A 144179-nucleotide genomic window follows, 5' to 3' on the forward strand; every position below is an offset into this window, starting at 1 on the left:
TATCAAACAAGCCAAGTTCTAAATCAATTGCTACTGTACATGAACAGACGGACACACACATCCCATTTATCCATTTTGTTACTCTGTGTTCAAACTGGAAACCAAACCAACATACATGAAATGCTAAAGAAATATCTGGCACTATCATTGTAAATCAAAACATGCCATTCCAAAGGAGGACCTGGTTCGCTAGTGACACCCCCCCCCCCATGCGTTGCTGTATCAGTGCAAGTGCTTGTTTGTGGATCTGTAATTGGAGAAAAGGATTTACTCAAGCATGAATACAACCATTCAGTGGCCTTCCTGGTATCACTCCTTACAGATTTCTGTTGTAAAGATGTCCAGTAGTTCAGCACATTTCAATAAGGTGCCTACATAGAAGACCCAGAAATAGAATAGTCTCTCACTATTACACACTGCATTTTCTTCAAAGGCAGGACAGAAGGAATCATAGTTTGCTGCTCAGACATGGTGCTTGGAAGGTGATACGAAACTTCCCTGGCACAGTATGTGTTGGAAAGGACTACCTAACCTTCCTAATGCAGCTTCATGTGGAGGAGGGTATAAATGTTGAAAGATTAATGTTCATGAGCAGCAGATGCTTGCTCACCAGTGCCTTTAGGTTCCATGTTGCTCCCATCTGACTCCTCAGTTGCTGTTCTTCTGCCTTCACAGTCTGGGGGCTTCTCCACACACAGCTTTTATCCTGCAGTTGGGGTTGCTTACTCACAGAAGTTTGCAGGTCCTTTACATGATGTTGTCAACCTCCAGTGTTTTCCAAGCATTTCCGCAGCTTAATTTGAAATGGAAATGAGCTAACAAAAAGAACCGCTTTCAATCAGTCTGAATTTGCATGTGAAAAGAGGACGTGCCACTATATAACAACAGACCTCACAGATAAAGAGGGGGAAAGCGGCGGGGGGAAGCTCATGTAAAGGGACGATATTCCCGCAAAGAATCCAGAAGCAGAAGCTCCGGTAAAATTGCAGGACAAAAAGCCTCAGTGTGGAGAAGCTCTGGGCTGACATCTAAATAAAGTGAGAAACAGGGAGAGTGAGAAAGAGCAGTACATATTTGGCTGATGCCCTAGAAATATACATCTGGAATACAAAAAAGCAATCATCGTCTGAGAATGGTAATTAGAGAGCACCATTTCTCTGTACAGTTAGCGTGAATAGCGCTGACACATTGGTTCATTACAGTAAAGGATGAGGCACTGCATCAGCAATCTCGCCCTCATTAATGAGTCTTTCCTGCCACTGTGAAATAGTATTGTGAGTAAATGCTGTGTTCAGAACAGCAGAACATTATAGTTATGGCAAGCCTTTTCTGTCTGGTTTCATTCCTATCAAAGTATCGGACGCTACAGTTATAGCCATGTATCCAATACATACCATTTTGGAAGTAATGTCATTCCATGAGGAATGATGTAAACAACGCCCCCCCCCCCCAAGGAGGACAGAACACTCCACTTTTAACTCACATTATTAGTAAAGTGGGGAAGGCAAGCTCTGAAAGCATTAAATAGAAAACTCAACTGCAACTAACTCCTCAGCTGCAATGTATTGTGCCACATTTATCCTTTGCAGGTCATCCCCAAATAGCTCTTCCGAACCCTCAGTAATATAAGTACAAGGATCATTCGGAGGACCACGGCCAGTTTGTGCCTCCATGCGAATGATTGTAATGCTGCTAGAGACTCGTTTGGGTCAAATGGTGGCATCTCCCTGAAGAATGCTGTTCATCTGTGCAAAGTATGGACATGTTGCTGAATCGTTTCCAGACTTCACATTGTGGCTGGTGAACTGGTGATACTCGAGCTGTATGCACTTAGTTTTGGACTGGCACTCAACCACTGAACGGCTGTGCCCCCAGCACTCCATTTCATAAGCAATACTCTTGAAGGAGTCGATGTTCCAGTGGCTGGGATGGATCACTGAGGACTGAGAATTATTGGCCTAGAAATAATCACATTTCTGTACTTGGGAACAGAAGAGGGGCAGTAGAGGTGTATGGCTACAGTAGGGGTGGGGAACCTTTTTTTGCCCAAGGGCCAAGTTCCAGTTTGCCTCCTCTGCCCCACAGGAAAAACTCTTAACTCCAGTCAGCAGCTGATCAGAGATAAGAGCTTTCCCCTTCATGGGAGAAGGAGGGTGGGACTAGGGGAAAGAGCTGCTGGGCCAGAAACTGCCAGGCAAGTTCCCCATCTCTGGGCTACAGGAGCATATCTAGAGGCTAAGAAAATATACTTATGCAGAGCAAACTTTTGTATGCACCATCTGTATGCCATCACCACCACCGTGAAAGATAGGCATTTGTGTTACAGTCTGATCCTATAGTCCTGCTAAAAAGTGAATAGGGTCCTTTGGATGAATGCAACTTTGTGAATGGGGATGTAGTACCAGTGGGATTTTGTACCAATGCAACAACTCAGAACACTGCAACAAAATGCTGTAACACCTTGAACACTGTTGAGACATTAGCAGAGACAAGTGGGGACCTGACCTGCATCAAAATGTTGCAGTGCCTCCCCTAAGCCAGGGCTGATGAACATGTGGCCTTCCGCATGTTGTACTGCAGCTCTCATCAGCCCTAGCCAGCACAGCCAATTACAAGGGATGGTGGGAGTTGAAGTCCAAAACGTCTAGAGTGCACCAGGCTTGGGGAGGCTGCTTTAGACCCTTCTCTCCCCCGCCCTCTTTTTGGCTCAACTGCTATCAACCTTCTCTCAACTGATGACTTCATGTCACAGGATTTTAAAAGTCATTTTCTTTTTGATTTTCAAACTTGTGCACTTTCTGAATAAGTAGAAACCACTCCCTTATTTTTGGGTGGGCCCATATTTCTTCCAGATTGAGTTAGCTGTTAGAGGGAACAAGTGGGACCTGCAACCAAATCTTGTGCTCCATCCCCATTTCCAAGCTGCCCACAGTGCAGGGGCTCCACAAAAGAGAGAAGATGCAAGCAACTGGCACCCCCGCCCCACTGCCCCACATCCCAGGCAAGCAGACAGCAGGGCCAAATGATGACTGCCACCTTCTGCCCTGCCATGATGCTCCTGCTCTCTTTCCTCCATGGTTTCCCCCACAGATGCGTTGTGGCCAACGGCAGATTGAGTGAGTGACACATGACATCCCCCTGCCACCATGTGTGCCCTCCTCTTGTGGAGCGTGCATTCAAGTGGGTGTGTCTTGGGGTGGGGTCAGGGAGCCCTTGTCAGTCAGCAGCAAAGCTGGTGGTGCGGATGCTGTTGCCACTTTCTTGCCTGTGCCTCCATCTGCCTCCACAGCCTTACTTGAGAGAAAAATGGAGCATGTGGCCATGTTACCCTGCTGAAGCTGCTTCCACGTCATCACCTGTGGTGGTGGTGGTGGTGGGTGACTGGGGAGGCAAAATGCCTCAGTCAGCCCAGCCTGCAGACGAAGAAACTAAGGGAGAAGGCCTACATTTATCTTTTATTTAAGATATTGTTGAACGAGTGTGATGGATGGTTTGGCTTATTGGGTGGGGGGCGTATAATACCTCAGACCAACCACCAGCAGAAGGAACTCCCTGCAAGGGCAAAGGCCTGGTAACTTTTATAGCATTTTGTGGCGGCGGGATTTGTTCCTCTGGTGGTGTCTTCTGTTTGACTGTGTGTCCATGTGCACACAGTGTCCCATCTTGGAGAGATACCAAAGAAATCGGAATATTACTGTTTGATGAATATACGTTGCAAGCTATTTATTTCCACAATTTGTGATAAAATACACTATGTTTGAATACTGGTTCTGTCTCATTTTTTTTTTTTAATGATGGATTTTATATTAGTAGTGCCACAAGAGGGGTGGCCCACACTTAGGGACCAAAATGTTATGTTAACAAAACCATGGCAGGTCAGTCAGGGAATGCTAATTTAACCGTTATGTTCACTGGTTGATCCTTTTGGTACACATTACTAGACTTTTTGCTGTGGTCATCATTACTGGAAAGTTGCTAATGGAAAGTTGCAACCATTTCACAATCAGTTATATCAAAGGCTAGGAAACAATTTCTGTTTCAGAGAAAAACGTGGTATTTCAGTGTCAGAGGTGGGCTTCACAGCTCCCAAATATTGCATGCCAAATATCAAACTTCAGGATGTGCTGCTTCAGGATGCAGGGCTGGTTTTTTTTTATTCAGAATGCACCTCAGTAGGTCACAACAACAAAAACCACTATACATTGTTTTAAAAAGAAGCATGAATGCAGGAATGTTTGCATCACAGGAAGAGCATTCAGCAGAAGCAAATGCCAGCTACTGTTTGTGTTGCTTCTCCACTCCTCGTTCTCTCCTGATGTCAGACGCTTCCATGGGGACCTGGACTGTCAGGCCATCCATCCACTTCTTAATGTGCACCTGGCAGCCGAGACGAGACCTAAAAAGCAGATGCAAACGTCTGAGTTTGTGTGCTTTGCACCAAATACACCAGTCTTCCCAGGCCCTGTCTCCATGACAACAGAAGAAGGGAGGAGTGGCTCACCCGCATTTTTGTAGGAGCCGCTTTTGGCCCGGGCAGGGCTCTACATCGCACCATTCTAAGTGGCTTCACATAACTTACTTCCAGGTGTGGGTGGGGTTGGAGTGGACGTCATCTGAGTGGCAGGGGCTGCTCAACCAGTAAGAGAGGCTTCCCGCCATCCCCCAGGCTCCGTAAGGAAGGTGTGAAGTGGGTACTCCCCCTTGTGCACATTTGTAAGACAAGACTCCCAACGAGCCCCAAGCCGCATTGAACACAGTGGGTGTTACTTCCGAGTAGACACACATATGCTTGTGCTGGGAAGGACACAGAGATGGGAAACCAGCCCCCTTTCTAAACACAGGATCTCTATAAGGAAGGTGTGTAGTAGTTACTTCCTAAGGCAATAAGCCAAACAATGGAGAATCACAGCCTCAAGATCACGCGTTACAGCACTTAGGGAATTTGGGCTTTCAACTGTGCCATTTCACTTGAGGGGGATCTCCATAAATTCTGATGTGGTCATTCAGGGAGAAGCCTCATTGAGCACAGTGGGAGTTACTTCTGAGTAGACACTAACTGGCTTGTGCAGGGACAGGAAACACACAGGACACACCCTTTGACCGGGGTGAAGGGGAAAGGCGCACCCCTGGGCAGGGCCAGCATCCCCGAGGTCAATGGGGGGTTGGGGCACACAGCAACTATACTGGGGAGAACCCAGCTTGAGGAAAAGAATCGGACTTTAAGCAGTGTCAGGAAATCTGGTTTTTCCCTGATAAGCTCCAGGGCGGCTGCTGGATGGCCACGACGTCATGTATCCCTAACGACCTCCACATGCAGCCGCCTGGGAGTAAATCACTGGTGGAGACACACACGCACCCCAGTTAGTGAAGCAAGGCAGTGATGGAGAGATGGTGCCTCACTAATTCACCCCCTAACATGGTGCCTGTGGATGATTCTCTCGGCACCCACCAGGCTCCCTGCCCCTCCTGAATTTTATTTTATCAAGATGTGTCAATAAAAAAAAAAAACTGGGAGGCTGGCATGCTGTGAAGTGAAATTCTGACCTCCAGCTCCATTGTTATTTGGGTTTTAAAAAGTGGTTTTGTGTTTTGGATCTCAGATCCCCCCTTGATCTGCTTCCTGCTATACCAGTGGCCCAGTACAGTTTTACAAATCTTTTAAAGTTATAACATATACATCGATAACTATCAGAACCCAAGGAAATCCCCTGTCCCGGTAGGTGGAGGAGCTGATCCTAAGAACCTCCCTGACAGGTGATCAATGCTGTGGAAATGGACACTGCCATTCATCTGGACCCTTGAGTTCAGCCTTCACCTGGCTAATGGCTAGGGATTATGGGAGCTGTAGTCCAAAACAACTGGAGGACACCAGGCTGGGGGAGGCTTCTTTAGATTGTTACAGAACATACAGTTCTGTAACAATCTGTGGTAGCATCCGCTATTGTCAGCCTGAGTTGGATAGTGTGTGTAAACAATTGAAATCAAATGAAATGCATATCAGATGCACTCTGCCTTGTGTTTTTGCCCAGTATTTACTGGACTAATAGGAAGTAACTATTCCATATGTACTATTAATACAGTGAAAGGTTGTGCAAAGAAATGTTGGGTACTGAAACCTGTATGCTTTAGGTAACTTACACAAATAGTATATCCTTCTTCTGCGTAATTAATTTTGCTGCCCCTGGCAATAGGGGCCCATACAAAGCATGCAGGTCTGACCTCCTTGGCTACTGAAAAGCTAAGCAAGCTTTCCAACAGTGTCTGAAATTTCACCAGGCATCATTCCCTCCATTTTAAATTGACTGCAGCCATAATGGCAAGAAACGTGCATTTTTTAGAAAAGGAAAACCGTAGCTAAGATTCTGAGGATGCAGAATTCGGCACCCATTGCCTCTGCAATGTGATACAAAACCACAGAATATACAAGCAGGCTACTGCAGCTTACGTGTCAGTGAGTCCAAAGGCCAGGTCCAGCATATCCAGTTCCTCACTGCTGACAGCGTCCAGTTTTTGGAAAACGTCATCCTCAAAAATGAGATGACAAGTGGAGCAAGCCAGCGCGCCTTCACACACACCTTCGTGAAAGAGGAGGCGTCAGTGCTGAGGCCATTTATTTTAGGTATTTGCTAGAATAATTTATATCTCACCTTTGAAAAGACGCAAAATGGCTCACAGTTTTAAAATAAAAACAACAAAATCGCAAACGAAGCAAACAGTAAATAATTAAATAACAGCAGTTAAAATATTATAAAAGAGGCAGTGCTTAATTACAAGCATGCTGGAATCAAACAGTCTTCACCAAAAGTAGTGAAAGCTGCTAAGAGGTCCAGGAGAGTCAGCAGGGGTCACGCTCGACCGGTCTCCAGGACCAGGTCATCTACCAGGGCGGCTAAGGCAGTTTCAAACCATAACCAGGTAGAATCCAGACTCGAAAGAATCTAAATATGTGTTTGTTTAATAACAGGCCCACAAAGCAGCTGATAAGAAGTTCATATTCATACATAATATATATTAAAGTCTCCTTTTCAAGGTAACTTATCAATCAGGGGTGGGCAACTTGTGACCCTTTAAACGGTTTGGCCTACAACTGCTATCATCCCTCATCATTGGTTATACTGCCTGGGGATAATGGGAGTTATAGGCCAAAATGTCTGGAAGGACACAAGTGGCCCACCCCTGTTATAAAGGTTCTGGGATGATGGGGATGGGAAATGTCCACCCCTCACACCTGAAAGGGGGCTGCTGGCACGGCACCATGGCTGATTCAGGGGTCAGGTTCATCTCAGAAAACCCACTGATGGTTTGCCGCCACATGCTCAAATACTTACTTGCCTCCCCCCAAAAAAGTAAGTTTAGTTCAGCAGTCAAAAGGAAAAAGAACAATGCCCACAGAAACCTGCTTTGCTACTAGGATTGCCTGAGAAGCCCTGCTGCACATTTCTCCCTCCCTTTCAGAGGTGCCAGTCTGGGACCAGGCCTTCTCAGTTGTGGTGTCCTGACCACAGAATGGTGCCAGCCGGCAACCCTTCCATTTCCCCAGGCATTTTAGATATTTTGCTTTTATGCATTCTTTTATCTGGCTGAACGTGTGTCCGAATGCTGCTGGTTTTGTTATGAATTTGATTGTTTGATTTTTATTGTTTTTAAACTGTTAGCAACTTTGAGAGCAGACATCTGAAGCAGCAGGATATCAAACCCATTAATTAATTAATTAATTGCATTAGGAAGCTGCCATAGCACATCAGCCTATTTGTCCATCTAGCCCAGGAGTGCAAAAAGTATGTCCCCTGTCCCAAGCACTGTCTGGAGGTCCCCGACCTGCCCAGCATCTTCCACCACAAAAAAAAGGGGGGAGGAGGGAAAAAAACACTCTAAGAACTGGCTCTATGGTTGCTGCTATAAAAACCTCATTTCTAGAGTGTCCTAGGAAGCCGTGCTTGAAGGTTCCTGCCTGCTTCTTAGGATTCTTCAGGGATGCTCTAGGGATGAGTTTTCTATGGCAGGTACCATAGACATTTTCTCGCCCAGCGTTGTCTACTCTAACTGGATGCCGTTCTCCAGAGTTTCAGGCAGAAAAGCGTCTTTCCCATCACCTGCTGCTTAATCCTTCAACTGGAGATGTCACAGAGCCTGGGTTTGGGCCCTTCTGTATACAAAGCGGGTGCTCAACCACTGAGCAATGGCCATGCCCCGAAATAAGCTGCCCCCCCCATGCCCAGCTGCCCATGCCACATAGCAATCTACTACGGAAAACCTGGCAGAAGCAGGTGAAGCAGCCACAGGAACATCCAGTCACTGACACATGCCCAACGCTTATGTGAAACAGCAGGAAAGGGAGGCGGAGATGTTGTTGGCCATCCTGAGGCTGGGGGCATAAATCTGGGTGCACCTTTGCATACGTCGAACCTCAGAAAAAGCCCAAACTGCGGCCACGGGATGGTGGAGGCAGGGGCTGCACCGGTGCACCACTGTTAAGGAATCTGACTGGGATGTTGTATGCAGCAACCTCAGAAGTTTAACTGTCAGAGTTGTAGTAAGTTAAGCAACCAACTGGGGATTTGTTGCTCTTCCCCAGACACCACAGAAAGAGTCTGAGCGGTGGCTGAGTATGATAACAATACTAAGAGCAGAACTGGGTAATTGCAACATTAGGTTTCAGGGTCAGTTCAGACGAACTGTTGTTGAATTAAATATTTGGAGTGTTATTGCTAACGACTAGCTAGCGCCTAATTTTTTTTGTTGGCTGAACATTCAAATGGGTGGATTCTTTCTTCCTTGCTGAGGCTTAGCTACCTTAGACATGGGGGAGGTACTTGTACTTTTTTAAATCGGCTGGTGATGTTACAATTACACAAAAATGAGTAGCAGGAAATTGCTTTTGCTGCCACCTGCTGGATCTTCTTTTCCTCTTTTTTTTTTTGGCATCCTAGCAGAAAAAGTGAAGAACACTCAACTGACATCTAATAAATAACCTTAACCAGAAATAAAATTTGTGAACCACCCAGAGAGCTTCAGCTATTGGGCGGTATAGAAATGAATGAATGAATGAATGAATGAATGAATAAATAAGCATAAAATGTGCAGTGATAAAAAAATGCAAGAAAAGGGCCTGCCTCGTCTTGCATCCACCTGCTGTACCTATGCCTAAAGTTCCCACCTCAGTGCTCGAGTATGAGGTGATTCTTGACATACCCTGATCCAGACCATTTAGAGTCTTAAACGTCAAATCCAGCACCTTCAGTTGAGCCCAGAAACAAACTGGCAACCAATACAGGTGATATAAAATTGGAGTAATATCTCAATAGACAGGTGATCAGGTAGATATTGTTTACTTGGACTTCCAAAAGAATTTTGACAAAGTGCCTCACCAAAGACTCCTGGGCAAACATCATGGGATAAGAAGTCATGGGATAAGAAGAGAGGTGCTATTATGGAATGGTAACTAGTTAAAGAACAGAAAGCAGAGAATAGGAATACATGGTCAGTTCTTATGTGGGAGGGATGTAAACAGTGGCTTCCCCAAGGATCTGTACTGGGACTGGTGCTTTTTAACCTGTTCATAAATGATCTGGAATCAGGGGTGAGAAATGACGTGGCCATGCTTGCTGACGACACAAATTATTTAGGGTGATTAATACAAAAAGAGATTGTGGAGAGCTCCAAAAGGATTTCTTCAAAGTAGGAGAATGGGCATCCAAATGGCAAATGCAGTTCAGTGTACACAAGTGTAAACTGATGCATATCGAGGCAAAAAAATCTAACCAAATATGTGGGATCTGATCTAGTAGACTATTTATCCACCACAACCCCAAGATCTTTGTCTTGGTTAGTACCAAGCAGCTTGGTAAAAATGTCTACCCTGTGTGTGTCTGCTGTGAAAAAGGCAAATTCCATGTGGGGTATAATTTAAAAAGGAATAAAAAATAAATAAAACGGATAGTGTCATAATGATTTTATACAAATCTATGGTGTGATCACAAAAAAGACATTGTAGAGCTGGAAAATGCACCGAAAAGGCCAACCCAAATGATCAAGGGACTGGGGCAAGTCCCCTATGAGGAAAAGTTACTGCATTTGGGGCTATATAGCATGGACATGATAGAGGTGTATAAAATCATGCATGGTGTGGAGAAAGTGGGAAGTGAACTGTTCTTCTCCTTGTCTCCTTGTCTCCTAATACTAGAACCTGGGGCCATCCAATGAAGCTGACTGGTGGGAAGTTCAGGGCCCAATCTACACAGGTGATTTAGTGCAGAGTGAGAGCACATCAGGGTTGTTCATGACAGATGATGTTGTCACCACCCCACAGCAACCATGCAGCTTCCCCCTCAAAATGTGTATTTTCACAATGTCCGTTTAGTGTATCTTTTTTCCTTAAACGCAGCTCCCGCGCAGTTCGCCCTGTTTCCCCAAATTAAATCCTGCATACTGGGCATGCCTAGGGGTGTGGCTGTGACACAGCTGTGACCTGGTCAAGGGGTAGGGTCGCCCTCCCCCCCATTCCCTCCCCCCCCCATTGGCAGTAGCTGCTTTGTAGGGATGTACAACCCACCCTGACGTCCAGTGTGTGGGGGTCTGCAGTGGGGAACCCTGGCCTCTTGGGACCCTGTGGATTTCCCTGGAGTCTTACCACATCCAGCGGATTTTGCGGGGCAGCTCTCCCCTTTTCTAAATGGTGCAATCAGCTAATGGCGGCTGCCATTAGCCAATCGTGGGAAAAATATGGCCGTAAATTGCATAGTTCATAGGCCTGTGCACGGCTTCAGCTCCGGAGCTGAATTCCGAGCCGAAGCAAGAGTGCTTCACGCCACTTCAGGCCACTCCTGAAGTTGACTGGGATCAACCTGAAGCAACTCGAAGCGGGTCAGGTCATTCCAAAGTGCTTCAGCATGCTTCAGAGCGATCCAGAAACCCATGCACCCAGCCACCTCTCTGCCCAGTTGCACGAGGCTCCTGCTCAGTACCTGCACCCTTGGGACAGTGCTGGTAGCCGTCACCCTCTTTGAGGGAGTCACCACTGCAACTTTCTCAATTTCTGGAAATAGAGGAAGTCACCAAAATGGCGACTCCCTTGATGAGGCCAACAGCATGAATCCCAAGGGTCCAGGTAAGGCACAGCTTGCTCGCATGGCATGGCGGGGGGCAAGGAAGAGCCTGCTTTGGCCACCCAAATCCCACTTCAGCCCCAGAGTCCAAAGTGGGTCGGCTTGGACCTGAAGCAGCCCAGAGTGGGTTGGGCCCACCGCAGAAGCCCCAAAGTGGCCCCTGAGATGGGTCCCTCTCCTAGGCCCCTACACAGCCCTAGGAGTTCACAACATTTGCAGCCATAAAGCACTTCCTTCTGTTTACATAGAAGGAAGCGCTTTACAGCTGAAAATACCATAAAATATGCAATTTATGGCCATATTTTCCCGCGGCCACCATTAGCTGATTGCACCATTTAGAATGGAGGAGAGCTGCTCCTCCATTCTAAATATGATGGAACTGGTGGTGAGTGGGGTCGGTCCGAGTGGGGTCACAGGTCAGATACTTGAGAATCTGGCCTTATTTGAGTCTGCAGCAGATTTCTCTGCCATCCCTACCACTTTGGATGCAGGCTTCTCTTCCCACTTAGCAGCATTACACAGTAGCACTATATGGCTGCTGGCCTTTCCTGTTTATTTTTACTTTGCACGACAATATTGCTACTTCACAGTCCTGTAATTGTACAATGTATTAGCACAATAGTCAGAATTGGATTGCATTGGGGCAATAACTCATGCAGGGAGCAGGGCTTCAGTACTGCTGATTCACAGTCCTATAATCGCACAATTGTGAAATGTTGCATTAGCATGCTATAGTAACTAATGCAGGGCACAGGGCTTCAATATTGCTGCTTCATGGTGGTGTATGCGAGGGATGTAGGGTAAATTACAGGACATAATTCATCTCTTTTTAAAAACTTCCCTGAGTAGGGGAGCATTGAAAGGGACGGGGAGCAAACCTCTCTCATTCACTGAGCAACACCTACACAGTTGATGATCATCAGCTCTACCAGCTGGAATCCTCCCACCCAGCCCCAAAATATGGCGGCTTCAAGTGCTGTTTGACCCATGAAAGCAGGTTTTTAGGTACCATATACTCCACTTTTCTTGCTTTGTGTGCTGCTGATGGACCAAAGCGATTTCATGAAAATCCAGATATAACCAGAACATGTTTCTGAAACTGTTTCCATGTAGATTGAGCCCAGGACAGATAAAAGGAAGTACATCACATAGTGGATAAACTATGGAATTTGCTACCACAAGATGTAGTGATGGTCACCAACCTGGATGGCTTTAAAAGGGGATTAGATAAATTCATGGAGAAGGCTATAAATGGCTATTAGATGGAATGGGTACATGCCTCAGTATTCCTCTGTATACCTGTTGCTGGGGAACATGACTGGGAGGGCGCTATTGCACTCATGTCCTGTTGTGGGATTACCATGAGTATCTGGTTGGCCACTGTACAATCAGAATGCTGGACTAAATAGGCTTTTGGTCTCATCCAGCATAACAACTCTTATGTTCTTATCTAGCCTAGAGGCTCCTGTTAAAACTGGTGAGCACAGTATTGAACAGACCTTCCTGTCTTGAATTTAGCCAGTAACTAAATCCTAAGAAAAGGGAGAATGGGTCACATCACTTACCAAAGCCATCTATGTTAAGGTTTTGATTCACCACCACGTCCAGCAAACTTTCTCCTTCCTTAGCTGTGACTGAGAATTTCTCTCCATCCCGGTTAATAAAATGTAACAACACTTTGTTTGAAGAACTGTGGAGAGAGGGGCACCACAACATATCTGTACAAGTCAGGGTGGTTCCAGTTTATGAACAGTTAAATTTGACAACCAAGCAAACTGCATGTAAGGAATTACCACTCCGGAATGGCTATATGTATGTCACATTCCCAACCATACTGTATTTTGCCTGATCTGAACACGTCTGTGTCCAGAGAATAGTGGGTCAGGCAGTTGTTGGAGCCCTGAGCCATTAAGGAACTCACAAGCTAGGAGTTAATCTTGGAACATAGGAAGCTACCTTATATTGGGTTAGACCCTTGGTCCATCTAGCCCAGTATTGTCAACACTGACTGGCAGCAGCTCTTCAGGGTTTCAGGCAGGATTCTTTCCTAGCCCTACCTGGAGATGCCGGGGATCGAACCTGGGACCTTCTACATGCCAAGCATGTGCTCTCCCACTGAGCTACAGCCAAGTTCTCACTTTGCACAAAGCCCTGCCAAGTCAGAGGGGAGGAGTGAGTGGCTTCCACCTTTGCCAACCTCTGAGCAAAAGACTATTAGACCCCTCCTGTGATGCCAGAGGGGACTCTGGCACATTCATGCAACCCACAGATCATACTTCAATCTTCACCTGGGGTCAAATGTGGGACCCTCCTAGGCCAAAAGGCCCAAGACATGGGCCTACTCACAAAACAACTACAAATCAGAATGCTGATGCATTGAACTTTGGGGCATTCCCTCAATATGTATTTATATAGCAGTCCAGGGGATAAAAACCGACATAGAAGCTATGCACAAAAATTATGCAGGAGATATTCTTGACCAATTTATGGTTTATGTGTCTCATAGCTTGGGGAAATGATGTTGTCATTTTACTACGCAGTCTGATTTCAAGTTGGCAAGCTCTATTTCAAAATGGCAGCTAACCCCCACCCCCACCCTGCCCTGCCCATGTCTAAGGCCGAATTCTCTGGGTGTAATGATTACAGAGCACTGAAATGAGAGCTGATAATATTTTCAATTCTCAAAACTCTGCTGAAAGAACCCTCACCAACATCTCATTACAGCCAAATCCAAAGGTCTATTCCATTTCCATCCTCTTTGACCTCTCCACTGCCGTCGATACAGTTGATCATTCTTGCTTGGTTGATCCTTTTTGCCATAGGCCTCTGTGAGTCTATCTTCAGTTGATTCACTTCCTACCTGTCTAACTGCACTTTCACTGTTTCCGTGGGGGAAGTTCTTCCTCAACTTTCCATCTCCTTGCTGGGGTCCATCGGGGCTCTGTACTTGGGCCCTCTGCTGATCTCTCTCTGTATATCAGCTCTGGGTAAGTCATTGTATCTCATGATGTTCAGTACCAACTCGTGTGGCGCAGAGTGGTAGGTGGCTGTATAGCAACCAAAACTCTCCCTACGACCTGAGTTCGATCCCAGCGGAAGCTGGGTCCCAGGTAGCCGGCTCAGGTTGACTCAGCCTTCCATCCTTCCGAGGTCAGTAAAATGAGGACCCAGCTTGCTGGGGGGAAAGGTAGTCACGACTGGGGAAGGCAATGGCAAACCACTCTGCTATAGTCTGCCACAAAAAAAACGCTAGCGCAAGCGGCGTCCCTCTAGGGGTCAGTAATGACCTGGTGCCTGCACAGGAGGAACCTTTCCTTTGGGCCGCGGTGGCTTAGTGGTTAAGATGCTGAACTGCAAACCAGAAGGTCAGCCGGACAGCAGTTCGAGACCCGAGTGCCGCGTGACAGAGTGAGCTCCCGTCTTCAGTCCCAGCTCCTGCCAACCTAGCAGTTTGAAAGCAAGAAATTGCAAGTAGATAAATAGGTACCGCTTCGGCGGGAAAGGTAACAGCGTTCCGTGCACCTCGGCATTCAGTCATGCTGGCCACATGACCACAGAAGCGTCTTCGGACAGCGCTGGCTCTTCGGCTTAGAAATGGGAGATGAGCACCACACCCTAGAGTCGGACACGACTGGTTGGGGACACCTTTACCTTTTACCTTTTTACCAACTACATGCGGATGACACCCAACTCTACCTCTCCACCGCTAAACTTCCCCCCTCTATCCAATCCCACATTTCTCAGTGTGTCTCTGATATTTCTGGTCGGATGATTCATCATCATCTCAAGCGGAATATGTTGAGACTGAACTCCTCTTCTTTGCGATCCAAGTCATTATAGAAAAAGCTTAGGGCGTTATAAACCCATTAATCCACCCTTTAAAATGTTGAACAGGAACATGTTGAAATGTACATTAATGGAACTATTAACATAAAAGCCTGGACTTTTCCCATTATCTCCACGTTATAGCTGTGTTTGCATGATCAGTCTATTTCTGGATCTGAATTGGCCCTCATTGGTCAAGCTGTCCTTCCCTTTACTCCTACAGCCATGCTCTATTTATGATGAAGACAGTGGAAGCTCCTAGCAACTGATAGCCTTCATGAATGGTGTCAGGCCATCGTCTTTGCTGATGGAGTCCTTTTGATGGATTCCCTTTGCTGATGGAGACATCATGCAGCATGGCTCCTCTTCCCTATGCGTCTTAGCACTAACACATTGAAATAAGGGCGCAGAAAGTTGCAGTTGAGGCCATGCCACACCAATAGGGTAGCTCAGCCTCAAAGCCCCCTGTTGCATCATTGTCATGCATGTTTTTATCCTTTCCTGTACACACATGCTTCCTTTTGGGACTGTGGATCAGGAGTGGGCAGAAAGAGTGGGCTGAATTGGGTATGTGTGGCCTGAGTACTCCCAGCAGCTGAGGGCAGGAAGCTTTAGTCTGTTTCCTGCCTCCCAGCTGAGCAGAGCAGAGCAGAGGAAGCTGCTCCAGCTGGTCCAGGACTACAGAAGCAAGCAAGCTCTCAGAGAGCAAGCGACCAGAGTGAGCAAACAGGGGGAGCAAACAGGAGTTGGCCAGGGGAGTTGCAGTGGTAGAAGAGACAAAGGAGACAGAGGCAAAGAGGTAAGTGGGCTGCAGGAAGCCCAGGGGGCTGCCCTTTATCCTTCTGAGTGGCTGTGAGCTCACCAGGTGCTCCTGAGAGCTCCACCTGAATTGGGTGTGTGTGGCCTGAGTACTCCCAGCAGCTGAGGGCAGGAAGCTTCAGTCTGTTTCCCGCCTCCCAGCTAAGCAGAGCAGAGGAAGCTGCTCCAGCTGGTCCAGGGACTACAGAAGCAAGCAAGCTCCCAGAGAGTGAGCCACCAGTGAGCAAACAGGGGGAGCAAACAGGAGTTGGCCAGGGGAGTTTGGCAGGGGAGGTCAAGGGGGAGACCCCTAACATTTTTTAAAATTATTTTTCTTGTAACACACACTTCCACACCAGTGGGACTCTGCTTTTAACCTCTAGTGAGTAGAGGAGCAGGCACAGGCTAGTCTAGAATAATCAGAAACCTAGACACAAAAAGGGAAAGAGGCTATGGAAGGACAAGACTCTCCAGTAGTGGTGACCTGCAAGGTGTGTGCAACATTTGTTTTCTTGCCTGAGAACAGCATGGCCTACACCTGCAACAAGTGCAAGTTGATCACGCTGTTGGAAGAAGAAGTAAGAGGACTGGAGCAGTGACTGTCGACCCTCCGGGGAATAAAAGAACATGTAGAGTTCTTGGACAGAACGGTGGAACTACAGCAGCAAAATGAAGACCAGAAGCTTGAACAGCAATGGCAAGCTGAGGCAGAAGTGGGAAATGTTGCGGTGAGGAAAAATGCAGTAGAGGATACTCCTTGGAAAAGGGTGACAGTTAGAAGAAGAAGAACTAGACGCCACTCTGCACCAGTGGAAGCACTGGAGCTGTGGAACTGATTCCAGGTACTTGAGGATGAGACTGGAGGACAGCCTGCAGAGGAAGAATTATAGGGGAACCTGCATGAGAGTGAGCAAGAGGCTGAAGGGCAGTCAAGCAGAGGCAATGAAACCCAGGCTTACAACAAGAAGACAAGAGTAGTAGTAGTGGGAGACTCCTTGCTGCGTGGGATCAAAACCCAAATATGTCACGAAGACCCGTGGACTCGCCAGGTATGTTGTCTCCCGGGAGGACAGATTAGAGATGTGACTGAAGGGTTGCCTGCACTCATAAAGCCCACTGCACTCATAAAGCTTTGGGAAAGAAAGAACTTTGGAGCCCAGATACTTTTCTCATCCATCCTTTCAATAGTTAAAGGAGGGATAGCAAGGGAAAGAAAAATACTCCAAGTGAATGGCTGGCTACGAAGGTGGTGCCGACGAGAGAGATTTGGATTCTGCGACCACAGGCTATACATCCTGGAAGATGGTCTGTTGGCAAGGGATGGGTTGCACCTCACAAAAGCTGGGAAGAATGTGTTTGGCCACAGCATGAAGAACTTCATCAGGAGGGCTTTAAACTGAATCCTACGGGGAAGAGAGATGTAAAGTTGGGGGTAACAATGGACGAAAGCTCATGCACCGCAGTGGAGAGAAAGAGCTTTCATAGCGCCCAATAATAGTCTTCACAAACATGTAGGAAGAAAGCCAGACTATGAAGCACATGGTCTTCCATGTCTATATACGAATGCCCAGAGTATGGGAAACAAACAGAACGAACTTGAACTCTTAATACAAGAGGGAAATTATGACTTGATAGGTGTAACTGAGACTTGGTGGGATGACTTTCATGACTGGAATACAGCAATTGAAGGATATAACTTGTTCAAAAAGAACAGGAGGAACAGAAAGGGAGGTGGGGTTGCACTGTATGTGAAAAATACGTATCTCTGCACAGAAATACATGAGGATGAGCTTGGTGGCCCCATCGAGAGCATCTGGATCAAAATAAGTGGAGCAAAGAATAAAAGGAGCCTGGTGGTCGGTGGACTACCGGCCACGCAATCAAGGAGAAGACGAGGATGAAACTTTTGAAAAGCAAATTGCCAATGTTTCAAGGAAGCATGATGTAGTAGTAATGGGGGACTTCAATTTCCCCGATATTTGTTGGGAGACAAATTCTGCAAAACATGGCCCCTCCAGGAAATTCCTGACTTGGGTGGCGGATAACTTCCTCCTACAGAAAGTAGAGGAAGGAACTCGAGGATCGGCTATCCTTGACTTGATCCTAACCAACAGAGATGACTTAGTGGATAAAGTCGCAGTTACAGGAACTCTGGGGGAAAGCGACCATGTTGCACTTGAGTTCTTGGTTCTAAGGGAAGCAAAAGCTGAGTGTAGTCAAACGCGTACCCTGGATTTTAGGAAAGCTGATTTTAATAAACGCAGAACAATGATCAGTGAGGTCCCATGGCAAGTGACGCTAATGAGAAAAGGAGTCCAAGATGGGTGGGAGCTTTTAAAAAAGGAAATTCTCAAGGCACAATTACAAACCATTCCAACAAGAAGAAAAGTTGGAAGACAACAAAAGAAGCCAATGCGGCTTCACAAAATGCTTAGAGATGACCTGAAAACAAAAAAGGACACATATAGGAAGTGGAAAGAAGGCCAAGCAACAAAGGAAGAATACAGGCAGGTAGCACAGAATTGCAGGGATAGTGTCAGGAAGCTGAGAACGAGCTGAGGTTAGCGAGGGATGCTAAAAGCAACAAAAAGGCTTTCTTCAGCTACGTGCACAGTAAAAGACAGAGGAAAGAAATGGTGGTTCAGCTATTAAATAAGGATGGCAAAATGATAACAGATGACAAAGAAAAGACAGAGGTGCTCAATTCCTACTTTGGCTCAGTCTTCTCCCAAAAGAGGGTCTATGACCCCCCTGGCAAAGGCGAAGTGCAGGCTGAAGGGGCAGGATTACAGCTTGAGATCGATAGACATGTGGTCAAGGAACACCTAATTACTTTGAATGAGTTCATATCTCCAGGGCCACATGAACTGCATCCTAGAGTGATAATGGAACTGGCAGAAGAACTCTCAGAACTTATGTCTATTCTCTTTGAGAAATCATGGAGGACGGGGGAAGTGCTAGATGACCTGGAGGAGGGCTAATGTTGTTGCTATCTTCAAAAAGGGTAAAAAGGAGGAACCTGGGAACTACAGACCAGTCAGTCTGACATCAATCCCTGGGGAAATCCTGGAACAGATGATAAAGCAATCCATCTGGAAGCACCTTGAAAACAATGCAGTGATTACTCAAAGCCGACATGGATTTGTCAAGAACAAATCCTGTCAGACGAATCTGATCTCATTTTTTGATCAAGTAACCTCCCTTGTGGAATGTGGGAATGCTGTGGACATAACATACCTCGACTTCAGCAAAGCTTTCGACAAAGTGCCCCATGATATCCTGATGAGCAAACTAGCTCAAAGTGGGCTAGACGAAACAATGATCTGGTGGATCCACAATTGGCTACAGAATCGGACTCAAAGAGTGCTGATCAATGGGACCTTCTCAAACTGGGGAGAGGTAACGAGCGGGGTACCGCAGGGCTCAGTCCTGGGCCCAGGGCTCTTCAACATTTGTATTAATGATTTGGAGGAGGAGGTGCAGGGAATGCTGATCAAATTTGCAGATGACACAAAATCAGGCAGGACAGCTAATACTTTGGAAGACAGAAATCAAATTCAAAGAGATCTTGATAGACTGCAGCGCTGGGCAGAAAACAACAGAATGACATTTAGTAGGGATAAATGCCAAGTTCTGCACCTAGGAAAAAGAAACCAAATGCACAGTTACAAGGTGGGGGATACGTGGCTCAACAACACTACAAGCGAGAAGGATCTTGGAACTGTTGTCAATCACAAGCTGGATATGAGCCAACAATGTGATGTGGCTGCAAAAAAGGCCAATGCTCTTTTGGGCTGCATTCATAGAAGCATAGCTTCCAAATCCCGGGAAGTACTAGTTCCCCTCTACTCAGCACTGGTTAGGCCTCATCTGGAGTACTGTGTCCAGTTCTGGGCACCACACTTTAAGAAGGATGCAGACCAGCTGGAGAGGGTTCAGAGGGGGGCAACAAAGATGACCCGGGGACTGGAAACAAAGCCCTATGAGGAGAGACTGAAAGAACTGGGCATGCTTAGCCTTGAGAAGAGAAGACTGAGGGGAGATAGGATAGCACTCTTGAAGTACTTGAAAGGTTGCCACAGAGAGGAAGGCCAGGATCTCTTCTCGATCATCCCAGAGTGCAGGACATGTAATCATGGGCTCAAGTGACAGGAAGCCAGATTCCAGCTGAACATCAGGAAAAACTTCCTGACTGTTAGAGCAATACGACAGTGGAACCAATGACCTAGGGAGGTGGTGGGCTCTCCCACACTGGAGACGTTCAAGACGAGGCTGGACAGCCACCTGTCAGGGATGCTCTGACTTGGATTCCTGCATTGAGCAGGGGGTTAGACTCGATGGCTTTGTAGGCCCCTTCCAACCCTACCATTCTATGATTCTATGAAAGTAGATCTCCAGATGTCTTGGACTTTAACTCTCAGCATTCCTGACCACTGGCCATACTGCCAGGGTCTTCTGGGAGCTGAAGTCCCAAACATAATCACACAACTCTACTTGAGTTACAAATGTTACATAACTGTCCAGCCTGCTGATTCCAGGCTACAGAATCCAGCATGCAACATCCATTTGTCCAAGCAAATAAAGCTGGATCAGGGTAATTGACGATCGGTGGCACTAGATCTACTACTAACTGTTCAGACATAATGGCGACAAATCATGGGTCAATTAACCCAAGATTTGCTGTGGCAAGTGCCATGTGTGTGCCACCACAATTTTGAATATGCAAGGTCTGATTGCCCCAATCAGAGTTGCTCTGTGACATCCGAACCCGGACAGTATGGGTTAATCATAGGTTAAACACCCAAAGGAAACTAACAACTAATTGTAAGTTAACTTTGGGTAGTTTAACCCAGAATTAACCCATAGTGTCTAGGTTTGGACACAGAACAACCTCCCATTGACCCGATCGGAGGTTGTGTATTTAAAGAGACAGTGGCATGCACCATGGCGAATCATAAGTTAATTAACCCATGATTTGCTCCTGTTACATCCAAACAGCAAGTAGTAGATCTAGTGCCACTAATAATCAATTACCCTGATTAGTTAACCCATCATTTGCCACCATTACATGCAAACTGGGTCATTAAGAATAATCTATGTTGTCCTATGTCTGAAAAAAGAAACCTTGCTGCTGCTCCAGAAAGGGCTGTCCTGCTTAGTCATGTTATCTAAACATAACCTGTGTGGTTTATTATATATGTGGCTCTAAAATTTCAAAACCTCTTCCTAGAGCGTCCTCCAGAATGCAGAGAAGGCCCCTTAAAACAGATGGGACCACCTAAGGTGAGTCATGCGAGGGAGGTGCTTACAAGGACTGTGGGAAAGAATTTAGTAAGCAGTCAAGCCCGTAAAAAGGACCAGATCAACAGTGGACGCTCACCGGCCCAGTTAGGCCAGTTCACCAGAAACACACACCTTTCTCTAAGGTCAAAGGCCAGATGATGGCCCCACGCTTTTCTTTCAATTGTGCTAGTGGCATATTCTACACAGCTGGGCTGAAATTTGGGAACATACAGACATTCCAGCCTCTCTCCCCGGCTGAAGTGTCCCTAAAACAGAGATGCCCCAGAAACGAGTAAAAAAGAGATACTCCAGAATGCTCACTTTTAAGCCTTCGGTGATATTACAGTATCATTTTGCCTAAAATAGGGATGCTCTGTGCATTCAACCGGGGGGGGGGGAGCATGCATCCAATCCAATCAGCAGCTCACCCACCCTTGAGCCTCAGCTGGGCTCACACTTACTTGCACCCCACTCTCTGGCCGTCGGGCACAGAGAAGAGGTGTCTCTCTGCTGCCAAGTCTAGGCAGTCTGGCTTCTCTTCTGCTGCTCAGCCCAAAGAGCAGCAGGCTGGGCAGCAGAAGAGCCCCCCTCCCGAGTTGTGGAGGCAGTCCTCAGTGGGGCAGCCTCCATGCCTGATGAGGACAGCCTCACAAGGGACAGACCTGGACAGCTCCTCTCCCTAGCTAGCATAGAACTGAGGCAAAGCCCTCTGTCTCTTCTCAAGCAACAAACACCCCTCACTGCTCTGGCTTATGCTGTCCAGGAGGACGAGCCAGCCAGGATAAACAAAATTAGGCCCTTTGAGCAGTCCATTGAATGTCAAGCTCCCTTGCAGGGTTTCGGTGTTCAAGAGGGCTGCTTGATGGAGCTCAGCTCTTTTGTGGGTCAAGCAGCAACATGTGCATGCACCTCTGGTCCAATGGCCTACTGACCTAGCGCCAGTTGTGCAAATCTCTGTTGCCTAAGAAGAATTTGGCTGGGTGGAAAGTCCTACAATTCTGGCTTTGGTGCCTAGGATTCTGAATTCCTTTTCTTTTTCTGGCCATGCCTGACATCAGTATTGGGGAAGCTGACCCCCAAGGCCATCCACCCTCATCACAATTCTGCGCTGAGGGAGAGGCAGCAGAAAGATAGACCCAGAAATGGCTGCCCAAATTGGCAGGTGCAGCTCCCCTCTGACAAAATGGAAACCTGAAGCACATGACTGGACCAGTGCCTGGAGGCTATAATGGGCTGGATGAGGGCCAATAAACTGAAGCTAAATCCTGACAAGATGGAAGCTCTGTGTATGGGTGGTTCCTGAGTCCGGGAATTGGGCAAGCGACCTGTCCTGGAAAGGGTTGCACTCCCCCTGAAGGAGCAGGTGTGAAGCTTGGGAGTATTCCTAGATCCATTCCTGTCACTGGAGCACTGGGGGCCAGCTACGGCCTTTCCTGCCTGGACAGGGATAACCTAGCCACAGTAGTGCATGCACTGGTACCTTCCTGATTAGACTACTACAATGCACTTTACGTGGGGCTGCCTTTGAAGATGAGTCGGAAGTTGCAGCTAGTGCAAAATGCAGCAGCTGGACTGTTGACCGGAACATGCCATAAAGATCATATAACACCAGTTTTAAAGGGATTGCACTGGCTGCCAATACACTTCTGGTTGGAATTGAAGGTTATGGTGATGACATTTAAAGCCCTAAGCGGCTTGGGAGCTTGATATTTGAGGGAGCGCCTCTCCCTATATATGCCTGCCTGAGGACTGAGATCTGTTGGAGGGGCACTCGGCTGCATCCCACCAGTGCAAAACATAAGAACATCAGAAGAGCCCTGCTGGATCAGACCAAGGGTCCATCTAGTCCAGCGTTCTGTTCACACAGTGGCCAACCAGCTGTTGACCGGGAACCCACAAGCAGGGCATGAGCACAACAGCACCCTCCCACCCATGTTCCCCAGCAACTGGTGTACGTAGGCTCACTGCCTCTGGTACTGGAGGTATCTAGCACATAGTCATCAGGACTAGTAGCCACTTATAGCCTTTTCCTCCAGGAATTTGTCCAACCCCCTCTTAAAGCCATCCAAATTGGTGGCCATCACAACATACACTATGGTGGGATGTGGGAGAGGGCCTTCTCTGCTGTGGCACCCCGGTTGTGGAATGTCCTCCCCCCGAAGGCCCAATTGGTGTGTACATTGGTTTCATCTTGGCGCCAAGTTAAAACATGGCTTTTTTACCAAAGCCTTTGAGGACTAAATGCACTCCCTAAAGTTGCACACTGTTTTAACTGTTTTATTGTTTTAGATTTTAATTGGCACTGGCTTGTTCAATGGTTTAATAAATTTTTAGCTGTTTAAATTATATATTGCTTTATACTGTTTAAATTGATTTTATCTGTACACCACCCTGAGATCTTAATGATATAGGGTAGGGTTCAAATGTTTTAAATAAATAAATGACTGGAAACAGGCAGATGTGAACCTTTGGGATGATTCCCTTCAAGGTTTATTTTCAACATTAAACTTGTGGCCTTGCATGTCCCGGATACTGTGTTCCTCCATGCTCAAGAGCAGCCTTGGGTGTCGGTGTGCCAAGTGTACTGGAAGGAGGCTCCTACCCCCCTGTTCAGAAAACGAGAATAGCAGCAGCAGCAGCAGCGGCGACAAGCTCTTCTTCTTAGCTACCACTTCAGTGCAGCAGGCTTAAGAGACCCACTGCAGCCACCAGCTGCTTGGATCTATGGAATTTCTTTCTGTTACAGCTCAGGCCTGGATGGCTTGTGAATTGCCAAGCCGAAAGCGACTGTTCCCTCCCTCCCTCCTTCCGCCCCAGGCAGGCAGCAAAGCGGGAGGCAAATCGAACCAAGAGGCGATGTTCTGGGGTCACAAGTTGTGCTGGTCTGATGGAGCGCCACCTGCGCAAAAGGCGTTTTGCAGAAGCAACAGGGCTGCGCCCAAGGTGCCAGCACTGCAAGGAGGGGGAGCGGAGGGAGGAGGGAAGGGAACGGCAAGGGTGAGCAGGAGTTGGTGCAGCTGCATCGACTTCTGTGGAGGAAGAGGACGGAGGGGCTAGGCCAAGACGTAACAGAAAAGGTCCATGCTGGGGGGTAGGGGGAGAAAGAAGTGGCTCCACGCCTGCGTCCCAGGAGGAAGTCTCCCGGCTGCCGGCGCCTTCTGCACCGTCCCATCACATGTCCCGAGACCAACCATGCATGGCACCATTCGCAGCTGGGGGGCCTTTCTGTTAAAGAAACAGCAGGTGCAGGAGCCCGGCCGGGTCTGGGACCACGGTGGGGGAACGGGGGGGATGGGCGGGTTAAAGCCTCCAGCCGCTCTGCCCGGGTTGTGATCCAGACTGGGTGGGGGTGCCTCCGCTTTTTACTTGAAAGCATTCGCGCCACTGCTAATGGCGGAACGTCTCATTTGGCCCACGTGAGCCGACCCGCGAGCTGCTACCTGGACGGGAGGCCCTGCCGCTGCCGCAAGCGCCCTGCCCCGGGGCTCGGCAGACGGCCTTTGCCGCCTCGACTGCGGGACTCGCTCCCAGGCACATCCGCCTGGCTGGCACCCAGGTCGCGACTTCTGGCGCCACCCACCAGGGCACCCGCGTGCTCTGCCTACGGGTGGGGGCCGTCCCAAGTAACAGCTGCACTTCGTGCGTCCAGAGACGGGGGGATCCGCTGCTCCTCGCTTGTTTCTTCCGCCGAGGGCCGCCCTAGGTGCGCCCTGAACCCTCCCGGCACCTGGCGGAGGGTCCGCGGCCCGCTCCCCCGCCCCGCCCTAGGGCTCAGCGACGCACAGCCCGCTCGGCCTCGCCACCCGCCGTCGCCCCGCCTTTGGCTCTGTCCACCTTCCGCCTGGCGGGGAGTTCCGGGGACTCGGGCCCTCGCGCGCTATCCCTGGGACCTTCGGGCCGGGCTAGCCAGGCTGCCGCCGCGACCGGGCGCTCGCGCTTGTTCCCGTGGCGAGGCGGCTGCCTTCGCGCTTGTTTGGCCGCCCCCGGCGGTGCCCGGTGCGGGCTCTGGGCTGGGCTGCACGGCGCCGCGGAGGCCGGGGGCGGTGGCGTCCCTCAGACCCGCCCGAGCGGGCGCAGCCCGGCCGGCCGGCAGAGGAGGGCTGGCCCGGCCGGCCCAGCGGCGCAGCGCTCCCGCCGCGCGCGCTCTCGCTCGAGGGAAGAGGCTTACCGCGCGTCCCCCGCGACGTCGTGGGCGAAGCCTCTCCTCGGGCGCAGCGGCTGGCGGCGGCGAGCGGCCCCGGAGGGGCCGGGCAGCCGAGCTCCGCGCGCGGGCGGCCCCAGGGAGGCGAGCCTGGCGACGCGCTGAGCCATCCTGCCGGACACGCCGCCTCGCGCCGGGCCTCCGGGGATCGCCGAGCCGCGGCTCCCTGGCCGCGGGGGTAGATAAGGGCAGCTGGCCGAGGGGGAGGCGCCGGGGCGGCCTCCCTGGCGCGCGCGCGGGCGGGGGGGCGCCCCGGCCCCCGCGCGCCGCGGCTCCCCGCCTTCCGGAGAGGCCAGAGGCCCCCGGCCGCAGCTGGTGGGGCGGCAGGGCTCCTCCGGCTCGCTCTCCGAGAGCCCGGGGCCGCTTACCGACAGCCCCGCCCGCCCGAGGGCGCGTCCCTGGATCGCGGGCGGGACGATCTCCTAGCGGGGGGCGGCGCTTGAAAGGCGGACAAGGCGCCCCCACGCAGGCGGGCCTTGGCGTCTAGCCTCGGACTCGGGGCGAGGCGCGAGCTGGGGAGGAGGCTCCCGCCAGCGCCGAGAGGCCGCGTCTGCCTCATTCCACGCGGTAAGCCCCGGTGTCGTTGAATGCGGCGGGACGCCAGAAGCCTGCGCCCCAGGCGACCACGGGGAGCCAACCCTGGCCGGCGAGACAGTGAAGAAGTCCGGGCAGCACCGCGCGGGACAACGCGTTCTACTCCGCTTGATGTCATAAATACAAAACCAACAGGGCAGCCCTATCTGTGTTGACTCAGAAGGTAGATGGGTACAAAACTGCACCCTAAAATGTTTAAATGCAAAAAAGCACAAAGCGGACAAACCCACTGTTTGCGAACAATGTAGACACCAATAGAGGTGGTGAGGAACGATTCCAGTTGCCAGATGCGTCTCAACCGTACTGTGGCATGTAAAGGTCGGCCAGTGGAGTGGTTGTGACACAGGCAAAGAGCATCCTTGGCCTCTTGGAGAAATTTACGACTTGGAGTGTCACACAGCCCCCAAAGTGTCCTTGCACATCACTCACCCCTTTCCTGTCCATGTCATCCACACAGGAACAAGCAGAAGGCCTTTGCATGATCACTCAGATGCTCTCTACGTTGCAAATACATTGCAAAGCACACATTCCATCCCCTCTGCACTCATATGTTGTTAAATGCAAATAGAAAACTTTACCAAAAAATCAAAACAGGCTGTCAAATTGGGGAAAAGATTAAGAAATACAAAAGTAATTCAGCTGAAGCTCATATTATGTGTGTGTGTGTGTGTGTGTACATATATATATATATATATACACATACATACACACACACTAACATTTAACTAATCACACAGCCTGAAACATTTTTATGAATTGTGAAATGTTATGCTTCAGTAAGGGATCCGCCTTTAAGACCCATACAGTTAACAAAACAATATTAATAGGGAACACAGGAAACCAGATTAACAAATGAACCATTCATGAAATTATAACATAAGGGGAAGGGGAAGGTCTTCCATACAGACGATGTAAATACTTGTAATCCAGATTTATTTGTTTGATGTTGTATTCTCATACCTGCTTTTAGATGATGATGATTTCTTAAATCAAGTATAAAACAGGGAAAGGAGAGGTAATTGACAAACCATGCACAAAAAAAATCCCTTGCCTGGAATACATCTAGTTTTTTAAAATATAATCTTAAAAAGGTTTTTTTTTTAGCACTTTGGAATTCCTGGTGATGCTGAATATACTTTTAAAATATTTATAGGATTGTTTTATGTCACTTTTCATCTAATTCTTGCTAGCTGCTTTGGTTATCATTGGGTAGTATCGAATATTAGTCCTACGTAGAGTAGATACATTGAAATAAATGGGACTTAAGTTAGCTGTGACTAACTTGCCTCTTTCATTTGAGTGGTTCTACTCTGTTGTCACCCTGCTTATTTAACTTATATGCAGAGTACATCATGAGAAATGCCGGGTTGGATGAATCAGAGGTCGGAATTCAGATTGCCGGGAGAATTATCAACAACCTCCGATATGCAGACGATACCACCCTAATGGCAGAAAGCGAAGAGGATCTCAAGAGCCTCTTGTTGAGGGTGAAAGAGGAGAGTGCAAAAGCTGGTTTGAAACTCAACATTAAAAAAACTAAGATCATGTCATCTGGCCCTATCACTTCCTGGCATATAGAAGGGGAAGAAATGGAAGCAGTGACAGATTTTACTTTCTTGGGCTCCAAGATCACCGCAGACGGTGACTGTAGCCATGAAATTAAAAGACGCTTGCTCCTTGGGAGGAAAGCTGTGGCAAACCTAGACAGCTTAGTAAGAAGCAGAGACATCACCTTGCCGACAAAGGTCCGTCTAATCAAAGCTGTGGTTTTCCCAGTAGTAATGTATGGCTGTGAGAGCTGGACTATAAGGAAGGCTGAGCGCCGAAGAATTGATGCTTTCGAACTGTGGTGCTGGAGAAGACTCTTACGAGTCCCCTGGACTGCAAGGAGGTCAAATCAGTCCATCCTAAAGGAAATCAACCCTGAGTGCTCATTGGAAGGACAGATAATGAAGCTGAAGCTCCAATATTTTGGCCACCTAATGCGAAGAGAAAACTCCCTGGAAAAGACCCTGATGCTGGGAAAGACTGAAGGCAAAAGGAGAAGGGGACGGCAGAGGATGAGATGGCTAGATAGCATCACTGATGCAATGAATATGAACTTGAGCATGCTCCGGGAGAGAGCGCAGGACAGGAAGGCCTGGCGTGCTATGGTCCATGGGGTCACGAAGAGTCGGACACGACTGAACGACTGAACAACAACATACCTGAACGGTTTAGTGGTTTTCCCGACGTTCTTCAATTTAAGCCGAAATTTTGCAAGAAGCAGCTCATGATCTGAGCCACAGTCAGCTCCAGGTCTTGTTTTTACTGACTGTATGGAGCTTCTCCATCTTTGGCTGCAAAGGACATAATCAATCTGATTTCGATATTGACCATCTGGTGATGTCCATGTGTAGAGTCGCCTCTTGTGCTGTTGGAAAAGAGTGTTTGCTATGATCAGCATGTTCTCTTGGCAAAACTCTATTAGCTTTTGTCCTGCTTCATTTTGTACACCAAGGCCATGCCTGCCTGTTATCCCAGTGATTTCTCGACTTCCTACTTTAGCATTCCAATCCCCTATGATGAAGAGGACGTCTTTTTTTGGTGTTAGTTCTAGAAGGTGTTGTAGGTCTTCATAGAACCGATCAACCTCAGCTTCTTCGGCATCAGTGGTTGGGGCATAGACTTGAATTACTGTGATGTTGAATGGTTTGCCTTGGATTCGTACTGAGATCATTCTGTCGTTTTTGAGGTTGTACCCCAGTACTGCTTTTCCCACCCTTTTATTGACTATGAGTGCTACTCCATTTCTTCTAAGGGATTCTTGCCCACAATAGTAGATATGATGGTCACCTGAATTAAATTCGCCCATGCCTGTCCATTTTAGTTCGCTGATTCCCAAGATGTCGATGTTCAATCTTGCCATCTCATGTTTGACCACCTCCAGCTTACCTTGATTCATTGATCTGACATTCCAGGTTCCTAAACAATATTGTTCTTTAGGACTAATATTGGATACTACCCATTGTGTGGCAAGGTGGGATATAATTTTTGTATCAATAAGAGTAAGAGGTTGTTGTTGAAATACTGCTGGCTAGCTATGTTTGGAAAGTCTTGGGCTCTCTTCACACCTGGCATTTTGTCCCACTGCAAACGGGTCCTTTTGATTCCGGATCCTTTCCGGGATTTAGACCAGCCCTTTATACAGGCATCTCTCATAGTGCTTCCCTCTGCCCTATAACTTTTCAGGGCTGCACGGAAAAATCAGGACAGAAGGCTGATCGCTGGTTCCTGTAACATGATGGATGGCCCCGCCCGTCCCTCCACTCCCAGCGGGAGGGAAGCCGGAAGCCCTCCTAGTGACCTTAAGGGCGGAGGGAGCCCTCCATCCAGACACGTTTCCGTGGGGCCTCATGGTGCTTCCACAGGAGGCTTCCCATCTACTGTCTTTCTCCCTGCTCCACCCCCCATGCTGTTGTTGCTCTTCCCCCATATTCTGGCTTCCCAACAACCCTGTAAGGTGGGCTAGGAGAAGAGAGAGTGGCTGGCTTGCTTCCCAATCATAAGGATGTTTCACAGGCATGAGTGCAAGTCCACTCAATGGCTGTATGCCAGCCCTGTGCAGATGTCTTCCCCACCTTCTTCCACGCCCTCCTAGATGGTCACCACTCAGAAGACATGGTTTGAATCAAAGGAGCGCCTCCCTCCCTCCCCCCCAGCATGTGTTCAAAGGAGCCGGGAGGGGGACAAGTCTTGTTTTCCTCTCTTAAGTTGTGCTGTACTGTTTCCCTGCAGCTCCCAGGAAAGCTACGACTTACTTCTGAGTAGACATAAGATCACGCTGTAAGTCTCCAACCCTCAGCACACTAACTTGGGAGTAAGCCCCATTGAACGTAATGGGGTGCTCTGAATCAACAGAGGACGTTGCTTCTGAGCTTGATGGGGTGGGGGAGCAGGTCTGTCGCCCTCCATTGCAGGGAGGCATTTTACCATCTTCTCCCTCCAATTGAGAAATGTGCTCAAGCATTTACATGGCAGACCCGGAGAGAGCGCAGTTGGTGGGCAATTCTTGCCCTTGCACCTGTCAAATCTGCTCAGTCTCCTTCCATGCAAAGAACCCTCCCACCTGTTCTTCCCTCCTTGCCAAGAGGATCCCACTCAGGATCTCCGGGGTGTAACACGCCCCACAGCCCACCCTCAATGCCTTCATCATCCTGACCACGCCCCCAGCAACCGAAACCAGACGCCCACAGCCAACCAGACACAGCGGTTTCTTCTGCTGTTGGAGAAGTGCACAAGGAGGTAATGGCGCTCCTATCCTGCGGGCTGGCAAAAAATACCACATTTTTTGCATTTGGGGAAAAGACGGGATAGGCTGGAGGAAATGGGAGACACCCTGGAGCTTCATGACATCGTTTAAAGAGCCCACAAACCTCCGTGAGAGTGCCATCCCAATAGCAGGAGTAAAGCTCCATGTGAAGAAGCCCTGACAGCCCCCTTGTACTGCAAGAATGGGTGAGGGTCCTCCTGTCTACAGAATGTGCAAATTACCTGCAGCCTTCCTCTGGGCTACATGTGGTTAAACCGACCAGATTGAAGGGCCCGGCCTCTCCACTCCTGCACAAACGCGTTCCTGCCACCTTGTATGTGAGGCCTGGGAGGCCCTGACCATGCTTAGAAATAGGAGCCCCAAGAACACATCCAAACATCCAAGCCGCTTATCTCACTTCGGAGCCTTGAGCTGAAAGATAGGGGAGATGAATGTGCAGCAGCACTCGGGCTCGCCAAGGACTCCCATAGGCCTGGCAGTGACCTCAGTCCCTGGAATGTGGAGAAAGCTGGCTCAGGGCCAGGCAGTGCTGACCGTGATTGTGAGAGGACTGGGAGTCCTTTTTCCATTTATTGCCGTTGCATCTGTGTGAGGTGCATGGAATATCCCCAGTTTTATAGCCTCGCAACTACCCGTGATTTAGGTTGAGCAAGGGCGGCTAGTCCAAGGTCCCAGCACAGCAAGCCTCAGGGCTAAGCAAGAATCTGGAGCCGGGTCTCCTCAGTCCGGCTGGATCCCGAGAGACCAAAGCCAGAGTTTCTCCTTACATTTCCCTCACTTACAAACTCCACCAAACCGGCCCTTCTCACAAAGCTCAAGAAAAATGTATGCTAACACACACAGCCCAAATCTGTAAATGGATGACCATTTGCAAATCTCTCAGGGGCCAAAATGTGTAAATTAATGAGACATCTCTAAGCCTCACAAATAGTGGGCACATGAAATTAATTCTACCTGCTCATACAAGTTGGTTTTATTGTGGGTGGGGCACGCCCCGCCCCGCTTCACCCCTTCTTCGTCAGGAGGCATTTTGAGCAGACGATGCCCCGAGTTTGTGTCGGGGGGGGGGCTTTAGCAGAGTTGGGCTGCAACTGGTGGGTGTTCAGAACGAGATTACTCTTAAGTCTTTAATCTTTGTAAAGCAACCGGAGTGCTTGGGCTATTGAGCGGTATAGAAATGTAAGAAATGAAATGAAATGAAGTCTCAGAAACTGTCCTTCCTTCCTGGGAGTATTTCAGGGTGGGGGGAGAGATTGAGCAGCCTCCCCCAACCTGGTGCTCTCCAGGTGTTTTGGACTTCAGCTCCCATCTCCCCAGCCAGCATGGCCAAGGGCCAGGAGTGCTGCTTTAGGGACTGGAAGGAGGGGCAAGGAACTCTCTCTAGCAGATGTTCATCTGCTAAGGCCGATGGCCGTAACCTGGCTTGTGGCAGTTCTGCTGCCGGCCTGCACAGCCTCCGTGGGTTCCTCCAGGCCTCCTTGCCCCACCCCACGGAGGACTCCCTGCCCTGATCTCCAGTCTCAGGTGTGGGCCCTGGGGACTCAGCTGGCACTAGGAGGGGCAGCCCCTCTGCGCCCGCCAAATCTTCCTTTGTGCATGAGCTGCGTGGCGGAGGCGCCCGACTTGGCTGGCGCTGGGAGGGGCCACTGAGCCCCTTTTGGACAGAGAAAGGAGAAGTGGGCAGGGTGCAGCAATAGCATCAGTGGGTATGGCAGAGGGAGAAGGGCTCCCATCACACCTTCCCCTGGAGGTAGCCACACCCTGCACCATAAGGAACTGTCTTATGTGGCGGCAGGCTGTTGGTCCCTCCAGCTCAGTAATGTTTGGAACATGGGCCTTTCCTAACCCTACCTGGAGATGCTGGGGATTGAACCCAGCACCTTTGGCGTGCCCAGCATCTCCTCTGCCACCAAGCCAGGGCCCTTCTCCAAAGGGGCGTTGCATTGCAGGCCCTACTAGGCCTTCATCAGCTGGGGCCTGGATAGCCAGCACTGAACACTGGCAGAATGATGAACTTCCATGTCATTGGAGATACATGTTGATCTCTGTCGAAACGTTTGAAATTCTCCTATTGCATACCAGAGAAGGCAGGAAGAAATATGCAGGCGATACGGATGCTAATCAATAGGTTTTTTCTCATTATTGAGAAAATAACTGGTTGAGGTTTTGAATACTTTAAAGTTGTTTCAGGATAAGGCATATATTTTATTGGATTTACATATTGCAATTTGTAACTGAATCATGCACTGTGCATTAATATTATGGATATTTTGTAGTGGAATAATCTGAAGCTTACATTCATACACGCGCACACCCCTGGCTCTTTCCCAGGCCAGTTAGCATGGAAAGCACCAGATCTCTGTCCCTCTTCCCACTTGCAGTCCTTAGGCTTTGGGGCAGATCAGTCAGAGAGAGGGTGACAGCTAGCGAGGAGCTGCAGAGAGTCTGAGCCAAGGCCAGGTGGCATCGCTGAAGGTGGACCACTCACCACATGCAGCAGTGGTGCTTCCTCCTCATCCCTTTGGGATCCTTAGGATGCCTAGAGCTGCGGTGGCAGCAGCTGCTGGGATGCTGCTGCCAGTTAAAAAGGTTTGGCTGTTCCATTTGGAAACACTCTCCTAGGCCATACAACGGTTGTTTGGTAAGAGGGAAGTGAGGGTGACCATACATGATCTGTGCAATAAGCTCCACAAGAGCTTTATGCGGACAGATGGTTCTGACAGGGAAGTATTTGATATTTGAGGGCGCGCCTCCCCCTCTAAATGCCTGCCTGAGAACTGAGATCTGTTGGAGGGGCCCTCCTCTGCATCTCACCAGTACGAGACATGCACTATGGTGGGACGTGGGAGAGGGACTTCTCTGCTGTGGCACCCCAGTTGTGGAATGCCCTCCCCTTGGAGGCCCGATTGACGCATACATTGGTTTTGTTTCAACACCAAGTAAAAACATGGCTTTTTACCAAAGCCTTTGAGGGCTAAATGTATTCCCTAGCACATTGTTTTCCAGGCCAAATTCAAGGTGTTGGCTTTGACCTTTAAAACCCTATACGGTTCCAGCCCAGCCTATCTCAAGGAGCGCCTCCAGCAACACCAGACAGGCCGCTTAACAAGATCAGCCTCGGATGACCTTCCCTCTGTCTCATCATCTGGGACAGCTAGGCTGGTGAGGACGAGGGGAGGGCCTTCTCTGTGGTGGCCCCCACTCTGTGGAACTCCCTCCCTAGGGAACTCTGCCATGCCCCCTCTTTAATGAGCTTCCGCCACGCACTGAAAACTTGATTGTTCAGGCAGGCATTTGGGGTGGGCTAGGGTATTTTTAGAACAGGGTTAGGGTATTTTAAAACATTAAACAGTTTTCATGTTTAATTTTATTGTTTGTTTATTGTTGTACATCGTCCAGAGTGGCCGGGTGACCAGCCAGATGGGCGATTAAGAAATTTAATAAATAAAATAAATAAAATTGTTTTAACCATTTTATTGTTTTAGATTTTAACTGTTAGTTTAATATGTTTTTAGGTGTTTAAATTATTTATTATTTTATACTGTTTAAATTGATTTTATCTGTATGCCACCCTGAGATCTTAATGATATAGGGCGGGATAGAAATGCTTTTAAAAAATAAATTAATTAATAAATTAAGGAACAGACACTGAGAACAGCAGCCATCATTCCCTCTATAAGCAAACTCAGGTCTGTTGAGTGCCGACAACTATGTAGCCAAAATGGGGCCACTGTGAAACAAGAGGGAGGTTATCAGCATGCTTGGAGGAACTCCTCAGTTTACAGATGTACTAAGCTTCTGTAGGGGGAAGGCCTAACTGGGGGTGGGGGGTGGAACAAAATCCAACCATCCTGATAAGGACTGAGCGTGCTCAGTGGCCAGAGAATGGTGGGTGCCAGTTGGGGGTGGGGAGTGAATGGAATGCAAAACCGGGGGGTGGGGCTAGAATGGAGTAACCTGGCAGAGGGTGGCGGCTTGGCTGGAGCCCCAAGCAGGGCCACTTTACTCATGCAACGCACTCATGTCTTGCTCGTGTCTCACTTGTTTTATGTTGTTGTTTTTAATTTCATTTTTTAAAGTTGCATAGTTCAAGCAAAACTCCTTTGTGCACACAAATGTTCTATTTGCATTCTTTATACAGGTTTAGAGTTATGGAGGGACCTGTGGTGTGTATGTGTGTGTGTGGGGGGGGTCTGTTGAGCACTGTGCTGGGACTGGGCCAGCGGTATGCACAGGAGCCGAAGAGGTGGGGTGGGGGGCTTTGCTTTGAATGGGCCAGTTTCCCATCCCCCAGACAGCCCTGTCAAGAACAGTGGCTCTTTCAAGACGCAGAGCAGGAAACGTCAAGAGCTCTGGGAGGGGCAGGGAAGGTGCAAGGCTTCCAGCATCTCCCGTGGGTGAAAGGAGACCACGTCACAGGGCTGGCCAAGGCCAGGGCTGCCCCGCTCCCTACAGAGCCACTGCCAGTCAGAGGAGACCCCGATGGGCTGAGTGGACCAGCAGGCTGGCTCAGTAGAAGGCAGCGGTGTGTTCCCCCGCTAACGGGTGTGTGGAGGGCTGGGTGGGAAGACAAGACTCCTCCTGCATGGACTGAGCAGCAGGTTCTTGCCACTCCCAGAAGCGCCCAACGTCGTCGTTTCCCTCACGTGAATATATTTGCATCTCCCCCCCCCCCGCCCCAAGAAAGGGAGAACGGCAGAGTGTGAGGTGTGTTTTCGGGCTGTGCATGCTCAAAAGCACAGCACAGCACTAGCTGCCCACTGCCTTCCTCCGAGAACACTGGGAGTCCCTCCTCTGCTCATAGATTCTTCTTTGCTCCACTTGGTGCCGGAATATAACCATAAAAGATTTGCCCTCCTCATAAGTCAAGATGATCGCCACTGACAGAGGCTTAGGGATCACCTTTGCCTTCAGAGACACCACATGGCCAACCAGGCCAGAATAGAATGCAGGTGCTGTGCTAGAGGGGGGAGCACCGCTCACCAGGAAGCCAGAGATCGGTAATTCTGGGGTGCTTGTGGACCGGGCCTTGACACCGGATGCCTGGGCCAGGGCCAGGGCCATGTCTGCCTTTGCTCAGCGTAGAGCAGTGCTGGAGAAAGCAGATCTAGCCATGCTAACACATGCCACAGTTATATCACACCTGGACTACTACGATGTGTTCCACTTTGAAAAGTGTCCAGGAATTCCAGCGTCTTCAAAATACAGCTAGATTGTTGACTGGAGCCAAGTCCTGGGAACATGTTACACCACTGCTGAAACAGCTGCATTGGCTCCCGATTGGTTGCTGGGCCCAGTTCAAAGTTTTTATCACTTTTACACGCTACATAGTTTGGGACCAGAGTACCAGAAGGACTGTCTCGTGTACCATGAATCTGCCAGAGCACCAAGGTCATCAACAGGGGCCTCCTGTGTGTCCCAAAGTCTGGGATGGAGCGGGGCTTTGGGGGCCTGTCCCAAGCTCTGGAACTCCCTGTGTGGGGAAGTGAACCATCATCCTTCCCAGATGGTCTTCCCCTGTGCTGGGAACTGCCTTTTTAGGAAGGCCTGCCACTTAGAATCATAGAATAGTAGGGTTGGAAGGGGCCTATAGGACCATCGAGTCCAACCCCCTGCTCAAGGCAGGAATCCAAGTCAGAGCATCCCTGACAAATGGCTGTCCAGCCTCGTCTTGAATGCCTCCAGTGTGGGAGAGCCCACCACCTGCCCAGGGAATTGGTTCCATTGTCGTATTGTTCTAAGAGCCAGGAAGTTTTTTCCTGATGTTCAGCCGGAATCTGGCTTCCTGTCACTTGAGCCCATGATTCCGTGTCCTGCATTTTGGGATGAATGATCCAGAAGAGATCCTGGCCTTCCTCTCTGTGACAACCTTTCACGTACTTGAAGAGTGCTATCCTATCTCCCCTCAGTCTTCTCTTCTTGAGGCTAAACAGGCCCAGTTCTTTCAGTCTCTCCTCATAGGACTTTATTTCCAGTCCCCTGATCATCTTTGTTGCCCTCCTCTGAACCCTCTCCAGCTTGTCTGCATCCTTCTTAAAGTAAGGTGCCCAGAACTGGACACAGTACGCCAGATGAGGCCTAACCAGTGCTAAGTAGAGGGAAACTAGTATTTTACCTGATTTGGACGCTATACCTCTATTAATGCAGCCCAAAAGAGCATTTGCCTTTTTTGCAGCCACATCACATTGTTGGCTTATATTCAGCTTGTGATTGACAACAATTCCAAGATCCTTCTCGCCTGTAGTATTGTTGAGCCAAGTATTCCCCATCTTGTAACTGTGCATTTGGTTTCTTTTTCCTGCATGCAGAACTTGGCCTTTATCCCTATTAAATTTAATTCTGTTGTTTTCTGTCCAGTCCTCCAAGCTATCAAGATCACTTTGAATTTTGTTTCGGTCTTCCAGAGTATTAGCTATCCCACCCAATTTTGTGTCATCTGCAAATTTGATAAGGATTTTTCTTTCCTTTTGTTAGCTGCCTTAAAAGCTTTAGGAAATGTGGGATATGTTTTAATCAAAATAGATGTTCAGAGTTAAAGTGAAAACATCTGTGGATTGATGGAAAACCTTCAGAAGCTTGAAGGTCTATAAATAACGAAGCAGTTTACATAAGGGATACCTTCTCTTCTATAACAGGATTGATGCTCCATAAATGTATTTTTAAAAAATCCTTAGAACCTTGCTTACTGCTCACAAGCAGCTTGATAGATCAGCTGGGAAACATTTACATCTTAAGCCACAACTTGTTTCTGAGACTAGGAGATGCCTCCCTGCTATACCAAACAGCCCCCTCCATCATGGCCAAAGTGGTTGATCTCATCCCTCCCGTTGCTATATGGGTGGGTGCAGCCGTGGGATCCCATGGGAAACTGACACTCTCAGTTAACATTTCCCATTTTTAAGATTTGTTCTTGCTGTACCTCATGATTTTATGGAGAAATCCTAAAGAGAAATTATGGACATCATGAACTCCAAGACATTCCAAGTGAATGTCAACATGTGGAACTGGCAGCTGGTCGAGTGGAAGACGGATGACAGCAGGCAGGATGATGGAGAGCTCTTACAAGTCATGCAGAGCTTCTAAGCCAGGCTGTCCCTCCTGTCAGGAAAATTCCCCTTACACACGAAGCACCACCCACACACGGCTTGCATGTGCTCAAGCTCCTTTTGGTGCACTCACATGGAATACTTCCGCTTGGCACAATAGTCATCCCCCTCCAGTTAGGATGGTGTGTTTGTTTACAGGAGCAAACTCTTTCTAAAATTCAGATGGATTAGTCCTCTCTTGGCCTCTCTGCCATGTCTAACAAATTGTGGGTAGAGTTCCAGTGCTGTGGCTCTTAACCACTATGGAACTTGCTCTGTGCGATTTATGACGGGGTGCCTTGGATTTGACTTGAGCGAGATTTTATTCCAGACGTGACAAATGTTTAGATTCCCCACCTTAGTTAGTTTTGGAATCTTCCCGTCTGAATCCTCTCTCTGAATGGATGTCATCAGGGTCTCGGCACACTAGACTAGATAAGAGTTCCTCCTACAGTTGTGGCTGTTAGAGAGGTGTAGTGTATAATGTCATGTCAATTACATTTTGATTCATTTTCTCATGCTAATTTTACTATTACGCTAGTGTAAGTGCGCCTGAGGTATGGCCTGGATCGGGTGCACCATGAGTGAGTAGAAGAGGGCTATACCTTCCCAACCAGCTGATTTTGCCCCCTAAATCCCCCTCTTAGCCCCCATGCAAGTAAAAAAAAATTAGAATCATCTAGACACTAAGCATTTAATGTAGCATCTCGTTTAGCCCAAAGCAGTCTTTTGCAGCCTAACCTGGAGCTGTCAGGGATTGAACTTGGGATCCGCATGCAAAACATGCACTGCAACACTGAGCTATGGCCCTCCAATGCCTTCCTGTTATGATGCAACTTTTGCGCAGCCTGTCGTATAGAACTGTTGTACAGAACTTCCTCTGAACAAATAGTTCTAGAATGCCCTCTGGTGCTTCATCAGAGCATAGGAGGATGGGGGGAAATTGCCTGCCAGTTTTTTGTTTAACCCAGCCATTTTAAAATTCATTTCCTGGAACTTGAGAGATTGTGCTGTGCTAAATGCAAGCAACTGAAACAATAGAACACAAAAGCAAGAGAGCGTAGCCTTTTCGCCCCAATACACCACGAGCTGCCTGCTGTCTTCAGTACAGGCTACGCGCTGCATTGGACAGCTGGTCATCTCCGTAATGCCTTTCAGCCTGGACATTCTCAATGAGGAACGTGTTAGTGGTACGCGATCAACACAATGGAAATAACAGCCAGGACATATTTTGAGACTCCCTGCTCATCTGGTGGAATGGCTTGCCCATAGACTGAGAACAAACAACGGAAAGCTGTGCACTGTACGATGTCCAATTACCTTATAGGACTCACTGCCACATGATGCAGCCATGGCCGACTGGCTCAGGTGGCTATTCCAAAAGGCTTCATGCACAAATCAGTGGACGGGATGTGTATCAACCATGAGTCACGAGTGGCAAGAACAAAAGCTGCACATTCCAAAGTGGGGGTGGGGAAGGGCTGAACGCACTCCTGGGGGGATCATGCGGGCTCGCCCCACCCTCCTCACGTGCACATCAGCCATGCCGAGCCAGCTGTACGTTGTGTAGCCATGTGGCCCTATGTGTGCACTGCTATACATGCGCAGGGCTCATCTATGCAGGGGTTATCCCAGTTGGCCAAGGACCCTGCTTCCTGAGAAGGAGCCCTATGCACACACGGGGGCAGGCAGCATGGCCAGCGTGCACATTGCCAAAGGGAACATCGGGGCCTGCTCCAATTGGACTGCCCCTCCTTTGGGAGATGAGAGGGGGGAACAGGGCCATCCCACCAGCCCTGCTGACAGTTTACCCAATTCTTTTTTCTCCCCTCCCCATGCCTTTTCCTTGTGTGTCGTGTCTTTTTTAGATTGTAAGCCTGCGGGCAGGGACTGTCTTCTTTGTTCATTGATCGTAAGCTGCTCTGGGAGCTTTTTTTGGCTGAGGAGCGGGATAAAAATACAATCAATCGATCAATCAGTCAGTGTTGGGAGGGTGGGGCTAGCTGGCACAACCTCCTCATGCAACCTTTCAAAATGTGTGCGCGTGTCGACAGGGGGTATGAACCACCTTAGTATGTCCAACAGCATCTGTCATATAGGGTGAATATTAGCGGATTCCTTCTTCTGTGCCCTGCTGTATGGAAAAGTACGTGCTTTATGTGCATGTGTTGGTGGTATGACGTACTTCACGGACAATCTCAGTCTGTGAGACAAACATGGCCACCAAGTTTCTATATGCCAATTACATCTTTTGTCCAATGACCCAATCCTTTTTGTACTAGCAAATAGATATTTTGCTGTAGTTCAGATTGATTCAGATTATTCTGGTCTAGTACAATTTCCTAAACTTTAATAGCATTCTGGCCAAGGGTTTAGTTTAAGTTCTAGGCTTGTTTGGGAGTCCCCCATCCCACCCTGAGAAGTCTGATGACCATTGTATACAAAGAACTTCCCATCTGTCTTAAAAGATCAGTGTCTAAGAATAGTGTGTGTTTGCAGGATGCTAGCTTGGAAAGGAAGATGCAGGAAATAAATCTCCAGAGTCATGTAGAAACGGATCAAATGGATTCAATTGGTCTAAACTTTATTGGCACTGAATGAAGAGAACAGGGTGTGGACTTAACAAAAGCCCTGTGAATGCAAGGTGTCTGAACGGCAAGGATCTCTATGGCTAGCCAGAGAGATACACAGGTTACCTTGCAGCCCCTGGGAGGACTGGTATTTTAATGTAACATGTAAAAAGGTTGGTCAAAAAATGTAGACATAATTTACAGCAAAAATTCCAAAACACAAATATAAAGCCAGACAAAAATGCTTACTAGGGTAACCCCCCTCCCCTAGAAGGATAAGTAAATAGCAGTAAACAAATGGGGGGGGTGGAGAGGAGGAAAAACTCCATGTATCCTAACAAATAATTAAAAACGTGTCTAGAAATCTCACTGTAATACTGAATGCTTCTTACATTAATTTCCTGCAAAATATCATCTCTTTACAATACAGTATACATTTTCCATGGAGAAGGGGGTAATTGCCTCTCCCCCTCAACACTTCCAAGATTAATATTTTCTAATTGTGCATAGCTAGAAAAGAGAATGAAATCATTATCATTAGATACCACTGGAATACATAATACTGGTAAGATCAGGGAAGAGCTGAACCGACTACATGAGGAGTTAGACTCACTGGCACAGGTTGGTTTGTTCCTATTCTGGGAGGGCAGAAGAAGAGCAGCTGTGCCGGCTGGAAAGGGCAGCGGCACGCCGTGGCCCAAGCACAACGCAAAGGTGGTTAAACTGCTCAGTTAGTCCAGCACTGATCTTCTTCGTAGGCACCATGCAGCCTCTCGCGAGGAAATCATCGTCAGAAGGCTGGGTTTAAATCAAAGTGTGCCAGCAATGAGTACAGCCTGGAGGACAACTGCCAAGAACAAGTGTAAGTACCAGATGTTTTAATGGTGATTCAGTAATGAGAGAGCAAGCACGTGTGCGCAAGCGTGCACTGCAAACTCATCAGTTTAGAGTATGCAAATCAGTTCCGACAAGCTGTTTAAAGAAAAGGTCAAAGCAACAGGGTTGCATATTTTTTTGGGGGGGGGGTTGAGAGTTCACACCCCCATACCCCATTTTCCTAAAGGCACGTTACATCTAAAGTGGTGTGGGAAAAGGAGTGCATAAAAATGCACATGCTGGACATTTAGACAGTGAAGTTTGGAGGTGTTGGGACAGCTGCATTCTGACACATCTCTGTGCAACCGGTACTGCTCAGAGTGCCACTATCAAGCGACTTAAAAAGAGATCGCTTGGAGTGATGATGATTTGGAGTCCTAAAGAAACACTGCAGCCTTTTCACCACCTGCACTGGAATTAACTTTTGCAAGGTTCTTCCTACATTCTCCTCATCACTTGTAGCTGCAACACTTCTCTGCTTCATTTTATTCCTATTTACAGTAACACTTTTTTGATTAATACCCTTTGAAGGTGTGTGTGTGTGTGTGTGTGTGTGTGTGAGAGAGAGAGAGAGAGAGAGAGAGAGAGAGAGAGAGAGAGAGACCAGGAGAGCCCCAGCAGGGCTAGACTGTGCGGATTATGCAGTGCAGGCATTCAAATATGCAATATAAAGGGCGGCCAGAGGGGCAGAGCAGCTGATCTGCTGAGCCCTTCGCATGAAATTTGTTTTAAAGAGACGCCTGGGAGAGCTGGCAGAAGACATTTTCTCACCTGTCCTCCGGTGAGCAGAGACTGCCCTGGGCCACCGCATGGGCCAGCACGCGCGACAAGCGCTCTGGGAAAAGGCTGGCGGTACCGCAGCACCGCGGAGCTATGCCTGAACGTAGGATCAGGAGACCAGCCTTCCCACACGCGTTGCCATGCTAGGAGCTGTAGTCTGACACCTGTGGACGGCACCAGGCTGGGAGAGGCTGCAGGAGACAGACAGCTCCTGAAAGCAGAGCCATAGGTTCAGTGGAGGCTACTGGCTCCGATGTCTGGGCGGGGAATCCGCTCCGGGTTTCAGTCAGAACTGTCAAGGAGCTCTCCAAGCACCTTGGGGAGGTAACTCCCTTACAGTTCTGACTGAAACCCGGAGCGGATTCACCGCCCCACTGACATTGGAGCCAGCAGCCTCCACTGCATAATTATTTTCCAGATTTAACGAGCAAACGGGCACTCCGAGGCGACACATACAGAAGCAAGGGCAGGCTGTCATCTTCCAGCAACTAAGGCAACAGAAACAGAAATTCTTAAAAAAAAAATAAAAGGCAGATCTCATGATAGTACAAATGGCTGGTGATGTGGAGAAGATGTTAACATGCAAAGTCCATAGGCTTTGGGGTTTTTTTGGTGTTACACTGTTGAGTCACAAGTAAACAAGAGAACTCTTTATAAAAAAACCTTACACCATTAGAAGAGGGAATGACAGTGTCGTAAGGCACCAGAAGGCACGGTGTGTGTGCTGGAGAGCTACCCTGAAAGGGCCGGCGGTGTACTTTTGTATCTTTCTCTCAGGGACTCATGACTAACACAAACCCTATTCTAAACACTTGGTCTAACTAGACTGGCAAGATGGGTGGCAACAGAAGCGTGGCCAAACATTCTTCCTACTGGATATGGCAATATTCTGCAGCAAATTGTTCTAAGAGGAATAACCCAATCTATTCCCAATATCATGCTTAAGGGATCCAGTCCAGACTTTTGCAACCTCTTCGCTAGTGGCACATGCAAAATACCAAAAAGATCACAGGAGATGTGATTGGTCTGCTGAGCTCAGGGAGTCATGAAAAGCTTTGGCCTTTGGGAGGGTCAGGGAGAAGGCACAGCATTTTGTATTCTGCCTTCCACCCATTCTCCTCCATTATATTTCTCCTAGTCACACAGTGTCAAGAACTAGTCTGGCCTGAAAAGCAGAGATCCCAACAGTTCAGCAGTGCTACGCATCAGCACTACACATCAGCGCTACGCATCAGCACTACGCAAGGCTGAGTCTGGCTAATGAGGCGAGGGGTGGGGAGAGGTGCTGCTAGTTGCTGGGGCAACAGCAGCACCAATGAATCATAAGCACCATGAAGCTGCACGGAACAGGGACTGCTCTTCAGCCCAGGGTAAGCAAAGAGGAGGAGGCATCACATCGGAAGCCTGCAATAAGGCACCGCTGGCTTCCCGGCCCCTGGCCCCGTCCTGTTCGGTCCTACACTGAATGGCAGCATCTGCACAGAGCTCTAAGACAGACCACGGTCACTCTTCTGTAGTGGTTCCAGCATCACGCAGTTACACACAGAGAAAGGGGAGGGGCGGCGGGAAGAAGGGAGAGTGCAGGGACAGGAACGATTACATGGACTCGAATTCATCGATGCGCTGCTTGGTGTTGCCTTGCCGGATCTGGCGGAGGGTCTTGTACTTGTCGCGGCCCTGCCTCATGTTCTCGGCATGGATCATGTCGTTAGCAGTCTTCTTTGTCTCATCTCGAGCATTGGCCAGTTCAGACGTAAGAGCCTGGGGGTGCGGGGAGGGAGGGAGGACAGCAACAGACATTGGCCATCAGTACAAGGGGAATCCAAGATGCTGTTGCGTACATGCAGATTCCACCACTTGACTACAGCACCAACATCAAGCTTTGATGTGCATTTCTGACAGTTCATTCACACATGCAAGACTAGAGACAGACCCTTCGCACTTCAGACATGACGCTTCCCATTACAGCCTATTCACACATCCAGCTGCCGCTCATCCAGCTGCAGAGGATTCAGGTGATACATGTGAGATGATACATGTGAGAACCAGCCCCAAAACTGTCAACACTGCTCCAAGCATTGCTTGGAGATCTGTTCTTGGACAGATGCTCACTCTCTCTGGCCCAGTTCACACAATCACAGAGGGGAAATAAGCCACAGTGGTTATTTATGCCCACACACCCGGCACGTGCCAGTTGCATACCGGGGGGATCTGTGTAATTGCCCTTGGCAGCGTAGCTTGTCACGCCTGGCCACAGTGGCTTGTTGCCATGGGTAACAAGCTACCCAGAATCCATGGGCTGTTATAGGCTTCTGGGTGGTTTGTTACCCATGGCAACAAGCCACCCTGGCCAAGTTTGCACGACATGGGAAGTCACGCCCGCTGAGAGTGATTGCGCAAATCCCCCCTGCACATGACCAGCATACACCAGGGGCAAGGGGAAAATAAGCCACTGTGGCTTATTTCCCTGTCTGTGATCAAACGAACCCAGTAACCGCATGGTCTTCACCTTCTTCTCTTCCCCGCTGCCAATTAGCGCTAGGAAGATTATTGGTTTCTGGAGCAGCCACAGGCTTATTTATTTATCACATTTCTATACTGCCCAATAGCCAAAGCGCTCCCTATAGATGCACACAAGCTTGGCAGTCTGGCCGCCCTCCCACCACCATGTTTTCCAGACATCTGATAGCTGCACCTCCACTCACAACCCAACAATATGCAAGAGTAAAGATTACCCATCCTCAAGATTACCTCTGTGCTTCTGCATGAGTTACTGATCTGGAATGCCTCCTGACTGCTCCGGGCTCATTTCTTTTCAGTGACTCATGCAGATATGCTATGGCCAGTTTTCTGGGGATGGGAAGCTCTGGTGTGTTTTTGTATGGGGAGGGACTGAATGATCAAGTCATACCTGATGCAGAAGGGTGACTCTGCCTGCCCCACCATCATTCAGATGCACAGCAGACAACCTTCCCTGGTTTGGATTTCAGTCTCACAAAGCTCTGCTACTCCAAAGCAGCTCAGGGGGCCCTCGAATCAGCCCGAAATGAATCAGGCCCGCCTTGGAAGCCTCGAAGCAGCCTCTGAGGCAGATTGTGGGGTCCCTGCACAGCCCTAGTGATGATGCATTTTCCACTTTCTAGGCTTATCGCAAGGACACATGCGAAGCTGCCATCTTTGATGGTAGCAGCCATTTATTTATTTATTTATTTATTTATTTCTATACCGCCCAATAGCCGAAGCTCTCTGGGCGGTTCACAAAAATGAACCGCCCAGAGCCATGCAACTCTTGCACCATCTGCGGGCAGATCTAGACTTAGCTGGTCTCTCTCCTGCTGCCCATCAGCTTCCTCAAAGCACAGTCAGTCCCTCATTACCTTCAAGTGTTTCTGAACCCGCTCGTTCTTCTCTGCCTCTGTGGTGCGCTGTTCCTCGCTGCGGTCCTTGGCAGAAGCGTGCGCCCTCAGGTCAGCACTGGCCTCTGCAGCATTCTCATCCTGCTCATCGTCATGTTCATTCTCAGACTGCATGGGCTCTGGGACGTGCTGGGGGCTCGTGGCCGACTTCAGCTCCTCTTTAGTCTTTTCTAGGTCTTCTTGAACCATTTGGGCCTGGAGGAGGAGATAATCCCACCAGTGGGTTAGTGATGGTGGCAGAAACTACAAAAAAGCCACTTGCCAATTTCATTAGTCCAAACTTTGATAATTCAGAACATGCTTTTTTTCACACACAGAAAAAGAGAGTCCAAAACCTCTCTACCTAGTTACTTACCAAAATCCAGGCTTACGGACACCCAAAGGGCTACTTGCCTGCAGCAGATAAGAACTGCTCACAAGTGACCAGGCAAGGACACTTATAAACAGGATGAAAGTTGGTTCTGGTTTTCCCTTAGGTGGTAGATATGCTAAAAAAACTAACCTAGGATGTGTGGGCGGGTAGACTAACATTTTTGTAGACTAGTAAGTTTGTGTGGACTTTTTGGTGAGGCTGCCACACACATGGAATTCAGCATGGTGTACCTTGTGCTCCTCATCACATATAAAAGGGCATGTTCAGAGGAACTCTTTGCCTTTGCTGAAGCAACATACCACTGAAGAGCAGAATGTGCATGCATGGTGGAGAATGCCACATGTATCTCACCACAGAAAATGCATATGCCACATGGTGCTAAAAGCCAGCACTTGTGCAATCCAGCTGGATCCAGCTTGTACACAGATCTCAGTTGTCCCACTACTCTGTTACCAAAGGGTGTGTTCATTTTTTTTAATGCAATGTCACCATGTAAAGATTTTTGGCATTTCCAAGCGTCTGCCCGCTCCACAACACAATCAGACATTTAGACAGGACTAAATGGGGCACCCACGTGCAGCACAGAGTCAAGCAAAGAGGTGGTTAAGCTGAGAGCAAGATGCCCCACTCACTTTCTGCTGCCACTGCATGGCCTCACTCTCTTTCTTCTGCCGAGCCATTTCCAGCTGTGAGATCCTGGTTGTGAGTTCCATCATTTCAGCAGCCTGCAGAAGTTGACAGAGCATTGTCAGCAAAGAGGCGACAATCTTAAAATGTTCGATCACTTGACTAGTTGTCAGTTTGGCTTTTGCTCAGCTGTAGTACAGCATATTTGCATCCCTGTTATAATCTCAGAGGACACCTACGCTACAAACCTGTATGTTTTGTAATAGTTTAACCATCACAGCTTGACCCAATTTGGGAATTTTATCAGTGAAGGGCCTGCAAGAGAGCCCTAGCATTTATACCCCTTCAGAGATCCCTACAGGATTTCACGGAGAGAGAACAGGTGTTAAAGTGAACGACTGCAATGCAATGGTGGGGAAAGTGTGGCCCGCCAGATGTTGCTGGACTGCAACTCTCATCAGGTCTAGCCAGCATGGCCTACAGTGAGGGATGATGGGAGTTGCAGTTCCAACAATATCTGCAAGGCCACACATTCCCCGTCCCTGCTGTAGTGACTTGCAGAGTTCACAGACTTGCAAACTCTTGAGGGCTGAGGCCTGCTTTTCAGGATAGCAGAGACAGCGCATCCACAAGACAATCCTCTGATGGAGTGCAACAGCCATTCCCAAGGGCGGAAACAAGCTGCTGGTACATCCTACGGACAGAGCTCCCTGGAACGCAGGGCTGCTCCCAGACAGGCGCTTCGACACCAGCTAGCAATGCCAGTGTTTTATGGGCACACTGACGGCGCAATCCCACACAGTATGCAGGACCCAATTCTCTTGCAGAACTTATCCAACTCCCAATCCACACAGAGTTTGTGTGTGAGATTCTTTCCACTTATCGTAATCCAAAAAGCAAACAAAAGCCTCCACGGCTTCCCAAGCGCCTTCACAAGCCCCTCAATATAGACTACCTCAATTTCTTATAGGAAGCCACACCTCAGTGGGTGCAAATCTACACACTGGCTTAACATCAGCAGCACATCAATAAGCATGGAGGCCTGCCCCACAGATGGAGGAGGGGCCTGAGCTCACACTTTGCTTCCATGCAATTCCCAGGTCATCCACAGCTGAGGCAGGGGTGGGCCACCTGCAGCCAGCATACCACACACGGCCGCCGCCACCACCGCAACCCCCACATTTTAAAACAATTTTGTTTTTACCAAAAAAGGTGTCTGAAGTGGCTATGGGGCACCAAAAGGGCCAAATTTAACTTGTTTGCAAGCTACATTTGGACCTGAAGGTGATCTGTGGCCTACGGGGTGCTAAAAGGGCTAAATTTATCATGGAGACAAGTTTTTAAACCTTGTAGTGATCTGCAGTGGTTTTCTCACTTTTTATTATTGATTGATTGATGTGACTTGTGCCCTGCCTTTCTATCAAAAACGGCATCCGGGGCGGCTAAAAATGTGTGTGGGGGGGTGCTCTGCAGACTGTGGCACCCCACGGCCGGGGGCATCGAGGGGCAAAAACGTCCCCCAGACCTCCTGCAGTTAAAGGCTCTCAAGGAGCTGGGCTGGGGGAAGACCCCTTCCTAAGCCAATGGAGAGTTAGGAGCTTGACGGTCCAGACCGCCCTTCCCTAACCTGGTGACTGCCAGGTGTTTTCGACTTCAACTCCCACCAGCCCCATCAAGCAAGGTTAATGGTCAGGAATGCAGTCTAGCTCAAAATAAATAGATAGCTGCCTGTGATTTGGTGGGGGCTTCCCCCTTCCCTTCTGGGTTTATGCATGTGCTACGTGAGTGTCCTCCCACTCTGTCCTCTGCAAGTGCAGCTTAACATCTACCTTCTCCTTTCCCGAAGCCTCTGACTTAGGCCCTCGGTCCTCATCGCCAAACAAAGGGTACTCGCACCTACAGACATCCCTCCCCGTTACCCAAGATCTCCCCATTTCACTTCCCTCCCCTCGCCCACCATCAAACTTAGATGTCCTGTCCCTTGCTTTCCTTACTCTAGAGTGTTGCCCTATATGTTGCTGGTGCTGCAAAAACAAAGCTCCAAAAAGATACAGGTCAGTGAGGAAGAGCTCTGACCCACCAGTTGTTCCTGGGTCTTCTTCTGATCGTGCGACGCCTTCAACAAGGCCTCTTTGGCCTCCTCTGCTTCCTGCCGCTCCTTCGCCAGCTTCTCCGCTTCTTCCTGAGCTCGTTTCCTTTCCTGCTCCAACTCGAGCGCCCTGCGGGTCTGCTCTTCCAGTTCTGAAGAGATAAGGATAACAGAGCTCACCTGACCATCCAAATAAGCAAGCAGCACATACCTCCCCTGCAGGAGACACGGGCCCTCCTCACAACACCAGCCTGGGGGCGTTCACACTCCACCCGCACTCTGCAAGGCACTCCAGCCAGAGCCACATGAATGAGGGCTCGCCTACCTAGCTGAGCTTTCTTGGTTTGTTCCTCAATTTGCCTGAGCCGTTCCATGAGCTCCTCTTTCTCGCGCTCAATCTTTTCTTTCTCCTTCTCTGCCAGTTCCCTCTTCTTCTTCTCATTCTCCAACAAGGCTCTGGAAGGGGAGGAAATATGAATAATAATATAAAGTTAAACCAGCTGGTTGACAAATATCATCATCTCCTTTACAACAAACTTTGGGGTTGGGGTTTCTCTCTTCTCTAAAAGTCTAAAGTAATCAGCAGTTGCACTTCCCTTCTACACATTTTACCTTTGAGTGTGTTGGCAGTAGGGATGGCAGATAACTTCATTGGGTCTACATTTTTAAGTGAACCAACCCAATGTATTTATTTACTTGAAACTTTTCTAGACCACGCCTTCATCCCAACAAGGATTCTAGGGTGGTGAACATCAAACAACCTAAAAACAACACATCACAATCTGAAACCTAAACATCAAAAATTTGAGAGACATAAAACTATTTCAACCAAGTAAAAAGATAGAAACTTAAATCGAGCAATATAAAAAAGGAACATTTGTTTTAAAATGTTTGTGCAAATAAAAGGTTTTCACCCAGTGCCAAAGAGTACGGTGTTGTCATCAGGGGAATTTCCCATGGGAGGGCATTCCAAAGTCGGGATGTCCCCACAGAACAGACCCCTCTTTTGTGAATGTTAAATGTCTTTCTCTTGTAAAGGGCCTCCTGTCTGATTATCTTAATGCAGAGGTAGGTTAATATGGGATGATTTGTACTTCCCAGACTAATATGAAGATCAGAACAGATTTATCACTTGAATAGCACACTTCTCTGAATTCTGTGGTGCAATTCTTGGCTCAGAAATGGCATACAAAAACGTGTGTATTCGAGGAAATTGTATATGAAAATAAATCGGCATTTTCACGATTTTTTAAAATGTGCAGAGTGATGTGGAAACTGGATGGAATGCACTTGGGACTGAATATATATGAAATTGATGGACTGGAAATAGACTGATTTGTCCATTCCTAATTGGAAAAAAGTGTTTCCCAAACTTTTAAGCAGTTTTTTTTAAAAATCCCGAACTTGGCTCTCACTGCCAGTAACAGAGCCTTAGGAGAGGCATTTCAACCTTTTAAAGTGGGGGAAAGACTTGCAAAAGACAGGAAGCCACCAACTGATTGGTGGCGGGCAGAAAAGGTGAGGAGAGGAGGACTGGGTCAGAGGAAGGGGGCCTGGCCGCATGGGGGACCCTGGAAGGCTGGATCAGGACCCCAGACAGTCTGCATTTGGCCCATGGGCCTGAGGTTCAACACCCCTGGAATCAAGAGAACATTTACCCACCACCACAGGAAAGCCAAATCTTTTGTTACCTACAAATCCCTTCCTACATTCCACCCAAAACTTGACTTCATTGCCAAAAGCTTCCACCCCAGGCATTTATTTCCACAATGTATTCTAATGGTTAGCAACTAGATTCCTTGCAGGGCCACTTTGAGAAGAAAATGAGGGGTTGAGGGCCAGTATCTCCTCCCCCAACTCCTAAAGCAGGTCTGCCAGCAAGAGATACCACTTCTTTTACACGTTGTGTACCTCCAGGCTGGCAACTGGGAGGGCAGGTGAGGGTCTAATTGCCCACCTCCTCATGGATTCCAGTTGCAGAATTTGCAGGTGGAAAGCAGATGACCATGGCTAAGACAGTGCAAGTCACCAACATTCAGCGACAGTTCACTGCATTCTGGAGTCTGCTCCCCTTGAGAAAAGCTTGCACTCAGTGGTACGCACCTCTCCATCTGCTTCTGATGCTTCTCCTCCCGTGCCTGGGCCTTCATCTGCTGCACCTCAATCGTGTCTGGCTTACGTCTACGCATGTAGAGCTCATGGTTCCCCATGCAGAGAGCCAGGATACGCTTGTTAATCCTTAGCCGTGGGGCATAGAATACAAAGTCCTTTGCAAAAAAGGAGGGGAAAGTGCAGGATTAACCAAGAATGCATCCATACCACTTCCCCTTCTTCTCAAGGTGTAGCTGCTTGCCTCAATCTACAGTAACCCCTATTTCATTAGTGGTGTTCCCCTACTAAGTGTTCCTCTTGGAAAAAAGGATTCTAAAAAGACTCTCCATCAACCCTTAGCTTAGGTGAGCCAGGAAGCCTGGAAAACTGGCAAGCTTGCCTGAAATTAAGCTCTCCAAGAAAACCTTCTCAGGTGTTATTTAAGCATGTTTAGACTGTATATCTGCTGAAAGATGGTATACAACTATTAATACATATTATATAAAAAACCATCATACATTAAAAAGGAAAAGGCAGCGCATCCAGATATAATAGTTAATGTCCAGGTTTAAGCAGCGGCAGCGACAAAGCATCTAATTAGACAGCAAGGACAGCTTTGAGAAGGCCAGGCTTCACATCACTCCCAAAGGTACAATAGGGACCAAGGAAGCTTCACTAGGTGAGCCATTCTGTACTGCTGGTGCCAACATGGGGAAAACCAAGCTCATAATTTCACAGTTCTCCCCGCTGAAAAAGAGGGGAAGCAGAGCAGGGCTTCCCCCACAGGTAGAAGCCAGTGGGAATGTAAGAGGAAGAATCTTTGAAGGTCATCACCAGCAATTTAAAACTGGGCTTGGAAGCAAGCAGCCATTGCAGCAGAGGCAGAATGGACATGTGCTACGTCCTCTGCGACTTGCTTTGTCAGTGGGTGGGCTGCAATGTTCTTGAACTTTGCAACTACTACGAGAGGCAGCCCCACAGACCGCATGCTGCAGCAACCCCCAGATGCAAGCTGACTAAAGAACAGATGACAGAGACAAAAGCTCTGGCGGGAGCAATCACTCCAGCTTGTATGGACAGCCCACCCCGCCTTGCCCCGCCCCAGTATGGTGTAGATACAGTGAAGACTCAGTCACAGGCTTCAGTCCCAAGGCCTCAACATTCTGGACTCATGGGACTTGCCAAAAATCTGACACAATACACACATACTACTACCTAAACCCAGAGGTTTATGGCACTGGAATTTCCTTCTTCCAGAATGAAGATGTCTCACAGCCGGGAAACTGTTCTCCAAGTGAGAGGACTTTGTTTTGGGGGATAATTATGGATCCAGAAAAGCAATGCAGATGCCTAGAAGCCAAGAATGTGGTGCGCATAGAAGCTAAGTAAGCCCTGAACTGTTTCTGCCACCTACCAGAGCAGTCACTCTGGTGCTCTGCAAGTTAGGCATGGCTGAATAGCACTGAAGTGACAGAGTTTAAGCTGTTCGCTCACCCCCACAGATAACAAAAAAGACCTCTCTTAATTTCTGGTTTACATCCTATTACTTCAATGTATCTTAGGGGGAGAAAAACCCCACTTCACTACCACAATAGTTTTGTGTGGTAGCATCTAACAGGTCCCAAGTAGAGACCCCTACACATGGATGAGTCTTTAAAATGCTCTTCAACTATTAGTATCCTCTTCATCAACAAAACAAGGCTACACTTAATACAGAATGTTCTAATGTTTGGTTTGGTATCAACCATTTCCGTTAAAGCCAGCTGGCTTCTTGAATTACTCTGAACTGCTGCTTTTCAGTCACATGACTGGATTAATATCACAACATTTTTAAAGCCATAAAAGATGTCTTACTGGTGCTTTCTTGTCAATTGGCTTGATAACGAACTTCTTATCATTGAATGAAATATTTCTGATCTCACTCCATGGAAATCCAATTTTTGGTGTTAACCTGCAAAAGGTGAATAAGAAAGGGATTTATCATTTCAAAAGATGAGCCAATTCAAGTATCTGCAGTTATCCAACACCATGTCTACATTTACAGGCTATAAATTAGTTCCCACCAGTGAGATTTGTAAGATTTGAAATGACCAATGTGGATCTAAAAGGGAAGAAAAACCGCTGTTCAGAATTTACAAAGATCAGATAAAACGAATAAATTTGCAGGGAATTAAATGCAAGCACGGTGGATATCCAAGTTGACAGAGGCAACTCATTCAAACTATGGTCCCAACCAGGCATAGATCTTGAGCCAGGAACAAAAATACCCAAATTAAAATGCAACACAGGCCATGGGGAGAGAGCACTGACCTACGTGACTCCCATCCTGTCACCCTGGGGTGGTAAGTCTAGCAAAAGCCCTTAGCCATGATAGCCAAGTAGAACCTCCATCATTTTCTGCGGCAGAATAGATATGGATGACAGCAGCTAGAGACAAAAGTGAGAAGGCTGCCACTATTCTGCTGTGCTCTGAGGACCCACTGGGGCTCGCCACCTCCTCCCAGGATCCTGTGGTGTTGAGACTGGCCCAGTTGGTGTGGTCACAGATGTTGAGGGCTCACTTGGATAAATCAAATGGCCACTGCTCCTCCACAGTCTGTTCTGACTGCCTTGATGAGTGACACCTGTGTATAAACTTCCTGGAATCATCTAGCTGTCCAGAGCTGAAAGGTTGCTGGGCTAGACAGACCTTTGGTCTGTTCCAACAGGCCTCTTTATTTTCCTCCCTCCTTCTCCCTCTCATACACTCCACATGAAGCTTAGGGATAGTCTTGTTACCGGTCAGTCTGCTCATAAATGTTGAGTCCAAGAGCATCTACTCCCAACCAGAGTTCTGAGCCCTTCTTATTCTTAATACTGAAGTAGTTCACGCCGTACATCTCCAGATCTTGTGCAATTTTCAGATATTCCAAGACAGCATCTTCTCTAAAAGTACGTAAGAGAACAGAACAATTTTGAATTTCGTGTCTGAATCATAACTGAGCATGGAAGGCAGAACTTAACCGGTAGGGCAAGCACCCACGATTCTGACAGGGCCTCAGCTCTCAGCACCCAACTTGCTTACAGAGGAGAAGGTTCTCTCTGTGCCAATCTACTAGTAATACTATCTTCACAAAACTCAAAGAGTTTGAATCACTTTTAACCACTATACTTCGACACACCCCACAAATAAAAGAATGGGCTTATCCAACCAAGGCTCCAAGCACATGTTTAACCAAATGAATTAACAGATTGTCTATATCTACCATATCATTGGTTTGAGGAAGGCAGACACACAAGATTTGATTACCGGCAAGACTTTGTAACCTGTCTTTACAACCTAAGGCATTCAAGGTGGTGCACATGGGATTATCTCCTTTTGCCTTCACAGCCACTTTGAAAACTAGATCGAAGGAACACAGTTCAAGGGCACCCAGTGAGCTTCATGGCTGATCTTAATTTGAACCCTGGACTCAAACACACTTAACCTAAGGGGATTCCTTAGCCACAGATACAGTCTTGTAGGATGAGCTTTAAGCACATTCTTAAGAATTCTTCTCTGCTGCAGCAATGCATTGGCTAAGACTCAGAGCTGTGAGCCGGGATGTCCATGGTCCAGGATCTGTCCTTTGTCATGAATTCAAACCTTTGACAAAGCCACTGTTCTCTCAGCCTCAGCCCCTCCATCTACCATGTGTGGATATGACCCTTGGCCAGGGTCCACAATGCTGCTTGCCACCCAGGCAATGGCAAGTAACTCACAGCTCTCTGGTGAGCATAACAAGAGGAGCCTCAGGCTTCTCCTCCAGCCTGAAGGTGGGGAGGGGGCAAGGATCATCCTCTTTCTCATGCTGCACTCAAGAGAGCCCTCCTGGAGAGGGAAGCTGCGGTGGGCACCAGCAGAAAGGCCCCTGCTCCCCTGACCTTGCACTGTGACCCCACGCACATTCAGGGACAAGGGAAGGGACAAGGATTTGGCAGTCATAATTGTTGGCATGGATAGCAAGGCCAACCCACAAGACAGGGACCCCTGCTACTGGACTACTCTACAGGGCTTTTGTAAGGATTACTGAGAATATATGAAGCACTCTGAACACTCTAAACTTCTAAAGTGCTGTCACTCCTTCCAACAGTAAACTCAGGGGATGAGTGTTGATAGGATTGTAGCCAAAAGGGTGCCACTGAGAAGCAAGAGGGAGCTGTTAGCATGCTCAGAGGAACCCCGAGGTTTGCAGAAGTTCAAAAAATATTTTACCAAAAATGTAAGGGGGCAACCCCTTCCCAAAGCCCACACCCAATGAGGACTGGCCATGAGCATAGCCATGGAGTGCTGAGAGTCAGTTGGAAAAGAAAGACAGATGGGATAGCTGACTGGTAAGCACCCCACACTGGAGCAGGCCATTATTAGAAGGTCAAAATGCACTGTCAAAATATATTGCAACATTTTGTCACAGGTCCTACTTGTATTAATTTATTACATTTAGATCCCTCCTTTTTCCTTGTGGAACTCCAAGCAACATACATGGGGCTCCCAGGTGGCCTCTCATCCAGGAACTGACCAGATCTAGAGCTGCTTAGCTTCAGGAAGGTGGCAACATCAGATGGCCCTGGACCATGTCCAGGGACCCATATAAAATGGCAAGCGTTATTGCTACTGCTAACAGGAGGCATGCAGCAGCGATAAGGCAAGGCTGCTGATACTTCTGCACAAAGGAAATGCAAGATTAGCCAATTAATGTATGCAAAACATGCTGCATTTGCATGATTTGTTTTTAATATAAAATTGGGATTTCTACAGAGCTGGGATTATTTTTGTGTAGGACCCTCTTTCAGACAGTAAGAGTGTTGTGGTAAGTGCAGAGGTAACTGAGCCATAACTGGAGGTTACCAGGAGGAAAGAGAAGATGTGGGGCGCAAATGATTCACTTCCCTTGAGTAACGGAACGTTCGCTTTCCCATTCCACCCTGGGCTCAGCAAGTAAATTTTCCAACATCTTCTATAACCAAGAATGTTAGGGGCAGGGAGTCTTATCCAACATACTATTTGAAAGCCACTAGATTCCACATGAGAACTGGTGCAAAACAGTGGTTACAAAAGTGATAGTCAGGAAGTCCCTGATCTTCTTCTCATGTCAGCCCAGGAGACTCACTAGGGGGCTTTAAATAAGACACTATGCATTTTCTCAGCCTTAACCCTTCCTATCTGTAGTGTGGGGAGAATGCCAGGCTGTTAGGATTACTGGGGGGACTTATGTGAAACATGTGGAGCATTTAAAAAGAAGCTATATTGTTACAAATTTCAATTGCACCAACACAGAGCCACAGAAGACACTCTACATAACACAGGGCAAGTACTGCTCTAATTTCAGCTTTACCTGAGCATTCCCCGATGTTCTTCATGCCACACCTGGATCCTTTCTTCCCACTGATCCTTATTGAGTTTGTGTTGTTCCAAAACCCTAGGAAGCAAAAAGCAGCAAAATATGTCAGGAGACAAGCAGCTTCCATACATGCATAAGTGTGGCAAAAGAAGTACTTAAGCCATCTTTTGTTCCAAATGGACACTTTTTTTAACACCCCCGCAGAGCTGTCTCCATGTAGGAAGAGTGCCATGTGCGAGTGGCCCCGAGTTATGCTGGAACTGCTCTCTGGTGTCCCATATTGTTGTATCTTTGCTGCACAGCTTAAAATCTTGGCCCAACCTGGTAAAAAGACCCCTGTGTGTGGCTACAGTGGAATGACATGACATTCTTGAGAGAAATAATGTTTCTCCTTCATACATTTCCACTCTATTAGTTTTTCATTCAGCTGTATTTTTTTACCTCCCATCTCCTGAGGCAATGCTTCCAAGGTGACTGCAAAGCTTCTCATGTAAAACCTTATACTGAAGAAGTTAGATACCAGCTGCCTTAAGTGCCATGTTTTGGTGGAAAGGTGGGGTACAAATCAAATAATCAATCAATCAACCAATCAATCAATAAGACCCTACTTGGCAACCTTTATTAGCACTGCTACTACACTACCAGCTCCACAGGGGATATATTATGAACTGAGCAAGGGACAAGAACATAAAAAGCAGCCCTGTACAGAGCTCTCATGGCTAATAAACCTGTTGATAGACCAGTACATTGCAGATGATGTCTAATCCTATGGCCACTGCCACCACATCACATGGCAATGAATGCCATAAGGACAAAGACAGGGAAGGCAGGCTCCAGTGCTCGAAAAAACAAAATGTATTGTGCTCTACGCGCTTCGGAACACCTCCTTCTTCGGGACCTGTTTCAAGCTGTTCAGTCTCTTGTTCTAAAATGAACAGTACTTCTCTCTTCTGGATGCTTGCACACGCTTTAGGAGTAGCAGTTCTTGGCAATATCTTCAAAATATGTATTTAAATATTATTTTGAGATGATTTTTTTTAAATTCACAAGTTGAGGAAATTAAAAATAATGGAAATTAAAAACTATGAGTGAACAACTGTGAAAGTGAAACTGCCTGGAAACGGACAGGCCGGCCTCCAGCTCAGGATGAACCTTGTGAGAAAACGCGGGGGTGGGGGCAATTGGGCCAGCAGTTGCCTATTCCTACACTGAGATCATCGCAATCACATTTCAGTGGAAAGTTACTGAACTCTTTACTGATGTTTGGATTCAATGGAAGCATACAAGTGGCAAAAACCACAGTGAAGTAACACAACATGCACGCACAACACATTTGTAAAGCCAAGAGAGTTGTCAAGTTTGATATACCTTTGAGGAAGGAGTTTGTCACCAGCAAGATAGCCCAGCTTATGCACCTCTTTATTGAAGTCGCCATATTTGGATTGGACGGCATAAGAAGCCAGGAGGACGGCAGTCTCGGGGGGGCAGTAGATATCATCATTCAAGATGCCCTCCTTCACTTGGAGGAAGAACAGGCGCTGCGTGATATCCTGAATCAGCTCCTCCGCTACGTCCTCGGGGTAGAATTTGGCACGGAATTTGAAAAGCAGTGGACTCTCCTTGCGCACATCCTGAGCTGTTACCTACAGTGAATTGGTAGCGAGATCTAGTTTAAAGGGCTGCATCCACAGCCATTTGAAATTAGAACTTCTGTCACTTGCCCAAGTGACACAAACTGCAACTGGGCTGAATGACTGTACCATGGGATCACCCAAAATCGGAGGCTGGAGGCAGGTGACGGGGCAGTGGGGGGAAGAGGGGGAGAGAAGGAACCCAAGACATTTTTAAATGCAATTGGGGTTCAAAAGTATTTAAGCAGACATTGCAACCCCCATGAGTTTAAGACAGCATGGGGACAGGGACAGTTTCTCTGGGTGAAACAAAAGAGCTTCTTACAGGGGTTCTATTCCATTGCTGCAGAGTGCTCAGAGAAATCCATAGAGAACACACACACACACACACACACACACACACACACCATGTTTTACTCTGTCAGTGTTTAAGAAAGAATGGCACCATCTTTTTTGGGAAGGCAGCAGAGAATGGGGTCTCTCTCTCTCTCTCTCTCTCACTCTCACACTCACACACACACACACACCCCCAATACCTTTTTGTTTAGTTTCAGCCATGTTGAGAAGCCCTTGGTATCCTGGTATTGAAGTCCAAAGAACCAAACCTCTCTCAGGCCTATTGTTTTCACAACCTGTTCAGGAAAAACACAGAGAAACAAGCTTATTAGCAATAGTTACAAGCGGCTTGTTTGGGGCTCACAGTGACCTAGGAAGGGGGTTACCTCTCTTCAGGCACATCTGAAGACATAAAACAGGAACCGGGAAGTCCAGTAGAACAGGAAGCAAAGCAGCTTCCCAGCAAAACAGTTTGTGGGATTCAGTTGCTTACAAGCAACCACAAAATAGCAGCTTCAGGGGAGTGATTTTCATTTGGAGTGCTGTATGGGAGGAAAGCGTTAACCCTCCCTCCTTGCATGCCATAGTCCCAATCCTGACTGTGGCCTACGGCATCTACTGTTTATGAAGATATATGTGACACCATCACATGTAGTATGACCCTTAGAACTAATCATCAGGTTCCCAAACAACAACTAGCTGGTGATGGGGAAAATCCCAACGACTATACAATTTGATTGATATTTTATTAAGCCACATTTTCCAAGAGCATGGAAAGACCATTAGGAAACAAGCTGGTGGAAAAAAATGGAATCATTTTCCCCATATACCAAGAATGATGACTACAAGGGTAGATTTGTATCTTATTATTAATTTTATTCATTATTGTAAAGCTCTCCCCTCTCAATCCATAGTTGAATTTTTAATAAAAGGTAACAATTTTCCCAAGTAATATTTTCTTCCTTCAGATGCTGCATGTCATTTGGGCTTTTGTTGTATATTCCTGGCTAAAAGGTCAATCGGATGGAAGCAAAATGAACGCCTGTCACTACGTCAGCTTCTTGATGGGGCCTTAAAGCTTGCAAGCAGCCCACCCTCCAAACATAATTATGTGGGATGGGCAGCAAGAGGTCTGATCAAAAGGACAAAAATGACACACTATTCGCAAGGCAGCATTACCATCTGAGGGGGGATAGCCACCCCCACCTCTCGCTGCTGTCTTCAGTTTTATTTCCCAGTTTGAAGGCTAATGGCAGTTCAGGAGGGAGGCAGAGCTCTCCAGAATGAACCACCCAGTAGCCTGCAGCACAAAAGGACTTTTATTCCACATGGCCAAGTCAGCACACTGAAGCCCGATCCAGGCTTGCACTGGAGGAAAGATGAAGAGGAGGAAAGATCTGGGGTGCCATTAAGGGAGGCAGAGATAGTCTGAACATGGTCATCCATGCTCTGGTAGCATCCAGGATTGACTACTCTAATGTATTGTATGTGGGGCTACCTTTGAAATCTGCATGGAAATTTCAATTTGTTGGGAATACAACTGCCAGGTTACTAATGCAAATGGGGCATGGGTGGGCAACCTGGTACCCTCCAGATGTTTTGGACTACAACTCTGGACTATAAGTTCAGGACAGCACTGGGGATTATGGGAGTTGTAGTCCAAAACATCTGGAGGGCGCCAGGTTTCCTATCCTAAGAACTACACTGGTGGCAGGTCTGTTTCCCAGCAAAATTCAAAGTGTCAGTGCTTACTTTTAAAGCCTTACATGGCTTGGGACCTGGGTACCTGAAGGAAGACCAGGTCCCACATGTTCCTGGCCATGTGTTGAGATAACCAGTGGAGCACCTCCTCCAGGTGCCTCACCATCTGAGGGTCAAACTACACATTACACTTACTGCGTAGTATGTAGCTGCATCTTCATTTTTTGTTCATTAAATTACAGGTGTGCGTGTGTATATGTGCATGCATGCAATCCCTACCTTAAACGAAGAACGTGGCAAGGCGTACCTCTTCCATTCCCAGCCCTGATCAGAACCAAAATTGCCTGTCCTAAACAGCTGAGTTGGGTGTTTGTTTGTTTAGTAAAAACACAGCTTCCTATTGGTGCCAGCAGGAAGGATAACAAAGGGGGAAATACTAAATGTTTTGTGCACCAAGAAGCACCATAGAAATAAGTAACACTGATCAACTCACACATTAAAAACAAGCAAAGTCTAGTGGTCAGAAACTAGCTAGGATATTTATTCTTGACTTATTTATAAAGACATCTACACTTAACATAATTAACAATAATGAAATTTAAAACTGTCCTGATGGTTTCTGAATGGTGGATGAGTGTTTCTATTCATAACACAGGAAGTATCAAGATGAGGCATGGTGCTGGAAGGGAAGGGCCATATGGGGCAGAAGCCAAGCCCAACTACCCATTCACACATAGAAGCTATCTCTACAAGGTGCTGAAAAGCAAGCAGCAGAAAACAGATAAGGCTAGGGCCAGTGGAGAAGCACGAAATGGCTTTCCGCAAAGTTCAGGGATCAGTGCATCAAGAAGAGTGGAGCAGGTTGACCTCAATCCCACCAATCTGCATCAGTAGATAAAGGGGGGGGGGTCATTACGCTTCCTGAAAAAGCACCTCCTGGGTTGGGTTCTTCAGTGACATCTGAACACTGCTTATATTGAAGAAAACGTTTCTAGCTTTTCTGGTTTCTCTTTTGCTTCTGAATATAATTCATATTTGGAGAATGGAAGTGATGAGAGAGACTGTGGTTCCAAAGCCACACGAAACATGTTACCATTACCCCCCCCCCCATTTGAATAAACTGGGTTTGGCTATTCTAGGGTTTTATTCACACACAGCTCACTGAGATGAACTAAGAGAGTATACCACCCAGTTAGCTCACTCAGTTTATTTGCAACATCTTGTTGCCAACGCTTTCCTAAGGCCTGGTCAGCCAAGAATAGAAACAGCCCTTCTACCCAAACCACATCAGCATTTTAAAACCATAAGCCAACTGCAGCATTTCATTAGCCATGACAAAAGCACTGGCGAGTGAATCAGGGTGCAGCATGTTATTCATTTGGAACAATGCTACCTTCCCACCTCCATCACTTGGGATGGGAAGTAGCTTAACTAGCAATGAGCAAAATACGATCCCAAGTATGGCACAAAATGGGACAGTTTTACTGCTGAGAACGGATCTGTGGCAGCTCGCACGTCCTTGTTTTACAGTTTGTGGCTACTAGCAATGTAATTTGAGTTCTCAGCCCTGCATTATGTCAACAGTCAAATTCAACAGCTTGATGTGCAGAGTTACAGATTTAAAAACAGGGCTCTGACAGTGCTGTTAGTGGGCAGAGAAAGACAGAGAAAAAGAGTCAAGTTAGCCAAGCTGTTTTTATTTTTCTTCATCAACAGGCCAGGCTGGACAAGCTAGAACATTCAGTCAGGCAGCAAAAATAAAGTATGGAACAATTGGTTTTATTTCCCATTGTGGCCAGGGCTGAATGGGTTATTTCCTTTGCAAATCAATTTCCTCCTCTTGCAATTGTCCAGAGACAGTTGCTGAATTCCAGGGCAGCATTAGAAAAAGAGCAGATTAGATTCTTTATCACAGCACTGGCACAGCAGCAGGCTTCCAGAATCCCTGACCCCTCCTACAGAAAGGCAGACTCAAAACACCCCCTACATGAGACATCACCATACCAGCACTGGTGCCCCGGCCCCAACAGTCTTCCCCCTGGAGAATCTATTCTGAACTCCCTTCCGCCCAAGGCCTCTCTTTTGACAATCACCAGTCCAGTCAAATGTCAGGTCAAATCCTTTTCTGGAAACTGGAGAAAGGAACTCAGTGCATTAAAGACATAGCCAAGTGGCTTTGAAGTATGAACAAAGAAGCCTTTGCTCAGATGTCACCTCTACTACAAACAGACTCAAGCAGCCTTAGCCAAGCCACCATAATTCCCTTGCACCTTCCACAGTGCAGGGCCAAAACTGACATGCCTTACATGGTGGTTAAAGATTACCATGTCTGTACGTGAAACACTTCAATAAGTCAGAAAGCACTGCACATTTTTTTTTTATATAAGAGACATGTGTGTTTCAGGTCTCTGACAGCTCCTTAATTACAACTCAAATTGCTGGAAGGCAAGAGGAGACCGACTCCTGTGCATCCAGGACTCCAAGCCAAACTTTTACCACTCAAAAGAACATTGTCCCAGTAGAGTTCTCCAGCATTATTCCGCCCACCAACCAAACTAGGTGGCCCCATTGCTTTGGAAGCAAAATGGGGTAAAATAGTGTTTCTCCACTAGATGGAAAATACATAGCAATATCCCCTTTGGCAGATGGTCTAAATCAGCCTTCTCCAACCTGGCACCGCAAGATGTATTTGGACTACAGCTCCCATCATTCCCAGCCAGCATGAGGGGAGCTGCAGTCCAACATAACTGGAGGGTGCCAGGTTGGAGAACATTGTTGTAAATGTTCATTGATAATGCTTGTCCTTGAGAACGGAAGGGGTGTTTGCACCAGTTTAGTTCAATGTAAGTGAAAAGTTTGAAAGAATCCCATTTTAAAAAGTTTTTAAAAATTCAGCTTTCTTGCAGCACATCAACTTAGGAACAGCAGCTGTAATTTCTTGCATGATTTTTAAGTGAAAGGTAGAGTTTTTCAGTGCTTCAGGGATCAGGGCATGATTTTTTATCAAATCAAAGCATGATTTGATCAATTTGGCTGCATTTGACGGGATCATGGAATAAGAAGAAACCTATAGCCAATAAACCCAGTTCTTTGGTCCTGAAAACACACAGCCACCCCTCACAACCCAACCTCTCACAGAATCAACCTATACAGGCACAGGTGCTATATATACCAGGAGTAGGCAAAAGGTAGATCCCCAGATGTTTTGGACCTCAACTCCCAGAGGCCCCAGCCACCATGGCCAATGGTCAAGAAACCTGAGAGTTGGAGGTTGAAATATCTGCACATCTACTTTCTGCCCACCTCTGCTGTAAACATCTACATCTGAGAGATGTTCTCCAGCAACTGGTGTACATACATAGCCGTGCTGCTCCTGATACTGGATACTAGATTGACCAGGTTGGATTTCTGATTCCTCAAGAGAATAAGATTTTGAACAGGGCCCAGCAATGTCAGCCACCAGGCCTGCTTCCATCCTCTATAGGGGTGTCACGTACCCCCAAAAGAAGAGTGCCAAGTACCCCCATAGCCAATACAAAGTGAGGAGCGTGCTGCAGCAGAAGAACATTTGGGGAGGTTTAGGTTGCCTCCCTCCGCAAGCTCCAAACCATCACTCTGTTCTTGAAGTAGCCCTCCAATACGACTAGCTGCCAATGGGAGGGGCTGGGAGAGGCAGCTTTAAGGGAAGGCATGATATGGCCTAACCACCTGCGCCTGTATTAACACACTGCAGTAGATTATAATGGACACTAATGAATGATTGGTTCATAGCAGAGATGATCCTCTATGCTATGAAAGCTAGCCAGCCTCTGTTTAGACAGATGTAAGGACAGAATGTTAGGGAAGAGACAATATTGCTACAGCTGTCTCTAAACAGACATTAAAGGATGGAAAAATCAAAATCAAGAACACACATTTTGCGCAGGAAGGCCCAATATTTATTTTCACGTGCGGATTTTATTCCGACACTGAAGTAAAAACCAGGACTCAAGTTCTGGAAAGATCCTGCCCATTGACAGCAGCATAGAAGCAAGGTTGAGCTGTGTATCCATCCTTTCAAATGCTTAGCCCAGCCTTCCCCAACCTGGTGCCCTTCAGATGTTTTTGAGTCCAGCTCCCATCACTCCCAGCCAGCTGGCCTTGCTAGCTGGGGCTGATGGGAGTTGTAGCCTAACACAGCTGGAGAGCACCAGGTTGGGGAAGGCTGGCTTAGACCTTCTTTGTCATCATTCTAGAACATCTGAACAGGAACCATTTATACTCCAGTCGAATCACATAGGAATTTTCCTGCTCCTTGAGGTTGTATTCAGGGGCCAGGCAGGAGGCAGAAAGAGAAAGGAAGGGCCTTCTTTGTGGTGGCATCTTAATTGTGGCACTCTCTTCCCAGAGTCACTCCTGTCTGTTTCCTAGTCAAAACAATTCTGTTCTCCCAGGCCCCCAGTGGTTAGAACTGTTAAAACAGCAGATGGGGCTAAAAATATGTTAAAGATTTTTGTTGATATCTATTGCTTTTGCTGTTGTAAAATTCTTCCGCCCCTCCCCAACCCCATGGATTTGTTTTGAATTTGTAATTTGTGTTTTAATTTGGCTGATTTATAGTTTGTTAGCCACCTCGGAAGTCTTATTAAGTATTTATATCTTGCCACCTTGGAAGTCCCTGCATACCTCCTTTTGATAAAGAAAAAAAAGAGTTCAATGCCCCCTTTTATACACAGATGGGGTAGACACATGAACACTCACATGCCTAGTTTGACCCAGACACAGAGGTTTTAAAACATCACCTCATGCTACTTTGGTTTTCACTTAGTTCACACATTTAGCCACATGACTAAAAACACAAGTCCCAGCTCTACGGTACAACGCTAGTGTACTCAGTGTTAAGAGACTGGCTGTAGGTACAACAATTAAAAACATTACTAGCGCTGAACGAGCGTGCTGACTTTATGAGCAGGTTAACCGCAGTGAATTTACTCCCTTACAAACCAAACCAAAGTGTCTGTAATGAAATGGAAGGACCAGACCAGCTCTCAGGAGCGTTTCACCGCTTCCCTAGCCATCGTGCCAGATATTTAAGAGAGCAGGGGAAGTCACCATCATGTTCAGAACTATGGAGCTTTCCAGCTTGTCCCCAGTGTGTTTTAACTCTGCCTTCCCTAACCTGGTGCCCTCCAGACGTTTTGGACTAGAACTTCCAGCATCCCTTGCCACTGGCAAGTTGGCTGGGACTGATGAAATAGTCCAACGCATCTGGAGGGCGGTAGTTTGGGCATGGCTGGTTTAACATGCAAATAAAGCCTTCCCCAACCCGGCTCCCTCCAAATTTTTGACTACTGCTCCCATCAGCCCCAGCCACCATGCCAATGGCCAGGGATGCTGGGAACTGTAGTCCAAAACAACTGGAGGACACTAGGGTTGAGGAAGGCTGCCTAAACATATCCCCCTTCTCCTTTTCCGATTCAATGGTTTCCTTCCTCTTTTCTACCCATCCTTCAGGAGCTACAGCATTAGAAACCAGGATTGCCTCACTTTGCTGGCCGATCAAACTTCTGCATAGCTGGGCGGTGGCCTGAGCAGGGCTGTAGGATTGTAGTAGAGATGGAGAAGTCCAGAGGGTTCCCCCATCACTTGCAGCTGCATGTTTGGGTTGCCCAGCTTTCTGTGCTTTACCCAGAGATAGGGCAAGAATGAGTCCCAATATAGTGTGCACAAGAGTACACACACAACACATGGCAGCCTAAATTCCACAAACCTTCTGCACTTTGTGGGAGAAATGGGTCAGATGTGAAGAACACTTTCCTATGGAGAGCAGACTCAAGACAGTTTCACAAGATGCTATTCCCCACAATCTGAACATTAATTTTTTGTGGGGTGACCAGCCAGATGGGTGATTAATAAAATTAATTAATTAATAATTTCTGTCCTAGAAGGACTAGGATTGTGACACTGGTCAGTTGGCCATCAGTTATTTGGCTGTGGTCAACTATTTGAGGAATCCCCTCATGTTGGGCACCTCACTCCCCATGTTTAGTGCAACATAAAGCCATCAGGTAGCAGTGCTAGGAGCACAGATCAGCTGCTCCCCTACCCTGCAAGGAGTAGAATGCTACACCCCTTCTTCAGGTGCAGGCGCCCCAAACTCTGCTACTCTGACTCCCCCCTGGCCCAACTTCTGTCCTAGCCTCGTGTGTAAATATATGCATGTCCATAAACAAACTGGGACAGAAGGGTTCAGGAGGAGGCATACACCAGCACAACACACCTACCTCTAACAGTGGGATGGGCCACAAGAGCCCAGCATTCAAGAGCATTACCAAACCCACCGCGCTTGCTAAATAGAGGAAGGGCCTTCCTATGACCCAACATGAGGCGCTGAAACGTCTGCAAAAGACTCTCATCTTCTGGAGTCATTTGAATAATTCTCTGTTCCTTGTTACTGGTGTAATAAAAATGCTCGACCAATAGTCTGACACACAATTGACTAAGCCGGGGTGGGGGATTTCCCAGATGGCCACGCCCCCTCCCCTTTTCCTCCAAACCACTTTGTGGTTTCCTGGCTTTTCTACAGTTTGGCAGGTGCAGCTTATCACAAAGGGGTTAAGCTAGGGGTGAAGAACAGCTGGGAGAGAGTGACCCTCTGCACTGAGTACCCAGGAGGGCACAGCTGGGAGAGAGTGACACTTGATCTGGTTTTCTCAACTGGGCAGGAGGATGGTGATCTGAAAGTGGAGGAATTAACATCTGTCCCTTTGTCATGGTCAGATCACTTCCTGTTGAGGTTTAGACTCCTGGCAGCCTTCCCCCTCTGCAAGGGTGGGGGACCTATTAAAATGGTCCGCCCCCGGAGATTAATGGATTCCGATGGATTCCAGAGGGCTCTGGGGGATTTTCCTGCTGGTATGGCTGGTGCGCCTGTCGAAGCCCAGGTCGCTCTGTAGAATGCAGAGATGACTCGGGCGGTTGACACGATTGCGCCCAAGCGCCCTCTCCCTCTGAGCAGAGCCCGGTCAGCTCCTTGGTATACACCTGGGAGACGGCTAGAACGCAGGTGGAGGAAAACTCGTGCTGAGTCTGACCGAACACAGGTAAGAGCCCACTATCAAGCCTACTCTGTGGTGGTGAGGGTGGCAAAGAGACAGTTCTTTTCCACCAGCATTGCACCTTCTCAGTGTCATCCAGTGGAGATTTTCCGAGTGGTTCGCGGCCTGTTACATTCTGGGCCAGGGAGAGAGATGGTGGAACCCTCGGTGGCATGCTGTGACAAGTTTGCACAGCACTTTGAAGATAAAGTCGCTCAGATTCATCATGAATTAGACACCACGATTAATGCAGTTCCATTGGTAGAGATGTTCAGAGCACCGTCTGGTCCAGTTTTATTGGATGAGTTTCAGTTACTGAGGCCTGAGGATGCGGACAAGGTGCTTGGCCAAGTCCGATCGACCACTTGTGTGCTTGACCCTTGCCCTTCATGGCTTATTAAATCAAACAAGGAGGGGATGTCTGGCTGGGTCCAGGGGGTTGTAAATTCCTCCTTGTGAGAGGGAGTGGTGCCTGCTGCTTTAAAAGAGGTGGTAATTAGACCACTCCTGAAAAAGCCTAACCTGGACCCAGAGGATGTTAATAATTATAGGCCAGTGGTCAACATCCCTTCCTGGGCAAGGTGCTTGAGCGGGTGGGTTGCAGGACAGCACCAGGCACTCTTGAATGAAATGGATTATCTAGATCCATTTCAATCAGACTTCAGGCCTGGTTTTGGAATGGAAACTGCCTTGGTCAACCTGTGGGATGATCTCTGCTGGGGGAGAGACAGGGGGAGTGAGACCCTGTTGATTCTTCTGGACCTCTCAGAGGCTTTCGATACCATCGACCATGGTATCCTTCTGGATAGGTTGTCTGGGCTGGGAGTTGGAGGCACTGCACTGCAGTGGTTCCGCTCCCACTTGGATGGCCGATTCTAGAAGGTGGTGCTGGGGGATTATTGCTCTGTGCCATGGCAATTGTGCCATGGGGTTCCACAGGGCTCTGTTTTATCCCCCATGCTGGTTAACGTCTACATGAAACCGCTGAGGGAGGTTATCCGGAGGTGTGGGCTGAGATGCCATCAATATGCGGATGACACCCAGCTCTACCTCTCTTTCTCATCAAAACCAGGTGAGGCAGTGGCTGTTCTGAACCAGTGCCTGGGCATGGTAATGGACTGGATGAGGGCCAATAAACTGAAACTCAATCCAGATAAGACGGAGGTACTGTTAGTGGGTGGTTTGTCTGCCCGGCTAGGTGATATTCAACCTGTTCTGGAGGGGGCTGCACTCCCCCTAAAGGATCATGTTCGTAGTTTGGGGGTGCTCTTGGACCCAGAACTGTCACTTGAGGCACAGGTGAATTCAGTGTCACAGAGCACTTTTTATCAGCTTAGGCTGGTATACCAACTACGCCCTTTTCTGGACAGAGATAGCCTAGCTACAGTTATCCATGCTCTGATAACTTCTCGTCTGGATTACTGCAATGCGTTATACATGGGGCTGTCTTTGAAAATGGTCCAGAAACTTCAGCTGGTCCAAAATAGAGCAGCAAGATTGTTAACAGGGACTGGCCTGCGAGCTCATATTACGCCAGTACTTTTCCAGCTGCACTGGCTGCCAGTCCATTTCCGGGCCTGATTCAAAGTGCTGGTGTTAACATTTAAAGCCCATAACAGCTTAGGGCCAGGTTACCTGAAGAATCGCCTCCTCCCATATGTGCCTGCCTGGACCTTAAGATCATCGTCAGCGGGCCTTCTCCGTGAGCCCCTGCCAAAGAAAGTGAGGCAGGTGGCTACTAGGAGGAGGGCCTTTTCTGCTGTGGCACCCTGGCTCTGGAACGAGCTCCCTAGTGAGGTTCACCTGGCACCTACATTGTATTCCTTTCGGCGCCAGGTGAAGACCTTTTTATTTTCCCAGGCATTTTAGCTTTCTAAACTTTTAGCTTTGCTGTTTTAAAATTTGTATCTTAAACTCCTGCACCACTGCTAGGTTTTATTGTGGCTGTATTGTTATATTGTGGTTTTAATGTTCTATGTATTTTAAATTGTTTTATTGTGTTGTTTGGTTTTAATTTCTGTGAACCGCCCAGAGAGCTTCGGCTATTGGGCGGTATAGAATGAAATGAAATGAAATGAATGAATGAATAAATAAATAAATAAATAAATAAATAACATCCTTCAATCAGAGGGCCAAATTCCATCTTGGAGAAGTGTTCCAGGGCCGCATTCCACTGGGGGGTTGGGCCAAAGGCAAAAGGAGCGGGATCAGGGGCAAAAGGGGCAGAGCCAAGAATTAAAAGAAAATACCAGCATGTTTAGCTTAAAGCCATAACAGGACTCATTACTGGCAGTAAGAACTTTAAGCTAAAACTGCACAAAAGCTAGGAAACCACAAAATGTTCAGTGTTTGGGGAGAAGGGAGTGTGGCCTTCTGGGCACCACTGGAGGGCTGAATTTGGGCCCCAGACTTGAGGTTCTGCACCCCTGGATTAAGCTACACCAGCCCGAAAGCATTTCACCTCTGGTCACCCACTTCAGCCCTTTTTCTCTTAAAGGGCTGGTGTGAGTGCTGTTAAGGTGCAACCTAACTAAGGCCAGGTTCAAATCCTCCAGTTAAAGGCTAGTGATGCATTCAGTTTTGGCCCCTGAAATAAGGAATAGCTTAAGTTAAGAGCGTACGAAAAACACAGCTTTCACATGTTCCTCAGATATCAAAATAGGATCTTGCCGTCCTCAATGATCCAGAACATAGTCCTGCTGGATCAGACCAAGGCTTCATCTAGTCCAGCATTCTGTTCACATGGTGGCCAACCAGCTGCCTACGGGAAACCCACAAGCAGGTCGTGAGCGCAACAGCACCCTCTCACCCTTCCAACTTATTTAATGGAACCTTGCATCTCACTGTATATTTGGTTGTCATGTCTGACCACACAATCATGGCCATTTCAGAATGCTGACATTTTGACATGAAAGACGAGTCCACACATTCATGTTCCTCACTTGGTGAAATTTTGACATCCAACATCAGCTCAACACACAACATTTCAGCGGATATGTATCTGGCCAGTCATCTTACCTGGTCAAACAGTTGCTTCCCTGTCGTGTTGGGCTGGATGGCAAATTCCAGCTCAGCATCCATGGTGGTCACGCGCACACTAATCTGGAATAAAGAAGAGGGTGGAATTACTACTCTGGGATGCCACACAAAATCCATAGCAGTATTAGCCAAAGAGAGATATGCTTTATTGAAAATGTGAACACCATCATGTCAATCTGATGACGTACTAGATGGAGCCCCCTTCAGACTTGCCTTCTCATTCTCTGAAGAATAGAGTAAAAGGCAATTTTTACAGTATGAAGAGAAATATACTCCTATCGAACAGGGAGTATATTTAACGGGTTTTCAAGCTGCAACTCATTGCTACATGATCAAGCAAGACGTTGTTTTCTATATTGCACCTGCACTTTCAATATGGAGCAAAGGGGCAGGATATGCAAATATAGAGAGCTTTTATGAAGTTCCAGGACAGATATACCCATTTCCCTTCAAGTTCAGTTATCAAACCCCCACCAACAACACCATCACAGGTTATTCTTGCAGATGGAGATGCTGTTCAGTCCAATCCCCGCTACCACTTACATAACATTTGCTTTATGCTAGCCAATTTATCCACATTACCGTTAAAATGTAAGATCACACCAAATGTTCTTACTATTTAGAATCTACATTTGTAGGACTCACACATGTGCATACACATACATACACACAGAGATAGCTGTTCGTGTGTGTGTGTGTGTGTGTGTCCCATTCCTGTGCCTCCACTGTTGCTGAATTCGCCACAGTGGTGGCAAAAATCACAGCAATTTTGCAGGGAAGCAACATGTGCGAGGTACATACACCTTGCTTGCAAGCAGAATTATACTCTCAATTTGGCAATAGGGCATAGCACCCAGTGGATTCCAGAGGGGTAATGTGGCCCCAGCTGCTGAACATCATCCATGCCTGCCCTAAGTATTCATGAAATCCTACCACGGGTGATATAACCCAAGTCTTTGTTGCCATTGGGAAAGGAAGGGAAGTACTTGCACTCACCGATACAAGCCTTGTGGTGGGGTGTTTCTTTGCACTAAAGTTCTGGTCCAATGTGGGGGTGGGGAGAACCCCAAGCCATTTCAGAAAGCCATCCATCCTGCTCTGTACTACCCAGCCCCTTTTCATCGCTGACCCACATGCTTGCAGCCAACTAAGTGCAAGGCCAGAAAGCTGCAATTTGTTTAACAACCCCCACAACATTTCCTCAAAGTGAAAGTGTTTGAGTCTAAAAAGAGGAAATGACAAGACTTTCGGAGATTCCTGTGAGGATACTGGAGGGCTATACCACATGCCTACCAGAAAAGTTGAATCTAAGGAGTTTGGGTAGCTATCTATTTACACACAGAGAACTGCACCGCTACCTATGTAGGATGTTGTGAAGAGATAATTTACTCTTCCTAAGAGAATGATGCCAATGTTGCTTTTCAAAGAGCCAGCCTACACCATCACATAATACAGCCAATAAAATTACCATGTTAGGTTATCCCAAGACCAGCCAATAGCAGTATTATTGCAGAGTTAATGGGAGATGCTATTGTTGAATTTTTTCCTACCCTCTTCCTTCTGGCTTTCTCTGTGGGGCTCTGCATACTAAACTGAAGCTTTGGTAAGAATAATTCAGACTTGAGTAGATAGTAATCTGCACCAGTTTAAATGTAGCAAAAGAAAAAGTCAAAGTATTAAAAACGAGCTACCAAATTCAACCATGAATCCAACAAATATACATTTGACATAGCCTGAAGCTTAAGCAATGCTCTGCTTTGGCTTGGATGGCTGTTGCTGGTTTTTGAAAAAACACATCTGCTACATTTGCTTTACTGCATGCAACAGTGTAGTGAGCTAAACTGCCAAAAGAACCTCTGAAAATTTCAAAGCAAAAGGGTTCTCAACATGACCCAGGGGACGCCCCCTGTGATACATGAAAAGTGTCTATGCCTCCCCCAGACCAACACAGAGAGGAGAAACCCTCTGAAGGTGTTAGAGCAGGGAGGGGGATCAGGGGGACGGAGACCGATTCATTGCCCATTCTTCACTAGCAGTGGCATGCCACACAAAAGGGTGTCATTCAATTCTTGGCTCGGTCTTGCCAGTCTGATAAGGCTTCAGCCTCCTCTGGCAGCTGCCCAGACTCCTCTAGGGAGACCTGCCTCGCGCTTACAGCAGGAGCCAGTACTGTCTTATGCCCCTGGGGTGCTTCTGCCGCAGCAACTTCTTTGCCGGAAACAAACCCCCTCACTTTCCACTTGATCCAACAGACCTCCAAAGTAGAATAGACTCTACTGCCCAAAAGCAGCAAGGATTCTGCAGGTTAAAGGTCAAATGGCCTCTGCTGGCTGGGAATGATTGAATTTGTAGCCCAAGGAAGGCTGGGACAGATTAGCACACAACAAAATAAAAAATAAAAAGCACAAAAAGCTTGGGAGCCATAGGTGAAGAAGCTTGCTTCCTAATTCGGCAGCATCCCAAATGCCAATAGGTACAGGAGATGCAGGGGTGTCAATGTGCATTATCTGCCCACTTCTGCTTGATCTAAGTTTGCAGGCGCCTGATGTAAGTTTTGCAGCTATTTCAGCAAGAAGCGCCACTGCAGAAACATCCTGCCATTTAAAGCATTAAGCAATTAGCTCAAGTATACCAGGACAGAGCAACCATTTCACAGGTTTGGTGAGGATCCTGAGACAGGCTGGCAAAGTAATTCCAAGCACCTCTTAAAGAGCATTACCATAGGGTAGTGGCCAAGAGACTGGGGGACTGAGGGCTTCTCCACACAATGCTTTTATTCTGCGATTTACCGCTCCTTCTTCTTCCAGATTCTTTGCAGGATTCTAAATCGGCTCATTGCACACGGAAGGTTATTCTTTACTGCGTAACGCCACCTGCCATGTGCACTGGTGGGTGGAGCCCGGCGGATGTTATTGGACATCAGCAGCACTGTATGCCCCCTGTCCACCCCCTCTGGGGCAGCCCCTCCCCATCTCAGCATGAACTTCCGCTGCCTCTGATCCCTACCGTGGCAGCTTCCATATGCAATCCGCAGTACTTTCGGAACTACAGAAGTCCTGCCCCCCTCATGGGCGCAAGTCCATATGGTCCACATAAAAGCAAGCAACAACATTTTTCTCTTTTGTGCATACACTGGAAGAGAGGATGGAGTGGAAAGAGGGTGCACGTGCTCATGTTTGCCTGTATCATGTAGGGGCCATTGCAACACCCATCCACCCCTGCTGCCCATCTGCGTAGGCATCCCCGAGACGTGGAGCTGAGCACAGCTTGGCTCCATTTTGCCCCTGTCCCTCACTCGCTTTTTTGTCTTCCCCTAAATGTCAAGCAGGCTGAGGGTTTCCTGGTGCCATCGAGAAACCCCATGACATTGCAGGCAGGCAGAGCGGCAGCCGGGGAAAACCAGAGATATCTGTGTTCTCAGCCATGCCGTATTAGTGCAATGCCATTCTGCCATTCTGCTGGGAAATAGCAACGAGTGGCGAGAAGACAGAAGAGTGCAGGCGCGGTGGGGTGACGCTCCCACCCCGTCATCGCCATCATAACTGCACCCCTTGTCAACGCCCACACAGAGCACCTAATTTCACCATCACACAAGTACACGGGCGGGCACTGGCACTTTCATGGTGTGACAAGAGAAAATACTGTATTTTCCCTGTTATGAACTAGTATGGGAAAAGCAGGGGGGAATACAATCGCTGGAGAATGGCATCATGTAAAGGACCCAGAAAATTCCGTGGCTGAGGAATGATAAATGCACAATAAAACACCAGTCTGGAGACGCCGTAGGCTACAACATGGGACGTCCCCTGGCTCTATTCTGGCCTCTGCCATAAGTGGCCTTAGACAAGCTACATCTATAGCCCCCCTTGCAATATGGGCCTACTGTACAGGGCTATAACAGAGCTGTGAACACTATTATTAAGGCCTGCTTGTGCTTAACCTAGATCAGCCTTTCTCAAAGTGGTGCTCTCCAATGTTTTGGACTACAGTGCCCATCAGGCCCAGCCAGCATGGCTAATGGTCAGGAATTCTGGGAGTTGTTGTCCAAAACATCCAGAGAGCACCAGGTTGGGAAAGTATGATCTGGACCGTGCTTAGAAACTGTGTCCAAGTTCACCTGCAAATGCAGGGATGGGGAATCTCCAGCCAATGGGGGTTCCACGTCTAGACTGTCAAGCTCTTCCCCCAGGCCCTGGCCCTTTTCCCTGCCCCAGCACCGAGAGAAGGGAAAAGACTTATTTCTCATCTGCAACAGACCAGAGACAATCCCTTTCCCCTGTCTCAGAGCTGGGGCAGGAAAAATCCCACCCCGCACAGCTGGTCTGCATGGATCAATGGTGCGAGTGTGAAAATATGTGTGTATGTGTGTGCGCACAGGCCAGCAGCGGCTCCACCCACATCAGGCAGTGGCTCTGCCCACGGCTGGCATGCGGCCCCCAACTTCCCAGCCCAGGTCCAATTCAACTCTCAAGCTGAAAATGATTCCACACCCCTGCTCAAATGTATTTCAGAAATATTATTATTGGGGTTGCAAATGAAGGTACACTGCCCACAAATATATCCCACGAATATATCTGTCCCACCTCTACCCTAGAGGTGTAGATGGCAGGCAAGACCCCACTGTCTGCCATCTACATTGTTCTGCCAGGTTGTACCATATTGGACTGCCAAATCTGCTACATTGCTGCTTGGTGCTGCCCCATTCAGGGCCTTGGCCCTTTTGAAAGTTCCAGCACGTACTTCCTAGGTTTGCTAAAGCATGATCATGTCCAGTATGAGAGCCCACTACGTACACACACAAATGCAATACAAGTATTCACCCACTTGTTGACTGCTTTCATAAGTAACTTGCATAGCTCAGCATGGAAGCCTCTGGCTCAAGTTTTTATAATTTGGCTTTTTAAGGCAAACATTTATCTCCGATGTTCTGCCCTCATAGTGTCCCAAAAATGGTAGCAAAGTTTTAAGTGCAGAGAAACCCAAACAGATACACTGTTAAGGAAACCGAATTAAGACACATCCAAGTAAACAGCAGGTATTTTATTCTGACAGTTTAAAGCATTTATAATTCACTGTACTGTAGAAAGATCGTTCTGCAGTATTTTAACTATCTTACCTGCTGCCAGTTAGACTAGACACAATTAAAAAGAGACTCGGCAGTGCAGATTGCTTCCAAACAGTTTGGGGTTTATTTTAAGACAGGGGAGGGGAACCTTAGGCTCACAGGCTCAATCTGGTCCTCCTGGGCCAAATCCAGCTCTCTGGGGTTCCTCAGATGGCCTGGCCTCCTTCCCCCAACCACTGCCTGTTGGGTGGTTTCCCCGGTTTTTGTGAATCCTCCCCCCACCATTATAAAAGGTTCAAATGCCTCTCTAAGGTTTAGTTATTCGCAGGAAGAGCCTTAAGCTACAATATGCTGGTATTTTTTTCTATTCTGGGCCCACCCCTTTGCCTCTGGCCACGTCCAGCACTGTGGCCCCTGTAAAGGGTTTAAAAAGGTTCTCCACCCCTTTAAGATGGTGCTCAAAGGGTAGAGGCGAAACAGTTTAAGAGGCATTGTTTGGCCTCCCATGGTCTACCCAAGAGCCTCTTTTGGTCTCCACCGTCACCATGGTTTTAACACAAACTGTTGAACAGAGGCAAAAATGGGTTAAGCAGAAATCTCTCTTTCAAGCCACTGTCAGTTCTCAGGGTAAGAAGAGGAACATACAGCCGTCACAGCCCAAATGGCTCCAGATACACACCCAGAGGAAAAGGAACTAGAAACACTGTCCAGTTTCATGACATCAGTTACAGGAAAGAGCAAGAAGCCCAGATTCTTCCTATAGTTTGTTGGTGAGCGACAGCTGCCACATTCCTGCCTTTTACTCTCTCTCTCTCTCTCTGTGCAATTACGAAAGTGTTTCGACATTAGTATAGTCAGAACTTCCTGCTGCCAAGGACAGCACTTAAGTCAGCATGAGAACTTCTTCACAACCTCCTAACCCAGATCAGTTCCTGCCCCATGAGACACACAGTGGGATAGAAATTTTGTTGTGGGAGAGTCCTATAATGAACAGAACAACAGATACTGGGTTAAGTCCTCTATGCAACCACCTTCACAGGTATATAATCTATCCTTACAAGAGTAGGGTGGTACATGCCTTCGAAACAAGCAGTTGGCATCCACTGGAGTCTTAAGTTCTATGAAGACTTTTCTCAACTGTGGAAAAGTGATATTCCATAAATGCTTTGAAATTTGGTTGTTGCTTTTATAGTGAGACAAACCATTGAGAAGAATTATTATTATTAATCACCTCTTTATCCATAAGTGTGTGGAAGTAAGTAATCTGTTCACCGTCCAAATTGGAGGCAACACACAGCTACATACTTTATAGCACCCTCCAGATTTGCTGTAATATACCTCCCATCATGCCCAACATCTGCTGGTGCTAGCTGGGGATTATGGGCATTGCAGTCAAATCCATCTGGAGGCGGCCAGGTTGGGGAAGCCTGCGATAGAGGATAGGCCTGTCTCTGCTCTCGAAAGGGCTGCTGGCATCCCCAGGGATAATGCAAGAATTCCTCTTAAAAATCCATTCTGGAGTACTTCCGATGAGACTACATTGCCCTCATCCAAAATCTCACCAATGGCACATTTTGGCAACTGCTTTCCTTGCAAATATTTTAAGGGCAGGTTCTACCAATTGTCCCCCTTTTGAAAAAAGAATGGCAAAACCTGCTAGATAGTTCTTGATTCAGTTAAGTTTTACAACTTCAAAATGGGCTTTCCAATTGAGTCTCTCATTAAAATATATCCACTACTATTTGAAAGAGCTACAGTGCTCAGTGGGATATAGGAGACAGTTGCAAAGGGAAAAGGTGCTTCTTAATATACAGCCTTGCAAAACTGTGTAAGGGATCAGTCCCCCGCCCCGCGTGCCCCTCTCCTCACAGTTTCTCTAGCATTATCTAACTAGAGAGAGTGTGTGTATGGTGCCTGGTACCATTATCTGCTAAGCCTGTTTGTAACAGGGCCTTAAAAAAAAGTTTTCCATTCCCTGTATACTTTCCAAACTCACCGTCTGCACACACACACAGCCCCAGCTTCCAAGCAAACTCCAGACCACAAACAGCCAAGACAAAATGAAATTTAGTTCATTTCAAATTCTGTGTGTGTCTGTGGGGGGGAAGAGACGACATACATTTCCCCCACCCCCTTTATTGCTCTGCAGTTAACAATCCAAGCTTCAATTGCCCCCTCCCGGTGCCCTCCACAGGCCTGTTGTGCCCTGCTTATGAGCAAGTTCTTAGTAGCAGAAAACAACCTGTGAAGGTGGGGAGGGCGGTGGAGGAGACCAACAGCAGGCCAAGTCTCATTAGCCTCTTGCCCAGAAGGCCAGCAAATAATATACAGCTAGTCTTGCAGGCGCTCTGGGCAGGAGGCTAGTGGGACTTGGCTCACCCAGAATGCCCTCGCCCCATAAGGCTTGAAGGGGTCTGGGGGGGGGGGGGTGTAAGCTCTGCATGGCATCTAGACTTTAGAGGTTTAAAGAGAGCCAGCCAGCCAGCCCTACTACTCAGCGGAGCGGAGTAAGTGACTCTGCAACCACTTGCCAGGTGGTTTCTTCTGCATTACATTTCCATGCCACTGCCCCACATTCCTGGCAACTGTCAAGACAAAAAGTCCCTGTTGAATGGCAACTGTTGTGATGGAGCATCCCTCCTACCACAACAGGCTGGAGGGTTTGCAGGTTTTAAGCGAAAACAAAATAGGTTGGCAGTAAAAGACAATTTCTGAAATTGTGAATGGTTTGGAAAGAGTAGAGCTGCTTTTTCTGTGATCCTAAGACACAGTTCATCCCATGAAACTGGTGGGCAGAGGTTCGGGACAGGCTAAAGAGCTTCACTAGATGCAAAATGTATAGGATTTTCTGCCACACTAAGTGGTGGAGGCCTTTCTGGCTTAGAATCATAGAATAGTAGGGTTGGAAGGGCCTACAAGGCCATCGAGTCCAACCCCCTGCTCAATGCAGGAATCCAAGTCAGAGCATCCCTGACAGATGGCTGTCCAGCCTCGTCTTGAATGCCTCCAGTGTGGGAGAGCCCACCACCTCCCTAGGTCATTGGTTCCACTGTCGTATTGTTCTAACAGTCAGGAAGTTTTCCTGATGTTCAGCCGGAATCTGGCTTCCTGTCACTGGAGCCCATTATTCTGTGTCCTGCACTCTGGGATGATCGAGAAGAGATTCTGGCCTTCCGTGACAACCTTTCAAGTACTTGAAGAGCGCTATCATATCTCCCCTCAGTCTTCTCTTCTCAAGGCTAAACATGCCCAGTTCTTTCAGTCTCTCTTCATAGGGCTTTGTTTCCAGTCCCCTGATCATCTTGGTTGCCCTCCTCTGAACCCTCTGCAGTTTGTCTGCATCCTTCTTAAATTGTGGTGCCCAGAACTGGACACAGTACTCCAGATGAGGCCTAACCAGTGCTGAGTAGAGGGGGACTAGGACTTCCCGGGATTTGGAACCTATGCTTCTATTAATGCAGCCCAAAAGGGCATTGGCCTTTTTTGCAGCCACATCACATTGTTGGCTCATATTCAGCTTGTGATCGACAACAATTCCAAGATCCTTCTCGCTTGTAGTGTTGTTGAGCCACGTCTCCCCCATCTTGTAACTGTGTATTTGGTTTCTTTTTCCTAGGTGCAGAATTTGACATTTCATTCCCTGCACCTCCTCCTCCAAGTCATTCATACAAATGTTGAAGAGCACTGGGCCCAGGACTGAGCCCTGCGGTACCCCACTCGTTACCTCTCCCCAGTGTAAGAAGGTCCCATTGATAAGCACTCTTTGAGTCCCATTCTGTAGCCAACTGTGGATCCACCGGATCGTTGTTTCATCTAGCCCACTTTGAGCTAGTTTGCTCGTCAGGAGATCATGGGGCACTTTGTCGAAAGCTTTGCTGAAGTCCAGGTATATGATGTCTACAGCATTTCCATGGTCCACAAGGGAGGTTACTTGATCAAAAAATGAGATCAGATTTGTCTGGCAGGACTTGTTTTTGACAAATCCATGTTCACTTCAAGAATCGCTGCATTGTTTTCAAGGTGCTTCCAGATGGACTGCTTGATCATCTCCTCCAGAATTTTCCCAGGGATTGATGTCAGACTGACTGGTCTGTAGTTCCCAGGTTCCTCCTTTTTACCCTTTTTGAAGATTAGCCCTCCTCCAGTCATCTGGCACTTCCCCCGTCCTCCATGATTTCTCAAAGAAATAGACAGTGGCTCTGAGAGTTCTTCTGCCAGTTCCTTGATTACTCTAGGATGCAGTTCATCTGGCCCTGGAGATTTGAACTCATTCAAAGTAATTCGGTGTTCCTTGACCATATGCCTATCGATCTCAAGCTGCAATCCTGCCCCTTCAGCCTGTACTTCACCTTTGCCAAGGGGTCATAGACCCTCTTTTGGGAGAAGACTGAGCCAAAGTAGGAATTGAGCACCTCTGCCTTTTCTTTGTCATCTGTTATCATTTTGCCATCCTTATTTAATAGTTGAACCACCATTTCTTTCCTCTGTCTTTTACTATGCACGTAGCTGAAGAAAGCCTTTTTGATGCTTTTAGCATCCCTCGCTAACCTCAGCTCGTTCTCAGCTTTACCCTTCCTGACACTATCCCTGCAATTCTGTGCTACCTGCCTGTGCTCTTCCTTTGTTGCTTGGCCTTCTTTCCACTTCCTATATGTGTCCTTTTTTGTTTTCAGGTCATTCCTAAGCTTTTTGTGAGGCCACATTGGCTTTCTTCTGTTGTCTTCCACCTTTTCTTCTTGTTGGAATTGTTTGTAATTGTGCCTTGAGAATTTCCTTTTTTAAAAGCTCCCACCCATCTTGGACTCCTTTTCTCGTTAGTGTCGCTTGCCATGGGACCTTACTGATCATTGTTCTGAGTTTATTAAAATCAGCTTTCCTAAAATCCAGGGTACGTGTTTGACTACACTTGGCTTTTGCTTCCCTTAGAAACAAGAACTCAAGTATAACATGGTCGCTTTCCCCCAGAGTTCCTGTAACTGCTACTTTATCCACTAAGTCATCTCTGTTGGTTAGGATCAAGTCAAGGATAGCCGATCCTCTAGGTTCTTCCTCTACTTTCTGTAGGAGGAAGTTATCCGCCACCCAAGTCTGGAATTTCCTGGAGGGGCCATGTTTTGCAGAATTTGTCTCCCAACAAATATCAGGGAAATTGAAGTCCCCCATTACTACTACATCATGCTTCCTTAAAACACTGGCTATTTACTTTTCAAAAGTTTCATCCTCGTCTTCTTCTTGATTGGGTGGCCGGTAGTAGACTCTGACCACCAGGTTCCTTTTATTCTTTGCTCCACTTATTTTGATCCAGATGCTCTCGATGGGGCTACTAAGCTCATCCTCCTGTATTTCTGTGCAGAGATGTGTATTTTTCACATATAGTGCAACCCCACCTCCCTTTCTGTTCCTCCTGTTCTTTTTGAACAAGTTATATCCTTCAATTGCTGTATTCCAGTCATGAGACTCATCCCACCAAGTCTCAGTTATACCTATCAAGTCATAATTTCCCTCCTGTATTAAGAGTTCAAGTTCGTTCTGTTTGTTTCCCATACTCTGGGCATTAGTATATAGACATCAAAGACCATGTGCTTCATAGTCTGGCTTTCTTCCTACATGTGTCTGAAGACTATTATTGGGCACTATCAGAGCTGTTCTCTCCGTTGCAGTGTATGCGCCTACGTCCATTGTTACCCCCAACATTACATTTCCCTTCCCCGTAGGATTCAGTTTAAAGCCCTCCTGATGAAGTTCTTCATGCTGTGGCCAAACACATTCTTCCCATCCTTTATGAGGTGCAACCCATCCCTTGCCAACAGCCCATCGTCCAGGAAGTATGGCCCGTGGTCCCAGAATCCAAATCTCTCTCGTCGGCACCACCTTCGTAGCCAGTCATTCACCCGGAGTATTTTTCGTTCCCTTTCTATCCCTCTTCTAACTACTGGAAGGATGGATGAGAAAACTATCAGGGCCCCAAAGTTCTTGAGTTTCCTTCCCAAAGCTTCAAAGTCTGACGTGATTTCTTCATAGCTCCGCTTGGCGGTATCATTTGTTCCCACATGGATGAGAAGAAAGGGATACCTAAGGTGATTTAAAAGCCACAGAGGCTGTGTCTCTGAAGAACTAGTTGCTATGAGATAAACTCCATGTTCAGGGACAGCATGCCTTCAAACACCAAACACTTGACAGAAGGAGTCTAATGCTGTTGCCTTCCTGCCTCATTCATGGCCTGCCCAGAAGCATCTGGATGCCACTGTTGGAGACAGAACGCTGGATCAGATGGACACTCTAATCCAGGCCATGGCATGGGCTTGCCTTACAGGCAGAGAGAGAGCGAGAGGGAGAGAGCGTGCGGGGGAGCCAAATGGAGAGTGGTGCCATTCACTATAGGAACACAAAACAAAGAGCTTTTTCAGATAGCCACACAGGTGTGTGACCACTTGCTCTGTGGCCTGAAGTCCCAACCTTTACTAAACCGTGTAACTATGACTATTTTTCACTCACAACACATATTTGCACAGATCCTGTGTATATCAAAATTTTGCTAGGGAGGGGTAGTGATATCAGAGAAATCCACAACAGAATCAAATGAGTTCGGATTCCTATGAATCCAACCCATGGATTCTGCATTCAACCAGCTTTTCCTACATTGCACAGATTCTGCAGACTTGTGGACCACTTTTTTTTACTTTCTGGAATTCTATGCAAATTTAGTCATAGAAAAATACATAAAATTAAAAAACCGCTGAGAAGGCGCATTTGCCCCATAGGCTAAACCATGAAAGGGGGGGGGTTGCGCATTTTTGCAAGTACGGATTTGTACAAATGCAGAAAATCGGGCGGAAATCAGATTCTGCCAATGAGTGGATGACAGAATGAAAGGCGCCTGACAATCCGCAAAATGCAGATGGAGTGGATTTCATAAAATCTGTACATCCCTAGGTAAGAGTCCTCCACCACAGATGGAAAGTCTGGTTTATCACCAAGGCAACAAAACCAGTTAACAAACTCTGGCCTCAGAATTATTTCCTTGTATACTTCTGATGGAGCTCAAGGACACCTGCCAGAGGACACTGGAGCTTCCCCTATGTCAAGGGTAGGCAACTTGGTGCCCTCCAGATGTTTTTGACTATGACTCCCATAAGCCCCAGCCAGCATGGCCAATGTTCAGGATTTAGGGAGTCTTAGTCCAAAATGTTGGAGAGCACTAGGTTGCCTCCCCCTGCATCCACTCACACACTTCTACATTCCACAAGGAGTGGAAGAGATCTGCCATTCCCAATTACAACTCCAGGAATACTTACAGACATCTGGCCCCTTTTCCAATGAGAGCCCTTCCCCTTCTCCACAACCTTCCTTGTTACTTTGTGTGTCAAATGAGAAATCCTGGCCTTGGGTCATATGAGAGTGCTTGCAATTGCTGAAAGGATTACATTTAATTAAATCGAGCCTCCTCTGAAGTGTTTTTTTCCCATATCCTTAAGCTAATCATGAAACACAGCACCGACCCAAAAGCACTCTCAGGGGACCCAAGAATGACCTTGCTGCAACCAGCAGGAAATATGCTTATTACTCCACCTGGGAAGAATCCCAAGGAGTCCAACTGAGAGAGCTGTGGTTTTCTCCAGCTCTGCTCCTTGCCGTATGGAAGTGACAGGGAGCTTGCATAGGAAGGGTGCTGGACTTCCTCTTGCTGGACTGCAATAATTCCTCCACATTTGACGTGTCTGTGCTCCTCTTTCCTCCCCCACATAGTGAAGGAGCACAACATGCTGAATCAAGACAGCTTTGGAATAAGGCAGCTTTTCCCCTCTCTGGTGTCCTCCAGATGTTTTAGACTACAACTCCTACCAGCCCCAGCCAACATGGCGATGGTCTGGGGTGACAGGAGTTGTAGTCTAAACTTGGAGGGCACCAGGTTGGGGAAGGCTGAGTTAAGATGTGGAAGTCCAGCCCTTTCCTTTCGAAGACGTACATTCCTGGAATTCCTTCACTGCAAGATTGGCTCCTTGCCTTGAACAAGGGAATAACTGCATCATGGGATACGATTCCATAGTAGAGTTTCATTCCAGAGCTTCTTTAAGCTTTGCTTCAGAACCTGAAACACACTCTTGGGAAAGGTTGTCAGCATGATCCACTCACATCCAATGAGCCTTAAGCACCTTTCCAGTTCATTTGTTTGCTACTGTTACTTATTTGCTGCATGGAATCCAGACCCGCTTTCTGTACTAGAAAGACTGCACACAGTGGCTAACCGACTTCACTGTGAGCCAGGAGGATACTGTTGAAATCTCACCTGAGCCTCAGATTCACCCAGTAGCCTTACAACCACCTCCCACAATTCTCATTTGGCTGATGCACAAACTGTTCCTTGAGAAGGTGGATCAGGAAAAGGTGGCACAGGCTTTAACAATCTCAAGATGGGACTAATATTAAACCCTCTATGTCGGGCTGCCTGTAAAAAGGGCCCCCAAACCTCCGCTACTGCAGAATGCCACAGCAAGTGGGTTAAGCAGGACCAGGCTTTTGGAATGTAGAACACCTTTTTGTTGTTCCAGTTTGAGCTTGATTAAAAAATGCTGTTACCATTTAAGCCTTCAGGGGATTGGGACCAGAAACGTATAGGAATACCTCCTCCTGCAGGAGTCTGCTCTATCTCTGAAGCCATCTGGAGATGCTCTCCTACATGTCCTGCCTTTATCTGAAATAGGCCTGGCAGGAACCAGGGAGAGGACCGTCTTTGTGGTGTCACCCAGGTTGTGGAACTTGAATGATAGCAAGGCAGAGGCCCAACTTATCTTTTTGCTGCCTTGAAGCTTTGTTTTATTTAGCGAAGCATTTAATCTTATTACTTTTGCTGAGTTTTGATATTTATCTGCTAACTTTTATTTTAAATGGCTTCTTTTGACTGAATGCACAATTTGTTTGATTTAAGTTGGTTTTAAGATCTTCTATAAACCACCTTGGAAGCTACACAGTGAATAGGTAGGACACAAGTTTTTCCATTAATAAAATTTAAAAGTGTTCATCCACAAGGGCTATATTAGCAGGGCCAGCTCACTGAGGAAGATGCCCCTGAAAAGCCATTAGAAAGGGCTGCCCTGCTTTGGACCGCTGTGGCACTCCAGAGGACCAGTGGAAGTAGGGTGTCTCCTTCGCATAAAAGGTGAAATACCACCACATTCACTGTTGAAGCTTTAATGGGCATTTTGAGAGGATGCAGAGAGCATAGCCCAGAAGAAAACAGCGTTTCGTTACACTGCCGTTGCCCCTTTTTCTTCTGCAACGTCTCAAGTGTCCATCTTTGCTCTGCAGACGCCTACCCCAGCTGCTCTCTGCACTCTTCTAGAGCCGTGTGGTTGATGAACAGGCACGGCCTGAGCAGGAAGCGAGGCACATCCTGTCAAGAGGCGGCCCCCGGGGAAGCACACAAGTGCCACAAGAGCGAAACACCAGGCTGGTGTGATGCTGTAGCTTCATTCTTAGCATTTCATTCGTGAGAACACCAGGAGCTTTACACCCCAGATCAATAAACACAGATGGTTCTGGCAGTGCCTCCTAAGTGGCAATTTCATTTATTTGCTCAGGACTACCTTTTCCTCCCATTCAAGACCTCTTTTCCTTCTATCCCTTATGATGCATTGCCCTGAAACTGTCAGCCTGCAGCTGCAGCCCATCCAAATAGCACAGGACACAAAAGCCAGTCAGTAGAGCACGTTCAGTCATCAGCATAAAGTTACTGTAGCCTCACCGCCATACATATGTGGAGGGAGAGGAGAGAAGAGAAGGAAAAGCTTCTTCAGGTGTGGGAAGGGGAAAACATAAAGGAAAGCCAACCAACCATGAGGAAGAGTCTGGGAAGAGAGAATTAGAGCCCCAGGGTTTTGTGGGGGACGGGACTAGGACTGGAGAAATGCATTGCTTTATGTATTTCCTGCATTCTGCAACAAATACCATGCAAGTATGCAATTCAATATCTGGTGCAGAGTTTAACAACTTGTAGTTGTGACTAGAAGCTTGCCAGGTAACGCTTAGAGCATGCACGCTGTAGTGTGGGTGTCAGATTTGTGGATCTCCCACACAGGATCAGGCACCTGGCTAGGGCCCTGGAGCAGAGGCTGGAGTCTCTCTCTCCGGTGCTGCCTGCTCCTTGGTTGAGGAGGCTAGGAGCCAAAACTACTCCAAGTGGTGTGGGAGGCCAGCCATGGGTGCTGCAAGGTGTGCTAGGGTGGTGGTACTCTTGCCAAGAAAGAGTGGCCATCACTGGCCACAAGTAAATACCCTCCTCTTCAGGTCCTACACTTGAGAATCCTCAGCTCTCAGTTTCACCAAGCATCACAAGTCTTGAGTCTACTTTTGTGGACCATATATAGTTCTTGTTATATATAGTCAATAGTTCTTGTTTTGCTTTGCGATAGAGAATAATCTCCTGTATTGCTTCAAAACTATAACTGGCCCCACTCTCTTGGCTTTTATAAATGGTGTAGTTTAAAATGTGTAGTTTAATGTTTTCTACCATTTATAATGTTCCTGTTTTTAGAATTTTATTTTTTATTGTTTTAAATTGTTGTAAACTTGATGGCTTTTTAGCAGATAAGGTGGTATGTAAATGCTAATAAGTAAATAAATAGCAATACAGTGTGGACTGACTTTACAGTGTCCAGAAATGGCACTTAAAGCCAGAGGTCACAGCATGGCCATCCCAGCAGGATGCAAACCCTGTAGATTTGTCAACTTGAGTGTCACAACTCTGTAACACTTTAGTTCATATATTTATGGCACTCCTTATTGCAACACTTATTCATGAGTTTGTGTGAGGATCCAATTCCTCTATTTTTGCCATTTCCTTTCTCGCAAATAGAAGCTTGAAGGAGCCTCCCTTTGCTTTCCTGTAGTTGTTTCAAAAGATAACACTGCTGCTTACAGACACCATTTGGGCTTGGAGATACAATTAGAGAAATGGTTTGAAAAGCCAACTTGGGTCATGCCAGCATTTTGGTAACAGTCAGAAAAAGAGAACAGAAAAGCAACTCTTGAGATTAAGAAGGATCCTCTGACCTTTCCCCAGAGCATGCACTGATATTTTAACTTCTACATTTTATATTTTAAATGTTATGTGTTATAGTATGTCTTTTAATTGTGATGCTTGTGACATGAATAAATAAACAAACAAACAGGGGGCTCAAGGATAAAGACAGAATATTTTTAGTACAGAGGGGTCAGTTTAGAAGCAACTCCACATCGTTCAGTAGAGATGTATATGCAAGACTGTCGAGAAACTACAGCTGGTCCAAAATATGGAAGTGAGAGTTTTGACCAGGTCCAGGTGATTTGAATCCATTACACTAGTCCTGTCTCATCTGCACTGACTTCCAGTTCACTTCCAAACCCAATTTAAAATGGTGGCTTTGACCTATCATGCCCTTCACAGCTAGGTACTTAACCCTACACCTTCTTTCTTATGTGCTCTAATGCCAACTACAGAGGCCCTCTTTTGTGGGCCTCCTCTTCCTGAGGTTTAGAGGGTTGCCACTGGAGAGAGGGCCTTCTTGGTGGTGGCCCCCTGGTTTTGCAATGCTCTTCCCAGGAAAGATCATCTAGTACCAACACTGTATTCCTTTTACTGCCAGGTAAAGACCTTTAAAACCTGTTATCCCAGCAACATTTTGATAGTTTTAGCTCCTATTAAGTGGGTTTAGCTCTTCATTTGTCTTGCATATCATCCTGTTAGCTTTTGTACTGCTTTTCGTTGTGTTGGCTTTGCAATGCTTTTCTGCTAGTGTTATATTGATGTTTGCTGACTTTATCTCATCCTTCCCCAACCCTTAAGAAGTTATGGACTATAACTCCCATCGTCCCTGATCATTAGTCATGCTGGCTGGGGCTGATGGGATTTGAAGTCATAGAATCCTAGTGTCAGAAGGGGCCATTTTGGCCATCGAGTCCAACCCCCTTGCTCAGTGCAGGAATCACAGTCCAAAACCTCTGAAGTCCAAAACCTCTGAAGGGTACCAGGTAAGGGAAGGTTGCTTTAGATAGTTAGATCTTATTCTATTATTGTCTGGTTTTTTTCATTGATCGTGCAAAGCCTAGGGAATATATCTGATGGGAGTCCCATAAATACAAATAATAAATAAGGTATTTTATTTCATTTCATTTTATTTTGTTTTATTGATTGATTTGATTGATTTAATTTACGATATTTATAAACCGCTCCACATCAAAGATTTTGGAGTAATGAACAAGATGAAAGAATATTAATACCATATTAAAACAATTAAAACATTTTAAAAGAAATGGATTCTGAACCGTGGCTGGTTACTCACGGAAGGCTTCTTGAAATAACAATGACTTCAGGAGGTGCGGAAAGCAACACAACATTGGCACCTGCCTGACCTCCAAAGACGGACTTCCACAGGAAGGGCGCCACCACACTGAAGGCTCTTTTCCTGGTGGACTCCAGCTGGGCCATAGGTCCATGTGGAACCACCAGGAACATGCCCTCCGATGACCTCAATGACTGGGCAGGTTGGTAAGGGAGAAGGCGCTCTCTCAAGTATCCTGGTCCCAAGTTGTTTAGAGCTTTGTACACTAGTACTACTACCTTAAACCTGGCCCAGTCCTCCAGCAAATGACTTATATGCTGACAACAGCTGAGCTGCTGCATTCTGCACTAGCTCCACCTTCTGGAGCACCTTAAAGGGCAGCCCACATAGAGCGCAGTGCAGTAATCCATTCTCGAGGTTACTAGTGCCTGCACCACCGTGGCCAAGCTTCCCTGTCCAGGAGAGGCCGTAGCTGGCGAACCAGCCAAAGCTGGTAAAAGGCCCTCCAAACTGCTGCAGTCACTTGGACCTCCAGCAACAATGCTGGATCTAGAAGTACCCCCAGACTATGGAACTGACCTTTCAGAGGGAGTGCAACCCCATCCAGAACAGGCAATGAGCCTATCTCCCGGACCCAGGAACCACTCTCCTACAGGGCTTCTGTCTTGCCAGATTCAGCTTCAGTTTACTGGCCCTCATCCAGCCCAGTACCGAATCTAGGCACTGATCCAGGACTTGAACCACTTCTCTTGATTCAGATATCACAGGGAGATAGAGCTGTGTGTCATCAGCATACTGATGGCATTTAGCTCCAAATTCCCTAATGACTGCTCCCAGTGGCTTCATATAGATGTTAAACCACAACGGGGACAAGATGGTACCCTGTGGTACCCCGTAGCTCAATTGTCAAGGGGCCGAGGAATAGCCACCCAATGTTACTCTCTGAAATTGGCCCTGTAGGTAGGACCAGAACCACTGTAACACAGTGCCTCCAATACCCATCCCCCAGAGTCGATTCAGGAGGATACCAAGGTCGATGGTATCAAAAGCCAATGAGAGGTCGAGCAGAATTAACAAGGTTGCACTCCCCCTGTCCCTCTCTCGATAAAGGTGACCAAGGCTGATTCAGTCCTGTAACCTGATCAAAACCCAGACTGGAATGAGTCTAGATAATCAGTATCCTCCAAGAGTGCCTGGAGTTGCTCCACCACAACCCTCTCAAGTACCTTCCTTAACAAATTTATTTATTTATTTATTTATTTATTTATTTATTGCATTTATACCCCGCCTTTCTCCCTCTCGCAAGGAACTCAAGGCGGCTTACATTATCCTCCTCCTCACCGTTGTATCCTCACAACAACAACCCTGTGAGGTAGGTTGGGCTGAGAGTCTGTGACTGGCCCAAAGTCACCCAGTGAGCTTCCATGGCCAAGTGGGGACTAGAACCCGGATCTCCCGGCTCCCAGTCCGTCACTCTCACCACTACACTACACTGGCTCTCTACACTACACTAACAAAGGGGTATTTGTGACTGGGTGGTAGTTTTCTAATACCGTTCGGCCCAAAGTACCTTCCCTAACAAAGGGGTATTTGTGACTGGGCAGTAGTTTTCTAATACTATTCGGTCCAGAGTGGGTTTCTTCAGGAGTGTCCGCACTAATGCCTCCTTAAGGACAGCAGGGACCACCCCTTCCTGCAGGAAAGCATTTATCACTCCCTGAACCCACCCAGTCATACCTCCTCAGCTAGCTTTTATTAGCCAAGAGGGGCAGGGAACAAGGGGGCATGTGGTCAGTCGCATTGCTGCAAGCACCTTGTCCACATCATCAGGCCACAGTAACTGGAACTGATCCCACAAGTTCGGGTAGATGGTGGCATCACACACCTTGACTGGAACCGTGCTAACTCAAAGTGCAATGCAAAAAAGTCACAGCAGGTCCTTAACGGGGCCAGGGCCCCGTAGGCAATATATACCTTTGGTGGCTTTGTAGCAGCTCCACATGGTATTAAAGGCAGCTCCAGGGATGCCAGAACAGCCATGCCTAGCATGCACATATTTCAACTGGGCCAAGCAGCAGTTGGAATAGGGCACCAGCATACAGCAACCTCACCCAGATGTACTGGACTGCAACTCCCAGCATACTCCGGCTAGCATAGCCATTGGCACAAAGTTGGGGAAGGCTGGCATACAGGCCAGGCAACCAAACTCCAGAGCTAGAAAATGCTTCTTCCATGTGGTATTCCTTTTCCACTGCTTCTGGCACTATGTTATTGAAGAGGAAAAGCTGGCAATCTGAAGACATCGGTAGGGCAAAGCAACATAAGAAGCCATTTATTTATTCCCCAACTGGGGATAAGCATATCAGCATTAAGCTAACCTGAAGTGCCAAGTAATCTTTGTCCTATTCCCCATACCCCAATTTGAATACTGAGTACATCATAGGGCATTAGGGAATGACTCTGGTGTCAGTATCACTGATAGCCTGCTAACACACCAGATGTTACAGCTGATTGAAAACTTTTAATGTGAAAGAAGGGGATTGGTAGGTTCTCATGGGTTTCCCTGCAGAATAAACCATAAATAAGTAAAGGTTCTATCAGAAACATCAACAAACCTTCCTGAATCATTAAGATCAAACTATCTTCCACCAGAGACGTACGCCTTCACCCACAGACAAAAGATTTGCGATCTCTGAATACATTATCCAATTCTATATGCAAAGGCCACAAAGCCTGTCCCATTTCAGGGGAATTGTATTTAGAGATGGAAAGCTAATCATTTCAGGTTCATTTTGGGGGGGAAAACACTAAGTGCACAATCCTATACATGTTTACGCAGAAAAAAGTCCTAGAACTCCCAGCATTCCACTGCCACCCATGCTGGGAATTGTAGGATTTTTTTTCTGTCTAAACATGCATAGGATTGCACACTAAACTGAAGGAAAGCTTCACATGCAGAGGGTGACTCATTCACTCTTTAACTTAAATCCAAATTGGGGTAATGCCTTTTATTAGGCCAACCAAAAGATCACAAAAATGTGCAAGCTTTCAAGATCTCTTCATCAGGCAATATGTTACAAAAAGCAGGGTGGTGGTGGTGGTGGTGGTGGTGGTTCTGGGTGGGATGGGGATGGAACAGGGGAAGAAAAAAACCTGACTTGGTGGTGAAGTCACAGTGTCTCCATGTTCAGAGTCCCAAGATGAAGTGTGTGCGCGTGTGGAGGGGTGTGTCTGCAGACATTCAAATTAGACTCTGCAGATCATGTAATGGTTACAAATTGGACCTGCAGCTGCCTCTAGGATTGCTGGGAAGCAGAAAGGGAAAATGTTGGATCCCCTTTTTGGAAATAAAAAATCCCTGTTATTCCGATGTGTTTCCATGCTGGAAGCACACTGGCCCCCTTTAACCATGGATCACAAAGAGTAATTTGGCAGAAACCAGTGAGTCCTCCTTGGTGGAGCTGCTCATGATCAGGCAGTTTAAGAGGAAGATGAAAGGGCCATTTAACATGACACATCTAAGAGACAGGGTTGGGGCTATCATTCCTTTTGGCCCTCCATGTCCCAGATAAACTTATGGCTGTATATTGTAGGTGAGAGTTGTCTTCACACAAAGCTTTCAGATCAACCAAGAAACTCTTTCACACAGGCCACTGGTTCAGGTAAGACTCATTAAGGTCTGTGGGACTAGTCATGAGTAAGTTTGCATAGTTACATCGTTATGGTAAGACCCTGTCAAATGTGGGATACTTATACACATATTTAAAAGAAAACCCTTAGTTGCACAGGGTGGAGCAAACCCCTCATCAACTGCATGATTTTCAGAGGTTCCCCTTCAGCTGTAAGCACAATTTCCTGGCCAACCTTATCCACACGAAGATCCAGGATGGATGCAAAAATGCATGGGCCATATGGACTATGGTGGCACATACTGGATTTTCCTCCTGGCATCTCCCTCCTCACAGAAACTGGACTTAGAGACATCCACAGAACTACTCTGAAAGAACGTCTCACTTTTATCCTCGCAAAGAAAGTCGGCTAAGAGGTTGTGGGTACAGTTGAAGGGGGTGTAATGCCACAGACACTGCCTATGAAAATACTACCAGCTGCATGAAGTTATTTATCTATATGTACGAGCATTCATAAACTGGATATGGGTCCCATCAAGGCACCAACCTGCAAGGAAGAAAGAGTTGTTTGATAATATGCCATGTTTGGTGGCATCTTATAAAATGTAATGCTGTAACCTACTCATGAGTAGTCCCATTCACCTTAGTGAGTCTTAGCTGCACCATCTGGGCTTTGTGTAAGCGTTTTCTGGGTAATTTCCAATCTTAATGTCTCTCTACAACATATTCCAAAGAGCTAGCAGCCTGAAAGGAAATATTCTTGAAATGGCTGTAGATTGTTACAGTTACAGCATTCTCTTAAATCTTCAAGAGGAGGCTCCCATCTCTCAGTTAACTGAGTGCCGTAACTCGACAGTTATTCATTTCCATTCTTTTATACTGAAGATAAATTCACTTTTAAGGTAATTTGGTCAAGCAAGAGAGTTTTGAGCATGCAGAAGCAGTAGTGAAAGAGTTCTCAGGACAGGACTTAAAAATATCCCATATAAAAGACCAAAGCCTGGGTGGGGCGCACAAGTACTTGGACAGCTCATCGCTTCTTCTGAGTAACTGCCCAGCAGCCGGATTGCTCGGAAATAACTAACCATTACTCACCAGGCCTGCCCAGACTATGAGATCTATCTCCAAATATATATTTAGCCAGAAATGGTTATATCAAAGAAGGCCATTTCCCAGACCATTTAACATGTTCAGTCCCAAGTTTTCATTTATAAAAAGGCAAAGGAGATTCATGTACAAATGCGCAACACCAGATTTGCTAGCACCAACAGCCCTTGCATTTGGGAGGGGCAGAGATCCGAAGATGCGTTCCACTAGGCTGCTTCTGCAATCAGAAAGCATTTTAGGGCAGTCAAAGCGGAAGAAATGTACCAAGGAGGAGAGTGGTATGATGTGGCACTGGGTGAAGCCTCGGACTGAAGTTACACCCTCCCCCCGTGTTGGCTATTTAAGACATGCTCAGCCAGTGCTACCCACAGCTGCCATGCAGGGGCAACCAGAGCTGATCACCAGGGACAAGCCTGTGGTTCACAGCTCTGTGGGATGCACTGAAGCAGCAGAGCTCTCTTGGGCATGTGTTTAATTTTATAGAACAGTTTTACTGCTCTGTGAGGGCTTAATGCAGATGTCCACACAGCAACTTAAATGCAACTTATTCTCAATTCCTAAGAAATCCGGTATTTCAGGAGTTTACTGAAGTCATTTTTTACCCACAGTTTCTCAGAAGGATTGCCATGTACCAAACACACCCTGGAACATACCCCACATACTAGAGCTGAGGTGTTTCCTAGAAGTAACCTTAGAAATGGACAGATTTTACCATATTACTCTGGTAAAAAATATTACATTCAGCTGTGGGGCCCAGACTCCACTTGAAGGAAAGCCACACATCATTACCTCTTCATTTTAATTCCACTTTTTAAAAAAAGGCATTCAAGCACCAAGATTACAAGTTAGCATCTTCTTGTCAGTCTTTCAAAACTTGAGTTAATATAGCCTTTCCCAACTTGGTGCCCTCCAGATGTTCTGGACTACAATTCTCAGCATTGCTGACCATGTTTTTGACCACAGCTCCTGTAAGTCCTGGCCAGCATGGCCAATGGTCAGAAACTATGGGATGTGCCATTCAAAACACCTGGAGGGCACCAGGTTGCCTACAGCTGCTATAGTAGCTAAGAATTTACTTGCAGGATCAGAACATTCCACCAATGTCCAGCCAGATGCCTCTGGAAACTAAATGTATATTGGGTGTGTCCCTTCCATTTATTCCTGTATTTGGTACTAGGGAGATCTGCTGTCTTTGAACATAAAGGTTTTATGGAACAAACATGGTTAAAAGCTGTTTTAAAGCTATCTAACCTCATGGCCATCTGAATTCGACATTTCATTTGTCTAAAATGAAAGAAACATGAAACAAAGGTAAATATGCAACTACTCTGACCAGGTTCGGACGATCAGTGGGGGAAACGATGATCGGGGGGGACCAGGATCGTTCTAGTTACCTGTGCTGTGTTACTTAAGCCCGGCACGGGGCGCAGGCATAGTTCATTTTCACCCACCCTACAATCCATGCTACAACCCATGCTGAACCCCGCATCACACGCTGGGTTCAGATGACATGGCAACCCGTAACACAGCGTGGGTAACTAGAGTGACTGCAGTCACGCGACTGGCAAGAGTGGGGGTGGGGGAACAACTGACGCTGCATTGTCTTTGCCCAGTGATCATCCGAACTCACCCTCTAAGGGATGCATCTGACAGTAATGGCACAATAATCTAGGCATTGTGGCAAAAGAAGATGGCAGATTAGAGGAGCCTTCCCCAACCTGGCGGGTCCAGATAAGTTGGACTACAACTACCATCAGTGATGGAAGTTGTTGTCCAACACATATGGAGGGCGCCAGGGTGGGCAAGGATGGATTAGAGCCACATTATATTTTGGAGAACACAACCCATATACTAAGCAGGCTGCCTCAGTGATCGCTATTAAAAAGCAATTAATCCAGCTAGAAGTTTGAGGCATGAGCATTCTTAATGGCAACAGTTAGAAGTATCATTTTAACCATCACAGCATTTCTGTGCCAGCTTTTACACGCCTTTTTTCCAGGCTGACATCACACAAGTCAGACCAGAAAGAGAAAGGTTGTGCAAGTTAAAAATAAAGCCAAGTAGTTATCAAACAACTCTGTAACCTATATGTGATCTGAGGACTTCCATACAAATACATTATCAACATTTGTTTGGATAAGGTTCACGTGGAGGAAGGAAGAAAGGAAGGGACTAAGAATTTGGCTTTTCACCTTACGATGGTGGCCACTGACACTTGAGTGTTTGCCCCAAACCCTAATTAGAAGTCATGACTGGCAACAGGTTTGGAGGCAGGAGACCCTTAGCCCCAGATGCCTCTAAGTCCTACCGATTTGATACTGATAGCTAGGATTGGCGTCTCTTGCATACAGAATACTGGGAGGAAAACCTTAGAAGCTCACTATTACAGCAGGGCCACAAAATTCAGGAAAAGCCACTGTAGCAGATTTATTATGCAAACCTAGTTTTGTTTGGAGTTCTTGCTCTTTATCAGTTTCATTTTGTGCCAAATTTATTCTGGCATAAGCTCTTACAGAAATGTATAAGTAATGTACACCTCACAACATACTTCTGCAGTCTTCGGTTTGAGACACAGCTATATTAACTACCTGTGGGACCCAGGAGTGTGGGAACATAGGAAGCTTCCTCAGACCCTCGATCCATCTAGCCCAGTACTGCCAACACTAGCTGGCAGCAGCTCTCTAGGGTTTCAGGCAGGATTACTCCCTTCATCATTTCTTGAGAGATACAAGAGGCAGATTAGGAAAGGGCAGCCAACTGGCAGCCTCAGTGCCCATCCAACTTCACACAGCAGTATGATCTGGTCCCTGGCAACCTACCGGATCTTGTTGAAAGACTTGGACTCCTGCATTGAGCAGGGGGTTGGACTCGATGGCCTTGTCGGCCCCTTCCAACCCTACTATTCTATAATTCTATGGTTTCACTCTGAAAACAATTTTATGATCAATGAACTGATTCATTACGGCAGCAATTCCTGGGTTGCTTATCTCAGGAATTGTGTGGATGAGTGAAGCTGCGTCCTCGTTGTTTCCGCTTTTAATTAACAACCATGTTTTGTGGCATGCAAACCCAGAAACTGAGTTTATGGGTTAAACAACCTGGAGTCAACCCAACAACAAACCATGGATTAACTCTGGGTTAACCTTTAAACAACCTGGAATTTCTGGGTTCAGACATCACAAAACAACCCAGGAACCAGTGTTCCTGGGTTGTTATTTGAAAGCAAAAATGATGAGCACACAGGACGCAATGCGCTCATTGCTTTGCTTGTCCCTGGCAATTCCTGGATTTAACAACCCAGAAATTGCCACTGTGACATGGAAACAGGTCGTTGTGTGCACAAGACATGCTACAGATAAAATCGAAAGAGATGTAATGCTGAAGCTCCACCCATCCCTAGCACATGGGATCCATAAGTAAGGCCTTTCCTGTGTACTGGTGCCATCTTTACTGAAGCCTGGCTACTCATGAAGGAGTCCATTTATGCAGTGAAGTAACACTTCCGGTGCTCAGACCACTGCAATGGGAATAAGACAGATGCCAGGAATACAGAATTTGGACATTCCTGATCATGGACTGTGATGTGACATGAACAGCCATTATTTATATTCCAGCTTGGGACTCAAGGCAGCATGCATACCACCCCCCAGAGGTCTTCCATCCTGCTTTACCTCAACAAGTTTGCTGCATCATGTGCTTCCACATCACACACATTTTCCACAGCCTAAAATTCAGTGTCTCTTTACATGATTGCTAAATGAAGTACTACAATCATTTACTTGTGCCCAACAAACTGTATGATGCATTATCTGTCTGGGGCATCCGGACAGATTTTAATCAAAATGACTCTTGGCATTTTGTGAATTTTCTCAGCAAGTGTAGAAAAACTGTTTCCTTGACAAGCAGAAAAAAATGCCTTTTCATTTATATTGTCCCTTTTTGCTTTCAATTGACTTCATCTACCCTCAGCAGGTGTCATCACGGAGCAAAATTGGATTGGCTGGGAACTCCCATGTAGCTGATCCAGAAAGGAGGAAAGCAGCAGCCAGAAACCAATGGTGAGACTGAAAGAACTGGGCATGTTGAGCCTTGAGAAGACTGAGGGGAAATAGGATAGCACTCTTCAAGTCCTTGAAAGGTTGTCACAGAGAGGAACGCCAGGATCTCTTCTCGATCATCCCAGAGTGCAGGACACAGAATAATGGGCTCAAGTGACAGGAAGCCACATTCCGGCTGAACATCAGGAAAAACGTCCTGACTGTTAGAGCAATATGACAATGGAACCAATGACCTAGGGAGGTGGTGGGCTCTCCCACACTGGAGGCATTCAAGACGAGGCTGGACAGCCATCTGTCAGGGATGCTCTGACTTGGATTCCTGCACTGGGCAGGGCGTTGGACTCGATAGCCTTGTAGGCCCCTTCCCTTTATTCTATGATTCTCTGGATTGGTGGGGAAGAGGGGAAGAACACCAAGTGTTTTTAGGGGGTGGGTGAATTCTCTCAATCCAGATTATTGGAAATGGAGAATATACAGCACAATTTACAATTTTCTTTAGAAATGAACCTTCATCTATGGGAGTGAGTGGTTCTTCTTTTTGCTCAGCCATACTTACAGAAACAAAAGTCATATCGCTACCTGCATGGCTGTAGCCTTACCCAACTCTAGAAGTTTAATCCTGAAGAACGGAGGTTTTGGAGCTTTATTAGTTCAGTGTTTTTTAAAGTCCATAGCAAACAAAGCTTATGAGTGATTTACAAGTCTACTGCTTCACTCCTTCATCCAGTCACAGGAGAAAATGAAGCCCAGTGAACCTCAACCTGCTTCTCTATTGTTCACAAAAAGCAGAGAAAGGGAAAGAAAATGACTCTGAACATTTTACACACACACACACACACACACACACACACACACTCTCTTACTTTAGAACTTTGTCATAAGGCATTGCCAGACAGGGCTCCACGCCCCAGATCTATTTCCCAGGGCCCGGGGGGGGGGGCATTAATGCCAATAGAAGCATTTTTTCTCAGCTTAATTGTTATGGGGGGGTGATTTTCAGGGGAGGCTGAAACTAGGGCAGAAAGAGTTAACCCTACACTCCCAACTTGCTGCAAATACTCCCAATTGCCCCCATCTTAAGAAGAAATGTGGAAAAGGGTGGATTTTGAGGGGGCATAGTTGGGAAAGGAAGGGTTATGCATGCCTTTCCCCCGCCCAAGTTCTCTGAATTCAGCCCTTGGGCTGAAAGAGGTTCAGCACTCCTGCACAAGCTCCATCTCTCAGCTTCTGGAGGCTTCACTCTGTAAAGTTCCAAGCAGCAGTTTAGTGCATATCTCTGCAGTGGCCATTTTACACTTCTGATGGAAACAGAGCTGCCTGCCACCATGCCACAGACACTCCTCTTTGAAAAGGAAACCCAGTTTGAATAAGTTGATATGATGAAGGTAGAATTTTTAATTCTCTGATATAAGAGGCAACATCAAGGTTGTACACTCACTCTATGGAACAGCAGTTTTTAAAAGTGCACTCTCTGGAACCCCATGGGGTTCCTTAGAAACTTGGCAGGGTGGTGGTGGCTCAGTTAAAAGTTCATTAATGGTGAATAAGTTGTCCATGAGGGAAGCAGTGACAACCCACAAGGGAGGGTCAGCTCATTCTAGGATTTGCCATTCATGCAAGGCAATCGAGGCTCCCAAAAATATTTGGCTGGATGAAAGCCCACACGAAATGAGGCTCTCTTCAAATACACCCTCAAATCATCTGCTGTGTGTGTGCACAGCTTCCAAAACAGATGCACAGGGATTCCCAGCAGATAAGTCAACATGAAAAAGGTTCCCCTGAAGAGACACCTAAAATCCTAGCCTCTTTGCCAAGGAAGGTTAGGTTGGCTCTGTCTCTGCTGTCCTTCTGCTGGCAGGGAGAGGCGTTTTTATTCAAGCAGGGCTTTGGCATGTAAGCCGGTCTGTTGGACTGGGTGCTCTTTTTACTCTGTTATTGTTGTGTTTTGAAATTGTTTGAATGTATTTGTTTTATTATTGTTTTCATTTTAAATGTTGGCTTTTACTCTTATTAGCCACTTTCAGAGCCATTTCTTTGTAAAGAGGCAGGGAATGAATGAATGAATGAATAAAACCTCTGCCTAGAAAGGAGTTGCTTCCTTTAGCATATCCTCCACCAACCTAGTGCCCTCCAGATGTGTTGGGCTGCAACTCCCATCATTCCCAGCCAGCATGAAGGAGGCTGCTCTAGCAAAAGCTAAAATATACTCACGGGTTTAAGGAGAGAGTCCTATGGAGAACATGTGACTAGAGTTACTATATGTGAAGAAAATATGCATTGACAATTTGGGTTTTGTTCCATAAAGTCCTGTGTTTCTGGGCTTGTTCTGGTTAGGTGCTGTAGAAGTAATGAATATAGCTCGTAAATCCCTCATATGAGGGAAACACTGTAGGTTATCTCACCACTGGCACCACATAAAACAGAGCAATATGTGGGTTATCCCACCCATGTTTCTTGTCTTTTTTTTACTTGAGATTTGGGTCTATGGCATTCACTGCCACAGTTTTTAATAGTTTCCAATTAGACCTCACCACTGCAGAATGCTGCCTCAGCTCTAAAACGGAGAGGAGGAGGATAATGTAAGCCACCTTGGGTTCCTTGCAAGAGAAAAAAAAGCGGCCTACAAATGGAATAAATAAATAAACAAATCTTATAAAACTGCTGTCACCAAAAAAACCTCTATCCCTAAAAGAAGCAGAGTACCCTGGTTCCGATGGCATAGACTTTGGATGGACACCACCAGTAGAGAAAACCTTTAAAAATGAACAACAAGATGTAAAACTTAAGATATTATTAAAATAGGATGTTTATTTACAAAAGGGAATAAAATGTCACTCTTCAAATAATAGCTTGAGATTATGTAAAGGTATTTAAAATAAATGTTTGGTTACCATTGCTAATAGGCAACAGAGTCTTCCTTGGGTAAATAAGCTGTCCATAGCTGTTCCTTTAGACCAGATTTCCCTAAACTCCACATGATCCAATTAATCACAAATAGGAACAGATGCTATACACTGGTCTTCCTCTGCCGCCAGCTCTTCCTGCTTCTAGGATGATTCAGATGTTTCAGGGACTACAAGCTGAAGTTTCCTCTGGTCAGACACAAAATAGTAACCTAAAAAGTATTATGCATAACTTGGTTTGCTCATAAAATTATCATATTTCATATATAGAATCTATCTTTTTTCAGACAAGTATTACAAAGGTACTGAGTTTACTTTTTAAAAGTTTTTAATTTTAATGATAATTTGAGGAAACCAAGTTATACACGTTATGTTCCTAAAGTAACGAAGTAACTTGAGTTTTGCAAGTATTGCATTTTTTTAATTCCCCCCCCCCAATTTCCATTTTTCCCCAGGAAAAAAAAAAACTAGGGTGTGTGTGGATTTTTCCATGGCTTCAAATTTCCAGAAAATTTTTACATCTCTCAATAGTCTTACCAGGGCTGCTTCATATGCTCAGCATTAGAACTTGATTAACTCTCATTGCTCTCCCTGAAAAGAAGCCAGAAGTTGCCATTCTATGGGACACTAGGATGCCCAACAAAATGGACAGCACTGTAAAAGAAAATACTACATATTGATCCAGGGCTGCTTTAGGACAGGGGTGGAGAAAACCTTTTGCTATGAAGGGCTGTTGACCCATGGATAAAGTAGATCCGGGGGGGGGGGTGCGTGCGCACAGTCACGGGTGGGTGAATTCAGCTGCACTTCCTGTGTGCCACCCCACATGAAATTAGGTCCAAAGGCCACAGTTTCCTCATGCCAGCTTTAGGCCATGTAAAAGTGCCCTTAGAGGTCCAACACAGCAAGCTTTTGAACTGTCAGTACATCCCCAGGGCCACACTACACATTAATATGGTGACTGGATCATCTCCCACATTTTTTATTTTCACTTAAAAGCAGTGCCTCTCCCTCCCCTTCAGGGATAAACAGCAGCTTTGGAGGGTCAGTGCAGACTGGGTAGAAAGCACAGAGGAAACGGGGCTGGGCACCCCATCCTCCTCAGCTTGGCTGCTCCAGCCACATTCAGAGCCTGCCTCCACCCTTTCCCCAGCTGTTTTAAAACAAAATGTGGGAGATCCAGCCATAGATTTCCTGTGTTTGTGCAGGTCAACCTTAAGTGGGAGGGGAATTGGGGGGAGCAAGCACAAGGCGCGCTCTCCCGTTCTCTACAATGCTGGGAAGGGCAGGAACAGTATCTGCTCACTCCACTCTTGTGCTTTTACAGGAAAGCAGCTCTTGGAGAGAAAACAGTCTCGGGGTGCTTCCAATCGGAGGGCTCCTAGCGTTGCCACTCAGAAGGCACTGTGCAGCTATTCAGTCTCTCTCCTTAACAGATTTTCTGTGGTAAGAAAAAGATGGAAGCAGCAGTGGGAAAACATGGCACACCACCCCAGGCCCTCCTGCCCCAGTCTGGCAGTGCCACAAATCTCTTCTTACTGTGCTGCGCAAGTTGGCCACTCATACTTCAGCCATTACTACAGCACGGTAACCCCTGAGCACATGTTGCAAATACATCAGATAAGAGCAGATCTACCTGAGCCCTTGGTGTAGGTCAGGAACCCCCCCCCCCAAACTTTGCTCTGGGGAACTCTGGATGCTTATTAGGGGTTCTTCCATGAGAAGATCCACAATGGCGGGCAAGCTTCCCCAAAGAGTTTGCTCATCTGTAGTAGTGACTCACCACTGCAGTTCTTCTGCAATGTGGGAAGGAGCATTCCCTGAGGGCAGAGAGTCCTAAAGCCACAGCTAGTTGAATGACAGATGTGGGACACAGTACCACCAGATGAACAGACCTTCCTGCACAGCTACCTCCCCCGCCCCTAGAAAGGTTCAAGTCTTCATGCATCCTGCAATCCTTGCATGCGCTCTCTCCTTCTCTTTCTCTCTCTCTCTCTCTCTCACACACACACACAAACACACACACACCTGAAATCGAACCTTGAGACCACTGCCCCCAATGTCTTGTGCTATTACATTTAATGAACACCAAGTATTTATTATTTTCCCCAATTAAGAGTAGCCTGGAAGAATTATGGACCATTTCCATGCTCAAAAAGTTAGTGCCTTTCTGCAGTTTTTGAAGCACCTGCATTTATTGCACAATAAGGTAAGTTGTGGAAACTGCAAGGCAAGGATATTAATAGCTGTTGCAGGCCTCATGCCGATTAGTAGCAATAGCAGACCTCTTCCAGCACTCCAGCCAGCAAGAAGCAGTTTGACAGACAGCAATATTATTCATTCCCTAGCTAGCATTAAACCATTTGCAGAGAATGGTGACTATATTTGCAGGACTTAAGCAGTCCTTTACCACCACTGATGCAAGTTTTTCCATCACTGCTGTAATGCCTGGCTCTTTATTGAGGGATAATAGGATGAACTGCATCATCTTTGAAAGCAGCCTTTGTTCCTGTCCAAGACAGCACTTCAGAACAAAAACAGAGAAATTGTTATCGACATTAATCATCCCATTGTAATCTTCAGAATCACTTGCTTCATAGCAATATGAGAAGCCACCCAACCCCTTTAACTACATTTCTGTAGACAGAGACAAGACAGAAAGTCGTTTTTGACAAGTCACCAAATACAGCCTGGTATGGTGGTAGCTCCACGTCTCAGTTGGGACGCTGCAGAACTCTCAGCTCCAAGGAGCTACAGATGCCAGCACGTGTACTATGACCCACAAGGGTCAATGAGATGCTACCTTTGTTCAAACAACAGAGTTTAAATGCTGCTCTTTTCCAGGTTGCAACTATTATAAACTAGCAGGAAAGCACAGCAAGGTTTCACACACCGAGCAGACAAGATGAAGCAGAGCTTAACACACCCTTAGACCCAAAGCAGCACAGCCACTTGCCTAAGGCAAATAAGATAAGTGACCAGGCAGGGAAGTGCAATAAGAAGATGGTTGGCTTTTTCCTTTTCACTCACAGAAGTTGAAAAGAAAGGTATGCATAAGCACCAAAACAAGCAAAAAAAATATTGCCTGCTAGTAACTTCTACTTGAGCTTTGCAAATCAGCCTGCAGTCTGTATTCTTCACTGAAACAGCCCCTAGATTTTAGCACTGCCATCTCATTAAGCCACAGGAAACGGAGAAGCAAGTACAAAGTGACAAGTCAGTAAATTCGGGGGTGGGGATTTCCTGGTATTTGATACTTTCTACCAAGTTATCAGAGATCTGATTCTGTCACCTCTTATTCTAAGTTTTAATTCTGTTTTTTTAAAAATAATAATAATAATCTGACATCTGTTCTTTTAATTCTGTATTTTTCTTGTGTTGTTCTATTTTTATTCTGTGAGTTGCCTAGAAAACATTGTTACAGGACAGAATACAAATAGCTGATAAAATGAAGTTATTCCTGTGAACTCATTTCACTAAGACATCAAGACCAAGGAGCCAGGTCGGAAATTTGTAAAGAGTATATTAATCATAGCCCTGTTTTCAGAAGAGAATGAAGTGGGCACCACTAAACAGCATCATCATAGGGAGGTGGCAGGCTGGCACATTTCCCTCCTCAGTGTCACACTGCAAGGCGGGGAGGGGGGAGACTGCATTCCTGGCCTTTGTAGAAGAATGCAAAGGAATAACAAGCACAGAGCTGGGAATTCGTTTGAGCCTACTGAAGTATGCCATTGAGTGTGTACATTTAACTTTAAAAAGAGTGAGCCCTTCCAGTTCACGGGTAGTAAACCAAACCTCTTCTCTGTCAGAGAACCGCTATTAAATATCTTTTATTAAACATCTTTTCCTATCTTTCTGCTTGATAACAAGTCCCCAAAGTGACAATACATAAACGTAAGATTCTTTTAAAAGGCAGATTATGGAAAAAGTCCCTTTCCCAGACCATAGGCATCTGGTTGGCCTTGGCATGACACAGGATCCTGCCACAGATCGGCATTTGGTCTGATCCGGAAGGGAACTTCTTGTGTTCTGAGATGTGCTGCTCTTGGTAGTGGGGAGAACAGAGCCTGAATTGGTACAAAGTTGTGACACAATCTCAAGAGAACTTCCCAAAGCAGCCTTTCCTGCTCTCGCCTTCAGGGTTATGATTCAGCTCTGATAACAGCAGCTTTATTGTGCAAATCCAGGGAGGGCCTAACAGCTGAATGGGTAGGGAGCAAATGAGCCAAATAAGGCCTTTTTTTGAGTTGTACCAAGCCAGGGAAGGGTCCAGGAGCTGACGTCATTCAGAGGAAGCATTTAGTCACCAGTTTCCTCCAAATTCTGGAGAAGGGCCAGAGGGAGTCTCCAAGCTGCCCATCAGTTTGCAGTGTGGAAGAGAGATGCTGAGACCACAGGAGGGTTGGGATTAAAATGGTAAGAGAAACCCCGAGGCCACAAACTGACTGAATAAGCACTTCGAAACGACACTTTGGCTAAAAAAATTGCCACTTCCTGCCAGGCACACAGGGAGAGGCAAGCCGCTGCAAGCTGTACAGCAGTGCAGCTTCACGCGACACGTCTGAAGCGCAGAGCTTCCTCTTGAAGCAGCTGCCTCATTTCCTGCTTCCCGGGAGGGAGGGAGGGAGGGAGCAAGGTTGGCTATTCAGTGTAAGGCACAGCTTGCTTCATTAGCAGGCCTATTTAACATTCCGTTGTGTGCAAGAATAAGTTTCCAGAGAGCTCAACAAGAATTTTATGGAAGAGAAATCTGCGTGACTGGGTAGGAGAGAGCTCTAGAGGAGGCACTGACAGATTTTTAAAACTGTGACAAGAACTGGGATAAAATAATGCAATCCAGGTTAGAAGAACACTAGCAGAGCCGCCTTGTAGCATCATTTGACCCTGCCAAAACCTGAATTCCTTTCTGTGAAAGAAGCATATTTAAAGGTTTCCATTCAGGCCAACTCAGTTTTCCTTGACTGATACAGAAAGTTCTTGAGATACAACATCATATTGTTAAGGGAAGAGTAGGAAGCACAAGCAGTGTCCTTAAGATTCCCCAACACCGTTTTTGGGTTGCTTGGAAAATGGAATTTCTACCCATCGTGGCTACAGGAAAAGTGTTTCTTGCAGGGAATTCTTAAGACTCAGAAGAGAGCAAATACCATGCTTTTAAGGGGCCTACCAAGTCATTTGGAAAGGCCTTTCTGGATAGAGCAGCAAGATCTTGCCATAGCAAAGCAGTGACACTAGCACCAGTCTGGCATCAGTAGTGCATTATCCTGGTCCCATGTAAGGGACAGGAAGAACAACCTTGCTTACAGCTATTGGGGTACGTCTTATGGGAATTCTCACCCAATGAAGCCATTTAGAAATCTTTTGTTCTGAACACACTGAGTTGACATGTCTTACAAGTAGCCAATACAAATTTCTAGGTAAGGCTCTGAATTTGTTCTAAATATCTCACAGTAAGTGTAATTTATTGATCGTTTCTCTCTTCCTCATCAAGTGTTTCAATTCAACTATCTTTGGCTATTGGGGAAACCATTCCCGCTATAAGGCACTTTCCAGAAAACTTTCTGATTCAAAACTTTCTGGGAGGTCCACATCACTGTCTGCCATGAAGTCACTTAAGGCAAGCTGCTGTCTCTACTTCAGCCTCCCTATCTTCTGAACAGGAATAATGCTGACCAGAAACTTGCAGAATAGCATTAAAGTGTTTTCAACACTCTAAAGAGCTAAATGATATGGGATGGTGCTTGTTGTTGCTTCTAGCGATGCAGCTCCTTCCAATGTATGCAACACTTGTGAATGTTTAAGAGCGGAAGTGCTACATGTACCAGCCAAGCATGGAAGCACATATCTGGCTCCGATTTTCCACACATACTCATTAGTGATGGGGGAGGGGAAACTGAACTGAGACTTTCTGGCTCACAGCTCATCTTCTTACCACTCTGCTTGGCCTCCATAAGACTCATACAGCCACTCACTATTGTACTGGCTTGTTAGACTGCCAGAGATTGGGGAAGAGGGGGGCAGGGAGAGAGCGAGAGAATGAGAATGAAGAGAGAAACCATAGTATGTATGCACTGGGAACGCTCAATATCCCCACAACTACAGTCTACCTTGAGCAAATGTGTCTGGCTTCCCTGTAACAGATGCATAACAACTGTGTAGTTATTGCAACACAAACTGGTATCTGGAAGGGCCCATGGAGTCTGCAGCTGAAGGAAGCATATCACCTTTCTCCCATGTGCATGAAACTGTTTCCCAAAGTTAAAATGACAAAAATAAGCTACCCAAAAAAGAACACAATGCACAATGGAACTACAACTAGAACAAGGTGAGAAGATAAAAAGCACTACTTTTGTGAACCACCCGAAGAGCTTCAGCTACTGGGTGGTATAGAAATGTAATAAATAAATAAATCTTATTTGGAGTCAAAATTAGACATTCTACACAAACACCAGACTAATGCCAGTAAAACCATGCCAGCCGCAAACATGTGCAGCTTCAGTCCTATGTATACTTAATGGGACTTTTCTGAGTAAATATGCTTACGATCAGACTCCAAAACTGCACACAGTACAACAGGCCTGTTGCTGCTTTAACAGCAATCATCCAGAAGAACCACCACATGAACAAAGGCTGCATTCACTTCAACCTAGGCACCACTTGGGAAGAAATGCCTTGCTCTACTATACGTAACACATAAGAGCACACACCCTATTTTTCCAGCCAGCAAGGCAGCCAACCTCAGTTAGGTCATGCAGGAATATCCCTGTATGCTACTTGGCTGTGTTTCTCCATGATTCCTTGTAGTCATCAAGTGTGCCAGAACACAGTTGTGTTTGCAGCTTTCCAGGGTGCCTCTACCACCACCATTCTGTGGAAGCCTCAGAAGCAACTAACTATGGAACTGCTCCATGGAGAAGAGGCACCCAGTCAATGGCACCCTAGAAAAGGAGACAAGAGGCCTCTAATCCAATATTTATTAACAAGCAGTTCAGAAAGCCAGTTGCACAAGCTGTTAGGTCTGTAGCATTTAACAGATCAGATTTTTTTAAAAAATAAGAATTTAAATGAAAAATGTAATGCTTCTAAAAATGGCTAATGTCAAGCAATCCTTTAAAAGAGACATCCTCCTTTTTCCTCTCATACAGACAGGAGGTAATGCCTCTTCCTGCCGTGACACAGGCATGTGTCATCTAAAAAACAAAGACTCGCTGAAGAACTATTGTTTTTAATAGTACACAAACTTAAATACATTGACCAAGATTTAGCATCTAGATACTATGAAAAGTTTTGCATACACCCATGCTATTCAATAGACCGAAGCAAAGACGAATAATGTGCCTGTTCACTTCTGAGCACAGAGAGCCTTGTGCAAGTATCTCACTACAGGTCAATCATTGTGTAGAGGATCCAACATGTGGACTTCAGTCCCCATTCTAATGCAAACCAAATGCCGATTCAATGGAAGGTTGAATCAGTTGCATCAGGGGCACGCTAGCCTGTGTGGCCTTGTGACCTGCCTCACAGTTCCTCTGAGCCCTGGCCAACTCTGAAGACACTGCCCCATTGCACCTGCAGTCCTTGGAACAACATCCTGTATTCTCCTCAGTGCCCATTCCTTCTAAGAATGGGGTTTAGGGGCTGGGGGAAATGCATGCCACGAGAGTAAAAACAATATTCCCTGCACTACACAGAGGTATTTCAGACATCTTCTTCTCCCCATTTCCACTCCCAAGAACCCCCTCTCCTTGCTATATAGCTGTAAAATGCTCGGGTTTGGGGCAAACCCAGATCTCTGCCCTCTAGCACTACGGAAACATAGGAAGCACTCACACCATTGCTCCATCTAGTCCAGTAATGTCTACCGACTGGCAGCATTTCTCTAGAGCAGGAGTGGGTAACTTGTGGCCCTCCAAATGTTTTGGCCTACAACACCCATGAGCTCTAGCCAGCATATCCAATGGTAATGGATGATGGAGTCCAAAACATCTCGGATGGGGGGGGACCACAAGTTGCCCACCTCTACTCTAGAATTAAAGGCAGCGTCTTTCACCTCACCTAATAGCTTTTAGCACAGCCGGGAAAGGCATCAAGGGGTAGCAAAAGGGGAGAAGTGTCTTTTTGTCTTCTCCCCTCATGAAATGTCTCCCTCCCCCTTGTGAGCATTCCTTCTCACAGGGAATGGGAATACAATGCCAGTTTTTGTTGTGGGTCCCCCTTGTCATCCTCTGATACCAAACTTGGCTGGTCCCATCACTATCAGTTTGGAAGTAAAAGAAGGGTCACCAAAAATGCTCAGTGGCTTCCAGGACCTGTGGAACATCAAGAATTTCAGACTGGAGGGAAAGGTAGAGAAGAGAAATTGGCCTGCTTGTGCCACTAGGCACCTACAGTATCCTAGAGAAGGGGAATTAGGGTTGGGTGGATGCATATCCTGAAATCTGATCATTCCCTTTCCAGTGACTTATGGATGACTACATTGTCAAGGTGGTACAGCACCTGCAATGACAACCCATACTTAGGGTTGCTGTTACATGTGAGCCAGGTCATTAAGTACAACCAACTACAGTAACCAATTTGGGGGGGGGGGTCCATGCACCCAGACTGGAAAGACTTTTTCCTCAAGCCTATTGGTCAGCTGAAGTATTAACTGGCTGAAATTTATTAATCTGGGGCCAAGGGTTAGCAGCATATGTTGATCTTCTGACAGCAATCGTAGAGTTAACTGCAGGTGTAGTTTTATCCAACCAACACTGTTAACTTTTGTGCCTTCCATGGCGGGATGGTTTACTTCCAACAGGTTTTGTTGTTTAGAAGATCAAGCAGTGCCCATAGTAGCACATTAGCAAGGGTCAGCCATCCCATTTATCACCCACCATTTTTAAATCAGGTGCTTTCATGTTGGCAGGACAGGCGGGGCTTACCAGAACATTTCCTCCATCTGGCTCTACCACAAATTATTTATTTTTATGATGGTGCCTACAGTACAGATGACATCTCAAACACTTTCATGGCTTCACCCACATTTGACCTTGACCAGGAGGTTAGGAAGTAGCTCAGTTAAGTAACTATCATACACAACTTAAAGGCTTTTAATGGCAATAAGCCCTTGGTGTCAAGTCATAAAAGAAAACAAACACACAAGTAATGCTTTTGGCAGCACCCTGATGAGGAGAGATCTTGAGGAACAGCTAGTGCTTAGACCCATCAGAGTGAAAGGGCCAAGAGTGGAAAGGCCATTCCAATAATGCTCTTAATTCCAATGATCTTTTTATAAACAAGAATCGAATGTATCTTGTCTTGTTAGTAAGACAGAACACTCTAGATTTTTGTTCATAAAATAATTACTCCTATATGCAGACAAGTTTCTGTATTACATACACAAAGAAGTTCATAAAAAAATTCATTAAGGGGGCTATTTCTGGTTCTCAAAGTTTATGGTTCTTAGCACTGCCATAGCATTTAATGCTTTAAAACAGCTTCACTTACATTCTCAATAATCCTGATAACAACCCTGCAAATTAGGCTAGTATCTCCTCCCCAACTTCACCTTCACCTTCATGAACTATAAATTCCTGGAGTAGCTAACATTAAAATTCAACTAAACTTTTGTAAACCAAGAAATGACTTAAAAGCCTATTGCTAAAAACCTGAATTCTCAGAAGGCCATGGACTGGACTTGGAGGACCTGCATGCAGCAGCAGGGCACACGTTGCAAGGCTGAGAAAAGCAGCTCGCTTTTCAATGTTAAGGCAAAATTTAGACTCCCGGTTTTACAGCTCACATGCTTCACTACTGCAGCACACCTCACCAGCTCTCTTTAGTGGGGAAAAGCTCAATTTTGTAGTGCATTGAAGAGCATTTGTGGCCCCCAGGACTTATACCGAAGGTTCAGTGAGATTCGTTTTAGCTACCATCATGTACAGGGCACTTCATTTCATTTCACTGAGATCTGTGTGCAGGACCGCAGCCTTAGGCCACAATCCACCACAGACAAGCATGTCTAAAGTCACTTATTTCAATGGGCACAGCCATGTTGGATTATGGCCCTAACACACCCCTATATTAAAGTCCCCAAAATATATAGATACAGAAAAAGAAACTGATTTGAGTGTTCTCATTCAATGTGAGTTTAGGCACATATAATCTAATCTCCCCCACTGTGGTTTTCTCCAGATGTGCTGGGCTGCAACTGCACTCATTCCCAGCCAGCATAAGCCATGCCGGCTCAGAATGATGGCAGTTGCATGCAGATGGCCATGCTGCCTGGGAATTATGGGTTTTGCAGTCTAACACATATGGAGGGTACCAGGTTGGGGAACACTGATACAATCAATCAGCACAAACAGCTTATCTCCAGGAGGCAGCTCATTCTGAATACCAGATGCTGAAGACAAATAGCAAGGGTGGGCGTTTCCTTTATGCCCTGCTTGCAAGCCTCACAGAAGCTCCTGACTTGCCACTATCGGAAGCAGCATACTGGACTAAAGCAACCTTTTGTCTGATCCATCAGGACTGCACTTATTGTTTGTTGTTTTAACAGGGGATTCATGAGTGTCTACAACTCTGTAAACAGGACTCAAGCGCTGGATTCCAAAGGGTCAACAATGGAATTGAAGAAACAAGTCAGCCAATCGTGTTTTCAATTTCTTTTGACACTAGTGCCTAAAAAGTTAGGTTTCCTGAAAGATCCCCCAATCAAACGAAAATCCTCAGGCAAGCCACTGTTTCCTGTACAATGCCCTGCCCTGATAATGTGCCTACTCGTAACTGGCCATCCAAACACACACATTTGCCTTCTAAACCATAAAGAAGGCTCTTGTGTACACAAGCAACTTCATAAGCATCTGCAATTCTATGCTTGCAAGCTCATGTGGGGATGGGCTATCGCAGATCCAACACCACAGGCACTACTTCTATATCCCCCCCACCCAATTAAGTGCTTTTCAATGGAGTCAGTTTACACACTCAAGTCACCAAGGCCCTTGTCAGATGTTCGTATGGGACAACATGGAAGGCACGTGTCAGGGCAGGCCCTGCTCCTACGCATGCACAATTTACACTCCATGAGCATCCAGAGAAGGCTAAAGTGTAGAGAAATCAAGCAATGTACACACATGTGTAAGCCAACTCAATCATCATGCACATTAACCTTAGGCCAATAGTGTGCTATGCAGTTCCCATAATTCCTGACTATCAGCTATGCTGGTGGGGGCTGATAGGAATTGGGAAGGTTCCACCCTTAAAGGTGACCTAGAAATAATCTTAGATACATAGGAGTTCAACAACATTTGGAGGGCCAAAGGTTCCTCACCCCTGGTGTAAACCATAGCCAGCAGAAGTGTAGCGTATGGTCCACTGATGGGCTACATAGTTCCTGCTGCTTGTTGGAATTTGGGGGATAATGTTGTACTAGGTGAACCACCAATGTTGTTCTTTCGTTCTTAAGCGAGAGTATACTCAGGATCATCTCCTAAGACATAATAGTTGTGCCTTAGCTGTAAAGACACAGAGAGTATGTACTCTTACTTTGTAAATTTAATTGCACATTGATAGAACACAGGAATTCTAGTAAAAACAAAAGCAGATTGAGATCAACCCAACCCGCCCCAGAGATAAACAACATCCATAGTCATTACATGTAATAGCAAGTTTGGGAAATAATTCCTATGTCCCAGCTGCCAGCATCAATTTTACGTTGTCTGCCCTCTGAGGACTTTGTCAAACCATACTGAGCAACTCACTTTAACAGCTTATTTGCTATGTACATGGCAGGTCACCACACCACATTATCCAAATATGAACTGAGGTCTTTAGGCTATCCTCACCTCCAGAAAGGGAAATCTGGTTAGCAGCCCAGAATTAACTCAGCCCAGAAGACTGACTATATAAGGGTGCAATCCTATGCACTTTTAGACATAAAAAAATCCTGGGGAATGCTGGGAATTGTAGGACTTTTTTCTGTCTAAATGTGCATAGGATTGCACTTTAAGCAACTTTATATATCTGCATGTATGAGGATCTGAATCCACCTCCAACTGATGAAGTCAGATGCATATTTAGTTACATAAAATTTAAATACTTATTGTTTATTTGATTTATACTCCACCTTTCTACCAAAAATGGCACTCAAGGTGGCTTACAAAAACAACTTAGATTGAAACAATAAAACACATTAAAATACAATAAAAACATAACATTTACAGAATAAGAGCATTCAAACCAAGAGACCCACTTACAGGCCAAAGGCCTTCTTGAATAAAGCGGTCTTGCTTGTCAGCAGGACAGCAGAGAGGGAGTGAACCTAGCCTCCCTTGGGAAGAAGTTCCATAGCCTGGGAGAGGCCATCAAAAAGGCAGATACTTCATATCTGCAAATAGTAATGGGCAGATCTGTCAAGTCCATTTCCAGGGACTTCCTCCTTTTCCCACCTCCAAATCCATTCTGTGCCAGTTCCATGTGGATGTGGGAGTTTTATTATGGCAAAAATACATATGTATATTTATGAAATGCGTGCATTTTTGTGCAGATTTTTCAAATTGTGCACAATTTTTGTAAGCAACCACCCATTGATTACTGTGTTTTTTCTCATTTTTGAATTGTACACATTATTTTGAACACTTTTTAAATGTGTGCATTTTCCTGATCTGCAGAACATCCCAAGTCTGGAAATGTACAGATTTCCAGACACAAATTGTATCCAGTCTGTGTCCTTTTTTCAATCAATTTCCAGGTGGTTTGGACTGGAGAAATTCACAAACAAAAATTCAAGGGAGTAGGTTTTTCACACATCCCTATCTGCACATATACAAAACGATTTGCAAAGTTGCCACTGCAGTTGGTGGTCAAAGCAGATGACCACAAGGACCAAGCAGACCAAGAAGAGCTGCAATAGGATGTGCCTCTGACATTAACAGGAAGAGACGCCTTGTTACAACATTGATCTTAGCTGCTGGATGTCTAGAGTAGCCATAACCAGCAATAACTCCTGCAGTATGTTCCTAGTTGCTGGCTACTGCAAGTCCTAAACATTACTCACTGCTAAGAAAGTACGCAGAAAAAAGGACCACTGTTGGAGAATGAATGGTTTTACTTAAGGTAGGGAAGGAATAGTTGTATATCAATCTCATTTAAAAGGTTATCCCATTCAAGTATCAAATAGCAGTCCCTTTAAAGAACCCATTGTACAATCAAGGCAACAACAAATGAATCAAATGGGTCTGCCAGCAGTCAGGTGGGACTAACAATGAACTCATTATTCTAAAGAGACATGCATTGCACACGCACCCCCACTACAACTACTAAAAAAAGAAAATAAAGAACTTACTCTTCTCTGCTGTAAATGTATCAAAACTATCTTATGATTGCTAACATCTCTATTTTGACTCCTGAAGTTTTCTAATTGGAAACTAAGTACCAAAGATTCCAAGCAACGTGGTTTCCCTTTCCCTCTCTCTCTCTCTCTCTCTCTCTGTTTAAAGAGGCCCTTCCCTCAGAAAACCTCCTTTTCAGAAGTCAGTCAAGTATGGACTTGACAAACTCACCCTTTTTAGCACATGGACTCTCCTTAGCCAAGAAATACTTCTCAGTCAAGCTGAGACAAGGCTCTGCAGCAACTCAGAGTGCTGAATTATGAATTACAAGAAAACAAGCTCTGAAACCACACAGAAGACTTAAGCCACAAAGCCTATTTTACTGGTTGTTACAAAAATACATGTCATGGCTCTCATGCAAGTTAATTTCATTTCAGTAGTCCCAGGGGAATTTCTGAAGTTCCATTCTGAAGGGCATACACATTATGCATGCAAGATATGTCTGTTAAGGTCTGACTCTTCTTCCTCAAATAGTAAGTTGGTTCCCCGTGGGTGGAACTCCAGCAGCATGACCTCAGGCATAAGCCCTCAGTCTCCTGGGTGGGGAGAGGGGACATTAAGGGGCAGGCTGCTTTCATCCCTTCAGCCTAGGGCCTCATGGAGAGGGTTATGTTGGCTGCAGCCCCAGACAGGAGCAGTGTGCCTAGTTGGCACTGTTGCACGACTGCCGGTATTGTTCTGCTCCAGTCTTGAGATTCCAGTTCCACCGCGCTAACGTTTGTGGATGGCAGGAAACCTAAACAGAAGTGCTCAAGTTCTAGTGCTCCTGTTTGGGGCTCAATGACGTCTTGAGATATAACAAAGTATTTTGTTATAGGTCCCCAGAAATCCATGCCTGTTACTTATGATGGCTGATTTCCGTGGACAATGTGTCTCTGCAAAAGGGACAGGCCACTGTGTCCGGAGTTTCCAGAGGCATCTGACTGGCTACTGTTGGAATCAAGATGCTGCGCTATGTAGGCCCTGGCCTGCTCCAGCAAGGCAACTCTTCATGTTTCAGAATGAAAGAGCGCTTAGTGGTAAGAGCATGCATTTTGTGTGCAGACCATCTCAAGTTCAATCCCAGACATCTCCAGTACAAAAAAATTTCTCAGGTGATGTGAAAGTCCTCTCCCCAAGATGCTGCCGGTACAATACTGGACTCTACAAATAGTCTGACCTGACACAGGGCAGCCTCTTATGGCTGTTATGTTTAATAAAAGAGAAGAAAACTCCAGCAAACCACTACTAAGAAGCAAGGCCACTGCAGAACCAACTGCTTGCTGGCAGTTAAAGACAGGGAAGTTGCACAACTGTATTAGTCAGCAACCTCCACTGAGAGCAGCCCGTTCATTGGCCATGTTCACATCCACCAGTAAGCCAGGATTCCCCTTTTCTTTAGAATAGCTGCCACAGGGAGGGGGATGGATTTGGAGTGGGGCTACACATGGGGGAGGGGGGTTAGTTATCCCCTGTGCTATTCTTCTGCAGAAAATCCCACACGAAGCTGCTATAACAGGAACACAGTAGTTTTCAACAGGAAAATTATATGGGAAAGGGTTCAAAAAACTCCCCACCACCACGCCACGGCCCAGATCTGGTGTGCACAGCCTGTTTACTTCTTCTTGGCTCCTCAGTAGTGACTAAGGGCACCATCCTATGCATGTTTAGACAGAGAAAAGGCCTACAACTCCTTGCAGGCTGTGGAACGCTGGAAGTTGTAGGCCTTGTCTCTGTCTAAACATGCATAGGATTGCACCCTAAATTAACTAGAAATAGAAAGTTTGTTGCAGGAGTGATATGTATCTCTCCAGATGTTGGTGATTGCAACTTCCATCAGCCCCAGCCAGCACAGCTGATGGTGAGGAGTTATGGGAGCTGCAGTACAAAAACATCTGAAGGACCACACGTTCCCCATCCCTGGCTTATTATGATGTCTGAATCCAGGATCCTGTTTTTATTGTGCCCATTAAATCATGAACTTTGACTCATGAACCCTGGCTTATTTGGGAGCAACAGACCAGGACCCTGGGTTTGAAGATCACAGCAAGCTTTCTATGTGTGGTTAATTTCTACCCTAGCCTATCATGCTGTGCAAATGTGGGGATTATCTCTTCACCACCAGCCCCAACCACACACACCAGGCGGGTGCCATAGGAACCTACTACCAAGTGAGACCACTGGTCCATCTAGCTCAGTATTGACTACGCTGAGGGACACGGGCTCCCTAGGGCTTTGGACTTCCTTCCTCCACCTTAGCTGGAGATGCTGGGACTGAGCCTGGGACCTTTTGCATGCAAAGCAGATGGTCTGCTACCGAAGCACAGCTCTTTCCAATGCTGCATACTAGCACGATTCCAGCCCCTCCCCACAGCACCTTCTCTACCCTGCCTCCACCCCCACCCCCACCCCGCTCATGTGAACGAATGCTTTGATGCATTTCCTGGACACACATAAAGGGAGAAATCCTCATCCTTTCAGTTTAACCTTGTCTCAAAATAAGAATTCCTAAGCTTTACCTGGGGAAGCCACCAACCTGGCTCCTTGACTGATTATCACATTTTTGTATTGCCCAATAACCAAAACCCTCTAGGCAGTTCACAAAGCAAAGCGAAGAACCATAAAATATAAGAACACAATAACGCACAGCAAAAAGACCCCAAAAAAAGTTTTAAAAAGAACAGAACCTAAGCAAAAAACAAAGCAATCCCCAGTAGCAGCGCAAGGTCCAAAAGGCCCTAGGGTGTTTTTAAAAAATATATGACAGGACCCCCCCGCCCCCCAGGCAGGCCCAATGCTGGACCCAGACGCCCTCCGGCCCCCGCGCTTCAGGGAACGCCCGCCCACGGGCCCGCTGACTGGCCCTGCCCATTCCTAAAGCCCAACGGGGAGCGTCGGGCTGGGATGCGGCAGGCTCAGGTCTCTCAAGGCGAGGAGCGAGAGCCGGACCCTCTCGCACGTGCACGAAGGCAGGAGCGGAATCCCACCAGTCACCGGCCACGCTCCGGCCTGACCGACAGAGGGGCTGGCGAGGCGGCCGGCCGGACGGCCTCCGTCCCTCCAGCCAAGGCACTGGCAGCCACGCATCTCTACGGGGCGAGTCCAAGCGCCGCGCTTCGCGCGCGCGGGCCAAGGCGAGGGTCGGGAGCGGCATCAATAGACGCCCCCCCCCCGCCCAGCAGCGGGCGGGGAGAGGCCTTCCCAAGGCCCGAAGTGGGGCGTGGGCGGAAGCTTCGGCCGCGTTGCCGGGGCTGGGGGAAGCTGTCTGGTGGTCTGGGCGGGGGCAACTCGCGGCCGTCGCTTTTCGGGGCGGGGTGCTGCGGCTGCGCCCCCCCCCCGAGCGCCCTTCGCTTCGCTTCGCTTTGCCTCCCTCTCTCCCTCCTTCGCCCAGCTGGCGCGGCTCCCTCTCGCCTCACAGACCCTCCTGCCCGCTATGAATGCAGCCCATTCACAGGGACAGAGGCGAGGCGAGGCGGGCGGGCGGAGCAGCAGCGCCGAGCGCCTCTCGCAAGGCTGGCCGGCGAGGGCGCCTCCGAAGCGGAGCGGGACCCGCCCCGGCCAGGGAGACGCGCGAGGGTCCGGGCAGCACCGCGCCGCCAGAGCGCGCCAAGCCTTGCCGCCTCCCCGCCCTCGGAGCCGGGCGCGCGGCGGCGGGGGAGCCCGAAAGCGGGCGAGCCGGACCCTGGCGGGACCGACGCACCGGCTCCGGTCGAAGAAAACACGGGGGGGGAGAAAACCACCCCTCCCCGGCCGAAAAGCGGCCGGGCGGGGCTCCTCGGCGCCCTCCTCCCCTTCCGACGGCGGCGGCGGGAAGCGTTCCCGACGCCGGGCGACCCAGCGCAGAGGCGGCGGGACACGGCGTGGCCCGGGAGAAGGGCTCCCCCGCACACGCTCCGGCCCCACGTACCGTTTTCGGCATCTTGCCGGCGGGCGGGCTGGGCTCGGCGGGCGTCCTCTGCGGCTCTCGCTGGGCAGCTGCTGCTCCTCCGGGCGCCACGAGTGACTAGTCAGCCTCCCCGGGCGCGCCAGGCGCGCCGCCTTTATTCGGGGCAGGCGCTGCCGAGCCCCCGCCCCCCGCCCCCCCTCGGGCTGGGCCTCGCCGGCGCCGCTCCCTGCGCTGCCTCGGGGCTCCCGACTCGGCCCCCTCCGAAGGGCGCCCCTGGCTCCTGCGCCCCCCGGGCGGCTTATCTCCCCGCCCTCGCCCGCTCTGGCCTCCGCGTCTCGCCGGACCTCGCTCTCCATCGCGTCCCCCGGGAAAGACGAACGGGGGCGGCTGCGACCGTGAGGCCGAGGCGGAGGCGAAAGACGCTTGTCCTCCCTCTTTCACCGTGCTCGCTGGGATTTGGGGCCCCCGCGTGGGACCGGCGGACGGAAAAGCAAAGGACTGATCTGTGGAACGCACCGCCACAGGGGGCGTGGATGGCCTGAAAGGGGCATCGGACACATTCCTGGACGTCAATTCTTGGCTGAATAGGTCAAATCAACCTGGGGGCCGCGTTAGGTCGATGGATGCTCCTCCATGTTTAGAAAGAGTTCACCCGTTGAGGCAGATCGCCCGATGCTCTGGACTTCAACTCCCAGCGTTCCTGGCTATTGGCCGTGTTGGCAGGGACTTCTGGGAGTTGAAGTCCAAAACACCGGGAGACCCACCTTCTGCCGAGCCCCTCTGCGGGCAATAGGGACTAGACCTTCGAGGGTGGGGAGGGGCTTCCACCCTAGGCACTTTGCGTGGATGGGGTAGCCTCACTGCCCGCCCGCTTTTTACCGGGCGTCTACATCAGCCTTCTCCATCCTGATGCCTTCCAGATGTGCAACTCCCATAATTCCCAGGCTGGCTGGGAATTACGGGATTTGCAGCCCAACACATCTGGAGGGTGCCAGGTTGGGGAAGGCTGATCCACATTGTCTTGTTCTCAAATCATTTGTGTCCTCCTATGCTTTCCCTGTGCTGCTTCCATCTTTTTCCAAACCACAGAAAATCCAACCTTTTTGTGAAGGATGGAGCAGTATTTATTACAGTTATCTCCCACTTTTTCTCCAAAGAACTTAAGGAGGCAAAGATGGATCTCTCCCTGCCTCCCCCACCTCCAACTTTACATTCACGACAGCACTGTGAGGTAGGTTAGGCTGAGAGAGCAAGTCTGGCCCAAGTTGACCCAGTGACCTTCATGGCCGAGTAGGAATTTGAACCTGGATCCTCCCAGTCCTAATCCAATTTTGCACTATCCAATATTATGCACTACAGGATATTGGATCGGGACTGCAGCTTTTCCATATTTTGGGGAGGTGTGGCTTCGACATGTGCCATAACATGTCAAGTGAGTGTGTCCATCACAGCCTTCCTCAACCTGTCACCCTCCAGATGTTTTGGACTACAGTTCCCATTATCCTTAGCCATACTGGCTGGGGCTGATGGTTGTAGTCCAACACATCTGGAGGGGACCAGGTTGGAGAAGCCTGGCATGTTGCCACATATCTTCAGTGCACTTTCACTGTTCTGGACGGTGCCATTTTATCGGCATGTTTATTTTGTTTTCATCAATTCCTTCAATATCACTTAAATGACTTTTCTGCTTTATAAATATTGAAATATTTGTGCAGTAGCCCTTAAATGAAAAAGATGTTTAGTACACATTTTTAAATGGTTGTGTTTTTTAAAGAAGTTGCCATTCCAGTCAGCACTATTTCAGAAGTGGGTTTTTTTTAGATCTTTTGGGGTCCAATCCTATGCATGTTTAGACAGAAAAAGTCCTACAACTCCCAGCATTCCCCAGGAAGCCATGCACATCTGGAGGACTTTTTTCTGTCTAAACATGCATAGAATTGTGGCTTTAGTACTTTTTTTTTTAACTGTTACCTATTTTTTCTTTTAAAAATTTAAATATTTGCACAATAGCATCTATCCTGAAAAAGCACACATTTAAAAATTAATTGAAAAAAGTGGTGAATTTCAGGGGGTATTTATGTTGCTGCTTCAGTTTCTGAATAATGCTGACTGGAAAGGAGGCAAATTTTAAGCCCAAACACTAGAGACTTCTTTTTACTTACTGTAATGTTGATGATTTCTGTTTTAAACTCAGTTTGTCCTCCCCCTATTTTCCCAAGTGGCAAAAGCCAAGGTGTGTATGGTACCTTAGGGTACAGCAGGGTATATTTGTAATTACTGTTTGAATAAAACTAAGGGGGCAATCCTATGTCCACTTTCCTGGGAATCAGTCTCATTGAACTCTATAGGACTTACATTTGAGTAGACATGTATATAATTGTTCTGTACATCGTTGGTACTTTAAAATTTAATAAGTAGAACAAACAGTACAGTTTTAAGTGCCAAGTGCCATAATGCGTTGTACGTTCTTAAAGTAGTAAAGCAAATTTAGCGCTGATAAGAAAATAAATACTGCATATGTTTTAGTTTTCCCAATATTTCCATTTATTGGGGGGGGGAGACTATTTTTCCAGGGCTTCAATATTTCCAGAAATTGTACATCTTTAGCTGGGGCACAGAAACACATGGATAGTGCCGGGGAGGGGTGTGGTTGCTCTCCATAGCTTTCTGGAAGCGTCCTCACCCAGGCTTTTGAGTGCATCCTGTTAAAAGCTGAACAGTTTTCTCCTGTGTCCACTGATCCTTCAGCAAGGATGCCATGAAGTGGTTTGCATATAATTACATAATAATGTGAATCTGCAACTATTACAGTGAAATGTCACGACAGGGCAGTGTGCATTTGTGAATTTTGGGGAGTGCACTTTTGTGTGTAACCTAGGGTTGCAATCCTGCTGCACACTTATTTGCAAGCAAGAGCTGCTCTCTATTCACTACATGGGCTGGTGGTGTCTTAGTGGCAATTTTCACCACAGATCTGTATCATTTAGTAAAGCACGCTATGTGAATTGGGGCCATCAGAGACTGATGCTCCCAGACAAGGATTTTATTGTGCCTCGTTCCTGGAATGTTGCAAGGGGTCCAGGTAACAGGAGGTCCATTTGTAACCCTCCTGTGTTCTTTCTCTCCATAATGGACTTTTTTTGTGGTAAGAAAGAATGAAGAGCTGCACCATGTATTTTGATTGGTAGGGGCCACCCATCTGGAAGTGTCCCTGAGTTTCTCCACCCTACCAGGGAATGCCATCAGCAGGGATCACATACAGACATTGACCTGGTTCACATGAGATGACAGCCCACCATGGGTTAATTAACCTTTGGGGTGCTGGGGCGTGTGCCATCCACCATTACGAATATGCAAGCTCGGCTGGGAGTTGCTGTGGCTTGTGTTGTCCAAACCCGGGCTGCGGGTGTTATTAGAGGGTTAAACAAACTTGTGGTCTGTTTGGTGGCCAGCACAAGTCCCAGCTTCTCACAGGTAAATTAACCCATGATGTGCTGCCGTGTCGTGTGAACTGGCCCATACTCTGCACTATGCAGCTTATGCAGTGAGTTGTGATACAACCTGGGGAATAATATGGCTGGGACAAATATAGTTTAGTTAGTTATTAAAATACTTCTACCCCCACCTTTCCATCCCTAATGGGATCCTCAAAGCAGCTAACAACCACACTAGAAAACAGCAATCATATCAGCAAAGGAAAATGCTGAAGTCAAAACCATTTCAAACGTCTTTAGAGAATGCCTCGATAAACTGCCCTTCTGAACAGGACTTGCTTAACGTCCCCTTAAAGCAGCAAGAGAGAAATCCTATTCAGGTTTTATTCTATGCGATCTTAATTGCATGCAGACGGAGTGGAGCTGCACATGTGTAGGCCCCACACCATGTCCCTGCTAGCCCCAGCTTCACAGGCACTGGGGGCTTCTTTGCAAAGGCAAAGCCTGCTGGACATGCACAGGTGTTTCTTGTGACTGGAAACCTGATTGCAAAGAGTTTCCAAATCATGTGGAGAGCCAGTGTGCATTCAGCAGGCCTCCCCTTTACAGACAAGCCCCCATCATGAGGCAGGGTGGGGATCGGATAGAAGGAATAATGCCCAAATAGGGCTAGAAAAATCAGCTAAAGCTTCTGGGATAGAGAATCCTACCATTTGAGTTCCACCACTAAGAAGGCACTGCTCAGCATAAAAAAGTAAAAGGTAAAGGTGTCCCCAACCAGTCGTGTCCGACTCTAGGGTGTGGTGCTCATCCCCATTAATAAGCTGAAGAGCCAGCGCTGTCCGAAGACGCTTCCGTGGTCACGTGGCCGGCATGACTGAACACCGAGGTGCACGGAACGCTGTTACCTTTCCCGCCGAAGCGGTACCTATTTATCTACTTGCAATTTCTTGCTTTTGAACTGCTAGGTTGGCAGGAGCTGGGACTGAAGACGGGAGCTCACTCTGTCACGCAGCAGTCGGGTCTCGAACTGCTGACCTGCCGACCTTCCGGTCTGGAGTTCAGCGTCTTAACTTCTAAGCCACTGCTCAGCATACCCACCTATTATTCCTTAGGCAGGAGCAAGGCCTCTGTTAACCATTGATACATGCTGGCAGGTTCATAGACAAGCTTTTAGGTCCCTACTGAATTAAGCAGAACTTTCCCCAAAGCAGTAGAAAAACTTCATGAATGATACACTGATGAATGAAACCTTATTTTCTCACTTCAGATGCAACCTTTTCCCATGTGGACTCTTGTACTGCTGCCCCATAGTGTAGGTTGGCTCTGCAGTTTCAGACTTGAGAGTTATTCCCCCAAACACAAAGTTCAGCAATGAATAGCAATAGTGAAAGTCACTGTGCATATATTTAGGGAGCAATCCTATGGGGAAAGGTGGCCGCCTCCGAACTCGGAGGCAACCACCTATTCAATGCAGGGCAGGAGACACGCAGAGGGGATTGTCCCTAGGATACATAGGATGTTTCGTACCTGCATTTCTATGTCCCTAGGATACATAGGATGTTTCGTACCTGCATTTCTGCCTTCCTCACCCTGGAATGCCCTGTTTTCACCGCTCCACGCTTCTCTTCCAAGTGCAGAGCACAGAGGCGTTCCGAGCTGCCTGTGAGGCAGTGCGGGAAGGGGGGAAGGCCAGTTCTCCAGGAACCGACCTTGGAGCATGGGCTCAGAGGTCAGTTCCTGGAAACCAACATATCCTATAGCCATCCAGCTGCTGATTAGCAGCCATAGGATTGCTCCCTTAAAGTAACATTTCCAAATAAGCAATTCCACCCCCACCCCGCATTGAACCATATACATTATATGTATGTATGATCCCATTTAACATTTATGGACCGCCTCTGTAAGCCATGCAGTGACCCGCACCATTCTGTGGTGCTTCAGACACTGCCTAGGAGCCATAGAGTTGCTGTGTAAGTGAATGAATTTAGGGTGTGGTCCTATGCATGATTAGCCAGGAAAAAAGTCCTGCAACTCCCAGGAATGCTGGGAGTTGTAGAAGTTTTTCTGTCTAAACATGCATAGGATTATGCCCTTATTAATTGATATTAGTCAGGTCTCAGGTTAGAAAATAAAGCAAGTAAAAACAGGTATTTAGGAACTGCACAAATGCCTGAAGAAATTGTTAAAAGTAATTCTGAGGTATTGATAATAAAATGAAAGCTGATTTGGATAAATGGTCAAGGGGGGATTTATCATGGTTGGGTCATATTCCAACAGTAAAAAGGAATCCGTTTTTTAATTGTGTTTTTTTTTTAAGTATCCCAGCAAATAGTATTAAAATGATAAAGTAGTAATAATCCATTTATCTCTAAGTCAAAATTTCAAGAATTATATTTAAGATTACTCAGAGAAAAACTACAGATGGAAATTTGGCAGTTCCCAATATGAGCCCCATCACGCAGTTGCTCTGATACCTTCCTTGGCACTGCTTGCTAGCTCTGCCAGTGAACTCTTGCTGCTGTCTTTCCTAACCTGTGGTATACATTCTTGCTGAGCTTCTACTATTAGTAACCTCCAAGCATTTTGGAGAGATTTAGCCCTCTTGACTTCCCCATTCATCTTCCTTTTTACCAGTTGCATCATTTTAGAGAAGTTTCCTCTTCTGAAGTCAAATGTGACTGTGTTGGACTTATTTGACAATTTTCCCCTTAAATATAAATTAAATTGGATAGCACTGTGGTCACAATTTCCAACTGGTTTAACAGCATCTTGCAGTAGGTCCTGGGTGGTACCACTCAGGATTAAATCCAGGGTCACCTCCCCTCTAGTCAGCCCCATGACCACCTAAGGCACAGACATTTAGAGAAATTTAACCACTGTATCATGACTGAAACAAGCATTTATCCAGTCAATGTGAGGGTACTTGAAGCCACCTATTATTACAATACTTCTTCATTTGGATGCCTCTCTAATCTCATTTCCCATCTCAACATCGCCCTGAGCATTCTGGCAAGGGGGACAACAGCATGTCCCGAGTACTGAATTATTTTTTGGAGCCTGGTATTGTCACCCACAATGATTCTGTGGAACAGCCTGTCTCTTTTAAGATTTCTGGTTTGCTCGACACTATGCTGTCTTTTACGTACAGAGCGACCCGCCCCTTTAGTAAGCCCTTCCCTGTTCTTCCTATGGAGTTTGTATCTAGAGATAACTGCATCCTAGTGGTTCTCTCCATTCCACCAGGTTTCTATTATGCCCAGTATATCTAAGTTCTCACTTAAAACCAAGCACTCCAACTTTCCTATCTTGGTTTGGAGACTTCTAGCATTAGCATAGAAACGCCTGTACATGGTGTCCCTCTCCAAATGTCTCTGGCATGTGCATTTTCCACTATGGCCCTTGAGTTCTGTGACTGGCAATCATGTTTCACGGTATGCTCATGCCCTATGTCCTCCCCATCCCCATTTGAAGAATTGGAAGCATTTGCACCTTCGTCCCTTAGGGATGATTCAACCTGGATGGGATCGGATGCTTCCCAGCTCCTGTCAGTTTTCCCCCAGGGTTGTTTAAAAACTGCTTTGCCACCTTTTTGATGTTAAGTGTCAGCAGTCTGGTTCCATTCTTGTTCAAGTGGAGCCTGTCCTTATACAGGTCTGGCTTGTCCCTAGATGTTCCCCTGTGCCTAAGAAATCTAAGTCCCTCCTCCCTACCCCACAATCTCATCCTCTCACAACTACTTTTCTCCATGTCACTGGTACCTACATGGACCATGTCCATTGATTATTGACCAGCACTAACTGCAAAGCTGTCTAGATGGTGTGTGATATCTGAAAACTTTACAGCGGGCAGGCAGGGCATGCAAATCATGCGAGCTACATCATGGCCATCACAAACCCAGCTGTTTACATCTCTAATGAAAATATTCACAGTATTAGGGGTTCATCCACATGCTCATCTTACAGTATTAAATATGCCATCTTCTGTCAGCAATGCCCTTCTACATTCTCCATAAGACAAACATACCAATCTGTGCAGGAAATAATGAATGGACACAAATCTGACTTCAGAAACGGCAATATTAAAAAAACCAGTGGGGGGACATGTCAGCCTCCCAAGATACTTTGTCACTAATTTTAAAGTGGCCATTGTGGAGTTAAAAAAAAACAAAACTTAAAAGGTAGAGTAGAACAAGATGCCACTGAATTAGCATTCATCAAAAAGTTCAGTTCTATCTCCTCCTTCTTTCAGGAGAACAGAATTTTTAAAAATTATGCTGCATGTGTTAATTAGCTTATCCAATGCCCAGATGTTTGTGCTCTCAGCAACAACCATTTTCTGAATGGCCACTATTAATAATCATTCTTTGTACCCACCCCGCCAACCATGTGTACATACACACACACACACACACACACACACACCTGCAGCTCAGGACAACGCTTGATGCCTCTGATGAAGTGGTCTCTAGTCTTAGCCTTTAATGCCACAAGACTCTGGGTGCTTCCAGATGAAGTTTTTATTGTACAATCATCATGCCTCAAACACAGTATTTTACAGGACAGCAGGCACCTTCCACTTGTAGCTCTCCTGTGTTTTGTAATCACTGCTTCCATCCTTTGTCTTACTCCTCAAAAAAGCCCTCCAGGAGGAAAAGACAGAATAGTTGCACAATGAGCTGTCCACCTGGAAGCACCCTTTGTTTTTGTTTCTTCCATCCTTCTGTTTGTGATTGCCCACTGCTAGGAGCCCCCATGGAAGCATATCCATGGCACAAAGCTATCAGCTTGTCCCCAAAGGAAGGAGCCCTGTAGTGATGCCCTTCCTTCCCCGAGACTCTCGTTGTGCCAGCAGAGGACCTGTCACCCATGGAGGGAGAAACTGCTATCCTGTCCCTGAAAGCCTCATCCACACACCTCTCTGCCCCCCTCAGTGTCTCTGGGTCAGCTGCCTTGCCCTCAAAGGACCAAATTTGCTCCTTGAGAGCCAGGAGGTCATCACACAGAGCACACACCCACGACAGCTACCCATACATGTGAGAGTCTGTGCAGTACACTGGATGGCCACACGCTACTCGTGGCCAGCTTTCTATCTTCATGACAGTTTTTGATGTTGCCGTTATTACTTCACTTGGGAAATTGGGATTTGTAAGATCAAAAACTGGGGAGAGTAGATTGCCCTGGCCAACTTGCCCTGTTGCTAAGCTCCTAGGGGTGCTTGCCTGCTTAACCATTTCCCCTTTTCTCTCGTTCATGAGCTGGGCTCCCTGGCTTATCCCCCAACTTCTGCTGCAGCCAGTAAGATTAGGAAGTCGTCCTTTAAAAACAAGGGTGTGCAAATCAATCGTGGGGCTGCACCAGATTGCAGTGAGTGGAAATTTAAAGGAGGATTTTGGTCAATGGAGCCCCCCTGGGAATAGTGGTTTTTATCAAAGGAGTGGACAAGTAATGCCGATTAAAGAGAGGATGTGGGCAGTTTGAGCTCAGCTGAGGATGCCAGGGTCTGACTCACTAGAAGCCTGCTTCAATGAGCGCTTTTCTAAATTGACACAGTTTTAAAACCTGAAACAAGAATTGAACTTTTAAGTCGAACCGACATCTACACCTACACTTCAGCTTATGAGCTGCTCTATATGTATTCTGATGTTGTTTATTCAGTCAGTCGCTTCCAACTCTTCGTGACTTTGCCAGAGCTTCCTGTTAGCCGTCACCACCCCCAGCTCCCCCAAGGTCGAGTCCGTCACCTCCAGATGTATGTATTCTACATTAATTTAATATTGCATACAGCGTTAATTGTCACTGTCTGCATTTTTGTATTGATTTCCCTGTGAACTCACAGTTTACTTTCTTCTGCACACCCAAGTGTGTGTATGTGTATATGTGCAAACTGAGGATAACACTGCATGCATTTGATCTAGTGGATAAAAGTCCATAAAAGTTTTTTCCATAACCGATTTGTGACACAAGACTGTTGTTTGAACCAGGGACTCCTGGTACAGGGGTTGGTATCTTAGCAACTCTTTATTGTTTCTGCTACACTAGTGCCTGCTATGTCCCTTAGGTAATAACCGAAAACAGGGCAATAGGCAATAAAATGTCCTTGTTCTATCCCACTATCTTCTGCTTCTGGATGCTCAAGAGAGGAATTCCTTGAGGCGGGCTCTGTTTGCTGAGTTCCTTCTGCGCCGCCTCTCATGTGAGATCAAGCACGTTGTAGGCTGGATTCCACTGGAGTTTGCAGGCTGTGCCCTGCAGAGTTATCGGCAAATTGCAAAATGAACCCTGAGCCTTATAGGGAATGCTGTTGGCTTGCTTGCTAAGGCCTCCTATGAGAGACACCTCTGAACGAGGCAATGTAGATTAAAGAGCATTGCCTGGGTACCCAAACAATTGGCTTTAAAGGCATAGGTCTTTGAAAATAGATGCATTTATATTCTGTTAAAGATCTTGCAGAGATGATGGAAAAACCAACTCACTTTAGCCATTATATATATATATATATATATATGTGTGTGTGTGTGTGTGTGTACACACACACACACACACACACATATACTTAAGCAGCTTAATTGTATCTCCCTTTGAAACAGAAAAAAATAGGTGAAAGGTTCGCAATGCTTTTCAATGTAGTGGCTGAAGTCAGATAAGTTAGCTTAAGCCCTGGGGAAAAAAGGGGCTCCTCTACAGGCAGACTGAGAAAGAGTTCCAGAAAAAAGGGGGGAACTAAATTAAGTGGGCAACATTATAGCCTATGTTCACATGTACTATTCGTTCAGGTTTGTTTTTTCATGTCCTGTTGGTGATTATTTTTAATTACATTTAATTACATGTTTACCCCATTGTTTCTCTGAGAAACATAGGATGGCCCGCATGATTCTCTTCCCCTTTGATTTTATCCTCACAACAATCCTGTGAGGGAGGTCAGGCTGAAAGAGATACTGACTGGCCTAAGATCACCTAGCGAGTCTTATGGCTGAGCAGCGATTTGAGCCTTAATCTTTCCCATCCAAGTCAAACATTCTGTCCACAATGCCACAGTGCCTATGTCTTTGTTTGTAAATACATTTTCTATTTCATATTTAGGTTAATCATTAGAAAAATTTTCCGAGCTATAAGAACAGGTCAGCTATAGCAACAGTGCCAAGGAGATTGCTCTGAGAATCAGCACAGTTATTGAATCCGACTGGAGTTAAAGGTGTAAAGATTTTTTAAAACAAGTGGGATTTGTTTCACAGTGGTCAGATTTGTGGTGATTTTACATTGCTGCCATTAACTACAACCTACAAATCTGCTTTGTCCTTTCTGCTTCTTTCCATTCAAACTTTGGTTCGTTAATTTTGGCTGAGGCTTGAGTCTATTTTTAGAAAGATAAAAATAACTTGGGAGTTGCCAGTTAGCTTCAGTCAGAAGCAGAAACAGACTTTTTGAGAGCATTAAGAAAACACACCCAACAACCCAAACCCCAAATTGTGCAAAGTTCAAGTGATTTCCAGTTGTCCATAAAGACACTCCTTTATCCAAGCTGAAGTGCATATACCGATGCAGGTCCCATCCTGTGGGAGGCCCAGCTCCAAGCGCTTCCTATCTCATAATGCAGATAACAGACCAGCTGGTGTTCACTCCATCATTTCTCTGGACCCCACAGGGCAATTAATGGCTCGTGCATTAGGCTGTACATGTTGATCGCAGCCATTCCCATCATGATAAAGTGGATGGTAAGTGGCCACTGCAGCCACCAATTCCCTATTGTCGAGAAGGAGGACTGGGAATGATGTATTAATTCAGAGGGCCTCAGGTGTCACGCTTGTGTTATGATGTACAATTTATAATAAAACTTTAATGGTGCAGAGTGCTTTTATAATCTTCCATTCATTCATCTTCATAATACGTGAGGTAGCTTATTGTTGTCCACAGTTTATAGGTGGGGACGGTGGCAATTTGTCCAAGCCCCCCACTCCCACCTCCCCACGTTGAATCCTTGACCAACTGAGCAATCCTACACTTGAGATATAGCCCTGGGACCATAGGATTGGAGGAAAGCCTGCTGCCCCAGCAGCACATGAGATACACTGGTAGAACTGCTAAAATGGCGAAGTGGTGGGCAGGATGGGGTGGCACACAGGAGGAGCACTCTTGCGCCATATCCCAGTGCCAGCTCCGGGTTTCTCAGGGCCGTGGGGCAAGATCCGCTCCATGGGCTCTCCCTCGGGGAGCCTAGCTGCTCACCACCGTTGTCACCAGCTGCTCTTGTGCCTCCTCCTCCTCATGGCTACCTTGCGCTCGCTTGGCAGGCAGAAAGCCAGCGAGCAAGTGGGCCACGGCATCTCCTGCCCCTCCTCCTCACCACTGCCGTCGTCTGGGCCAGAGCGAGAGGCAGGGGAACAAGCAGGTTGCACTGGGGAAGAGGGGGAGCACCTCCAGGGGGCTCTGGTCAGTGGGCCCCTGCTGAGGTGTGGGCCCAGGGCAGGTCCCCAACCGTACCTGCCCGTGACACTAGCCCTGCCATATCCTCAGCTCCTCTGGGCTGCAACCGCACCCCGTCCAGACAGGGCATGAGCAGAGCAACGTCCCTCCTGTTGAGTTCAGCAACAGCCCCAACCGCATCAGCACCACATAGGGTGTGGTGTAGCTCAGAGCCCAACCGCAGCACACCATCAGCAGTATCTGACCGCCACACAGGAAGATCAGACCTCGAGCCCCCAGGCCGTGCAGCGAGATATCCCTGGTGCCAGGCTGTGCACATTCTGGTGGTGGAAACTGCAGAGCAGACTATTTGCACAAATGGCCTCCCTTCGGAACACTCCTAGGAACTTGAGCACACTGCTGCCTCTTCTCTGCCTGGGACCCTGAGGGCCAAAGCAGGCATTCCTTTAAAGAGGTAACTAGCAACTAAAGCGTTCTTTCATGTTTACTCTAGTGCAAGCATGGGGCCCCCAATCTGGGTTGAGACCTTTGCATGGAGAGCAGGGGGGCTTCAACCCCTGCCTTCTCCGTGGGCTTGATCCAGATCAGAGGGCCTGCACCTGCCATTTATATTGCAAAATAATGGTCCTCTTAAGTAAATTTATTACTATTTTGCAATGTGGATTGGGCCCATGGGGGAAGGGTTAAAGCTCCCATGCTACAGTCCCAATCTGGATCAGTCCTCCTGTGTTTACACTAGAGCAGGGGTGGGAAACTTGTGACCCTCTGGATACTTTGATCTATAACTCCCATCAACCCTCACCACTGGCTCTGCTGGCTACGGCTGATGGGAGTTGTAGGCCAAAACATCTGGAGGGCCGCAAGTGGCCCACCACTGCACTAGAGTAAAATGACAACAAGGCACAGCTGCCAGCTATGTCTTGATTGTCTGCTTTGCCCTGACAGGGGCTCCAGACGTAAACACCTGTCCTCAAGTTCCATGTGACACAAACAACGGGGGGGGGGCACTGGTAAGTATGGCAAGGGGACAGCCATGCTAGAGTATTACTGCTGGAACCGGGTTTGCCCGATGGCCCCTCCCCATCCCCCTGGCCCTCCCCTTTCCCCTGATTGCCCGTAGTTTGGTGGTTCCCTGGCTTCCGCATGCCCCCCCCCCTTCTAAAAGGTTGAAATGCTTCTCCTGAGGCTTAGGTGATGGCAGGAAGAGCTTGAAGCTAACATAGGCTGGTCTCCTTGGCTCTGCCCACACCTGGAATGCAGCCCCCGAGAGCTTCTCTGAAATTGCATTTGGCCCCTGGGACAGAAGAGGTTCAGCCCCCCCCCCCCGAGGGAACAGGCCCTGTGTGATCGGAGGGAGGCCCAGCTGAGCACCCAGGCGGCGTCACTCCCCCCCACCCCCTGCAAACGCCTCTTGTGCACCCAGACTCACAGACAAGGAGGTGCTCCAGCCGTGGACTGGGACCGTTGCTTTCCTAGTGGCAACTTCCTGACGGAGGCTCCTAGAAACTGTGCAGCTCTTCCATCGTTCCCTCCTGAATGGATTTTCTGTGGTAGAAAAAAAAGATCCTTTTCCTTGTGGCTTCAGCCTTCGTGCAGGACTGAAATTGCCCTGGTTGCCTTAGCAGATTACTTCTGCTGGGAAATGGACAGGAAGAGTGCAACCCTGCTGGTTCTCCTGGGCTTCTCAACAGCTTTTAATATTTATTGATTTATATCTATTTATTGAAAACTTTTCTTGGCAGAAGCCCTCCCAAGGCGGCTTACAGCAGTAAAATACATAAAATAAAAACAAACAAAATAAAATAAAATAGGATACCATCAACGGCATGATCCTTCTAGGCCACCTTGTGGGAATGAGCATCGGAGGGGGAGGGGGCGGTCTTGAGCTGCCCTTGCTTGTTCCTGGAGGATCGGTCCCAGAAAGTAGCGCTGGGGCACGACTTTTCTTCCTCTTGGTTGGTGGCTTACAAGTTTCTGCAGGATCCCCTGTTCTCCCCTATGCTGTTCAACATCTACATGAAATCACAGGGAGGAGACACCCAGAGGTCTAGGCTGTGGAGTCATCAATGTGCAGATGTTATGCAGCGCTGTCTCTCATTTTGATCGGATCCTAGGGTGGCAGTAGAAACCCCTGAATTGGTGTTTGTCTGCTGTGAAGGCCTGGATGGGCCATAATAAGCTGAAAATTAATCCAGGCAAGACAGAAGTACTGCCCGTGGGTGGACTGCTTGACTCAGGATGAGGCGTGGAGCCTGTCTTGGATGGGAGTGAGCGCCCCCTGAAATATCAGGGCTTGGGTTGCTCCTTGACTCAGTGCTCCTGCTGGATGCACAAGTGGCATTGGTGGTGAGGAGCACCTTTTTCCAAATGGTATGCTGGCTACAACCTTATCTGATGAAATCAGGCCTCTCCACGGTCGTGCACGCCCAAGTTACCTTCTGATTAGACTATACTGCATTGGGCGGCCATTAAAAAGTGTTCAGAAAGTGCAACCGGTGCAAAACTCTGCCACCAAGATGTTGACTAGCATGAAGCATTCAGAACATATGATGCCTATTTTGTTTGATCTGCATTGGTTGCCAGTTTGTTTCCAGGCTCAAATGAAGCTGCTGGTTTTAACTTTTGAAGCCCTAAATGGCTTGGGGCCTGGCCTGGGTACCTTCAGGAACACCACCTTCCATGTGTTCCTTCCCATGCACTCCATTCATCATTGGAAGTCTTGTTCCAGATCCGTCAGTCACCTGAGGGGCAGCAGGTGGTGACAAAGAGCAGGGCCTTTTCAGTGGTAGCTCCCACATTGTGGAGTGCCCTTCTAGTTGAGATCTGATGCTGAGCCTCAACACAATATACTTTTAGCACCTAATGAAAGCCTGGTCATGTAAGAAGGCCTTTCGTGGAGAAAATGCCTGTGTCTGTGTTCTTCCTGTTTCTTTATCTTGGTTTTGGTCTTACGGACTGCTGCTTGCTGCAGTTGTTAACTCCTTACATTAACTGTTTTATTATTATGATGTTTTAATACATTTTGTGCTTGTTTCTTCTATACTGTTGATACTGTATTGTTGTAAGCTGCCTGGAGTTTTTGTTTTGTTTTTTAAGGCAGGACATAAGTTTTTAAAAAGTACATGTGTGTCTGTGGCTGTCCTTATTGCATATCCTGACCTCTCCTTCTCACTCAAAAGATTGTTTCCCTCCCTGGGTGTGTCTCAGGACTCTTGTCTCAGAACAGAACTGTGTGTTTCTGCTCTCCCTCCCTCCAGGAGCTGTGTTCGTATCATATTGTATGGGCTCCCTTTCTTCCCCTTTGCACAAAGTGAGCAGCAGGCTGAAGTCTGAGGCTTTATAGCAGAGTTGGGCAGAAAATCTACTGCTACTGCTAGATCTCTGAGTGATTTGAAGTAGATCAACTAAGATTTCTCACATTTATTTGTTTGTTTATTTATTTATTTATTTATTGCATTTATATCCCACCCTTTTTCCTCTTGCAAGGAACCCAAGGCAGCTTACATTCTCCTCCTCTCCATTTTATCCTCACAACAACAACCCTGTGAGGTAGGTTGGGCTGAGAGTCTGTGACTGGCCCAAAGTCACCCAGTGAGCTTCCATGGCTGAGTGGGGACTAGAACCCAGATCTCCCAGCTCCCAGTCCAGCACTCTCACCACTATACCACGCTGGCTCTTAGGGCACAATTCTATGCATGTTTAGATAGAAAAAGTCCTACAACTCCCAGCATTCCCCAGCTATGCTGGCTGTTTTTTTTCTGTGTAAACATGCATAGGATTGTGTCTTTAATTGCTTAGCCATGACAACAACAAAATGATTCCCTTTCCCTACAATATACTGCTGAAATGAAGAAAAATGGGGGGAATCCAGGACAGGATGTTTGTGTGGTTCAGTTTTTGGTACTCTACTCTAAACTAATTCCTGGGTTCAGATTTTTAGAATTTGAAGTGTGTGTCTTTTGCACCAGGCTGTGACTGTTGGATCTCAGGGTCCTAGTTAAATGCAAAGTAGATCCCGCAAGCCTGAAACCTGCCCTTCCCTGGTGTAAGGTACTCCTGTAAAGGGTTATTAAGGAGTGCACACCTTACTGCTGTACTGCCCACATATGCCTTATGCAGGAGTACACTCTACTTTTTCCAGTGAGGATGGTCAAGTATAGTGAATTGCACTAATATGCAGACAGTGCTTGAAAATGCCCTGCCACATGCAGGTGCTAGGGGAAAAGGTGTGGTTGCTTTCAGATGGACTTCTTAACATGCATTGTGCATGGTTAATTATTACAGTAATTTCACTGGGCATCCAGATAACACTGTCATCCTTTAGTCATCAGCTCATGTTTTATCCCCCCTTCATCCATTTTTTTTCTTAATGGGAAAAATCCAGTTAGCTGGAAAGACACGGATCAAAAGCGCAGTCCTCTGAAGATGTGGATGTTGCCTCATGCTTTGCTCCTGTAGGTTTGGGAGGAGGGGGAAAGGGGCTTCAACATCTGCAGTGATGCCCCTCCCTTCCCTCTTCACTCCTCTGAGCATACCGGTTGTTGTGAGCATGTGTGCAGGTGTTCTATACATCTGTGTGTGCCCCTTAAAAAAAAAAAAAACTTTTTATGAAGTTCAAAATACTCCAGCATTTTGAAATGTGCTCTGCGCTTCACCTCTGCCTTATCTTCCTATATCTTCATCCTTCCCATTTAGAGCAAAAGGGAATCTTTTTCTCTGTATGTGCAGAGATCTACCTGCAAACATCCTTTTTCTTAAAAAAAAAAAAAAAAAATTTACGGAGGCATTCCACAAGCTAGAGATATGTGTCTTTTGGTATTTAGCAAAATGGCGAAATGCAGCCTTGAGGTTTGCTTCTCATACATTATGGCGAAAATGAGAAAGACACATCAAACTTTTTCCCATGCCATATTGAGCCCTATTTCAAGGAATAGGCATGCCATCCTCAGGAAGAGGAAAAGGAACAGTCCAAGACACACCAGCAGTATGACTCTACTTCAGTTGGCCAAGGGGCAGAGCAAATGTCAAAATGCTCAGCTTGAATATTTTGAAATTCCAGAATCCCCCCCCCCCCGTGTGTGTATGTGTGTGTGTAAAAAGAAAAGATATGTGTGCAGGTGAATGAAACACCGGTGTGCATGCTCACAACAACTAGCCCATTTGGGGGTGAGGCCAGAGGAGAGCTGGGAGGGAAGAGAGGCTGAGGCAGGCAGTACAAGTGTGTAATAGCTCAAGTACATCCTGCTGTCTGTCCATTGGTATGGACGGGACACAGCAAGTTTTTTTGCAATAAACATGTAACAGGAACAAATTGTGTGGATACTACATCACAGTTCTGAAAGCAACAACAAATGGAAAAGCAACAACATCATGCAAAAGGAGGCCCATGCCTGGAAGCAGCCTGTATTTGGGGGATTTTCTCTCTCCACCCCCCCACCCCGCAACTCTATTTGGCTGCGGTTGGGGAAAATCAACAAAGCGGAGAGCAGAAATCACAACCCATTATCCTTTGTTTGTTGACTCTCATTCAGCTCCAGCACCATACGTATTTGCTCTAGATTATGCCACAATCAGAGTGGATGATAATGTGGTAAGGACAGTGCCGTTCCCTGCAGCGCTCTAAAGCGAGATAAGAAACCTCGATATCTGCCAGAAGTCTGAAAAGAGGCTACATACAGTCACTGGCATTGATGAACAATGGGAAGTGAAGCCATTTATTGTGCTTTTAATTTATTTGTTTTTGTTATGTTTTAATTAGGATTTTGTTTTTAAGCTGTATTTTATTGTTAGCTGCCCTGTGTGGCATTTTTTGGAGGAAAGGTGGGATATAAAGAAGGAAAGAAAAATATACAGCTTTGTGAAATGACAAATCTTCCCCACAGGGCTTGATCCTGCAAAGTGCAGCCACCCTTCTCCCATTGAAAGATCTGATAAATGTACAGTAACCCTCTTGCAGATTGTCTTGTATCTGCTTTTGCTTGCGGCAGTGATGTGAGGTTGTGTTGCAGTGTAGAAATGGGAAGGCATTAGGCAACAAAGGTGGCATTTTTTGCCCAAGAAAAGTAGCGTCCAAACTCTCCTTCTGTGGGTGTGACCCATCTGCATAGAAAAGGGTGTGGGTGGTATTTCAATGAGTGCAAAACTGTTCATGCCCGAATAAGTAGTGTCAGTTTCTGTGTGCAGAGCAGACAGGAAATACCAAAAAAAAAGCAAAACCGTATGAGGGCTGCCAGCTTCACAAGTTACAGCAAAAACACGTTCCTGCATGTCACCTACAGGCCCAACTGCTTGTTTTTGGTAACATTTGAAGATCCCAGCTGGATATTTACATCTTGTTTTCAGACATGCCATTGCTACAGAAAGAGATGTGGTCAATCTGTGAAAGAAATGGGGGAAACGGAACCTTTCCTTTATTGTGATGGGAACTTCAGTATCCTGTTTAGGCCTAGTTCTCACAAACAAGCAGATGAAGTGGTAAGTCTCTTTCCGAATGGGACCACTTCAAATTACCAATGGTGGTTTATGTGATTACTGAATGCTCCCTGCACATAAGTAAACTAAACTAATGTGTAAGGGAAAGGTTGAGGCTAGAGAATTCTTCTCTCTGGTATGCTAGCTGCCTATGTGTTTTGTATGGAGGTGTGTTCAATCATGTGAGTTCCCACCTACGCTCTGAAATGGTAAAGTCCAAACACGGGTTTTCCTCCTAATATGCTGTTTGCGGAAATGAGAGCATGTTTTTATTGCTTTTGGCCATAGGGAGCTGGGTAGTGAGTGTGAGCTCTAAGGCTGGTTGAAAATAAATATCTGTGCATAAGTAAAGTATAGTATCAGGGAAAGTGGAAAGCCTGGAAATTCCTGCTTCAAATAACAGCTCTGCTCCATACTTGATTGACTAGGTGACTGTATCACGTGCCATCTCTCTGTTCAAGCGCTGGTGTCTGGAATGTGGGGGAAATAATATTGGCCTACCTAGAAGGCTCTTCTGCAAATTACTGAGATAATGCATGTGAAGTGCTTTGAACACGCAAAAGCCACTATATAAATATCATTCCCAATCTCACCTAATAAGCTTCATTGTTGATCCCTTTGTGCTCTTACTCAACCCTTCAGTTCTGAATTGACTGCTGCAGTGTAAATACAGTGTTTGGCTTGGGGGCAGAAGCAGCCAATACTGCCCGTTTTTTGCGCCGCAGTTCTCTCCACCTGCCACACACGCTACAGTTGCACAAACAGAATCCACTACCCCCCTGTGCCCACTAACACGCCCATGCCCAGCCACCCTTACATAATTTCCGGCAGAAAGGATTGCCCTGACAGAGCCGGAGTGCCTGGAACAATTCCACAGGGCCATGCTAAATCACATGCAAATAATGGGGGCTGAATGGTGTGTCCTTTTATCTCTAGGCCATTGTTTTCCCTCAGGGTCGTTTATCCTTTTGGATTCTAAGAACGTCCTGAAAAGCTGGATTTTCTGGCCCCTGCTGTCAACAAAGCAGGAAAAGAAAGGCCCGGAGGATCACTTTGAACAAATTATGGCACAGCCTGGCCTAGTGAACTCTTGCAGGGAGGCCCAGCCCTGTGTGGCAGGGGAAAGGGTGAAGCCTGCTGTTTGTGCGTCTCGGAGAATATCAAATTTAGCCGTTCAACAGCAGGACCCTAATCTGAAGAGGATTTGATACCACCCGAAGCTGGGGTTTTATTCTCTGAGGGTGCATCTTCTCCAGTGACTAGGTAAAGCTATCCAGTTTGGCTTCTATTGACTTCTTGTTTACAGCATCTAAAATCATCTCCAGCTTTGTTAATATAAAGACTGCCTAGTTTCTCTCTGTGTCTGTTCTCCGTGGATCAAGAACCCTGTCGGGTTTGCCCAAGATGGAGAGCGGCCTGAGTAACATCAGGATTTTATCCTTTCAAAAATCAAACACTGTTTGCTTCTTTCTTTTCCCAGAGGTCCTAGGGGCAGTCCCAGGTGAAAACAGAAACCATCACAACACCTGGTGGAGCCCAGTTTGAATGTTTGCAGCCCCTCTCCCTCTTTCAGCTGAAGACTCTGACCAGGCATCTTAACTTCAACATCATGTCGGCCTCCCCCTCGACCCCGCTCCTGTCCCCCACCCCCAATTTGCTTTTTGTAACATTTTGCCTGATGAAGAGATTTGGAGTGCCTGAAAGCTTTCACATTGTTTGTGGCCTTTGAGTTGGCCTAATAAAGGGATTACGCTAATATGGATTCGGGAATTTCTCTTATGGCTCACACAGCTACTTTTGCTTTTTGGGTAGCAGGTGGGTTGGCCATGATGCAGACTCCCAGGCAGCATTGGAGGAGGGTCACTTTGAGAAGGGGGTGGGCAGGTGGGGCGGGGGCAGTGGCTCAATCTCTTAAATTATTATTATTATTATTATTTTCATTTCTATACCACCCAGCACTCTGGGCAGTTCACAAAAATTAAAACCAAAAAGCACACAGTAAAACAATATAAAATATAAAAGCATTAAAACCACAATATAACAATACAACCAGAATAAAGCCTAGCAGCAATGCAGAGATTTAAAATACAGATTTAAAACACCAAAGCTAAAGACTAGGAAGCTAAAATGCTAAAATACTGGGAGAATAAAACGGTCTTCACCCGGCTCCGGAAGGAGTACAACGTAGGTGCCAGGTGAACCTCTCTCGGGAGCTCATTCCACAGCCGGGGTGCCACAGCAGAGAAGGCCCTCCTCCTAGTAGCCACCCGCCTCGCTTCCTTCCGGAGGGGCTGCCAACTTTTGGCTTCAGAGATTCTGGCGTTTCAGTAGAGCGAGCGGTGGAGCAGAGCGGAGCCAGCAAAAGCAGAGCCAGCGCAGCGGGTTTCCATCTGCTCCTGTACCGGGTACCGGGTACCAGCACCAGATACAGAGGGGGGACCTGTGCTTGCACTGTAGTGTGCGATGAATGCGTTGTGAAGGGGTGTGGGTATGAGAGCAGCCCCCATGGATGCCAGCACCTTTTTGCCATGGGAGTCTGCCAGCACCACCCTGCCTCCCTTAGCACAACAGAAACTGCAGGGTGAAGCGCAGGCATCCTGCAGCTGCTGGCGGAATGGGGAGCTGAAGCTGACCTGCACAACTTGGCACCGTAGTCAGTGTGGTGGAGCTGTTAGCAGCCTTCCCCAATCTGGCGCCTTCCAGATGTGTTGGACTACAACTCCGATAATCCCCAGCCACGGGGAAGGCTGGGTTAGCGTGTTAGACCGGAATTAGAAAGTCCCAGGTTCAGTTCCCCATTCAACCGCTGGATGACCTTGGCCAGTCACTCTCTCTCAGCCTAGTCTACCTCACAGGGTTCTTGTAAGTATACAGCTGGGGGCAGGGGGAGAACCTTGTACACCACCTTGAGCTCTTTGAAGGAAGGGTGAGATATAAATTTAATAAATAATACACAGGCCAAAGAGGTACACTAAGAGCCTTTCTACATAATGCTGTTTATCTGCTGTATCTACTTTCAGTTTCATCGCAGAATTGAGATCCTGGAACCACAGGACAAGCATTTCATTTCCTGCTTTTCCACTGCATAACCTCTAGATGACACTGTGGTATAGGCAGAATAGCACAAATACACAAGTGGAAATAATGTTTATTTTGCTTTCTTTAATACTGCATTTTCCCTGCTCTAAAACAACTCGCAGAAAGTGCTGTTTAAAAACAGAAGTGAAACTGGAGGCCCACAACATCATCTAAAGAACCCATAAATAACTATGAGTAGGGAATGATGAGTGCACAATAAATGCGTTGTATAGAAAAGCCCTAAATGAAAATGCTGGTGGTGGTAATTACTCAAAAGATTCTGGCAACCAACCCCAAATTCTGTGTTTTACTCAAAATGTTCTTGCAACATGCCCAGAAACCAAACCCCACCACCACCCAGGCTGTGTTTTTTTTTACCAGTTATCTGGCATCCCTACACCAAAGGTGGCCAGCCAGCCAGTTCTATCGCCACAGAGGCTGCCAGACCTCCTTCCCATTGACATGTTCTCCACACTTTCTTTGCCCTGGGTTTGGCAAGGGGGCCCCACTGCTAAGGCAGATTTGGCCCACGAGCCTTCGGGAGCCACTGCTTTAGACCAGTGCCAAAGGCTTGTAGTCTTTGCTATGATTTGGCCTTTGTAGCAGTGATGCCACATGAACAACCACCAACAAATAAAAGTCAGCTTCAAATGTCAACTTGTGTCTGGCTTGTGGGTTAAGATGCCGGCTGTGCTCTTTGTTTGGCTTTTGACATTTGACCCAAGGCGCCCTTTCATCCTGCATGTGCACGTGACTGTCTGTGTGCGCCTCCCATCTTTCCCACCCGCTTCATGGGTAAGAAACTGGCCAGGATGGAGAGTCTCTCTCTCTCTCTCTCTCTCTCTCCCCTCCCCGCAATTCTCATGCATTCAGGCAGTGCAAGACATTTCAGTGCCTGGGGCAGAAAATCTCAATCGCACACATGCACATGCTGAACAATGTGGGGCACAGTCCCCAGGAAATTCTAGTGTTCAACCCTCATTGAAATAAACATGAATTGTGCATCTCAATAGGAATGGCACACAAGAGCGCCTGGGGGCTGGTGAGCTGTGGGTCCCTCTGCAGCCATTCATGGCATCTGAAATCCACTGAGACAGTGGTCTTTCCCTCACTTCGCGCCACATCTGCTCCCACAAACACCCACCTCCCAGGAGCTGTCTCATGCACACTTCAGTCCCTGGTGTATGCTGAATTCACCTAAACTGGCCTTCCCCAGCCTGGGGCCCTCCAGATGAGTTGGAATGGCCAAACTGACTGGGGATTATGGGAGTTGTAGTCCAATACATCTGGAGGGCACCACCTTGGGGAAATGCAATGTGAACCCATGGACATTTTGAGTTGGTAACTGAGCTCATTCTGTAGGCTGAGCTCAAAGGTGGAGGGTGTTCGGGTGAGATTGTCAAGTCAGCTGAAAGGCGGATGATGGCAACTCTAGTGCGGCATCTCGGTGAGTTTGTTTCCTGGCAACTCTAGTGCAGCACCTCGGTGAGTTTGTTTCATAGACACATAGAATAGTAGGGTTGGAACAGGCCTACAAGACCATTGAGTCCAACCCCCTGCTCAATGCAGGAATCCAAGTCAGAGCATCCCTGACAGATGGCTGTCCAGCCTCGTCTTGAAGGCCTCCAGTGTGGGAGAGCCCACCACCTCCCCAGGTAATGGGTTCCATTGTCGTATTGCTCTAACAGTCAGGAGTTTTTCCTGATGTTCAGCTGGAATCTGGCTTCCTGTAGCTTGAGTCCATTATTCCATGTCCTGCATTCTGGGATGATTGAGAAGAGATCCTGGATTTGCTCTGTAGTCAGCCCTCATGTTACCTTCCAATTACGACACAATCTTATGCATATTTACTCAGGAGGAAGGCCCAATGAATTCAGCATGACTTACTCATAGGTAAGTAGGTACAGAATTGCAGCCTTAATTTCTATCATGCATTTTATTACTGTTGTATTATTCCCATTGTTGTTGTTGTTGTTCAGTCGTTCAGTCATGTCTGACTCTTCGTGACCCCATGGACCATAGCACGCCAGGCCTTCCTGTCCTGCGCTCTCTCCTAAAGCGTGCTCAAGTCCATATTCATTGCATCGGTGATGCTATCTAGCCATCTCATCCTCTGCCATCCCCTTCTCCTTTTGCCTTCAATCTTTCCCAGCATCAGGGTCTTTTCCAGTGACTTTTCGCATTAGGTGGCCAAAATATTTGAGCTTCAGCTTCAGTATCTGTCCTTCCAATGAGCACTCAGGGTTGATTTCCTTTAGGATGGACTGATTTGACCTCCTAGCAGTCCAGGGGACTCGTCAGAGTCTTCTCCAGCACCACAGTTCGAAAGCATCAATTCTTCGGCGCTCAGCCTTCCTTATAGTCCAGCTCTCACAGCCATACATTACTACTGGGAAAACCATAGCTTTGATTAGACGGACCTTTGTCGGCAAGGTGATGTCTCTGCTTCTTACTAAGCTGTCTAGGTTTGCCATAGCTTTCCTCCCAAGGAGCAAGCGTCTTTTAATTTCATGGCTACAGTCACCATCTGCGGTGATCTTGGAGCCCAAGAAAGTAAAATCTGTCACTGCTTCCATTTCTTCCCCTTCCATATGCCAGGAAGTGATGGGGCCAAATGCCATGATCTTAGTTTTTTTAACGTTGAGTTTCAAACCAGCTTTTGCACTCTCCTCTTTCACCCTCAACAAGAGGCTCCTCTTCGCTTTCTGCCATTAGGGTGGTATCATCTGCGTATCGGAGGTTGTTGATAATTCTCCCGGCAATCTTAATTCCAACCTGTGATTCATCCAACCTGGAGTTTCTCATGATGTACTCTGCATATAAGTTAAATAAGCAGGGCGACAATATGCAGCCTTGTCGTACTCCTTTCCCAGTTTTGAACCAATCGGTTGTTCCATGTCTGGTTCTTACTGTTGCTTCTTGACCCTCATACAGGCTTCTCAGGAGACAGGTAAGGTGGTCTGGTACTCCCATCTCTTTAAGAATTTGCCACAGTTTGTTGTGATCCACACAATCAAAGGCTTTAGCGTAGTCAATGAAGCAGAAATAGACGTTTTTCTGGAATTCTCTTGCTTTCTCCATGATCCAGCGAATGTTGGCGATTTGATCTCTAGTTCCTCTGCCTCTTCAAAACCCAGCTTGTACTTCCGGTAGTTCTCAGTTCACATACTGCTGAAGCCTAGCTTGTAGGATTTTGAGCATCACCTTGCTGGCATGTGAAATGAGCGCAACTGTATGGTAGTTTGAACACTTTTGGCATTGCCCTTCTTTGGAATTGGAATGTAAACTGACCTTTTCCAGTCTTGTGGCCACTGTTGAGTGTTCCAATGCCAAATGCCAAATTTGTTGGCATATTGAGTGCAGCACTTCAACAGCATCATCTTTTAGGATTTTAAATAGCTCAGCTGGAACACTGTCATCTCCGCTAGCTTTGTTGTTAGTAATGCTTCCTAAGGCCCACTTGACTTCACTCTTGAGGATGTCCGGCTCAAGTTCAGTGACCACACTATCATGGCTATCAGGGAGATTAGGATCTTTCCTGTATAGTTCTTCTGTGTATTCTTTCCAGCTCTTCTTAATCTCATCTGCTTCTGTTAGGTCCCTGCCTTCTTTGTCCTTTATCATGCCCGTCTTTGCACAAAATGTTCCCTTGAGATCTCCGATTTTCTTGAAGAGATCTCTAGTCTTTCCCATTCTATTGTTTTCTTCGATTTCTTTGCATTGTTCATTTAAAAAGAGCCTTCTTGTCTCTCCTTGCTATTCTCTGGAACTCTGCATTCAGTTGGAGATATCTTCCCCTTTCTCCCTTGCTTTTCGCTTCCCTTCTTTCCTCAGTTACTTGTAAAGCCTCATCAGACAGCCACTTGGCTTTCTTGCATTTCTTTTTCTTTGGGATGGATTGAGTTGCTGCCTCCTGAACAATGTTACGGACCTCCGTCCATAGTTCCTCAGGCACTCTATCAGGTCTAACCCCTTAAATCTATTCCTCACCTCCACTGTATATTCATAAGGGATATGATTTAGGTGATACCTGAATGGTTTAGTGGTTTTCCCTACGTTCTTTAATTTAAGCCGAAATTTTGCAAGAAGCAGCTCATGATCTGAGCCACAGTCAGCTCCAGGTCTTGTTTTGACTGACTGTATAGAGCTTCTCCATCTTTGGCTGCAAAGTACACAATCAATCTGATTTCGATATTGACCATCTGGTGATGTCCATGTGTAGAGTTGCCTCTTGTGCTGTTGGAAAAGAGTGTTTGCTATGATCAGCGTGTTCTCTTGGCAAAACTCTATTAGCCTTTGTCCTGCTTCATTTTGTACACCAGGGCCATGCTTGCCTGTTATCCCGGTGATTTCTTGACTTCCTACTTTAGCATTCCAATCCCCTATGATGTAGAGGACTCTTTTTTTGGTGTTAGTTCTAGAAGGTGTTGTAGGTCTTCATAGAACCGATCAACCTCAGCTTCTTCAGCCTCAGTGGTTGGGGCATAGACTTGAATTACTGCGTTGTTGAATGGTTTGCCTTGGATTCGTACTGAGATCATTCTGTCGTTTTTGAGGTTGTACCCCAATACTGCTTTTCCCACCCTTTTGTTGACTGTGAGTGCTACTCCATTCCTTCTAAGGGATTCTTGCCCACAGTAGTAGATATGATGGTCACCTGAATTAAATTCACCCATGCCTGTCCATTTTAGTTCACTGATTCCCAAGATGTCGATGTTCAGTCTTGCCATCTCATGTTTGACCACCTCCAGCTTACCTTGATTCATTGATCTGACATTCCAGGTTCCTAAACAATATTGTTCTTTACAGCATCGGATTTTCTTTTCACCACCAGACACATCCACAGCTGAGTGCCCTTTTGGCTTTGGCCCAGCCGCTTCACTCTTTCTGGTGCTACTTGGAAATTTCCTCTGCTCTTCCCCAGTAGTATATTGGACACCTTCCGACCTGAGGGGCTCATCTTCCGGCGTCATCTCTTTTAGCCTTGTGATAGGTTCCATGGGGTTTTCTTGGCAAGAATACTGGAGTGGGTTGCCATTTCCTTCTCCAGTGGACCACATTTTGTCAGAACTCTCCGCCATGACCTGTCCGTCTTGGGTGGCCCTGCACGGCATAGCTTATGGCTTCACTGAGTTATGCAAGTCCCTTCACCACAACAAGGCAGTGATCCATGAAAGGGATTATTCCCATAGCCTTATATAAGATATAGCATGGAGATGTCTCATCCTTGCTTTGGAAAAGCTTGCTGGATGAAAACCACTTTGGTCTGACTTGTTTTAAGCCCTCACCAGCTGCAGAAGATGTTTTACATACTTCATGATGCCCATCTCTTTTTTCTATATAATTTTATTCTGCTCCTATTTGACAAGCTCCTTTCTGCCCTTTCAGATATTCCTTAGCTGCTTTTCCTTCCAAATGCATGCCAGAGAGCTCTTCCCAGTTGTGAGTCACCACCAGAAGTGATCCCAGAAAAATGGGAGATAAAGTCCCAGTCCACTGTCACTGTCATTTTGATGTTTTTCGTTAGGGTAAGATGGTTTCCAAAATAGAGTATGAGACTGAGAGTTATTTGCCATGAATACAAAGCAGGAGTTGTCCCACCGAAGCCAAGCACAACAGAATTCACTTGGTGGGGCGCCAGTCCGAATGTCCAAGATACATTGTCTTCCAGAACACCTTTATGGCAAAATTTCTCTCTCCCACCTTCAAAATCCACCCTTTTTCTGCAAAGCTTTTTGAACCAACTCCTCAGTACTCATCCCCAACTGAAGCTATGCCTAAGCACATGGACACAGCGGTGGTCAGGGCCTCCAAAAGTGGAGATACTGCAACCCCCCCCCCCACACACACACACACTGCCAGCCACTCCTATGACACTGGCCCTTAGCTCTAGTCACACCCCATCCGACTCCAGCTCCGCCCATGAAAGTCCTTCCTTTCAGCCATGATAGCCAAATGGAATCTCCATGCTCAGAGGCAGTATACTTCAGTACCTCGGCCCGGTGACAGATGGCGGGTGGCACTCATGTTCTGCTGCTTGTAAGCCACACAGAGCCATTGGCTCACCATTGTTGACTTACGGAGGCGAGCAATTTGCTCAAAGTCACAAACAGAATGCAAGCCCTGGAAGGGCCTCAGCACCAGAGCATCATCCTGCCTAGGTCACTTCCCTGCAAGTTAATTTACCCCCAAACATTAAATCCCACCCATAACCTCCTAAATTAGTGTCCCACTAGATAAGCCTTGGCAGGCTCAGAGGCAGGCCGTGGGGCACAAGAGCCAGCTGCGGGGAGCTGGGCTTGGTGCAGGCAGGCTCCGATGCAACAAGCCAATGGCAGAGGGGGTGGTCTAAACTGGGCTGGTGGTCAGGTTCTAGAGCAGGCAGGCAGGCAGGCAAAGGCCGGCTGAATCTGTTCAGCAGCATCTCCCACTGTTGAATGGCTCAGACTGGGAGGTGACTCAGACGTTAGGACGTCACAGGCCTCATGGATCTGGATTGGCCTGCAGGTCAACGCTGGTTCACAACAGAAGAAGCCAGTGTGGCTTCACAAAAAGCTTAGGGATAACCTGAAAACAAAAAAGGACACATATAGGAAGTGGAAAGAAGGCCAAGTAACAAAGGAAGAGCACAGGCAGGTAGCACAGAATTGCAGGGATAGCGTCAGGAAGGCTAAAGCTGAGAACGAGCTGAGGTTAGCGAGGGATGCTAAAAACAACAAAAAGGCTTTCTTCAGCAACGTGCATAGTAAAAGGCAGAGGAAATAAATGGTTGTTCAGCTATTAAATAAGGATGGCAAAATGATAAGAGATGACAAAGAAAAGGCAGAGGTGCTCAATTCCTACTTTGGCTCAGTCTTCTCCCAAAAGAGGGTCTATGACCCCCCTGGCAAAGGCGAAGTGCAGGCTGAAGGGGCAGGATTGCAGCTTGAGATCGATAGGCATATGGTCAAGGATCACCTAATTACTTTGAATGAGTTCAAATCTCCAGGGCCAGATGAACTGCATCCTAGAGTAATAAAGGAACTGGCAGAAGAACTCTCAGAACTGCTGTCTATTCTCTTTGAGAAATCATGGAGGACGGGGGAAGTGCCAGATGACTGGAGGAGGGCTAATGTGGTCCCTATCTTCAAAAAGGGTAAAAAGGAGGAACCTGGGAACTACAGACCAGTCAGTCTGACCTCAGTCCCTGGGAAAATTCTGGAGGAGATGATAAAGCAATCCATCTGTAAGCACCTTGAAAACAATGCAGTGATTACTCGAAGCCAACATGGGTTTGTCAAGAACAAAT

General features: G+C 46.9%; 2 protein-coding genes and 1 long non-coding RNA gene across 7 annotated transcripts; 1 reads left to right on the plus strand and 2 right to left on the minus strand.

The window, feature by feature from the left end:
• Positions 1–3693: 3693 nt before the first annotated feature.
• On the minus strand, positions 3694–30531 carry LOC146338669 (adrenodoxin, mitochondrial-like). 3 transcript variants are annotated; one of them, XM_084814259.1, is made up of 5 exons: positions 25180–25370; positions 13814–14548; positions 12671–12795; positions 6446–6575; positions 3694–4396 (listed from the first exon to the last, which is right to left on the minus strand). In XM_084814259.1, exons 2-5 carry the CDS (start codon positions 13822–13824, stop codon positions 4276–4278), a joined length of 387 nt encoding a protein of 128 aa, XP_084670385.1. In that variant the 5' UTR covers positions 13825–14548; positions 25180–25370; the 3' UTR covers positions 3694–4275. The 3 variants fall into 3 exon arrangements, with proteins under 3 accessions (XP_084670385.1, XP_084670383.1, XP_084670384.1); XM_084814257.1 differs by lacking the exons at positions 13814–14548; positions 25180–25370 and adding an exon at positions 30340–30531; XM_084814258.1 differs by lacking the exon at positions 13814–14548.
• Positions 30532–39766: 9235 nt separating this feature from the next.
• On the minus strand, positions 39767–115632 carry MSN (moesin). Of its 3 annotated transcripts, none has more exons than XR_014784884.1 (14): positions 115507–115632; positions 69148–69231; positions 57553–57648; positions 56754–57028; positions 55380–55463; positions 52804–52950; positions 51880–51976; positions 50038–50201; positions 48260–48390; positions 47926–48086; positions 45851–45943; positions 44807–45040; positions 41830–43190; positions 39767–41673 (listed from the first exon to the last, which is right to left on the minus strand). XR_014784884.1 is itself a non-coding variant. In XM_084814260.1 (13 exons), the coding sequence occupies exons 1-13, from the start codon at positions 115516–115518 to the stop codon at positions 43026–43028; spliced, it is 1743 nt and encodes a 580-aa protein (XP_084670386.1). In that variant the 5' UTR covers positions 115519–115625; the 3' UTR covers positions 39767–43025. The 3 variants fall into 3 exon arrangements, 1 of the variants encoding a protein (XP_084670386.1); XR_014784885.1 differs by having other exon boundaries at positions 42303–43190; positions 115507–115625; XM_084814260.1 differs by having other exon boundaries at positions 39767–43190; positions 115507–115625.
• Positions 115633–127571: 11939 nt separating this feature from the next.
• On the plus strand, positions 127572–135673 carry LOC146338671 (uncharacterized). Its single transcript, XR_014784886.1, has 3 exons — positions 127572–133816; positions 134768–135076; positions 135294–135673. It is a non-coding gene; the product is annotated as an uncharacterized LOC146338671 (long non-coding RNA).
• The last annotated feature ends 8506 nt before the right edge of the window (positions 135674–144179 follow it).

The sequence above is a fragment of the Heloderma suspectum genome, chromosome 9 (genome assembly GCF_057233095.1).
Source record: "Heloderma suspectum isolate Gila_16-S chromosome 9, 16-S_ref, whole genome shotgun sequence".
NCBI lineage: Eukaryota > Metazoa > Chordata > Lepidosauria > Squamata > Helodermatidae > Heloderma > Heloderma suspectum.

Excerpts from the sequence above, each read along its gene's own strand:
- MSN (XM_084814260.1), bottom strand. Across the intron at positions 52,951-55,379 it reads GAACATCGGGGAATGCTCAG|AGAAGATGCTGTCTTGGAAT; the intron begins GTAAAGCTGAAA and ends ACGTACTTTTAG. Across the intron at positions 50,202-51,879 it reads CAATTGACAAGAAAGCACCA|GACTTTGTATTCTATGCCCC; the intron begins GTAAGACATCTT and ends TTTTTTGCAAAG.
- LOC146338669 (XM_084814257.1), bottom strand. The coding sequence starts at position 30,497 with ATGTTTGGATGTGTTCTTGGGGCTCCTATTTCTAAGCATGGTCAGGGC. Across the intron at positions 6,576-12,670 it reads CCTTAACATAGATGGCTTTG|GTGTGTGTGAAGGCGCGCTG; the intron begins GTAAGTGATGTG and ends TCTTTCACGAAG. Across the intron at positions 4,397-6,445 it reads GCCTTTGGACTCACTGACAC|GTCTCGTCTCGGCTGCCAGG; the intron begins GTAAGCTGCAGT and ends TCTGCTTTTTAG.